The sequence below is a fragment of the Babylonia areolata genome, chromosome 13 (genome assembly GCF_041734735.1).
Source record: "Babylonia areolata isolate BAREFJ2019XMU chromosome 13, ASM4173473v1, whole genome shotgun sequence".
Taxonomy (NCBI): domain Eukaryota; kingdom Metazoa; phylum Mollusca; class Gastropoda; order Neogastropoda; family Buccinidae; genus Babylonia; species Babylonia areolata.
The window spans coordinates 17,793,578-17,909,348 of NC_134888.1; the positions used below are offsets into that span (position 1 = coordinate 17,793,578).

A 115,771-nucleotide genomic window follows, 5' to 3' on the forward strand; every position below is an offset into this window, starting at 1 on the left:
CTGAGTTTCGTTAAAGCTTGTCTGTGTTTTGTATCTGATATATTTAAAAGGTAGGTTTCAGTTTTGTACTCTGCTACAATCGTATTGTAAAATTTTAGCTTTAATGTTTTTTCTCTTTTCTCTTTCCAGTATTTGATATATTCATTTTCTAATTTTTTATACACGACGTATTTCAGTCTATGTACGTTGAATGTGAATTGATTTTTCCAAATGTGATCAAGGCCTATAATTTCGAGTATCTTTTTAACAAAAATCAACCATGGGGAAGTTGTATTTTCTTGTTGGTACATGGACTTATATATTTTGTTGATGAGGGAAGTTTCTGGTAATTGAATAATGTGAATCCAATATGTAATAATTTGGCACATTATCTTTAAACTTATTGGGAATCTGCCCAGTTCACCTAACACAGGAAGCACCATAGCTTTTTTGTGTACTCCAAGTAATTGCTTACAGAATTTAATGTGTAATTTTTCATGTGGAAACTTATTCGATAAGCAGTCGTCAAAAAGATGTGCTAAATCGAAAGAATCATCCGGTTTGACTTGGTAAGGTAACCATACCTCCGCCCCATAAATCGATATTGGCGTTATCAAAGTATCATATAGTTTAGATATGGTACCTGGATTGATGTTGATAGCTTTGAATGTTCTTCGTAAAGTATGCAATGCTTTGTTTGCTTGTTTAGTTAGGTGTTCCTGTGCTCTTATCAGACTTCCACTTTTGTGGAATATAACTCCTAAATATTTATATTCTTCTGCTGTTTGTATTATATCTTCCCCACAGTAGAAATATATTGGTACTTTTGGGTCAGATCTTGTAAAGATTACCACTTTCGTTTTTTCTCTATTAATTTTTAATCCCCAACTATGGCAATATGTGTTCAAATTATGTAATTTTTGTTGTAATCCTTTTCTTGTTAAAGACAGAATAACCAGATCATCAGCATAAAGTAAACATGGTACATTGCTGGGTGAAACAGCATTGAATTTTGGAGAATCGTTACTTTCCATAGATTTTACAATATCATCTATGAAAATATTAAATAAAGTTGGGCTTAGTGTATTGCCCTGTTGTACACCCTTCTGTACAGTTATTTCTGTGCTGAGACCTCCGTATGAATTTATTTGAATTTTGGAATTATCATACATGTCTTTAATTATATCAAAGCATTTTCCAGTTATGCCCATTCTCTTCAACTTTAGGAACAGGGCATCATGCCAAACATTATCAAAGGCTTTTTCAAAATCTACAAAACAACCGTATAATCTACCATTTTTTACTTTTATTACTTCATTAATGATCTTTTTTAGAATGAAGATTTGATCAGTTGTTCTGTAGTGTTTCCGAAATCCAATTTGTTCCTTTGTTAGGCGTTCACCTTGTTCTAGGTACTCAGTTATTCGATTATTTAATATTGTGCAAAATACTTTTCCCAAGGTATTGGTTAATGTTATTCCCCGATAATTATTTGGATCTCCCGGGTTCCCATTTTTATACAATGGAATGTTTAAACCATTTTTCCAACATTCTGGATATATACCTTGAGTGAAAATAATGTTAAACATTTTTTGAATGATATTGATAGTTATTGGAAGACTTGTTTTGACCATTTCGTTTGTAATGCCGTCCAATCCTGGTGATTTATTATTTTTTTGATGCTTGCACGCTTTCTTGATTTCTCTGTTTGATATTGTTAAGTTGATATTTGAAAGCAGACTCTCATCTGTTAGACTGTTTTTAAGTTCGTTTCTGATTTTTTGCCTTTGTTTTTCTTCTACATTCACCTCTTTGCCAATGAGCTTTTCCAGATGTGAAATCCATATGGATGTATTCAACTGATATTTGCGTGTGGCATTCTCGCCTGCAGTTTGTAAACTTTTTAATGTTTTCCAAGCAGTGTTTGGATCTTTATAAAGGACGTCGCTGATTTTATTCGCAAGATCGTTTGTGTACATTCTTTTCTTTCGTCTTAACAGTCTGTTATAGATCTTACGTTTGGAAAAATATTTTTTGCATAGGGATTTATTATATGGATGCCTGTTTATGGCATTCAGTATCGATCTAAGATCTTTCCTGTGTTCATAACATTCACAATCAAACCATTTTTTAATGTTTTTTCTTTTGCGCTTACGAACGTTTGTTTTCTTCCTAAGACTTACATTAGCCGCAAATTTCATCATTTGTGTAAAATCATTAATAGTATTGTTTAGTGCTAGTTTAGAAATCCCGGTATCATTTTCAATATACGTATCTAATCTTTGTTCTATTTGAACAAGTTGGGTTTTTATCCATGGCATGTTGAAAGCTCTTACATATTTCTCGTCTGAGAAGGCATCCCATAAGTATCGGTGTGTGACGTCTTCAGCTTTAAATGTTTCTTTTCGTGACGTTTTAAATGATACTGAATTCCTTTCTGATTTTATCGAAAATCCAGTTACGAAAAAACTTAATTCCATCGGACAGTGATCTGAAAAAGATTTAAGGGGATGGACTTTCATATGTAAGATGTCTTTTTTCATGGTGGTAGAACAAATAAAATAATCAACAACACTACAGCCATTTGGACTATAGCATGTAAAGTGTCCATCTAAATCACCCAGTGTTCTTCCATTGAGGATACACAAATTATTGTCAGTGCATATGGACGCCAGTCTTCTACCAGCTTTTTGTACATAGCCATCCATTGAATTTCTGTTATATATCAAATCACAATGATCATTATAAGGTAAGTTACATCTGTTGTTTTCATGCTCCATTTGAATGAAATCTGGTATCACAGCTGTTCGTGCATTGAAATCTCCACAAAGTATGATGTTTCCCCTTTCGTTGATTTCTTCGACGTTTTCTTCTAACTTATCCCAGATGTCCGTGGTATTATCTTTTCCAAAAGAGGATGTTTCTGGAGGGATGTAGACACATCCCACAAAAGTGTCGTCGTTGCCATTGGTGCTTGGTATCTTTATCCACACAATGTCGCTGTTACTGCTTGGCAGTATTTTGATGTTCTTTCTTAAATCTTCTTTAATGTAAATTGATATCCCCCCTGACGAACTTACTGCTTTTTTACGTTTTTGACGTACATAATGAATTCCAGGTGCAAAATTTGGAATGAAGATGTTACTTGCAGTGTCTTTATCTAGATGGGTTTCTTGTAAAAAGATAATATCATATTTACTGAAGTGGTTTATTACCCAATCATGTGCTAATTTATTTGTGGTAAGTCCATCTATTGTCTCTTTGTACCCTTTGAGGTTCCATGAAAGTATGTTCAATGACTTTTTTAACATAACAATTAGATTAAAAAATATATATATACAAAAGAAAAGAAAAATTAACACTAACGAGTGGTTATAACACCAACAACAAAGAAAGAGAAGAAATATATGTGAATGTTTTTGTTTTTTGTTGTCTTTAAGGAACTTTTTGATGAGCAATCGTCATTGCCTAAATCTCCTTGCCAGTCAAACATTGTTATGATCAATAATCAAAATGGTAGTTGTTCTGTTCTGTACTGTTGAACCAGCTGTCTCTGAACCGTTGTCCCTGTTTGTAGCCACTGTATGTCGTTGTGTCTCTGTTGTAGGGGATGAAGTCGTATCGCCGTTGATAACTGAAGTGGTGTTGTGCTGCGTGGTCGTACGGCTGGACGGGGCGGTGTGTCCTCGTACCTCTGTAGGGCCTTCTGCTGTGATTGTAGTTGCCTTGCGTGTTGAAATGTGGTATGTTGTCCCGTCTGTTGGTACCTCTGTAGCCCACCGTGTAGTCGTTGTTGTTGCGTCTTGGTGCATCTCTCACGTAGCGTCTTGGATCTTGTCTTACAATAAATCTGCGTCGGCTTGGTTGGTATTCCTTGCGGCTCTCTGGATTGTTTTCTGTTCGTCTTTTCCAATAGTTTTGACGAAGTTTTCTTTTTGGCCTTTCCCAGAACATGTGGTCAAAGTACCGGCCAATGTTCGCCGCCAGCAAGCTTGCTCCTTTTCTGTTGGGATGGATATCATCTTGTAGATGCAGATCTGTCCTTACGTTTTCATGACCGAGGAACGAGATGTTTGCGTTGTCATGCAGCCTGGTGTAAATTAAGGCGTTCAGCAAATTGGCTTTGTGTGTGAGTTCTTCTGATTTTGTTTCTGTCACTTTGCTGATTATGATCTTAGAATCCGGGTAGTTGTCCTGCAGTTTGGAGACGGTTGTTACGAGTTCGGCTGTCACTGTTTCTGCGCTTTTCTTCTTCAGATCATTGATACCAGTGTGCAGTAGTACAGCATCAGGTGACGTTGTTTCACTGATGATGTCTAGTGTGTGGTAACTAGCGTTATACGCTTTCTTCTTCTGTATTTTCAAGCCGTATGATCGCCCGAGTCTGATGGCATCAACGTCCCTAAGGACGGAATCATGGTATATGATGATTCGTGGGAGCTGGTGGTGGTCTTGTTCTTTCTCTTCGTGCAAAAAATCATCTTCCTTCTCACTGTTTATTGCCTCACTTTCAGAGTCACTACTTGAAACAGTTTCACTCTTGTCACAACTCGCATCTTCTCTTCCAGCGTTGTTCTTTATCTCATTTGATTTTCTGTTGTGTTCAGGATATTTGGCGTGGTGTAGACTTTTATTTTGAATTTTGTGTTTGGCTGTCTTCTGTGTTTGATAATTTGTTTTGTAACAATTGGAATCACTGGTTTCGACAACTGGGGTTGTAGCTGTGAGCTTGTCGTTAGAGGCAAGTGGTGTGTTTCTGTCCTTGCTGGTAGCCGCAAAAGGAGTTGATGGGTCACTGGCAGTCATGAGAACTGACTTCTCGTTGAAATCCGTGTGTCGCCAGTAAGGGGCGGAGCTGTCACTCGGTGTTGATGAAATTTGCTCAGCTTTGTCTTTGCAGGAAGGTGGTGTACCAGAGTCCTGTTTGCTTTTAGATGTTTCAGCTGGTCTTGGTGTGGGCTTTCTGCCAAATAACGACTTAAATGAAGACTTCAGTGATGGTACCTTTTCATTTTCTTCTGTCTGAGTGGAAACACCTTTTGTTGGTTTTGGACTTTCTTTGGCACCACGATGTGCATTTTCGTTTTTCCCATTAAAACCTATTCTTCGGATACCTTCCACAATCTGAGCAACTAGTGCTTGATTTTGTTGGGGGTGTTGCAGGTCTGCCATTGATGTTACTAAGTTTTGAATGGATGATTCTAGGTTTCGAAGAACTGAAGTCGTGGTTTGGTGTTGTGATTTCAGTATCTGTTCCAGAATAGTTTGGTCAACAATTCTCACGTCATCTTTCGCGACGTAATTGTTCTGTGTTTGACGTGTTTCTTTCCATTCATGTTGCATGCTGTCGGCTACTGATTCGTCATGAAATATTTCGCTGCATGTTTTGCAGGTGAATTTTCTCTGTGATCGTTTGAAGATACATATTTGGTAGATTGGAAGTTCGGTACATGTGTAATGGATATGTTTTGAACAGTCTGAGCATTTTAAACTTTTGTCTTCCATTTTGGCATTGCCACAGATACAAATGTTATTTTCGTCTGGTTCAGAATTTTGTCTTTCCTCTTGATCACTGTTCATTGTATTGTCTTTCGTGTTTGAGTCACTGTCATATTCATTGTCGTACTCACCGATGTCATAAATCGGTGGGTTCTCATGTCCTGCCTGTTTCATTGCCGTCAACGCTTCTTCTATCGTGTCGTAGGCCTTGTGTGTTGCCTTGGAGAAACCGGTCACGGATCTTGATGCATCGTTCCAGTTCTTAAAAATTCCGATCTTCCGTCCATTGCTAACTGCATACAGTTTTTGATCTTTCGGGTTCGCTTTTCTTGATGCCATCTTCTCTTTTTCTTATTTTCTAGTTATTTCTAGTTTTCTGGCAAGTGTGATTCAGGTTGACTTTGTCTCAGAACTGAGGAATTTCAGTGTATGTCGCCATTTCAACCGGAATGTATATGAATGTTATTTACAGTGTGCCAGCAGTGTCACCCCCACCACCACCACCACCCACACTGTCCCTCTTTCCCTCCCCATCCCTTCACACCCCACCCCTTCCCCCCACCACTTCTTATCTCCCTTCCCTTTCCAATCCAAAGTACAGTCTTTGAGGTTGCGCCCGACACCGCACCACCCTCCCTCCTTCCACACCCCCCCCCCCCACTCCCCGCCCACCCTTACCCCCACTCCCTAGTCGGCAGCGGGGGGTTAGTGGGTGCAAGGGAGGGGTAGTACCTCAAGAGGGGCGGCTTGTCACGCTCTTCCGGGAGTGGTTCGTCCTCTGTTGGTCCCCACCGACACCCAGCTCTCACCTATGGGTCCTAGAAGCTGCTAGCATGCGGCCGCAGTGACTGGAGCAGCGGTGGAGATCGGCAGCCCCCTGAGCGACTGAGCAGCCCTCTTCAGGACAGCACTGCTCACCTCCATGGCATGAGGAAGGGGCTAGAAAAGGTGCCCTAAACATTGCCTGATCCACACCACCCTAGTCAGCATACCGCGGCTGACGGGACCCTACTCAAGTGGTCGATACACAAAGGAAAGAAACAAGAAAACAAGGAGTACCCCATTGACCATTGCCACATGGAACGTGCATACGCTTCTGGACAGAGGCGACTGAGACAGACCACAGAGATGCACAGCACTCATTGCGAGTGAACTAGCCAGGTACAACATTGACATCGCTGCCTTAAGTGAGACCAGACTGGCAGAAGAAGGCGAACTCTGTGAGCAAGGCGCAGGCTACACCTTCTTTTGGAGTGGTCACGGACCTGAGGAGAGACGTGAGGCTGTAGTTGGCTTTGCAGTGAAGACAGCTCTCGTTGGCAAGCTGGCTGGCCCCCCAAAAGGAGTGAACGATCACCTGATGACGATGAAACTCCCTTATGCAACGGGAAGAAGTTTACCACCATTGTCAGCGCCTATGCGCCCACCATGACCAACCTGGATGAGATCAAGGACAAGTTCTACGAGGACCTGAACGCTATCATCACCACTGTTCCCAACGCAGACAAGCTCATCATTCTTGGTGACTTTAACGCGAGAGGTGGCTGTGACAGCACCTCCTGGGAAGGCGTGATTGGGAAGTATGGGGTTATTACTGTAACAGCAATGGTCAACTACTTCTCCAGACATGTGCTGAGCACGACTTTCTTATCACAAGCAGCGTCTTCTGCCTCCCTACCCGTAACAGGACGTCATGGATACATCCACGCTCTGGGCATTAGCATCTCATCGACTTTGTCATCGTCAGGAAGAGGGACAGGTAGGACGTACAAGTCACAAGGGCCATGTGCAGCGCCGAGTGCTGGACAGACCACTGCCTTATCGTCTCCAAGCTCAACCTCCGCATCCAGCCCAAGAGACGGCCTCAGGGCATGAAAGCACCCAATCGCCTGAATGTCAACAAGCTGGAGCTAGGCAACATCAAGCAGAGCTTTGCTGACACCGTGGAGGAATGCCTTGAGTCCACCGTGCTGGACAACCAGATTGTGGAGGCAGCATGGGGCGCACTGCATGAGACGGTGTACAACACTGCCATGGAGTGCCTGGGGCCTTCTGCCAGGAAGCACAAAGACTGGTTTGATGAGAACTGCACTAAGATCAAGCAGCTGCTGGAAGACAAACGCCAAGCCTACAGAGCCCACATTGAAGATCCCAAATCCCAGCACCATCCAGCTGAAGCTGTGGCAGATGCAGGATTCCTGGTTGAGCAACAAAGCTGATGAGATCCAGGGCTTTGCAGACAGGAACGACATGAAGAACTTCTTATAACGGCCTGAAAGAAGTCTGCGGTCCCACCACCTCCGGATCTGCTCCACTCCTCAGTGCTGATGGGTCTACCCTAATCACTGACAAGGACGGGATCCTTGAGAGATGAGCTGAACACTTTGACAGCGTACTGAACCGCCCTTCCACCATCAATGATGAAGCCATCGACCGACTCCCCCAGGTGCCAGTCAGTGAGTCGTTGGATGCCATTCCAACTTTGGAGGAGACCCAGAAAGCTATCCGTCTGCTATCCAATGGTAAAGCCCCTGGCTCAGACTCCATTCCAGCTGAGGTCTACAAAGAAGGTGGTATGGCACTGACTGAGAAGTTTCATCAGCTGTTCCAGCTCATCTGGCAGCATGAGGCAGTTCCACAGGACTTCAAAGACGCTTCCATCATATACCTGTACAAGCGCAAAGGAAATCGTCAGGCCTGCGAGAACCATTGTGGAATATCCCTGCTGTCCGTCGCAGGCAAGACTCTGGCCAGAGTGCTACTCAACTGTCTCACAGCGCACCTTGAGCAAGGTCTCCTACCAGAGAGCCAGTGTGGCTTCCAGAAAGAACGCAGGACTATCGACATGGTGTTTGCTGCCAGGCAGCTCCAGAAGAAGTGTCAGGAACAGAACGCCGACCTTTACTCCACCTATGTCGATCTGACCAAGGCCTTCGATACTGTTAGCAGAGATGGCCTTTGGAGAATCATGGCGAAGTATGGATGTCCCAGAAATTTCATCACCATCATATGGCAACTACACGATGGGATGCTGGCCTGTGTCCAAGACAACGGAGAGACGTCAGAACCATTCCCTGTCTCCAATGGAGTCAAGCAAGGGTGTGTTCTTGCCCCCACCCTGTTCAGTCTCATATTTTCAGCCATGCTGACAGATGCCTTCAGAGATGCTGACGTAGGCATTGGCATCAGGTACCGCACAGATGGCTCACTCTTCAACCTCAGGAGGCTTCAAGCAAAAACCAAGGTGAGGACAGACACCGCCAATGACTTCCTGTTTCCTGATGACTGCGCTCTCAACGCTGCCTCCGAAGCTGACATGCAACACAGCATCGACAAGTTTTCTGCTGCCTGTGACAACTTTGGCCTCACAATCAGCACAAAGAAGACTGAGGTGATGCACCAGCCAGCTCTAGGAAAGCCTTACGTTGAACGAAACATCTCCCTCAACAGGCAACGACTGAACGCGGTGGACAAGTTCACATACTTGGGCAGTACACTCTCTCGCACAGTTGTCATCGACAACGAGGTGAATGCCAGACTCGCCAAAGGCAGTGCTGCCTTCGGCAGACTCCATAAGAACGTTTGGAACAGAAGAGGCATCACCCTGGAGACGAAGCTCAAAGTATACAAGGCCATAGTTCTCACCACACTGCTATATGGATGTGAATTATGGACGGTCTACAAACGCCACGCCAAAAAGCTGAACCACTTCCACACCATCAGCCTCAGAAAACTTCTCGGCATAAAGTGGCAAGAGAAGATCCCTGACACAGAAGTGCTTACTCATGCAAACGTGCCCAGCATCTACACCATCTTGATGCAGGCCCAGCTGCACTGGGCAGGCCATGTAGTTCACATGCCAGACCACCGGCTCCCATGGAGGCCAAAAGAAGTGCTTCAAAGACACTCTGAAAGCTTCTCTGAAGGCCTTCAACATCAGCCATGACACATGGGAGCTAAATGCAATGGACAGACCAAAGTGGCATTCAGCTGTCCACAAAGGCACCAAATCCTGTGAGGCCAACAGAATTGCTGCAGCAGAGCAATGCAGACAGGATGACTAGATGGTCCTCGTCGATCCCGACGGACGAACCACACACACCAGTTGGCAGCCTTTGGTCAGTAACGCCACGTCACCTGGCCCAGTTGTTAAAACACGTGCGGTTATGTGATATCTGCCGCAATCCCCGTGCTGAACTAAGATGTCATCCTGAGCTATCACCTGCAGTAAGTAGAGACAGAAGAGGCAACAGTTTAATGTTAAATAAATCACATTGCAGACTGAAAGTGCGCAGTTCCTTCTTTACAGAGCGAGTCGTTAATAAATGGAACGGTTTGCCAGACAGTGTTGTGACTGCCCCAACCATGTTATCTTTCAAGACTAGGTTAGACGCTCATTGGGCCAACTCTCCAAGGATATATGATCCAGTATGCTATCATTAGGCCACACATGCTGGTATACTGTATCCAGTTGAACGACGAACAGGCATTCCAGGCCTAAAACGTCTGATTCCAGTTGAAGTTCAAGTGTTTGAAAGTGTCGGCATGTCAGAACATCCCGTGTGGCGGCCTGTCTTTCAAGTCGTTCCCCATCTCCCCTTTCACAAACACAGCTGAGGAGGTAAATGGCGGGACTTCGGAACGTAAGCTAGCAAGAATTTATGCTAATGTGAACTTTGATCATGCCGGCTAACATGCTGAGAGTTGTATTGTCTTGTCTCCCCAATCTCTTTATGATGTAAACGGGTGAACTTGTCATCACAAAATGTGTGTAGAAACAAGTGGGCTGAATTGTAGCAAATCAGATCAATCTGTTGAATTGGACGAATTGAGATTAAGCAGTGAATCTGTCAGTCATTCATGTAGCGTCATTAGGACAAGCAAAGACTGGTTATTTCAGTTCAACTAGTTGGGGGAGTGAGTGTTGTAGCTTGCATTATTATGCACAGTCTGTTGTGGGAAGGGATAAAACCACTCAGCACAGCCAATTCTCAGCTGTCTCCCAGAAAAACTGACTGACACAGGCTGACTGACTGATCAGTGATGTGAGGAGCAAGGAAATCCCTGTTGGGCTGTGAGTACATGACTTGTAATGGTTTTATGTTATGTTGATAACTTAGTTGTGTTGGGGAACAATATTTTGTGTCGGTGGACAGCCAGTTTAAGTTGATCTTGTGGCTTGCGGAAAGAAAAGGGGTTAATGTGTGGAGGGAAGTACTGGCCTATATCTTTTGAGTCCCCCCCTCCCCCCTCCCTCTTCTGTTTTGTTACAGATATCTTGTTCTGCATTTTTGATGTATTACTTACTTGTCTTGTAAAAAGTAGGTGTTGTTGGTTCAGTGTGAACTGAACAGATCTATAGGCTAACACATTGTCAGTGTGTGTTGAGGGTTTTTCATGTGTGTGTGTGTGTGCGCATGGGGGTAACAGCAAGTGTTGTGGAACACATGTTTGATTTGTTGGTAGTTGTGGTAACATGTGTAGGAGTTGTGCTATGTGTCAGTGGTTTACTTTGTTCAGACAAAGTGGGAAAGCACATTGTAATGTGATTAATGAGTTGGTAAACTATGAGAGCATTGAGGGTCAGTGCTATGTTGTTGCACATTGCTGTTTACCAGAGATATGTTGGAAGTAACGATTTCCACACATGTACTTGTGTCAGTGGGACACTATGAAGGCAAAGAGGAGATTTGTTTGGTCATGGTAACACACAGTTTTATTGTATGATGGGTAACATGAGTTGAACACTCTGGGTTTTATTGGTCAGTCAAAGGTATGGTGCGCACTATGGTATGTCACTGTTGGTGGCAGGTAAGCTTGATGAAGTTTGTATTACCTCACATAGATTTATGTGTGAGAGGGGTGCATACTGGTGGACAAGTGAGCTTTCATGTCAGTGATGTCAAGGTATTTTGAGATTTTACCTGACCTGGGTTTTGGTTGTGTGTTTGTGTTCCAGGTGTGCTGCTTGTAGATGCTGCTTGTAGGTGCTGCTTGTAGGTGTTGCTTTAAGTGTAGGGTGAACTTTTTACTGTGTGCTGCTTCTAGAGAGTACTTGAAGTAGGCAGTGTGTGCTGCCTTAGTGTGTATTGCTTTTGCTAAGTAGGGTTATCTGCTTAGTGTGTGTGCTGTACTGTAAAATAAACACTATAAAAACCACTCCATGTGGCCCTGCTGTTGGTGAGAGAGAGTGAGTGAGTGTGAGTGTGCATCATCAGTCAGTCCTATATCCCCTGCCTGCTCCCCTCTCTCCCTTGGAATCAAACAAACCACAACACTTTCGAACAGTTTTTACATGTATACAGATATCATTGCTGTAGGCGTAAAATTTCAAATGTATTGTCATTTCCATGCACAATCAGTATGGCGGATGTGGGGGAGGGGGAAGGGGAAAGACTTGGGGAAAAAAGAGAGAAAAAAGACAACTGACATGATATGCAGGTTCCACTGATTTGTCAACAACAGTTGTCATTAGATCTTTAAGAAAAGAAAAGAAAAAAAGAATGAATTGCCGTGATCATAACAGAGGCATACACAATGATAGCTCCAAAGGGGGTTATAATTCAGGAACTGATCGTGGGAGCACATAGTAAAGACGTTACAAGTTAGCATACTTATAGTGTCTGAATACGAAAGCGTGTGTATGTGTGTGGTTGTGTGCGTGCCCGGCAGTGTTTGTGTGCGTGCGTGCGTGTGTGTGTGTTGATAGTTGTTTGTGTGAGTTGGTGTTTTAGTCCGTCTAAGCACTGATGTACTATAAAATATGTGTGTGAACGTATGATTGTGTGTATACAGGGCCATTTTTCGGTGACTTTTTCCCAAAAAAACATTCACAAAGAAGTACACCATGACATTAAATGTTTTATCAGTTTGAGTTGACAAAAATGGTCAGTAAAAAAACAAACAAACAAAAAAACAAATAGTCAATCAATCAATCAATCGATCAACTTGAGTCACCAGTTAATCAGCCAGCAACTTGAAATATGAACTAGTCGATAAATGGACAAGCTAACACACGTAAACCTCTTAATTGTTCCAGTTTTCTCCCTCTCCCCCATCCCCCTCCACCCCCATGCCCTTTCCCTCCCCTCTTTTTCCTCATTTCCCTCCATTTTTTTTAAAGGCCAGTGATATGTTGCACGTCAGTGGGAAGGGGGTGTGGGGAGGGGGCATAGGGTAATGGATAGACTTAAAAAATAAATAAATAAAAACAGCCGTTCACAACTCCCGTTGGAACAGAAACGACACTTGTGTGTGTGTGTGTGTGTGTGTGAGTGCCGAGAGTGTCTGTCTGTCTGTGTCTAACAGAGACTGAGAAACGAAACGAAACGAAATGAAATGAAATTTTATTTTACCAGGGTAATGAGATAAACAAAGTCTATGCTTTTTTCCACCAAGCCCTGAGGTATAAAAAGGAAAGGAAAAAAGAGGGATGTGGGGGGTAGGACTACATCAAAAGAACACATGAACACACAACTATTAACAAAAAAGATATCAATGACAAAAATCAGGTGAAAATCACAGAGAGAGAGAGAGAGAGAGTTATTATAAGATGAAGAATCAGAGCAGGAAACTATGACTTGCGAGTTTTTTTTCTTCTTCTTCATAAGTCATGGCTCTGGCAAATTCATCATCAATGTTCATGTCAATATCAAGCTTCAGAGTCCTAACATTTTCTTTTTTTTAGCTTTGCCAGATTTCTTCCAGTTGATGGCCATACTGCTAGTGTTGCTGAATGCTGACTGGGTTTCTGAGGCAGGTTGTAATTAGCCTGTGTCAGGTCTTCTCTACTGATCTAAAAATACTGAGGTGGACAGCGCATGCCTTCTTTGAGCCCCTTTGCAAACTGAGGCCAGCGGAAGTGTTCCATCAGCCATTTTACTACTCACAGCGCAAAGCGGTAACTGCTGGCTACGATGACCGCTTCACGGCAAGCTTCACTTGCTCGCGGCGTTAGTTAAGCTGACCGTCCTGTGTGTGCCTCCACAGCAAATTTGCGCTGCGTGTCACTGCACTGTTTTCCTGTTATAACTTTGGTAAATAAACCACTGACAGATATATATCAATCAAGACACAACATTTGGCATGTCGTAGAGGCAAGCAAAAGAATGTACCGTCCCCCTTTCATAATACACCACTCGGGTACACTGCTACATTTATTTTTCAGTGTCTGTACTTCGGTCGACAGAATGTCCTTCTTATTTCTTGAGTAAAAAAACAACAACACAAAAAACTGTATTTTCTGTGTTCGCGGATATCATCTTTTATTGTTGCTAAGTTACTCAGTTATTGTTGTTTTTTTCAAATGTATTCTTAAGTCTCTTGTATGCCCATTTTGTCACTTTCACTGTCCATACTGTCTCTGGTTGTTTTTCTTTTCTTCTTCTTCTTCTTCTCTTGTTTTGCCTGCTCTGGTTTTGGCAGGGACTAATGCACGAGTCACTTACATTCATTCATTTCATTTTGCCCATCGCTGCTGGTGGAGCATAGGCCATCGACGACCCGTCGCCATCGCACTCTGTTCTGGGCTGTTCTGGCCATTCCAGTCCAGTTGGTCCCTTGCTGCTTCAGCTCTGCCTCGGTATCTCGCCTCCAGCTGTTGCGAGGCCGGCCTCTCTTTCTCTTTCCCTGCGGGTTCCAGGTCAGGGCTTGGCGTGTGATGCTGGACACTGGCCTCCTGAGGGTGTGTCCAATCCAGCCCCACTTCCTCCGCAGTATCTGCTTGGCCACTGGTTCCTGTCCCGCTCGCTCCCACAGATCTTCGTTTCGGATCTTCTCCTGCCATCAGATCTTGTAGATGCGCCTCAGACAGGTGTTGAAGAATGTCTGAATCTTCTGCTGCATCGTCTGTGTTGTCCGCCACGTCTCGCATCCGTAGAGCAGAACTGACTTCACATTGGAGTTGAAGATGCGGAGTTTGGTTTTCATACTGATTGCTCCAGATACCCAGATGTTCTTGAGCATGATGAAAGCTGTTCTTGCCTTGCCGATTCTGGCTGTGACGTCTCGGTCTGTGCCTCCCTGTCGGTCAACCATGCTTCCCAAGTAGATGAAAGACTCCACCTCCCTGATGGGCTCTCCACCGACTGTGACTGGTGTGTTGGCAGTGGTGTTGATCTTCATCAGCTCAGTTTCAGTTTCAGTAGCTCAAGGAGGCGTCACTACGTTCGGACAAATCCATATACGCTACACCACATCTGCCAAGCAGATGCCTGACCAGCAGCGTAACCCAACGCTCTTCATCAGCTCAGTCTTCTTCTTGTTGATCTTGAGCCCTGTCCTGGCTGACGTGGTCTCCAGGCGAGTTGTCTTGTCCTGCATCTGGCTGTGGTTGTGTGACAGGAGCGCCAGGTCGTCAGCGAAGTCGAGATCATCTAGCTGTGTCCAGAGTGTTCACTGTATACCGTTGCTCCTGCCTGTTGTAGTCACTTACAGATGGTGTTAATGATTGTTTTCCTTTTGTGGGTTTTCCTGCGATACAGATATACCTGGAGGTAGTGCTCGTCATGTCACAATTTCATCACTTGACTGTTGTTAACAATATTTTTTTTAACACACTCAGGACACACGTTTGAATGTCGCTTCACAACGCAGTACAATGGATGAAGTCATGCCAAGAGTATGCCAAATAAATCATGTTGTTCTATGGTATGCATTTACAGAATTCTCTGAACGGCTTATAGTAGTACACTTACTGTGCCCCAGTCGCCACCTGGGGAGTCTCCATTCACATATTTCACAAAAACGAAAACGCTCGAGTCCAAAATGCCCTTCTTGTTTGCTTCATCTTTTCCCCGTTTCCTTCATATTTTAAGGCGGTTTTAATGGCAGCTTTTTTTTCAGAATATTTTCAAAAGTCATTTCTAGTAAGTACAGAATTTATACCAATTGATGATTTTGCTGTATCCTCACTTTTAGGGGGGAAACAAAAGAAAGAAAAGAAATATTATGAAAACTGAATTCTGATGGAAAATAATACTGAAGCCTCAGGTGCTCAAGACTTCCCGAGAGATACGAGTTTGATATATTTGTGAATATTGTGGCTTAAAGTCTTTTATTATATATTATTTTTTAGGCATACTTTGAAGCTGAAATCTTGAGAAATTAATTGACATAGCCTATTTTGCACCTGGAATTGTGAAAAATAAATATTCAGGCTTTAAAAGCTTTACCTTCACACCCTGTCACCTTCTTTAGCTTTTGAGGAACATTTACTGTTCATGCATCTCTCTCTTTAGCAAAAGTTGATATTTGTTCTTTTTTTCTGTTTCTTTTGTTTTGCATTTAATTTGTTGCGTTGAATCTTGTTCAGACTGTTGTGTAACGTGCTTAAAAAGACAGTTCAATAACATGGATTGTTTGGTTATGTACAGACTGGTGTGTAACATGCTTAATTTAAAAAGACAGTTTAGTCAAATGGATTGTTTGGAGATGCTTGGTATTTATCTTTTTACCTAATTGTTTGGTACATCTGGCCGATGTAATGATGTTTGTATTTCGTCTGTCAACTTGATGTGAACCACAAAGTCAATAGAAAAAGGAAACCGAAAATGACATTGTTTTGTTACACTGCTTTTGTTCCATTCAGGTTTGAGGGAAATCCAGGCCTTCACCAACAGTATGATGCAGAGGAGTACAGGAGAGTGTCCAGGGTCGGAGTGCTGGCGCTGCGGGAGCAGAAGTTGGCTGTGCAGTGCAAGATGTCTCTTCTCACGCAGCAGGCATCTCGTTCTGGCCATCACTGTCGTGGGTGTTTTGATGGTGCTGATCAGCATCAACTTCAGCACCACAGTCCATGACAAACCAGCCATGGAGGTCTCCCTGAACGAAAGGCTGCCCCCATATGCTGTTGATAACAGGATATCAGAAGAAAGCAATAACAGGACACCAGGAGGACAACGCAACCCACCGATGATGGTCCACAGGAAGAGACGAAGGCATAAAACCGTCTTGAACGAAAATTTGGAGAAACAGTTGAGGATGCAGACAGAGACAGACGGCCAGACGTCAGGAGATGAAAGCAACCCATCCACGACCGTCCACATGGAGACACGAAAGCATGTCACCATCTTTACCAAAATTTTGCAGAAACACTTGAGGATGCAGACAGAAACAGGCCAGATGGGATGCATTCATCCCAGACTGGACCTGAAACATGACGCCAATCAGTTTGCCTATCATGACATGCCTCCACTGAACTGCACGGGGCAGGGTTTGTTTTATTCCCAAAACGGGGTTCTGGTGCTGAACACTTCTGTGGTAGAGTCTCCATCTCTTCTTGGGGAGTGTGCATTCTATCACATCAAAAGAGTGAATGACTGGGTGTCTTCTTATGCCTCATATGAGACTAAGAAATCACCATCTTTTGAGACCAGCTTTCCACACGACTTTGCACGCATCCGATGTGTTCTCAACTCCACTCTTAAAGAAAACAAAAACTTGAACGTTCCTAGGTTTGTAGACCCACATGCAGCCAATGGTGACTTTGATCAGTTTATCGTACAGGTTCATCCCAAGCCGCACGTCTTTCAACGCATCGCCCAGGCAGAGGCAGTGTCCCAGGGTAAAGAATCAATGAGGTTGAACGTGCTCATGTTTGCGCTGGATTCCATGTCTCACCTGAGCTCCCAACGGAAACTGCCCCAGACCTACAGGTTTCTGAAGGAAGAGCTGGGAGCAGCCATTTTGGAAAACTACAACATTGTTGGCGATGCTACCACGGCTGCCATCATTCCCATGTTCACAGGTTGGAGTATGTGGAAAGTGATTGTGTGTGTGTGTGTGTGTGTGTGTGTGTGTGTGTGTGTACAAATACAAACATATTTATTCCGTTTTTACAGGCCATTACACCCATATGAACGAAAGGGTAGACAATAGCAACCATGGGACATTCCAAGTGATTTGCTGGGCTATTTATTCCGTTTTTACAGGCCATTACACCCATATGAACGAAGGGGTAGACAATAGCAACTATGGGACATTCCAAGTGATTTGCTTACCTCGAACCAGTTCAAGGATGCTGTCCTCCTCTGGTCCCAGACGTGGCCGTTTTCGCTAGCTGTTTCTGAAGTGGCTATGCAGAATGGTCTTTGCCTCCCCAAGGCTAAGGGGATGGGCAGATTGGGTGAACCTGCTTCCTGCTTTGGAGAGCTTGTCTGCCTCTTCATTTCATGCAGTGCCGCAGTGAGAGGGGATCCACTGTTGGACCATTGCGGTTCTGGCACTTAGGGCTTGGATCTCAGACGGGATGTCTTGCAAGGTTGTGTCTCTTACTCAGCTCTGGAGCCTTTGTAGGACATATCGGAAGTCGGCCAGGAAGACAGTGTGGTCTGGCAAACTGTCTCTCTGGTTGAGGAGTTGTGCCGCAGCGAATAGTGCAGATGCTTCGGCTCTAAAAATTCGTAGAGGTGAGGCCAGTAGCAATGGAATGCCTACACTGGATGTTGACACCACCTCCCCCGTTCCTAACAGCATTCTCGGCAGAGCCGTCTGTGTATGCACAGGTCCAGGTGGTGCTCGGGTAGTCTCTATCCAGTGCTTCCAGGGTCAGCAGCTTCAGTTCAGCATCCAGGAAGCGGCCTTTGCTCTGAATTGCAGGGATGTCAAGGACAACAAGGGGGACATCCAGTGACCAGTCTTCAAACTCTTGCAGGGGTTCAACAGGTTGGTTCCTGTCAGGGAAACACTGGCCATGAGTCTGGTGGAGGGCCTTGACGAGGTGGTTTGTGCTTCTGTGCTTCAGCCTGGAGTTTTGAAGACAAAGGGTGTGATGAAAGTTGTTTCATCGTCTCACTTTGGCGAGGCAGTCTCTCATTTCTTCTCTCTTATAGAGACACGAGTCCAGCAGTCCCTGCCATAGTGTTGATGGGTATGGTCTTCATGTCACCTGTGATGAGGTGTAGATTGGCATTCTGGATTTTGGCCAAGGGTTCTGTGCTAGACTTGCTGTTGCCTAGGCGTTGGAGGCATACCCAATGTGAGGTCTGACTGATCATGTGTAAACTTGAGTTAGGGACTTCATGTTAGCTCCCCACTTGGTGCCAGCCAGTTTCTTCATCACGGCCATCTTGTGCATGGCTTCGCTCTGGGCGGTGCAGATGTGAGAAGACCAGGATAACTTGCGGTCTAATTTCACACTGAGGTAGGTGGGTGTGTCCTGTTGAGGGATCGACTCTCTTTGAATGTGGAGGTTGAAGGTCTGTTTCTTTGGAGACCGGGAGAAGCAGGTGGCTTCTGTCTTGGTCCTGTTATTGTGACCAACCACTCCTTTGACCACGTGACAATGCTGTTCGGGGTTACTTGCATCCTGCAGGTTGCTGTGGAGATCTGTTCTGCTTGTGTCCAAACAGCTAGATCATCTGCATGAAGGGCTCTGGAGATATGCATTGATAGCTGGTCAATGACATCGTCAATGAACATGGCGAAAAAGACTCCTCGAATCTTGACTAGTCTGCATAGGTGGCTTTCGAGCTTCACGCGAGCAGACCTTTGGAAGAAATAGTTTTGGATCCATCAATGCATTCTCCCACAAACCTGTTTCTGGAGCAGTTTGAGAAGAAGGCCTGTCCAGACCTTATCAAAGGCCTTAGTCAGGTCCACAAAGATGGCCAAGGTCTTCATCTTTTGTTGGAATCCGTTTTCAATGTCCTGGGCTAACAGAGTGACCTAATCTTCTGTGCTTCTGTTCTTTCTAAAGCCTGACTGCGCTGGGTTGATGAGGCCATTTTTCTCCAGGTGGTACTGCAGTCTTCTGTTTACCATGCATTCCATTGTTTTTCTAAGACAACCGAGGAGACTGATGGGTCAAAAACCTGTCTTTTCCCTTCTTGAGGATAGGAATGATGACAGCGTCCTTCCAGCTGTGTGGGAATTCCCCTTCGTTCCAGGAAAGGTGGAAGATTTCCAGTGCTATTTGCTTTGCATGGTTGCTTAAGTGCTTAATCATTTCTTTCGTTATTCCGACTTTTTCTGGTGCCTTTTTGTTTTTCAGTTGTCTGATGGCCACATTAAGCTCTTGGGTGGTAAAGGCATCAGTCAGTGTAGGGGGGTGGCCTCTGTTTTGAGAGTTCTTTCCTGGTGCTCTGCCTGACTTCTTTTCGTTTCGTGTTGGCAAGCAAGGAGGCTGCTGGTTTCCCAGTGTAAATTAGGTTGTTGTTAAAAAGTGTTGTCCTGCAGGTTTCTTGGTGTTCGTTGTTGAGAGTTTTTGTCAGTCTCCACAACTTTCTTGTGTCTTTTTCCAAGTCCAGTGAGCTTGTCTTCTCTTGCCATGACCTGCGGACTGCTTCAGTCTTAGTTTCATTAAAGGCAATTCTTGCTCTGTTGTAGGCGGCACTGTTTTCAGTGATGGGGGACTTCTCTACTTGGTCTCTAGCTTTGGTGTGTTCATTGTCGAGGCTCTGTAGATTTTCACTCCAGTAGGGCTTGTAGATTTGTCTCTTCCCTCTTGGAATGCTTTGCTTTGCTGCCACAAGAATGCACTTTGTGAAGCACTGGAGTTTGCTGTTTAGGTCATTCAATAAGTCTATTCTACTGTCTTGGCACAAATAGTCAGTTAAGACTGAAAACTTGGACCAGTCTGCTTTTTTGTAATTCATGCTCTCTGAAGGTGTTTGTAGACTTTTCTGCTAGACACAGAGTAAGCAGAATGGGAAGGTGGTTGGTCCCACCCAGTTGGTCTTCTACTTGTCTTTCACAGATTTTCTGGATATCCTTTGTGGCAACTGTGATGTCTGGTGTGCTGTTTTCTAGGCTCTGGGCAAGCAGGTTAGTTTGTCATCAGGTTTGTTGATTAAAATGAAGTTGTTTTCAGTCACCCAGTCCTCGACACTTTCCCCTCTGTTGCTGAAATCCTGGTAGCCCCAGCTAGGTGAGTGGGAGTTGAAATAAGACTATCAGCAGGTTGTTGTTCACTGCAGGGACAGTCTGTAGTTGCAGGTCTCGATCAGATGGACTACAGACGTTGATGACTGTGATTTCTCTTTCCTCAATTACTAATTTGACTGCCAGGAACTCAGTATCGCCAGCTGACCTTCCTAACTCAGTTGCAGAGATGGAGTTCCAGACAAGGGTGATGACCCCTCCTTTGGAACGGTTGACTATTTCATGCCAAAAGAGCTCGTACCCTCGAACAGAGAAGCTATGAGCATATGTCGGATGTGTTTCTTGTATACAGATGATGTCCACCTTCCTGGTTCTCAGAAACTCTTGTAGCTCAGGCTTCTTGCAAAAGCCCGCAGCTATCCACTGTGCAAAGACGAGCGGAGCTGCTGGAAGACTCGGCTGATGGTGTGGGCTGTTCGAATATTGCTGATGCTGCCTTCCCAACACACTCGTGGTCACTTCACCAGTAGCAGTGGGTGGGCCCCTTTGAGGCAGGGGACCTGGCACTGTCGCCGCGTGACGTACCACGGGACCAACGCACAATACATACAAGTATTCTTTTTGCAAAATTATTGGAAGGAACATTACAGACCTGATCTTTACACATTCGTTAATGTAATTTCCTAATTTGATGATCATATCATCCAACAGGTTTGAGCAGAGCAACTGGACTTAAAATTTGAAGGGAATCTGTAATAAAGAGGGGAGTATATTTTTTACACAAGGATTGATATCTTGGACAGACAAGCAAAAAATGGCAAAAGTCTTCAGTTTCGTATCTGTCACACTGGACACAGAATGGGTTCAATAATGGTTTCCCAAATCAAGAAATGCCATTCAAGTGTAATTTGTTGCATTGTGAAAGGCAAAGTTGTGTGTGTGTGTGTGTGTGTGTGTGTGTGCGTGTGTGTGTGTGTGTGTGTGTGTGTGAGTGTTGATCTTTTTTTTCTTTTTTTGTTTTTTTACATATGCATAGACTAGTTTCTTTTCAGGTGGTGAAACTGACAATTATTTTTTTTAACGTACTTCTCTAATGATTTTTTTCAATTTACAAACATACTTGACAATTACAAGCATGTTTACATTTTCCAGGATACACAGAGATGGACCTTCCCGATGTGCGGAAGTCAACACTGACACGTGCAAGGGTCGACGAATACCCCATGATATGGAAAAGATTTAGGGAGGAGGGGTACGCCACTCTTTTCGCTGAAGATAAACCGATCATTTCCGTCTTCAATGGACGTCTCAAGGGGTTCAGGGACCCCCCTACAGACCATTACATGCGCACGTTCTGGCTGTCGGTCTTGCGCAGTAGCCTACGGCGGGGTAGCAAGCGTTTCTGCACCGGCAACACGCCAAACCATCAGTTCATGTTGACCTACCTGGAAGACTTCTTCATCAAGTACAACAATGTGTCCCGGTTTGCCTTTGGCTTTCACGTTGAGTTGTCACACGATGACAACAACCCGGCTCAGTATATCGACAGTGACCTTGTCGGCTTCCTTAGACGACTGAGACAACAGAAGATATTAGAAGACACGGTACTTATCATCTTTGGCGACCACGGAGCTCGCTACAGCAAAGTGCGAAGCACTGTTCAGGGCAAGCTGGAAGAGAGACTGCCGCTGATGTCCTTAGCATTCCCCAGAAAATTCCGCCAAAGGTACCCCGACCTTCACCACAATCTGATGACCAACACGCAGCGCCTGTCCACGCCGTTCGACATTCACGAAACCCTACTAGATATCTCGGACCTCTCTGGCATCGGCCGGCGAGAGTCCATACCTCCGGGGATCAGCCTGCTGCGCGAAATCCCGGTGGAACGGACCTGCGAAGATGCCGGTATCGGCATGCACTGGTGTACCTGTCTTCACCAGGTGAGGTTGGACCCTGAGGACGAGTTTGTAAAGCCGGTGACATTTGCACTGATATGGTACCTTAACGCTCAGGTGCACTCCAAGAGGCAGCAGTGTGCCAGGCTGGAGCTGGCCAAGGTGCTCAGCGTCTTCATGGTCCTCCCGAATGAGATGGTAGGTTCATCACAGGGTGTGCTCCCCATTGTTTTCAGTATCGCTACACACTTGATGTACACAGTATATCCTCCCCAATGAGATGGTGTGCTCCCCCTATATTTTCAGCATTGCCACACTTTTGATATGCACAGTATCTCAGTGGTTTCAGTGGTGGGCTTTATGTCCGAGGGTCCTGGGTGTGATCCTGGTATTAACATCTGGTGGGTTAACGTTGATCTTTTCTTTTCTTTCTCAGTTAACGGTGAAGATTTTTTTTTTTTAATCTCCCAGGTCAACATTTGTGCAGACCCTGGCTAATGTATTGATCCCCTTCAAATTTGAACACATGAGAAAGATAGAGTATGCCTGGTAAACATCCTGTAATCTTTTTCTCATGTTCCATTTAGTTATGGAAATACGTACATACCCATCACGCGCATCGCAGAAAACAGACATGGGTGCCCAAGTACTGAGGGTAAAATTGGTCATGCACACATGTGGTGCCGTTATCCTCGAACTGCTGTTCTCTTAGTTTGCAGACAGAAACAATAACAGATCCCCGACCATCCCTCCGAGTGACGTAAAGTGCCGATGCAATATTCCTTGTCGACAGCATTCGTTCTGAAACATTCCGCAGAGGAGACACTTCAGATTCTCATCCGTTACACTGAGTGACAAGATCTGTTCAAAAGAAGATCAGTGTACAGCAAATTTAGGCGCTGTGCACTCAGGCAGGAAAGTTCAGATCAGTTGAGGCCCTGAGGGAAATACATCGAGATAAAAAAAAAAAAAAGAAGATACATAATCAATCAGTCGATTAATTAATCATAAATAGAAAATGATAATTAAAACAGAACTACAAATAAAAATAGATTTTTTTTTAACTGTAGAAAAAGCAATGATATGAAAGATATATTACCAACAACAATATAAACGATGAAAATGAATGAGTAAATAAATAAATGAAACAGATTAAAAAAATTATAAAAAATATAAAAAAATTACACGGGAGTGCTAATGATGTTCTTTTGGAAGTCTCGACCGAGGTTATATCTTTTAGATTTATAATAATAATAACAACAATAATAATAATAATAGTATTTATATAGCGCTGAATATTGTGCAGCGACAAATCTAAGCACTTTCGCACCAATCATTCACACGCATGCATAACTCTAAAACTGAAGAAGCTAAAGACAAGGAAGAGACAGGGGAGGGAGGGTTTCTTGTGAAGAGGTGGGTTTTAAGGCCAGACTTGAAAAAGCTGAATGCGGCCGGAGACCTGAAGAAGCGAGAGGAAGTTCATTCCAAATGCAAGGTCCAGAGACAGAGAATGAACGGCGTCCAACAGTGGAGTGTTTGAATCTGGGTATGCGTAAACATAGTGGATCCGAAGCCGATCGTAGAGAGCGAGATGGAGTGTAGAGGTGAAGGCAGCCACAAAGATAGAAAGGGGCAGATTTGTGAATACATTTATAACATAGAGTGCTGATCTAATACTTTATTCTGTGTGAGATAGGGAGCCAATGGAGATGTTGCAAAGAAGGAGTGATGTGCTCAGATCTTTTCTTACTGAGGACGAGTCGGGCAGCATAGTTTTGTATGCACTGAAGGGACTGAATGGATGAAGCAGGCAAACCAGACAATAGAGAGTTACAGTAGTCAATGCGAGAGAGAATGAGAGAAACGACAATTCTAGATGTTGCATCAGTGGACAGATATTTCCGAATGGAACTGATGCGTCGCAGTTGACAGTAGCAGGATTGACATGTCCGACTGATAAATTTTTGCAAGACGGCATGATTATTTCGCTGCGTTTCATCGTGTTCATCTTAATTTTCATAACAAAAAAGACGTGCCAGTCAGTTCTACATTGATTCTACATACGATTTGTGCAGTTCAGCGCGTTTTGTTCTTTTTTCCCCCGAAGATTATTATCATTATTATTATTGTTATTATGAGCATTTACGCCTAATCTTGAAAATAAGCCCTAGGCGTTTACAAATAGAACACATATGTAAATATCAAAAACTGAACACAAGATACCAAACATCATTGAAAACTATTCACCCCCCCCCCCCCCCCACACACACACACACCCCTCTCAATACACACAAACACACGCGCACACACACACACACAAGTCATAGCACACAATCGTAAACAGTACACAATGAAAAATACCACCAACAAACCTGAAACTATCGAAACTCACTCACAAATAGTCATTTTAGTTCATACTGGAAACGGATGAGCTGTTGAGAATTAATCTGGAGGGGGAAAGGTGGGTCTTCAGACTGTGTGGCGTGGGAGAGTTGTCGGAGTCTGATGTTTGAGGAGGAAGATGAGGAATACTTTTGTACAGGAAATCTGCCTTCCTACTCTTAGAATTTTATTTGTTCTTTTACGAAAAATCACATTTAGTAACGTGAACGACCCCCTTTGAAATACAATTACCCTGCCCGTGTGATGTGATTACATGTTGAGTCACAAACGTTTTGAAGGGAACCTTGTCTGCAAATTCGTCAAGCATGTACATACACTTGGCCAGATCAGATCGAACCAACAACAACAAAAAAAAGTATTGGTTTCAAATTCTGTTGCGTTTTATGCCCTGCCGTTATGGTGACTTCAGTTTCGATCCCCCTCCACTTCCGTGCTTGGGAAGAGTCCTGTCAAGGTCTTCAGTGTCTTAACATTCATGGGGACCTAACATCGATAGTTCCCTGTAGGCTGCCATCGCCGGGACTGCGGCAGACAAACCCCGGTGTGGCTGTGTATGGATACTCGGACTGAGCGGCGTGGGAGAAACTATGCCACCGGAACGGTGCAGACGATTGGACAGCAAAAAAGAAAAAAAAAAGAAAAAAAGGTATATATATATATATATATACATATGTCGGTTTCCGTACTACATGGTAGGTCTTTGACGCTTCCTTAAAACAGTCACTAAAACTAAAACAGTAACTGGAACCAGCCGCCGTGGCGAAGTGGTTAGCGCCGCGGACTGACGGCTGGGAGGACGCGGGTTCGAATCCCAGCGGAGGTAGGTTTTTCGGCCCCCGGCCGGCTCCTACCCAGAGTTGAGTGTGCTGTAGGCTTAAACGGGGAGACTGGGACCACACAGTCGAGTGACATCCACTTCAAGGATGCGTCTTTGGGTGTGTTGCTCTAATTACCTGACCAACACTGCAAATGTCTGTATCTCTCGGGCCTGGCCGGGATATCATTATGACAGGAAGCGTAGCGTACAGCCTTGTCACGCAGACCCAAACCAGAATGGACCTCCATTGCATCATCGTCATCATCATCGTCATCCTCCTTCTCCTTCATCGTCATCAAAGTCAGTGGCCTTTCATGCCCTGCTCTCGTGGTGACCTCAGTTTCGATACCCCTCCTCTTCCGTGCTTGGGGTGAGTCCTGTCAATGTCTTCAGTGTCGGTAGATTCATGGGGGGGCTGTTGTTTGAGGGACGTGGTGGCGGTCTCCACTCTGGGAGGGACGCTCACTCAGTCTGGCTCCACGACTAAGCCATTATTGTCGTTAGTAGGGGGCTTAGTAGGTGGTGTCCTAAGTACGTTAAATCAGAACAGGAACCACTGAACACCACCGAAGTGACTCAGCAGCAGTGCAGGGTCTCCTCTGTAGCGTGGCTTCCTGGCGACCTAACATCGATGATTCCCTGCAGACTGCCGACGCTGGAACTGTGACGGACGAACCCGGGTGTGGTCGTGTATGGGGGAATCAAAATGAGTGGCGTGGGAGTAATGCCACTGAAACGGTGCAGATGATGGGGCAAAAAAAAACACAAACAAACAAAAAACAAACAAACAAAAAAAATATGGCAGGACACTTGAACAACACCTTTTACGTTGTGTTACACTTGGTTTTCCTTTCAACTCTACACCAAAGGTCTAGAATTCGTGAAACCTGATTATCAGACAAAAATTTGTCAGAAATGTTTGAATGTGGAAAAGTTCGGATATATCCTGAAAGCGCTACAAATAGAATAGCACAGAACAGAATATTTTGTTGACATTATACTTTAAGGTTTATAAGTCAAGTTCAAATAGCACTATATGTCCATATCACTACTGTTTTCATTTTTAATCTCAGTAGCGCTTCCTGTCAACAGCGCTACGTGTCAATGACGGTACGTGTCGATAGCTTTTGTGTGTGTGTGTGTGTGTGTATGTGGCGAAATTATATATTGTTCTTTATCGCTACTTGTCAATATAGCTACGTGTCAATACCAATATATATATGTATGCATACACGTACACACACACACAATACACACAAGCGCACGCGCCCGCGCACACACACAAAGCATAGCACACAATCGTAAATAGTACACAATCAAATTTCTAAAAGTATATAAAAAATCACTCACTCACTTGTAGTTATTTTTGTTCATACTGGAAAGGGATGAGCTGTTGAGAATTATTCAGGAGGGACAAGGTAGGTCTTCAGAATGGATTTAAAAGAAAGCAGCGAAGATGAGTGACGGAGAGGCTGAGGAAGTTGATTCAAAAGAAAGGGGGCATGGTATGAAAAACTGCGTTGGCCATACGTTTTGGGTCGAGCAGTGGTGGGGGGGGGGGGGGATCTCAAGCATACGGGTGTCAGAACGAAGAGCGGAGTTAGCGTGAGGGTATGTAAGGATGAAAAGATAACGGTAATGTTCGATGTTAACGACATCAAAGTCCACTCGTTGCTGTATCAGCGAACGAGGGAGTTGCAGCCTGCAAGCAAGTGAACGGTTAAGGAAATAAAACAGACAGAAGGAGGTTGGGTGGTAGAATGAGGGAACTGATATTGTTTGAGTTAATTTTTTTTAATTATTTTTTTTTATAGACGTTTTCTTTGCTTTCCCATGATTCCGAGAGAAATCTTACCAGTAATTGGCAGCTTTGGGTGCTTTGTCACAGACTGCATTGGTGAGAGTATTTCTGTGTTGTATGGATTTCCGCATTTTTACAATTTAGGAAAAAATAACTTCATTTTACATTGTTTTGGTATAAAGACCACGGACTTAAAATGGCTCTGTATACGTTCGTGATTAAGACCCACACTTTGGTGAAGCGGCCCCAGTCCGCAAACCTTGCAGCGTTACTAAACTCAGTCCATGAGACTGTCAGGTTTCAAACTGTGTGCAGTAGAGATAACAACATTCAGATCAAGTTAGCAGTTCTAAATTTCATTTTTAGGCAGTGACATTTCAATGATTCCCCAGGCGATGCTTTTGAACAAGACTTAAAAAACCATAATATTATCATTATTACTGAACTCTGTAATGTAGGGAATTCAACAGGAGCAAAAAATACACATGCTCACAGAACCTTTCCACGTAAGGATTCAGTATAGTATGGTATAGTATAGTATGGTATAGTATAGTATAGTATTTCAGCTTAAAAAAAACGTAGGCCGCAAGGCCTTTTCCTGGTCTTTTGATCAGAGCTAAGTTACCTGACTGTGAAGCTAATTCTAAACGATCTTTTGACTGTATCTAAGCTACAGCCGAGTCTGTGACAGTGGTGGGTGGCAGCGGGCACGACTTAGGTTGTTCGGAGCGGATGGCGAAGGTCACTGCAGAACATGTGGTCTTTGAAGACATGGTCTATTATACTTTTGACGCTGTTGATATGTTTTTGCGTTTATCAAATTGTCGTCCAAGATGTTCCAGATGTCCACTGCTCTGATCGTGAAAAAGTTTTCTCGGAGACTCTTGCTGCAGAACTGTTTATTGAGTTTGAAACTGTGACCCCTGGTGGGTCCATTCGGATTTAGTACGAAAGGAGAGGCACTCTTGTACAGTCCATGGGTATACTTGTATATCTCAATTAAATCGCCTCTTATTCTTTTATAGCTCATGCTGGGGATACCAGTGATTTTCAGCCTCTTCTCATAGCCCACGTTGTGTAGTCCAGGAATACACTTTGTAGCCCTACGTAGTATATTTTCAGTTTGGTTCTTGTTTTTTTCATAATATGGCCACCAAACACAGTTCGCGAACTCAAGGTGCGGTCTAACTAATGCGATGAATAAGGATCTCATTGAGTCCTTGTCCAAATGAACACATGATCTGCGTATGAGACCAAGTATTCTGTTGGCTTTGTTGACTTGCGTTTCCGTGTGTTTCGTGAATTTTAGTTGGCTGTCGATTTCGACTCCAAGGTCCCTTTCTACTTCAGATGATCTTAATTTTACACGTTCTTTCTTTCCATGTAGTCTCATGCTGTATTCATGCCTTTTGTTTTTGCTTCCCAAGTGTAGCACACTACATTTTCCTGTGTTGAAATTCATCTGCCATTTATCGACCCAGTCCACTAGGCGATCAAAGTCTATCTGTAAATCCTCATGTTCATCTGCTGGTCCATAGAGCTTTGTGTCGTCCGCATACATGCTACAACATTTGTTGACTTCATTTGGTAGGTCATTGATAAATAATACAAAGAGAACGGGCCCTAATACACTGCCTTGGGGTACGCCACTGGTCATGTCTTTCCAGTCTGATAAAGAGCCGTTGACTTTTACCCTCTGTTTTCTGTCTAGTAGGAAACTCGTTGATCCAGTTTAACACATTACCACAGATACCATAGCCTTCTAGCTTCTTTCTTAAACGCTGATGTGGTACTGAGTCAAAAGCTTTTGAGAAATCCAGGTAGATGGCATCCACAGGTGTTCCCTTGTCCAAGCTCTGTCCATTGTTCTAGTACTTCCACAGATTCGTTACACACGAGTGGTTAGACACAAAGCCAAAAGTATAGGGGTCTTAAGATCTTAATCTTTAACCAGACTTTTTATTTGAAAATGGAGAATGAAGGGCCACTTTACCAATGATATATGAAACAGGTTTCTTCAAATTTGGTCATATGTTTCTGTCAGTCAAACTGTTTTTGAGTGAAGGCAGACAAGTGACAGACATCTTATTTTGAAGTCCTCTTTCAGCGCAAGGCAACACCCATGTAGAATATCAGTCTTATGAGGATCACCTCAACTTCAACTCAATTTGTCTGTGTAAAAGTATAATGCTGTATATTGTTCTCTCTGTGTGTATGTGTCAACGTGTGTGCGCATATATATATTTGAAGGTTGTTGTTTTGTTGTGTGTGTATGCACATTTACATACTTGTAGGAATGTAAGCATGTACATGCTTTTCTTTCACTTGACGCAATAGATTTCTCTTGGTGAAATTCGGTCTGCTCTTCTGAAGGAGAGCAAACCCATTTCTACTGTGCAGCACCACCCTTTTTTCCTGTCTGTAGGTGCACTTGTTTTCCTGTCAAAGTGGATTTTTCTACAGAATTTGCCAGTGACAACCCCTTTGTTGCCATGGATTCTTTTATGGGCGCTAAGTGCATATGCTACATTCGGGACTTCAGTTGATCGTCTCATCTGAATGACCAGCTTCCAGACCACCATCCAAGGTCCAATGGAACGGGAGAAAATACTCGGTGGGAAGTGTGGGATACTTGTGTGTGTGTGTGTGTGTGTGTGTGTGTGTACGTGCGCGTGTGTGTGTGTCTGTATGCATGTGAATGTGTGTGTGTGTGTGTGTACGCGCGCGTGTGTGTGTGTCTGTATGCATGTGAATGTATTAACTTGTGTTGTTGTTTTTTGTGTGTATATGCATATGGTATATACATTTGTGTATGTAAGAGCACATGCAAGTAAATGAAAGCAAGCATGTTGACCTTTAACACAGCGTTTGATGTGACAGGTCCTGAAGTACCAAAGATCCAGCGACAGAGACCGGAGGATGCCCCACTTCAGCCCTAATATTGACCTGGATGTGGCGTACTACCAGCTCCAGGTGGAAACGCAGCCCTGTGGGGCCCTTTATGAAGCAACAGTCATGGCCAAATTCCACAAATCCACTTATGAATACTCTGTCACATCTGACGTCAGTCGCATCAATGAATACGGGTCACAGCCCAGCTGTGTTCAGGACCGCTTTCCCATGTTACGGAAGTTCTGCTGCTGTTTAGATTACTTGGAGAAGAATGGAAGAACATGATCGTGGAGATTTCGCCTCGAAATACAAAAAACGTATTTTGGAAGAACAAACATCACGAAAAGCTTTTATTTCATATGTAGCCAAGCGCTCAGCTCAGGCTTCAGATACTGCTTCACACACAAGCTGTATAGCAGACGCCCTTTTCGCAGCTAACTTGCCAGTCTTCAAGGGCTCGCACAGAATGTGTGACACCATTTTTTTTTTTTTTTTAATGCAAAGCCCATTCTAAACGTATTTTCTAAAGATCTATTAAATCAAGTCTATGTGTCATTCACTGTAATATTATATTCGTTGTGTTTACACACACACTTTAATCAGTTAGAAGCATGCATGATTTCAGTTTAATCATTCATCAGTTTAGATTTCAACTGACGCTAAGTTTACATCATTTTGTCCTTCTTGTCACACAACCACGCCACAACTAGCGTCGCTGTATGCCATTGAGTGAGCTGAAACTTGTGTTTCTGCTGCACCGTATTTAATTAAATATCTCTTTTGTCAGATCAGTAAACTACAAGTATTATATACTGGCAGAATCATCGCAATTCCATCTTTAAATCTATTCCATTTGTGTTTGCCTACATTAAACTGATTTAACGCAGTTTGTAATTTTCAATGCCAAGTTCGCTAAAACGGACCCTTTTCAGGTGACTTAAATTAAGATTATAAATTCATCTTAAATAATCAACACTTCATTTTATGTTCATTATAAAGTAGGTAGCCGCTCTCTCTCTTGCTGTGTGGAGGAGGGGGTAGAGGAGGTGCAAGGTAATGTGTGTGTGTGTGTGTGTGTGTGTATGTGTGTGTTGGAGCTCATGTACGTTTATATGTATTTGACTGTGCTTTCATATGTGCTTGTACAAGTAAGTGTTCATTTCTGTGAGTGTGTGTTTGTGTGTGTGTGTGTGTGTGTGCCGTGGAAGCTGCGATACTTAGACTAGAAATGAGTGTGTGGAGGAGGGGGGTAGAGGAGGTGCACGGTAATGCGTGTGTGTGTGTGTGTGTTGGAGCTCATGTACGTTTATATGTATTTGACTGTGCTTTCATATATGTGAAACTGCATGTCTGGTGCATTTCTGTTATGCATGTGTGGGTGTATGTGTGAATGTGTGTCTTCATATTTTACATTTATTTGCTTATTTATCACCATTGTTGTCTTATCTATTTATTTATTTATGTTTTATTATTATCATTTTATTAGTATTACTAATATTATTACTACTACCTTTTTCTATATTATAATTATTATTTATTTATTTCGCACACAGTGTCTGTGTTGTGTGCCTTGTCCCAGAGGCCAACGTCTCGCTACAGATCACTTGCACTGTTTTCTATATCTGCTCATAACGACTGTAAATAAAACAATAGAAAAACCCTTTTGTGACTTGCCATCTATATGTCCTTGGGGCTGCGCGTGGAACTTTTCTATCCTTTAATACAGTCGATCAGTAATTCTTTTGTACTGTCCCCTCTATAATAATACCGCTTGGTTGCAATGACAAAAAAATGATTTTACGTTTGTGTTCAGTTTGTGTCAAATTTTCCTTCCCCACTGTCCACATTCCACATTCACAAAATACACTTTTGCCCAAGGCCCCAAATATGACAGGCCACACACAGACACACACACACACTCTCACACACATACAGAGAAAAAGCACACCCACACACACATTTGTAAAAGTTGTTGAATGTGTGTATTTTCAACAATACAGACAATACACTTCATGGAGGATTTACTGTACAAGGCAAGCACATTATTATTTTTTTTTTTCTTCTTTCTTTTGTTTTTTGGTCATTCCTAACACCAACTGCACAAATTAACATAGAAAATACTGCTGAAATGAAGCTAAGAGATGTTTATACACTGCACTTCAAAGAAAAACCCTGGGCAGACATGCGATAATAATACAGCTGATGTATCAACAACTGATAACAAACTACAAGAGTCTTGAGCAGAGATCATTTACATAATCATAGCATGCAATACATGTACAAGCATCACAACAATCAGGAAGAGACAATCATACAAAACTTGTTTAAAAAACCAACCAAACAAAAAATTATAAACAAAACCCACTAATAACGCTGGAAGGAAGTCAAGAAACGTATTGGCAATGGTGACACCAGAACTAGAGCATGCACAGAAAAAAAAAAAAAAAAAAAAAGTACAAAAGTCTCACTCTGAACAGCTCAGCAAAATCAGTATGTACACAATCTTTCTTGTTCCCATTCACACAAAGAAACCTCCCAACACAGACACACCTCAGGGGAAAAGTAAAAACCCAGGATGATTTTGCTCATTGATACAGGCAGGCAAGCCACAGAAAATACTCTTAAAACTATGGACTGAAGCTTGCCACAGTCATTGCTAATCCATGCAGCTGCATTTGCAGTTATAGTCATGGATTCTCTTAACAATATGGTATGCATATATCATAAATATGAGACATTAGTTCAGTCACAAAGCTATTGTCAGTAAAATAAAATCTCATGATAGTTTTTCTAAGTGGTTGACATCCTGCTTGCTTTTAAGTTCGAAGTATGAATGATAGAAAAAAACAAAAAAACAACAAAAAACAAAACCCCAAACAGGTAAGTTAGTGATTTGTTTTTATTGCTTTATTTTTCAACAATTTGCAGCATCCTATTGTAAGAAGTGTGGAAAAAAGTCCTGACAGTAATATCAATGTACACATTCTTGTCAGTGTCTGTGTCGAAAAGCAAAAAAGGGAGAGAGTGTGCCTGTGTGTATGCCTGCATGTGTGTGTGCGCGCGTGCGCGCGAGTATGCGCATGTATGTGTGTGACCATGCCCATATGCATGCTCAGGTTTCCCTGCCTTTCTTGTCTGAGCTGAAAAAAATGAGGACCTGTCCTGTCCTCTTTGATATTTGCGGGCTCCCCGAAACTCTTTTTCACTTTCACTATCCATTGTCAACCATGGTGTCATGACCCACGCATAGCATACGGTGACATAGAAGAAACAACCTACACACAAGCACAAAACCAATGCATGTTTTCAATACCCTGACCGGAAATGTGCACAGTCACTTTGATCAGAGGTGATTTCACCAACACAGCACAAGCACTGCCAAGTTGCAGCAAACACAGAATGCTCCATGTTTTTCTTGCATTACATCAGCACAACCATGGTGATTGATAAAAAAAAAAAAGAAGTGAATCTGACACCGACACCCTGTTTGTAAGCTCACGAACAGTGTTTGTTTTGTCTCCTGGTATATTTCTACTTGTTCCCTCAATCCAGGTTGATGTAAAAAATGATTGGTTATAAGAAAGAAAGAAAGAAGAAGAAGAAGAAGAAAAAAAAAAAAAGAAACGAAAAAAACTTGACAAAGAAACTGAACCAGAATGATGTGCAATGCAAAATTTCACCACACATGTGGTTACACATATTTTTCATAACCTCTACAAACATCAAATTTTGAATTTTCAATTTCTAATAAGAGTGTTTTAGTTTTTCATGCATTTTAAATGTTAATTTTGGGGGGTTAAAACTTTCTCCTACACATATTTACAGAACTTGATAAACATACAGGGCAGATACTTTCCTCTGAATTTGCTTGCAACAACTCTAACGTTCATTTAAAAAACAAAAGGACATTTTCACCCCACCCCCCGACCCCCTGCACTCCTCTCCCCCTCCCAGTTTGAGCAGCTAGTATCTGTACTGGCGTATTTTCAGGTTCGCACGGGCTATAAAACACTGACAAGGACCATGGGACTTCACTTGTATCACTTATTTCACTTGTGTCCACACGTGCCAATTCGGACAGGAAAGAAGGTCCATTTCAGTAAATCTTCTGTGTTTATCCACATCATTATGACAGGGAAGCCTGGGGAGGCTGTGAACTTCATAGGGCTAAATGGGTTAACATTAAGAGCAAATCCTGACAGGTCATAAACTTCCACTCATCATCCTTTCCAAGATTTCTAAGATTTGTAATTGACCGAGGAAAGGATTACACTTAGAGACTTTAAAAAATGTCAAGAGCTGCTTTTGCGGGACGACATGCTAAAGAGATTGAGAGGGCACCATTATCTATAGAGCTGAAAGCACTATGTCATGTACTACAAAATATCAAGCCTTATGTTGCTGCCCAAATATTTTCAGTAAAGCCTGTGCAACAAGCACGGCCCAGCAGTGTAAAACTGTGGCAGTTGAGGCCCACAAAGGATTAATTCCAAGTGAGCAAGGTCCAGAAAGGAATAATTACATCTGCTTCAGGCCCGGAAAAGGTTACTTCCTCCTGTATAAGACCAAGAAAGGGTTAATTCCTCCAACACATCCTCAGTATCAGCTTTCAGATTAAACAGCATGATTCCCGTATCCTCCCCCCCATTCCCCTTGCTATTTGCTTATTTATAAAGGAACATTATGAGGACAAAGAAAGGTATTGTGTTGATAAAGTTATCACGTCCTCTGCTTCTGTCTGTCTACCCTACACTGAAGGTATGAAACTCATGACTGATGCGTGGTAACTGGCACAGCCCAGGTGGATAAGAAAGGGTGGTGATGTAAGTGCAGGAAGAGACGAAGGAAAACCAATCTCATGAAAGGAACATCAACTATACAGTATCATCAAGCTAAAAAACAATCATCATTAAAGCTTTAATTAAATGCTTTCTTCGCCCAGACCTTAACGGTAATGCAAGTGTTGGTGGGTACATGATAGATGAAATTTGCCTGTGATAATAATGCACACACTGAACCAAATCAGTTCATGAACACATTTTGGAAAGACTGTTACTGATGATTCTGTGCTGAGACAATAGAAATACTGAAACCACATCACAATCCAAAGGGAATGAGAAGGAGTATGGGAGGGAGGAGGAGAATGGAGATGGGTTAATTTATTTGTCCTAGAAACACATACCTGCATTCACTCACAATTTTTCTTGTGGGTTTGATGAACAAAGGCGAAAGCCGTAATGAATACAAAAATGTACAAAAAAAGTTTAAAATTGCAAATTTCATAAGGTAAAAATATGCAGGGGATTATAAGAAAAGGAATCTACAAATGCTACTAAAATGAACATCAAAACCACCATTTGCATATCTGAGTCAAATGGTCCATACTGACAAGTTTCATCTAATCTAGACATTGCAATTAATGAATACATGTTGATCATTTCCACGCAATTCATGACACAAATACAACCAAGAAAGGAAGACTTTCAAAAAAAGATTGCATCCAAAAACTGATGAAGTCAACGCCAATTCTTTCCAGATCTTTCCAGAAAGAAAGAAGTAAACAACTCCCGAGTCTTGTCAAAAAAATGACGACACAACATCATGTCAAAATACAATATGAATTAGGGCCCACGAATCTGTATCACCCGAAACGATTCACAGTTAGCTTCCTGCATTGCGATACTCCCAAGCTGTGACGTGTTTCATCCACTTCAATCTCTCTTCACATGCGGTGATCTTCCAACTCCTGGTTCACACCAAAAAGAAATGGAAAATGTCATCTTTTACACAAGTGTGTTGCACTTTCTTCTCACCAAATGCAGGCCAATTCTCTGAATTTTTTTTGTTGGTTTAATTCATGAAAAATCAAACAGTTCATTCATGTTTTGGTCATTTTACACCACACAATTTTTTTCTCCACAAAACTGCAGACTTTGGGAAATAAAGAAATGCAGTTTTGCTTTTTGATTAACAAAAGAGGGAAGTAGCTGATCAATGCTTAGTTTTTTGATTGATCTGGCAAAACAGGGTAGTAACTGATCAATGCTTAGCTTTTTGATTGGTCTTGCAGAGAGGGCAGTAAATGATTGATGCTGTATAACAGCTATGTCACAGTGTGAACGTATCACAGATCAGGATATTTGTCTTTCTTCGTGTAAAGTAAAGGCCGTTCAATGATGTTTTGCACATCTTCACAATCTTGAAGTACACTTTACAGTTCTCTGATCATGAATCTTCTGTTCTGAGATTTCCTTACAGATAACCTCCTGTTTCTTAAATAAAAATCAACAAAATCTGACTTCTAAAGCTCACGCAAAACAAATCACAAAAAAAAGAGAAAGAGACAGAAAAAAACAAAGGCAGAGGGAGTGAAATGTTTCTCAATATCAAAATTAAAATCTGGCCTCCAGTAAAGCTAAATCAGTAAACCATGCTTTTCTATTCTCAAACAGACTGGCATATTTACATTTATAAGCAACTGATTCCAGTCCCTATTCTAATAATAAACATTCACAAAAGGCAATAACCAAGAGTCAAGCAGAATTCTATGCTGGATCCACAGAGAGAGAATGTATTTCAAGTCTGGACATTCAAACTCACTCTGTAAATGATGTTAAAATGTACACTGAAATATATAAGACAAAGCTGAAGCACACAATCTGTTAAAACAAATCCTTGAGCATAATAAACACACAACCGATATACACACACACAAACACACACACACACGGTTGCACAAGGCTCATAAGCTTCATCAAAACACAGCTTAAAAATTTAGTACAAGAGACAACCATGTACATGGACTAATTGTCATATCCACTGATTCTTTGATCTGAATACTGAGCAAAAATACTGCTAGCGCCAGATCAAAGTATTAGAGATCAATCATCAGTAAATTTCATGTCAGTCCATTCATGTCTCCACTAAAATTATTTCCTCTGCTGACCACACCAGATTATTCAAATATTCAGAAGCATTTTCGAACAAACTTCTGAACAAAGTGTCTGAGGGATAAGTAAAGTCTGTAATCGAGTCAACTGCTCAAAAAGAACATATCATGACAAAGCAGTGAAATGAAATTCCACAACATTTAACAAGCTCCCCTATTCTGCAAGAAGATATCTTGGTCTACTGTTTCCCAGGGCCAAGTCCTGGTTCACAAGTGTACAAGCGAGTCCTGGATTCAATGTCTTTCAACTGCTCCATTTGGTCTCTTAAGGATTACCACTGTATTCTGACCAATACTCTAGGCTTTTCTTTCTTTTTTTTTTTTTCGTGCGCGCGCATTTTTGTGTGTATGCTAATTTTAAGCAGTGTTGTAGCATTCCTGATGAATGCAACTCAGAAAAACTAAGATTAGTTTGGAATGCAAGTTTTTAATATGCAAAACAGATTTTCAACAAATCTGTCTTTCAAACTCAAAGCCAATGGCTATACTAAGACGAATTAACACTGTATATAAAATACTTTTCTTTTTTTTTCTTCTTTTTTTAACTGTATAAAATACATATACTTTTATCATCATTTTTTGTAAACTGGCTTACAAAACCATCAAGGTTATCATTTATCGCACACACTGTAAATTCCATTTTGTGTGTGTCGTCTTTTGTTTGCTTGAAAAAGGCAATACTGAAGAAAAGTAACACCTGTCTCATGCTGTTGTTGAAAATTTTGCATCGTATGCCATACTTTGTAGCTTATATTTATATTTTTCTTTCTGTCTCCATATCTTCAGTGCCATGTTAGCGGGTGTTACCCCTGCAGCAGTCATCTTGACTCAGAATCACTTTAATAACTTCCCTGTAGACAGTCACATAGGGGCTACTTCCACCCTCATCTCCGCTTACCACACATTTTTCAAACGTTATTCAGACACATTTCCCAGCTGTTTATGTATGGGATTAAAAAAGTGTTACAGGCCTGAGTCAACTGCTGCCTACCCTGCTAGCTTCAAAACCAACTACACGACTCATCTGTTCAAAACTGTCTTTCATTTTTTAGGGTTTTTTGTTGTTGTTGTTTTGATGTATTGTCTTGTCACTTTGCAAGTAAATAAATCATGGAAAAAAAGAGCTGCACAACTCCCATTTTCTATTGATTTAGCACTTAAAAAGAATGAATATGAAACAAAACTGCATGATCCATTTCTTTGGATTCAGATAACTAACTATTCTCTGAATGGACGTGTTTTGCTCACACTTTATTCCGCTTACTGTCAGGAAGTTTCAGTCAAGAGAAATGGCATGAGCAAACAAACAGTGGTGGACAGTGGGTGCTTGTATCTGCGCTTGTCAGAACAACACAAATGGTTTAACACAAATTCAATGGAAGCTCCTACCCCCTATCAAAATCACTATCTCCTATCAATGGGAGCTCCTACCCCCTATCAAAATCACTATCTCCTATCATTCATATGTCATCTCCATTTAAGACCATATACTCTGCCTGGCACGCAAACAGATAGTGATGGTTGGGTCCAGCTGATCAGGAGGTCTGCTACAAATTTTTATCCGCATTATACAGTATGTTACCCTTGTTGCAGGGACCCAGGTTTAACACACAACCAACAGACCCTGAAAAATCTGGTGAACAGTTTTTCTGTGTGGCACTATAATGACTCTACAAAGAGTTGTTGGAGAAGACGAAGAAGAAGAAGAAAGCCTTGTTTCCGACTTTGGAAATGAAATGAAATTAACACCATTTTTTGCACTGACTGAAAGAACAACGTTGGTTACCATGCATTTTTTCTGCCAAGTGCAAGCCTTCGCATGTACTGCTCTACAGCCAGACATGAAAACTTGCCATGCTTCACTTTTGCAAAGCTGATGCAGACCATGTGCTTGGCTGCTTACATGGTGGCATGCTATTGGCTGAACTGCAGCACACTACTGGCTGAACTGTGGTCACACTGCATGACGGACATTAGTGGAGAGGTCTGATGCTGTACCTGTAGAGAGAGAATGTGTATGCCTGTGTATTTGCATGCACTGGTTTGCATACTATGTTAACAGAATATATCACTCACAGGTGCAATAACTGAATGGCTGGAGCACTGGACTTCCAATCTGAGGGTCCTGGGGTTGAATACCAGTCACAGCGACTGGTGTGGTAAGGTTTCGTTCACATCTCCAAGGTCAACAAAAGTTCTGACCCTCTTGGTAGTGTGTGTTTTCCCACCGAGATGATCAACACACACTTTAAAGAAACCATAACCAATGTCACTGTCCAGTGTGTTATGGAAACATGAACATCCCCAACATCCACACCCCAGAAAATGGAATATGGATGCTTAAACAGTGGGGTAAAATTGTCAAACACATTACATCACACTCCAAGATATGCGAATTATGTGAATTTTAGTTTAGAATACAGAAGACAAAAATGTCACTAAGTTTTAACATCTGCCTTAAAAAAGAAAAAAAAGCTGAACAGTCCACGTTCACATCATGAAATCTAAACAGACGTTAGTAAGTCAGATTCAAAATTTTTCCTTTTTTTCTGTTGATCAAATTATCCAGTACATTGTAGTGCAGGATATGTTTTAAAGCATGCATCTGGCCTGAAAGACTTGTGTCAATGTGACTTAGTTGCACACAAGTACATGGAATACAAGTAATTTCAGCATTCAGTTTATGGTTAGTACTTTTAAGAGCTTATCTCTCAAACACACAAATAAGTTAACAGCAATAGTCTACACTGTATATTGTGTCACACTTGGCGAATCAGTATGATAAATGACAAGGAAAGAAGTGCAAGCTCACTAGTAATTACAAAATAATGTACACAGATCTTTACAGGTAACAAACTTCCAACCAACAGATACACGCACCTTAGTCTTTCTCTTCAAATACATAAAAACAAAACAAAACAACTAGTGGTACTGTTTTGTAACTTAATTTCACCACAATCTCTAAACCCTAACAAGAACTGCTGTACCAACAGCCCTAATTCCAAAATGTTTACTTGTCGACAAAATAAAAACATTATAGAAGTTACAACTGTTACCTCAGCCGTTGTTAAAAGAGTGTTTTCAGAGACTTCTGTACAACTGTCAATTTTTTAAATCAAAAAAGCAGTTGAAATCCTTACATCTATGTCAACAAATCTAATAATTTTCTATAAACCAAGAGTAAGAAATTATGCACAAGAACGTCACAGCAATGGTGGTGTAGACAGTGTTGCAAGAATTCAAAATAAACCAGCCATGCTGCTGCTTAATCAATACGAAGTCATAACCCCCTCCCTCCCTGAAACACCCACACACCCACATTCTCTCTCTCTCTCTGTCTCACACAAACACCAGACGCATGCAGTGTGCAGCTTTCTTTACCAAGACACAAGTCACAGTAAAACTACAGAAAGCCAGACAAGATGGACATAGGTAGGCTGGGAATCTAAATCATCCTGTGACCTCTTGCTGACAGAGGAAGAGATAGATACAGATAGATAATGATATATATATATATACATACATACATACATACATAACTATTTAAATGTGCACACATGTTCACAAAAAATAAAATGATGCACACAGCATGATGCACAAGCACTGTTGAGAAAGCACACACACACAAACACTCACACATGCACACATACAGACACACTCAAAATGAAGACATCACTCCAACAAGGGAAGACACTGACAACAACAACAACAACAATAACAAAAAAAGGTGAAGGCATGAACGCATCCTGTCAATCAAAGACACTAACGACAAGAGATCAAGACAAGACATGAAAGATAGAGGAAAGGCAAAAGACAGAGGAACAGATCCAGGCAGAGGAAGCAAGAAACCAAAAAGCACCAATCAATGACTGTGGCGACTAAAAAAAAAAAACAACAACAAAAAAAAAAATCAACCATCCCAAAACATTCTTATAGGTCCCAGATCAGAAGTTCATCGTAATGCACAGAACAGGTTCTGTCACAACAAAGCAAATGTCAGAAAGTTGACCAGTCAGCAGAAAACTCCAGCACAGAAAAGAGACACAATTCTCTCCATCCCATTCACATACACCACATGAACACAGTCTCCAGTAAAGAAAAAACAACAACAACTGAACAAACAACAAAAAAGAAAACAACACCTCAGGCTTTAAACCACACTCTATACACACAGCCCAAAACAGTACATTCATCTTTTTAAACCACTAAAGGTCACAACCAAAAAAGTATTGTACCATTAAAACAATTCAAAACAAACTAGCAAAAAAAAAACCCCCCAAAAAAAGTAAAGAAAAAAAAGGCTCAATCAGCTCACATTCTGGCTTAAAATTAGCTAACATTCTGAGCACTAGCTCTGAGTCTGTGGTAAAAAAAAAAAAAAGAAAAGAAAAAAGAAAAAAAAAAAAACGGAAAAAAAAAAGGGAAGAAAATGTACAGCTATACTCTATACCACAAAACAACCGATGACCTGGTAAACTGTCTACAAACTTCAGAGGTCCGTCATAACCCCCCACCCCCACCCCCCCTTTATAAGCACTTAACATGTGAGAACTTAACCTTTCTCAACTTCCAACAAAGCTGCCAACCTTCACAATTCTGAAGCCATTTCAGAAGCCATTATCAGGGAGTGGGAGGAACAGAGCATGGAGACTGTGGATGAAGCTTTTTTTTTTTTTTTTTTATCTTAAAGCGATGTTTGGCCTTTTTTTTCTTTTTTTCTTTTTTAACTAGATGCATTTTCATACACAACCACATATCTCCTGGGAAATCCAAAAAGAAAAAAACGTATCTGTCTGGTAAAGGTACTACCTGTCTTCTTGTGGTTATGAACGAAATGTTCTTTCAGCTCTATATCAACCTGGTTATTTTTTCACTTCTTCCCCCCCCCCTCCCACCTCTCCCCTCCCCTGCCCCCTTCCTTTCATCATGTGCAAGACAATATTTTGACAGAGAACAAGTAGGCTGACACCATATCAACAAACACTTCATTCCAAAATTACCTGTGATATAACATTCAAAACAGACTATCCCCATAAAAAAGCCCCCCCAAACAACAAAACTGTTGAATAAACATTTACAAAAGTCATACATGCTATTTCATTCACCTCAATACAAAGCACTATTGCTTTCTATTACCAAAAAAAAAAAAAAAAAAATTAGGGGTTGGGGGGGAAGAAACACGAATGGGGAGGAGAAAAAACCTTGGTCCATCCAGCAACTATGAATACTCATAGATATCATGTTTCGGGTTAGAGGTGGGGTGGGGGTGGGCGGTCAGTCTACCTGTACCAACCCCTAAACTAAGACTTATAACTCAGATCTTGCTTTTTGCACTCTCACACTCCCGCTGCTGAAAAAGCAACGCCCACTTTCATCACCAGACTTTTGCACTCAAGGCGAATTACATGCAAGCTACTCCGATCTCATCATTACCAACACTCACACAATTCTCCTTTCACGAAAACATACGTCGTCCAACCCCTGACCAAGACACACACACAGAGAAACGCCTCAACACCACTGTCCACGGAGGTGGAGATTGGGCATCTTGGAGGTCAAGGTCACTGACAGGACAAGGCTGTAGGTTAAGAGGTCAAGGCTACAGTCTGGGGCTCTCTCCTTTTCTCTCTCCAGGCAACTAGTTAGTTTGCAGGTGTGACCTTAAGTGTGTCATAAGGAAGGGTCAGAGGTTAAGGTGAAGGTCACCCTCAATGACCTTTCTGGGCCTCCTTCGCCGCCAGAATCAGAGGCACCAGACTGGCCAGAGGTTTCGCCAGACGCAGAAATGGATGCTGGGGAAAAAACAAAGAACGAAGATACAATGGAATTAAACTACACAATCTTGTTTTATCATTTATTTATTCAACAATCGAATGAAATGAAAAAATAAACAAAGAGTAGCCTAGCTGAAGAGCTTCCAGTTCTTCAGTGTACAAACCTGGAATTCACTGCCTTGTTCAGTCTGTCACAGTCCCTCACTCACATCATATAAATCAAATCTCAAAAACATTCCTTTTCAAGCAGTCTCTCTATAACTAAGACACTCCATTCCACACCTGTATTCTATAGATCCCCATATTTCTTCGACGCATGTTATGAGTATGAGTGTGTGAATGGATGAGTGAGTGTGTGCTGTGTGGTATGGTATTGTATGGTATGTGTGTGTGCGTGTGTGTATGTATGTGTGAGCGTGCGCGTGAATGCATGGGTATGTGAGTGTGTGCACACGTGTATGTGTGTGTATGTGTGTGCATACGTGCTTTGTGTCTGACTAATGTTTCATCATAAAGTGCTTTGAGAGGTTTGAAAGCACTTTCCAAATGTACCATTAACATGATTACTATTAATCATTAAAAATGGTGTCACCTTCAACAACTCAGAGGCACATGCTCTCTTCTCCACGTCCACCTCCAGACATTTGTCCAAGAAGTCCTGGAAGACTGGGGACAGCTTGTGTTTCTCCTTGATCTCTGGCTTCCCGTTGGTGGCGATCAGGTACAGAGCCTGTCTCAGCCACACACACATACACACAGGGTCAGCGTGGAGGCACACATACACACACAGTCACACACACAGTTACAGTCACACACACATACACACACACATGAAAATATGCATGAACAGAAGATTTGTCAGTGAGTTATGTGTAGTCCTGAACTTTCGAAATTCAGTCTGATGCGGGAACTGAGCAAACATGAATGTACTGATGGATAAATAGGTAAATAAATAACTGAACACACACACACACACACACACATACACATACACACCTCTCACACACATTTAATGTAATATACTGTGACATACATATGCACCTGCCCAACCCAGAGCACAAGAACATGCACAGATACTCATACACAAAGCATCCACTTGATCATCTACTCGCACACACATCTGAGGGCATGCACACACATATGTATGTGCACACATACTCAGAGACACGTGAACGCAAAAGGCAAGCATCCACACACCACAAACACATACCAACACACTAACACAAAATTTATCAGCCATCTAACACTTATTTTGCAATGACCACTCACCCTAAGTGGATTTTCATTCAGATATGGTGGCTCCCCTTCAATCATCTCAATGCACATGACCCCCAAACTCCATATATCAACAGTCGGCCCATACTGTTTTCTGCAATATGCAACAACACAATTGTGTCACCTTTTCAGTCAATCAAAACAGTTCTGAAACAAGAAATCAGATGTGGAAAAGAAAAAAAGGGTATGCTTGCATTCGTGAGTGCTTACAGTGGATAACTCCAGTTGTGTTTTTTGTTGTTTTTCAGTGATCAATAGCAACACTGGGCAAACAATCAACTAGCAGTATTCACCACCCCTGAATCTTTCCAGACAAAACCACAGACTGAAAGAGAAATGCAATGTTAAAAATAGGTTGAAAAAAGCTTGAAAAGTCCCATAGCATTCTTATGGCCTTCGGGGCAGTAAATTCATATCCACCGTGTCTAGGGTTCCACACAGGAAGGCAGGGCCGTGTTAAAAATACGTTGAACGCTTGAAAGTCCCACAGCATTTTTATGGCCTTCAGGGCAGTGAATTCATATCCACTGTGCCTAGGGCTCTGCACAGGAAGGCAGGGCCCGATCATCACCTTACACCGTTTTAACTTTCCTCAGCTGAAGTTGGTTCCCATTCATATCTAGGTGGAATGAAGAAACTCAGAATAAAGTGCCCTTTCCAAGGACACAACACCATACTGAAACGAGGCCTCTAAATCTGATCACCAGTGAACTCTGAAAACTGAACTGATTCTGCCATGGTGCTTCCAGGGAATAATCTGAGGATGATAATGTTTTTCTGTTTTTCCCCCCTATAAATTGTGAGTGAGTGGAGTGAGTGAGTGAGTGAGTGTGTGTGTGTGTGTGTGTGTGTGTGTGTGTGTGTGTGTGTGTGTGTGAATACTAAAAATATTTGTTATACAAGTGTTTCATGTCTTTCCTGAATTTCTTATATAATAAAGTACTCTTGAATCTTCAGTTAAAGTCAAAAAAGTTTCAGCACCGAAATGCACAGATATATGTGAAATCAGATATACACACATACACACACACAAAGTGTGTGGCACTGCATTGTAGCGACTCACTCTCCCTGGGAATAGCAGCCTGAATTTCAAACAGAGAAATCTGTTGTGACAAAACCAAATACTTTACACAAACACACTTAAGCATTCAAATAAACTGCATACAGACCTTGTGACCACCTCAGGAGCCATCCAGTAGGGTGTGCCCACCATGGTGGAGCGTTTGGACTGCTCGGGGGACAACTGGGCACAGAACCCAAAGTCAGCTGCACACACACACACACACAGGTGTTCATGTTGCTATAATATCATCTTTTTTTTCAGAGTGAACAAGTGAATGTGTGTGAGTGTGTGGGTGTTTTGACTGCTCAGGGGGGCAAATGGGCGAAGAACCCAAAGCCAGATGCACACACACACACAGTGTTCACGTTGTTTTAACAATGTCCTTTTTTTTCAGAGTGAGTGAATGAGTGTGTGCGAATGTGTAGGCGTTTGGACTACTCAGTGGACAACTGGGCAAAGAACCCAAAGCCAGGTGCACGCACACAGGTGTTGTTCATGGCTGATCTTTAACAACATCCCTTTCCTTAAGAGTGAGTGAGTGAGTGAATGAGACACACAGAGGACACACACGCAGAAACACTCAGAAACACACACACACACACACACACAAACACATACACACACACGCACCAGTAAGCACACGCATTCAAAACCAGAAAGGGAAAGGTTAAGGTGACAGGCCTTGTTTGGCACTGAACACATTCGACAGGCAACATCATCCTGATTCAGATCTCCTTTTGTTGGTCATCATGTGTGCAGACCAGCTAGTGCCTGAACCCCCTTCATGCATACGCACATGTAAGACAGCAAATATACTCATTAAAGATCTCATAATTTTTGTCTGCCTTCCATGGATTATGGAAACAATAACATACCCAGCACGCACACCCATGAAAAAGGAGTGTGGCTGTATAGATGGCAGAAGAGTAAACATGGCCATACACATCAAGTCCACTTAGTAGTGAACAAGGGATCTGTAGCCTATGAACAAAGGGGAAAAAAATCACCCACAAGAGAACACCCCAAAACGTGAGCAATTTAAAGTACTCACTCAGTTTGACACTGCCGTCCATTCCCAGCAGAATGTTGTCACTCTTGATGTCTCTGTGGATAACCTGGTTCTCATGCAGGAACTCCAGGGCTTGTAGACACTGGAAAACAAGACAGCAGACATCCCATACAACATGCCGGGAATGGTTTGTCTTTTTTGTTTTATTTTTTGTTGCCACAGAATTTGGGACATTTTTTTTCTGTATTTCGATGACGATGGATATCATGGGGGTGATGGAGATGCTGCCATGGGAGTGTTTTTTTGGGTTTTTTAGGTTTGGGACTACCTGACAAGGCTGTACTCTCATAATATATCCTGGTGTCAACCAGGTTGAGATACAGACAACTGCAGTGTTGGTCAGGAAATTCTAGCAGCTCTCCCAAAGACACACCTGTGAAGTGGATGACCCTAAAATGTGTGGTCCCGGTCTTCCCATTTAAGTCCACTGCATGCTCAGCTGTGGGTAGGAGCCAGCCATGGGACAAAAGACCCACCTCTGATGGGGATCAAACCCACATTCTTCCAGTTTAAGCCCACAACGCTGACCACTTTGCCACAGTGGCTGGCTGGCTTGTCTAGTTTTGAACGTCATGTACTATTGGTTTAGATTTCTGTGGCTGGTCAAGTTGGTCTGATTCTCAAAAGTAATGTCATGAGGAAAGCTATGGTATGTGCACGTGTGTGCTTGTTTCATGATGTGCGTGCATGTGTTTGTATACCTGTGATTCCATGTTCGTCTGTCAATGTCTATATATCGCAGGACAAAACTGGACAAAAATGATGTTATGGACAATCTTCAATCATTCCGATGTTTAACAAAACAGAATTATGAAGTGACTGAATGAAATATAACCATTCAGAGATAATGATGAAAACTCTGTTCATTATGGTCATATTTCATTCAATCATTTTATATTTTGATTTTCTTTAACGTAAAAATGCAGAAGTGGTCCTTAACTTCTTTTGTTCAGCATATAAGATCTTCACAATTTGGTCAACAAGGACGGACTGTCAAATCACATGTCTATGTGCATGGTACATGTCCTCACTTTACATATACCCAGTCACAAAAAATGCCAGCAACACACAAACGCAACACCTGTAACATCTACTTTGTCTTCTTCACTCCCACCAAGGAATGGACAAAAATTTATGTGCATGACCAGTTTTTCCTTCATCCTTTCAACAATATATATGCAGCTGTAATACTCTTTCTGGGACGTTACCAGAAACACAGAAACCTCCAAGTAGTAATGCACATGCTTTAATCGGAAAAGACGAGGTTTTAAAAAAAAAAAGTAAATGGATTCCTGGATGTGAACAGCATCAATGAGGCATGCCTTCGTTCAAACAATCAAATGAGTGGAGGACTGTAGTGGTCAGTCATTCAGATGAGACAATAAACCTTGGTCCTGTATGCAGCATGCACACACTCTGTGCACATTCTTACCCATGGCAGCAAACAGATTATCCTTGCAGAAAAATCCACTCTGAAAGTAAAACAAATACACTTGCAGACAGAAAAAAAGGTGCTGCACTGTGGTAATGTCCAGCCTGAATTTCACACAGAGAAATATAATACAAAATCCAATAAAAAGATATGACTTTACCTCTCGACACACCGCCGCTATCTGCCCCTCATCCATGCAGGTTTCCGTGACAACATCAGTGAGGGAACCACCTGCCAAGAACTCCATCACCACCTGTCAAACACAATCAGCAAAAAGAACAATAAAAAAAAAAGCAGCAAAAAAACAACAATGAAAATGTAATACATGGAAATTATGGCATTTCAAGTACAATGTCTGAATGTGTTTTGAATATAAAATGAATTGCACCTTCTCACAAATGTAAAATAAAACTTGAACCTAATGACAAGCTCTAATATTAGAACGAACAAATATGTGCTGGTGTTACATGTACAACTGTCAAATCTTACACAGCAGGGCATTTCATTTCATAAATAAGGCCAGCCAAACGCCAGTCAAAACAGTGATTAGTATCAAGTCAGAATGTTTGCCTCTTCGTTTGTTTCGATTTTGTTTATTCTCCCCTTCTTAAACAGTCTGTTAATTGTCAGAATGTTTATCATGTTTATTTCCGTGGAGACCAACACCATGTAGTAGCTAACACACACACACACACACACACCCTCACACATAACCATACTCCCAAATATATACACAGCTAGTGACTGAAAGAGGGAGTGAGTGAAAAACACACATGAGCAAGGAAAAACTCAAGACATGTTTCAGCTCTCACTGAATATAAAAAACTACAGAATTTGTCAGTCATCATGAAATCCCACAGACACTGCTCTACTCCCACCCCCTCATTCTCCTACACACACCCAAAACCTGCCCCTACCCACACCCACCACCTCCCCCCCTTTCACCTCCCACACCTCCTCTGTAACCAGACAGCTGTCTTGGTAGCTGACAATGATAGAGTTCTGGTTTCCCCCCATTACAATCACACAGACATCTGCTCCCCCATGCCTGCCCACCCAACACGAGCCCTTCTCCTTCCATTCCCCACTCTCCATACCAGTCCACTCATCCGTAACTCCTCCGCAACTAGGTAACTGTCCAGATACTTGACGATGTTGGGGTTCTGCTTCCCCCCCCCCCCCATATCATATTCACAAATACACTTGCTCCACCAATCTCTGTTCCTCCCCTTCCACCACTCCCCCCCCCCCACCCCACCCCCAGCCTCAACCCCCTTCCTATCCACTCACCCACACCACCTCCCCGACCAGGTAGCTGTCCAGGTAGCTGACGATGTTGAGGTTCTGGTTTTCCCCCATCACATTCACACAGACACTCGCTCCACCAATCTCTGTTCCTCTCCTTCCACTGCTCCCCCTCCCCCCATAGCCCCCTCAACACCCCCACCCCCTATCCACTCACCCACAGCTCCTCCCCAACCAGGTAGCTGTCCAGGTAGTTGACAATGTTGGGGTTCTGGTTTTCCCGCATCACCAGGATCTCGTTGATGATCAGCTCCTTTTTGGGCTGCTGGGACAAGTTCATTGTCTTGATGGCCACCTCCCTCCCAGTCGCCACCTCCAGCGCAATGAACACCGTCCCTGAGGCCCTGTCAGGGGGTGGTGTGGGAGATGAATGAAATGTCTAGCTGTGTATCTATGCATGTGTCTTCCGCCCCACTGCGATCTCTAGCATGATGAACACTATCCCTAACAACATACAGCAGACATTGGTAAACACCCATACCCATCAAACACTGAAATTATTGAAAATTGTCCAACTGAAAAAAACAACAACAAAAAAAACAAAGATAATTTTGACCGATGTTGCACACCTGATAAGTAACTTTGTTTTTGCTTTTTTTTTTATTTTTTGCTGTATTTTTCATGCAATTAAAGATGTAAAAAAAATTTTTTAAAAGGAAAAAATATATAAAAAAAGAAAGAAGAAAAAAAAAAAGAAAGAAAAGGGACAAAAACAGGAGGGTGAAGGACCCTAGAAAATAAACTTGGAAAATATTGGAGGTTGTAGTCTCACCAAAAAAAACACAACGCTATCCCTAAGGCCCAGTAAGGGAGTGGAGATGACTGAAGTGTCCACCTATGCATTCATGTATAGCTACATATGTGTCTCTTGCCCCACCTCCACCTCTGGTGTAATGAACATATCTCTGAGGCCCTGTCAAGGGTGTTGAGATGATTGAAGTGTCTGGCTGTGAATTCATGTTTTTATGTACAGGGATGTGAAAGGGACTGACGAAAAATAAAGCGTACTGCAGCAAGTATGCTGGGGCAATGCCTTGTTAGTGTGTTTGGAGGGCAACACCCCCCTGAAGCCAACACCCCCCCCCCCTCCCCCCCCAAAAAAAAATTGTTGCTTGCAACCTCAAGAACTTTGCAGGAATCATTGCTGTTATTGTTCTGCAGGTTTTCATTTTAATTTACTTCAGTTGTTGTTTTTATTAACTGGAAAGCATACACAAACTCAGATCCTAGATCGAAATAACATTTGACTGACAACAGCGATGAAGTGCATACACACAATATCCACTGACAAAATATCAGCACACAAAAGCACTGTCATCAATCACCATCAAAGTTGTGTAAAGTGATGAACTGCCCTTGGGACAAGACAGGGTTGGAGATTACATGCATGTGTCTGTGTACTTGCATCTGTGTCCGAACAGATCTGTATGCGTCCACACCAGGTGGGGTTGGGGGTGTCTACATGTATGCAAGTGAAGGTAAAAGAGAGAGTGTGTATGTGTGTTTGTGTGTGTTTTCCCTGTCAAGATTTAAGTGTGAAAAACATACGGCACATTCCCTTGTTTTTGTTTTTCTTCCCCTCACTGTTCCATCCAAATGAAAAAACAAAACAAAGCAAAAAAAATGCATGCAACAATGCTGAACACCACTTACCCTTGACCTATTTTCTCCATCTTGGTGTATTTCCGATTGGGGTCACCTATAGAAACAATAGTGCGTAGTTTTTCCATTATCTCCTCGTCAGTCATCTTCTTCTTCTTTGGTTTTTCTGTCTTGTTGTCCGTCGTCCCATCCCCTGTCTTTTCCTCTTGTTCAATGGGCTTTGTGTACTGGAACAAAGAATGGAATATCAGTCATTTTTCAGTCTAAATGAATCATACATTCATAAAATTAAAAAAAACAACAACAAAGAAGTAAAATCAAAACATCAACTGTTAGGTTTCACTATTGCTGATTCATGCGTCACAGCATCTGTGTTCATTCATTCATTCTCTTCCTTAATGCTTCTCCACAAGTCAAATCATCCATGTCTGCTTCAGTCAGTATACTATGACACAAACAAACAAAACAAAGTGTAACTGTTGTGAAAACAATTAAAAAAAACAAAAACAGAAGTCTTTTTTTTTTCCCCTTCCATTTTTGTAGGCGTACTCAAGTCTGTTGTAGCATGTAGTGTTTGTCAGTGACATTCAAGTGGGGAAGAGGTGCAAGGTGTATGTGATTGTGTATGTGTGACAATAGGAGACACAAGCATGTATAGTTATGTACCTGCCATCATGTGAACATGTGTAAACATTCACACACAGATGTGTGCAAAGAGGGGGTTGCATTTTTGCAATCATGGAGCATGCATGAACAATCATACATATATATTCCAAAGGCAAAACATCACATTACCAGGGTTCCCACATATGCAAAAATAACAAATTTCCATTCTTTTCCAAGACCCTTTCCAACCCAGGCTTCAAATTTTCAAAGCCAAACTGAATAAAGAATTCATCTGCTACACAGCTGACAAAAGAGATCAGCAGATACCCAAGAACTGATTTTTAATGTTTACCACTTTCTGCTTTTAGCTATTATGCATTAAAAAAAAAAAAAAGCATCAGGCTCTTTGTTACATGGTACTGGACAAGGGTTTCATAAAAATTTCCAAGCCCTGAAGGGCAAAATACATTTTTTCCTAAGATTTTTCCACCCCTGGAAATAGCCCTCTCCTTTTTCAAAAACTGTTCCAGACTTCTATGACTGCATTAACCTCTATGAGAAACAAAACAATAAAACCCCTGAATGCGGAAGATGTTGAAGAATGCCACCATGTATCAAGACATTGCAAGTCTCCATTCTTTGCTTCTGATTCTCACGTAACTCAGAACAGTCATTCTTTACCGACCCTTTCACTTCCATGAAGACTATCAGGGTATTTTCTATGGACGATCCAACAACTACACATGGTCTGAACAATATCCATGATTCATAGGGATGAAGCACCCCAATAAAATAAGTGATCATGACAACCCGAGCATGAGTGCATTCCGCACTACTTGATCTACTTGATCCCCTGACTCACAATGGATTTGGTTTTGTCGGGCCTGGCGGCAATGGGAGGGGGTGGGGGTTCATCATCCTCCTCCCCATCCCCTGAGGCAGCCACTGCATTCTGTTCTGGCTTGCTCTGCAACACCAGGCATCCATGTGTGACACGTACCACCCAAAGCACACACACGCAAACACTCTCATTCACACACACACACACTCACAAACATGTCCACATCCACACACTCACCCCCCCTCCCCCCTTTACCTCCTCCCCCCTCTACCCCCAACACACACAGAGCTAAGGCAGGGAACAGGACACATACATAGGCAGAATAACTGAGAGGATGACATAAAAAAGAGAACTAATTCAGATGAAGAAACTAACCACATGCTGTTTCGTTTTCTCACTTTTATATTGCTTCTATCCTGTCATCACAGTATATTAAACTTTTGAATGGTAACAGGAGTAAACAGATCAAGGAGAAAACAAAACTGTGTTCAGTAATATCTGAAGGATCTTTCCGTATATCACATGTAGGAATGTAACGAATCTTACAGTATATTTGTATTTGTATTTGTCTTTCATTTTATCACAACAAATTTCTCTGTGTGAAATTCGGGCTGCTCTCCCCAGGAAGAGCGCGTCGCTACACTACAGTGCCACCCATTCTTTTGTATTTTTTCCTGCGTGCACTTTTATTTGTTTTTCCTATCAATGTGGATTTTTCTACAGAATTTTGCCTGGAACAACCCTTTTGTTGCCGTGAGTTCTTTTACATGCGCTAAGTACATGCTGCACACAGGACCTTGGTTTATCGTCTCATCCGAATGACTAGCGTCCAGACCACCACTCAAGGTCTAGTGGAGGGGGAGAAAATATCGGCGGCTGAGCCATGATTCGAACCAGCGTGCTCAGATTCTCTCGCTTCCTAGGCGGACGCGTTACCTCTAGGCCATCACTCCACATGTATATTACTTTCTTTCTCCTTATCACCACCTTTTGATAATCAGAAATCTGCTTCATGAAAGTCTTGTCCACAAAATTTATTTATTGGGAAAAAACATTTCTGGAAAATATGAAACAATACTGACATTTAAGAAATAGATAGAAACTTACCTGATTGATAATTACCAATGCCGACATTTTGTCTGATAAGTTTGATTTTGAGGAATTTGCACCTGGAGACAAAAGACAGAAAAAAAAAAGTTTACTGACATGGCATGTTGACAAACCGCAGGACCTGTTCCATACTTTCCCTGTTCCCATCAATTTCTATATCATTAAAAACAAAACAATTAAGAATCTTACATGTACATCTACTTAAGAGAGAGAGAGAGAGAGAGAGAGAGGGGGGGAGGGTGTGTGCATGCATGCATGTGTAAGAATGCGTGCGCATGTGTTTGCATGTTCACTAGTATGACTGTGAATCCAGGTACCTATTCAGGTCTCGATGCTGAAAAACAAACATGCATCTCTCAAAACCTGTCATTTCCATTGCTTTCCACCAACAACCATCATCTCCACTAACCCCCCCCCGCCCCCCCCCCCCCCCCACACGCACACAAAAAAAAACCCTACTAGGCCTTACTAGAGGGTTTGATGTTGATCATGTACTTGGATTCTCGCCGCTCTTTGGACGAGGTGTCGTAGTAGTTCAGGACATCCAACACTGCCTGGGGGTTCTGTTTCTGCTCCATTTTGGAGATGTTGGCAGACTGCAGCAGTCGTGCCCATGATTCTGGCATACCCTGTTAAAAAAACATTGTCATCAGAATCATACTATAGATCTCAACACATACATCTTTTGATGTATAAACAAATGGCATACTGTATCACAACACAGTATCATCAGATATCACGTATCTCAACACACAGTGTTTTGAAAAAAAAAGACAAACCTTTTTCAGGAAATAGGACAGCTGCCATAAGTTTGTTGTCCACTGATCACTGCTTAGTATTTTGAAGAAAACAGCATAAAATAATAAATTCAGTTTCACTTTCAATTTCAATTTCTAAAGGAGGCGTCACTGCATTTGCACCAATCCATATATGCTACACCAGCCTGACCAGCAGCATAACCCAACGCACTTAGGCCTTGAGTGCATGCGTATATTTTTGTACTTATCAGAGTAGAATTCTGCTTCAAAGTTTTGCCAGAGGACAACACTCATTGCCATGCGTTCTTTTTCAGGGCCCCAAGTGCAGGCTGCACACAGGACTTCAGTTTACTGTCTCATCCAAATGACTAGACTTCAGTTTGAGTTTCCAGGCAACCTTGGGAGAAAGGATAAGGGTAGGATTTGAACCCAGACCCTCATGGACACTCTGCATTGGCAGAAAAGCGTCTTAACCATTCTGCCACCTTCCTCCAGTAATGAAGTAAATAAATAAAAGAAACCCATGCAAAATAAAATAATCCTAGGATGGAAAATGGGAGAAAAAAAAATCAACAGATGGAATCTAACTACTAAGTACTCACCCTGACCTAAAGCCCCAACATGTAGCCCTAAAATCCTAATAAGTATCAGTGCTGATCAGGGCCAAATGGTTAAAAATTACCAAGAATAGGTCCTGCTGAACTGAAGTACACTGAATTTCCAGAAACTGTTGTCCAAAGCAAAGGAAAAGATAAACTAAAAGCCATGTGACACATGCATTATTTGTTTTACTGCTGTCTTGCTTTCACAGTGTCCTTAAGAGAACTGCTGAGCCTAAAACTCACATACTTTCTACTTCTTACTTGAGACAATCCTTTTTTCTCTCCTTAATCTAATAATAAAAACTACAAACAACAACTGAAGAACTTCCTACCACACTGACTAGAGAACTTTAGAAAGAAAAACCGTGGCTTCAGCTACTCTGTCATCCTCTTCCTATGAACAAGAAATGAATGCGTCCTTCATCTAATGACTTTTTCGCCATAGTGATGTCAGACAAAATGAATGAACAAGCTGACAGTAACAACACAATAACAGTAACAATACCGTGAACTCTCCAGTGAGAGGGTCAAATCCCACGTGCACAGTGTGCTCAAAGTTGGAGGGTGGGGATATAACAGGTTTGTCACTGGTCAGCTTCACCGTTTTGCTTCCTGAAACAGTCACAGGCGGACAGTGTCAAAACCATCTCAGTCACCAGTCTGTTACAAAAATACCATTAAAGTAGCTAACAATATATTCACAAAACATTATGATTAACACCAAAATCATGTATGTATGCCACAGGTGGGCGTACATGTATGCCCATTTACACACACAGATGCACACACATAAATATGTACTCGGAGTATAAATGTGTGGATGCTGTTCAAAAACACACATGAAAGCATGTACTTGCATCTGTTAAACACACATAATTTTCATTTAGCCCTCGTACATGCACACAGATGTTTGTAGACAATTACATATTTGTACACATTCACATTATACATGCATGTTTTCATGCATACAGATATACACAAACACACAAAAACAACAACAAAATCTATTAAACCCACCAACATATCAACACTTACATCCATCAGAAAGGAATAAATTCCCGCCTAAACCCAATCACTCATGAACAAATCAGCAAAATAGATTGGATTCAGAAGTCTTAAATAAATCTTCTAAAAAGGGGACCTGTGGAGAGAGAGAGAGAGAGAGAGAGAGAAGACAGACAGAGAGAGAGACAGAGACAGAGAGAGAGACAGAGAGATTGAGAGAGAAGGGAAATCTCACCATGTTTTCTGTCATCTTTTTTCTTCTCAGCACTTGATCGCCTGAAGGCAGTGGCCAAACTAAGCCAACTGCCTGGCATTCTACTTTTGCTAAACCTCCCATACACATCCGCTTTTCTGATGAAGCACTCACACTTTCAACACCTCACGTCAATTTAAGATCCACAGCCAAAGGCTTGAAGCTGATTTAGAAAAAAGAAAAGAAAAGACAAAAAAAGAGGACGTTTTCCTGCCATCTCTGCACAAAGGAAGTTTACTGTCTATTCTTTACTTGCTTTAGATTACTTTAATGCCAATGAACAGGAAATCCTACACACATAAAAATATGGTTATATGCCCACTGTAAACATTTTCAAAAATGCCAGTGATCAGAAATCGAAATGACAAAGTAAGGCAATTACTAATCATGTGCCAGACATCTAGGTAAGCCTATGCCACTTTGTCACACACTTTGATTCCACTGCTCCTATAGTGACCAAACTGCCAGCACATGCAATTCTCAGGAGTCAGATGCAGTAACGTCAATCCTATCAACTTTGTATTTACCCCAACACCCCTTCTTCTTCTTCTTTTTTTTTTTTTTTTTAAATAAAGACTTCAGCTACTGATCTATCAAAACAGTATTGTTTATACTATTATAGCAATATTTTCTTGACACATTTCAATGCAAAACCAGGGGAAAAAAGGAGAGGGGGTGGGAGGGGGGAAGTAGTTGCAGAAAACAGAAATAAGGAAATATCAAAAAAAAAGAAAAAAAAGAAAAAAGAGTGCAGCTACTGAGTTAGATTGAAACACTGTCAAGGTCAGAGTAATATTTTCTTGATATCTAGTGATCTACTCATAACAAAAAAAACAACAAAAAAAACGAAAAACAACAACAAAACAACAAAAGGAAGCAAACTGAAATGGGGGGGGGAAGAGAGAAATAGAATGTGCAGGCTGGGGAACAGTTGAAGAAATAAAAACCGCTGGAAACAATGCTGGGGTCCAGGAGCCGCCTCAGCCCTGGTGGGGTGCAGGGACAATGAAGACCTCTGGCAGCAATTGGTTTTTGTCAATTCTTTAAGCATTAGGAGGCCTTTTCCTGGCTGATAATATTGATTTTTTTAAAAAGAAAAATTTGAAAACAATTTGGGCCATTTATATACAGTCTAAATGTATGCTACAATATATGTATAATACTCATGTTGTTTCTTTAAAAAACACTATTTAAAAATTGCCTTTTTTTCCTGCTTACACACAAATACCCTCCAATGTGGAGAGCCCAGTAAGAGGATGGGCAGGCAAAGCACCAGAGTAAAAATGTTTCAGTTCAATCCCAAGGAACAAAAATGTCCAGTGTTGTTACTTAACTCTGTTCATAATTTTTCTCTCCCCTCTTTCCCTCCTAGGAACGCCCCGTTTCGGCATGGTGTTGTGTCCTTTACTCCGATTTTCCTCACTCCACACAGGTGTGAATGGGTACCCGACCTCGATTGGGAAAATCAAACAGAGGAAAGAGAGAACTGGGCCCCTCCTTCCTGTTCCGAACCCTAGAAGTAGTTAATATGAATTCACTGCCGAAAAAGGCAAAGATATACATCTCTAACCTTGAACATTTCCGAGATGAAACAACGGTTACATGAATAACTGGATGGCACAGCGGTATTCTTTGACGAGGGAAAATGCGAAGCTGTTTGTCGCTCTGGCAGTTATCATTATCTGGGCCTTCTGAATGAATGGCTGACAAGTGAACAGCAAATTAGTAAAGAAAGTTTGGTTCAAGCATATTTCATTGGTTCAAGGGCAACACAATGCAGCAATGAACACCATAAGTACACAGTATAACAACAATGAACACCATTACAGCACTAAACAATATAACAGCGATGAACACCATACAATGAACACAGAGAACACTGTAACAGCAATGAACAATATAACAGCAATGAACACCATAACAGCAATGAACACTATTAGTATTACAGCAATGAACATCAAGAACACAATAACAGCAATGAACACTTTTACAGCACTACGAGCATGATACCATAGCACGATAACAGCAATGAGCAATGAACGCTATAACAGCAATGAACATAAGCAGATAACAGTAATGAATACATCAACAGAATGAACACAATAACAGCAATGAATACTATAACAAAAATGAGCACTATAACAACACTAAACACTGTAACAGTGATGAACACTATGACAGTGATAAACATCAAGTACACGGTAACAGCAATGAACACTATGACAACAATGAACACCGAAACAACAATGAACACAACAGAAATGAACACAATAACAGCAATGAACATTATAACAGCAATGAACACTATAGTAGCAATGAAAACCGCAATGAACACTAAAACAGCAATGAACACCATAACAGTAATGAACATGATCACGGTAATTAACACCATAACAGCAATGAACACTGTAACAGTAATTAACATGATCACAGTAATAAACATCATAACAGTAATGACCACCATAACAGCGCAACAAGTCAAGGAAGGGGAGGGGTGGGAGAGGGAGGAAGCTGAGAGAATCAAGAGGATAAATACTAAAATAGAATGAAGGGAAAGTGGGGTGGGGGTGAGGTGAGATTTGCCCATCTCCTGCTTTACAATAAATAGTTTATTAAATATGTTTATCAAATAAAGATTAGAAAAATCAAATAAGATGAATGAGAGGGAGGTTGTTCTAAGATCAGCATTAAACCTTGTTTCACTTGTGTTTCACAGCTTTCTGAGGAAGCCCATTGGAGTGAAAATTTGACGATAAGACTTCTAAAAGAATAAATTTCATGAGCGGACAGTGTGTGTACAGTTTTTATTGTAACACACACACACACACAGATATATATCATTATATTCTTATTATATCTGTGTGTATGTATGCACCTGTGTACCTGCATGTGTGTGTGTCTGAGCGTTGGGGGTGAGTGGGGGTCATCTGTCACTGTCAGTGCGTGTATGCAAGTGATGTTAATATCAGTGTGTATGGGTGTGTGCGCGCATCAGGTGTGTTGGCGTGCGTGTGTGTGTGTGCATGTGTGCGTGTGTGTGTGCGTGTGTGTGTGAGCATGTCAATGGGAGGTCTACTCTCCCAAGCAGAGCATGTGATTTTCCAACACCCCCACACCCCCTGTTAAAATGAGAATTTAATCTCTCGGCTTGATCAAAATGACACATTTCACACTCCGATTTTAATTACATATAGATTATAATGTTTCACAAAAAGTTTCTTTTGAACACAGATCAGAGATGGGCCAGAGATTATTGCAGTCAAGGCTGTTATAGCAGGGATTGCAAAACGGCCTTCATTTTCTTTCTCTCTCTCTTTTATAGTTTTTAATTTTTTTTAATCGACAAGTGAAAAAGCAGACTCAAGTGCAGTCAAGCAAAATAAATACCACTGAGAATAGAAGGTATGGCAGGTCTGTTGTCAGCATGCGAACCTCTTTGATCTACAATTTACAAGTGAGGACATAAAGAAGCAAGTATCTCACGCCATGCGCTAATTCCGTAAAAAAAACATTGCTGACCACTGAAAATGAGTGATACCTGCCGTTTGATGAGCCCTGCTAAGAGGAATAACCACTGGTGCTAAATGAAAACAACCGTTTCTATGTTTTGTTTTGTTTGTTTTTTTCAGCGGAAAATTTTTTTTTAATAGGAAAATGAAATTTCAACCATGGAAAATCGCGGATCCGCGGAAAATTCCCTAGCCTGAATGTGATTGGAAAAGTGAGAAACCCTTGATGAGAACTGCTGCTCAAACTTGTCAAAACTCTAAACCTCAACAGACAGGAAAATGGGCCACAACAGCAGAATGGTGGCAGCGAGGGCCAGCCATGAATAAGGAAGGAAGGAATCACTCCACAGGATGACAAACTGCCAGTCAGTCAACCAGCATCACCACTGACTCATCATCCCTCCACGCCCCACCACCAATAATTTCTTCCCACACACACGACCAGACACTGCTCGCCTCCATGGCTTCAATGGTGCACTGGGAATCCTGTTCATCTCTTTTTGTTCATGTTAAATACTGTTTACTATATTGCGGAGAACTGCCTGCTTCAGTGCTTGAGATAATTTTCAAACTAATGTGCGTTATAAACTTATTACTGTCACAAACCCATTGCAAGGGATCTGTTTCTCAATATATCTGAGATATATAGCAGATATATTACCAGGCTGACATGATCTACTGACACTCTGAAAAAAAAAGTCTTTATTCTGATTCATTGGAAGGTTTCATTCATTGTCACTGCCGCAAATGTCATTCTTCTGCCAGTAATGGTTTATGAGGCCAACCTTGATACAATTCGTGATAGTGTTTGACAGATTTTAACCATGCATTATTAGGTGCACCAAACTGAAAGACAAGCAGGTCAAAGCTGAGGAAAAAAAAGGATTGCCCAATACTAGTTATAGCCCATAAAATGTTTTACTTCAATAATCAGAAATATTCAAGATCTCTTTTCTTTCGGTTTCACCGTCCCCTCCCTCCTTTGCAACCAGTCAAAACAATGATTTACATTTTGATACAAAAACAACATGTGTCCCCTACTTGCTATTCAATACACACCTAGCACAATTCTTTTCAGTTGGGTTTGGGTTTTTTCTTTTTAGTCTTCCACATTTACCATACTTAACCATGAGAAAAGAACATTATATTTCTTTCATGGATCAATAAGACATAAACCGTCCTTAATTTGTAAACAAATAGTTAAAATTAATCAATAAGATGCATAAATCAAATTCAGTCTAAAGTAAATCCACTCTTAAGTTTATAACTGTTTTCTCTTGACTGAGGCTTGACTAGTATCATGTTAAAATAGTGAAAACAGAAACCTCACAATAAAAAAAAACATAAAAAAAGAACAATAATAATGTGTCAGGACATACAAACTAACCAGTTTCAAAGACAGTACAATATCATTATGACAACTTACACTGTGCTGTAAGTGTAATCGCATGAAATGCTTTCAGCGAGTTTTACTTTTCTTAAATGCACCTAGACTGCCCTATTTCAATTCAGCGGCAATCCAATATTAAAAGAAAAAGAAAAAAAAAAGAAAAAAAGATGTGTATGCACGCACAGATATATATAAACACATAAACACACCACAAGCCTAAATATCAGTACACTATCCGGTGACATTTTGGTACACATGTTACACACATGAACAATCTGAAATATACCACGAAACTGGGAAAGGAACTCAGATGATGCAGTTTACATCAACACTGTAAAGTTCAAACACAAACCTCTTTATAAAAAAAATAAACAAATCAAATAAATGACTATAAAAAATGAAAAATGACAACAGACTGGACATGGCCTACACAGCAGGCGCTTTTGCCCAACAATGTGTGAGCCTGCACCAATTTGCCAGCCTGGCATTTGTGGCTCCAAACATTATTACACACCAACACCACTGCACGGTCTGACAGTGGCACCTCTCTCACTTTTTTTTTTTTTTTTTTTTAAACAAGTAAAACTAAAAGTGAGTCATGCTGCATCACTGGAAATATCAAAATATCACCATTGAGCTATTACTATTCAAAATCTTAGATCATACTTTGATGAAGTTATAGAAAGATTTTTTTTCTTCATTAAATAAAAACCAAGGTAATCTGAGAGAAAACGAACAACACCACCACCACCACCAACAAAAACACACACACGCAAGGAAAAAAAAAAAAAAAAAAAAAAAAAAAAAAAAGAAAGAAAGAAGGAAAGACCGAGACAACAAAAGAATGAGAGAAATAAAGCAAGGAAAAGATGCACTGTGATTCTGAATATATCTTTCCTTTCCTCCTTTTATTCTTCCCCCATCTTTTCCTGTCCGTATGCCTGTGTCTTCCTTTTTACGACTCTGATGTGTGTGTAAAACTTTATATTCACAATAAACCGTCTACCCACACACTTGATATGTATACTGTACATGTATGCCCCAAAACACTGACAGCACATCTTAACCCTTTCACTGCCAAATTCGCACCCATGTCACTGAAGGGTGACCAGATCACGGGTCTGTTATCCATGAACCTACTGCTTTTAATGTTCAGTGGTAGGACAGGACATAATATTTTCTACACATCGCATGGGGAGTCCCAAGCTGTTGTTTGACACTATATTTTCTAGGTTTAGAGCACAAGGGAATTTCGCACTCTAAATTGACTGGCGGTGAAAGGGTTAAAATCAAAGGCTTGTGCATTCATCCAAATACAGGCACACAATATTTCAAATATGAATAAAAAAGGAAATGAGACCAGCAGGAAACGAAAAAGAAAAACAGGCATGTTACACATTGTGAATGTGAGTTCAATTCTGCCAAGAGATTTCAACACACAGTCATGCACAGTAACATCCTGTATCTGCTCACACTGCACTTCTTCTGTCAGATTTGTTTCTAACAAATCAGTACACTAGTAGTATCTAGTTAACTGTTCTGTTTTCATTGTTTTCTTTTTGTTACGTTTTTCAGTTCATCGAACTATTCAAAGGCAAAAAAAAGAAAGAAAGATAAAAGATACATTGCATATGATTATATATATAATGTATACGCTTATTCCTTTTCAATGCAAAACATTATCTACCCCCCCCCCACACACACAAATATATGGACACTGACATAAATTTTATACAAGCACACACACACAAACACACTACATGCACCACATATGTGAAGGAAAGCGCATGCACAATTCTGTCTCCAAAGAAATTAACACACAAACACACATACACAAAATTCTTAAGACAAGCTCATAATGTTCTAAACTCATTGACCTGAACAATTTGTCTAAATAACTTAAACAATACAAGTATATCACACACACACAAACGCACACACACACACACACACACACACACACACACACAGAGTGTATATGAATATCCAAGACTTTCATAGCTTGTTTGTGGTCCCTTCTGGAAAAAAACAACAACTAACAGTGTGATCATACCACCAGGTTTTACTGTGTGAAAGATGTGGTTTACACTGAACACACTGTGCACATGAAGCAGCACAAGAGGGTAGTTAAAAACATCCAGCAGTAATCATACATGAACACTTGCAGTTGCACTGCTGACACATTTGTATTCATATGTAACACTATGTATGCATACAGAGCATGCACAAAGACACAGAATGCATGCACACAGAAAGATGCACGCAAACAGTAACAGAATAACACACACAAACAGTAACACACACACACACACACACACACACACACACACACACACACACACACACAAACTGGAACTGTCTCCCATGGAATACACATCATACACATGCACAGGAAACCAAAAAAACTGTATGCATATAATATATCATATATCAAAAACATAAACAAACCAAAAAAGATAAATCATTAGGAAAACAAAGAACATGAAACAAAGAGAGATGGGAGTGTACATGCTGTGACAAAGAGAGGGAGGGAGAAAGGGAGCATGGGGAAAGAGAGAGAAAGAGAGTGAGTGAGAGACAGAGAGAGGGAGGGACTGGAGAAAGAGAGAGAGAGAGAGAGAGAGAGAGAGAGAGAGAGAGAGAGAGAGAGAGAGAGAGAGAGAACAATTCACCTTTCGGAGCTTTTCCTTTCTTCCTCTCATCTGGTTCACGAGGCAACGGTTTGTGTTCTTGTGATAGTGAAGATTCTCTACAATCAAAGCAAATTATGACAATCAAAATTAATAATTTTGTAAATAATATAAGTTCATAGTTTTTTTTGTACACATAATAAATACATTTTTGTACACATATTCTTGCAATGTATAAAACTACTTTTTTAAGTTCAATATTCAACTGACACACAAGCAGCAGAATTAAGCATACACTGTATTAGAACATTCACTAAGATTTATTTTATCATACATATTTTACAACAATGTCTAAAAGACAAAAGCCTGTCACTGCCTTTTTGGTGTGGAGCAAGTGTTCATGTTCTCATTGTCATATCATTAAAATCCTGAATAACTTCAGAGTTGAAGTGAAAAGACTTCAAGTTAAAAGACTAGAGTGTCACATTCTGGACCATAATAAAAGGCAATGATACCCACACCCCTATTCCCCAATATTTCCCATGAATTATGTAATTCATGAACTTTGCATGAAGCTGTACAGTGAAAAAACATCCAACTAAGTAAACTTCAAGATGAAACTCTTTGAAAGACATGCATTAAACACTGACATGGCCATTCCTATTACTCAGAATCATACTTTATTAATTTTAAAATTAACATGTTAAACATTTTCTCACATCTCACTCTGAGTCTGACTTTGAGTAAACATGCTTGATACAAAAAAATGACACATCACTCACACATATAGATATACCTAACAAATGCTTACACTGAGAAACAATCATAATCCACAAACTAAATAGCATTTGGAAATTTGAAATACTTCTTTCATTTCAACGCAATTTTCACAAAATAAACAACCATTCAACAATACTGTTCTCAACAAACAGCAATATGTTTAGCTTCATATCAATGATTTGTGGAGCATCATAAATTAAAAGTAAATCACTGAATGGGTAGAACTATCAATCTGTATTATACTTTATAGCCATTGTTTTCAACTACCTCTAATTTCACCTTCAAAATTATGCAATTTTACATCTAATTCATAACCTTTTCACTTCATTTCCCTATGTTCTGGGTCTTCCCAACACCCACACTCCCCAGCCCCTCCTCCACTTCCCCTCTTTTTTGTTGGATAAAAAGGAGGTTGCAATGAAACTCATGTGACAATCAGCTTATAGACCATGTATCTCCTCTATTTTACACATGCACAAAATCAAATATGCACACTGAAAGTTTGAACTTGAAAGATCCCGTTAGTCATGTTAGATAGAGTCTGAGGGGTTAAACACAAACAAACCTTGCTCACATCAGCTCTTAAAACAGAGATAGGCTGCTACAGGGTGAAACAAAACAATCATATTGATCTATAATACATGCATGTGTCTAAACAATCATATAAACTATATAGTATATAAGCCCTCTCTTAAAAAAAAGATATATGTGAACATGTGAATTCAGAATTGCAACCCCTAATTCGGAGAAAGAATAACTAAACAGGTAGAAGTAGAAAACTTTGTTCATTCATAACTAGATATGCAATGATGCATGTGTGTATTTGCTCATGTGTGTGTGTGTGTGTGTGTGTGTGTGTGTGTGTGTGTGTGTGTGTGTGTTTCTTAAATTATACAGACACTAACTTACACAGTTACAGAATAATGATATTCCACTAAAATCATTTTCTTTAATTCGTAAATTTTATGTAAATTTAACTGAGCCAGAAAAGTCACCAATCCATCAATGATCAATAGAACCACTTTTATTTCAATGAATGTTATCGGCATGTTCTCTAGTTTCAAAATTAAGATAAAAAATTTATCAATCTATTTCAAAATTAATCCAAAGCATTTCCTATCCCTACCTAAAATATATTGTAAAGTTCTACAAGAAGTTAAGGAACAAATATCATAAGCCAATAAATAAACTTTAATCACTAAATTCATAAATTAAGACACACAAGTCAAACAGGGATTAAATTTTATCAATGAACTTTTTTTAAGTGGACTGTCTGACCTGTCTGCCAAAATCGGCACTCTGTCAGAGGCAATCGGCCCGGCTCTTTTCATCGGACCATACTTTGGTCCCTGGTTCTGCATCCTAATCAATGCAAGAGAAACAGCTTGCAAAGTGTGGGTGGCACATCTTGGCACAACAACAACATGAGGACACAACACTGAACGCATGCGTGGAACATGTTTGCCGACAGACCTTTGACAACCATTCTCAACTGGTAAATTAAACATGCTTGAAGTTGAAAGTTGAATTAACTAAATCTACAAATACACTGGATTTACCACAACACCTATTTCCAAACACATACATCTGATGAAACATTAAAACTGATGCATGCAACATCAAAACAAAAACAAAAAAACAACAACAAAAAAGAAGAAAAAACAAAAGAAAGGACAGGGTTTGGGTACGAAATTTACTGAAAACCAAGAACTATCCACAACAGACATGCAAATACAAATATCATTACTTAAAAATAGTTAGACACTGCATTAGTGCATAGCTACATTCTTTGAATTATAGAATTTCTGCCAATAAAGTAAGTGGACAAATAAAACAAATAAAAAAAACCCAATAAAATAAAATAAAATATCAAAAACATCTCTGCATTTAATTTTCAAATAACCGGGCAGCCATCATTTGGTTTCCATTTAATTCTTCTCCCATTCTTTTGGTCTGTTTGTTTCACAGCTAAAAGTAAAACTACTCTATGCCACTGTTCTGCATGAATTCATGGTTTTTCTTAAAACCTTTTCAATGTCAATCTTTACTTATTACAAAGGATATCCAGATCTATACAGACTATCTTCTTTTCCGAACTCCACCTCCCTCCCCTCTTCCCCACCCACCCCCTAATTCCTCCTCATCCATCCTTCCCATTCTTCCCCTCCTTCAGTTCAGCTCTTTTACTTGCTGTGTTAGTGTGTAACACAAAATAAATGCACATGTTCCATTTCAGTGCACAACAACCTCCTGTGATGACAAAACCACATGTGTTCCCCCTTTTCTTAGCGCTCTCACTTGCTCCAGGAATTCTACTAGTCTACGGTTCATCTGCGATGTTGCTGAGTTAAAACTGGTCCTATGCTCTTCTTATCTCTCTCTTTTTTTCCCCCCTGCAGCATTCGGTAGGGCCTTAAGGCCTGACCAACGTGTTGAGTTTTTGTCTTTAGTAACAGCAACTGGTAGGTAAAGGGTTGAGATTTTTCTGATATCCCATGTCAACATATGTGCAAAGACCTGCTAGTGCTGAACCCCCTTCAAATATGTATAAGCAGGCATAACAAATATACACACGTTAAAGAGCCTATAAATCCATGTCAGCGTTCAGTGGGTTATGGAAACAAGAACATACTCAGCATGCACACCCCTGAAAACTGAGTATGGCTGCCTAACCAGCAGGTCAAATAAACAAAACGGTCATAGTATGCAAAATGTTAATTGTTATGCTCATGTCTGTATGGTTGTGTATGTCACTATGTGTATGTGACTGAAACCTGACTGAATGACAGGAAAAGAATAATGAGCGTCCAATGGCAGCTGTCATACAGCTCTACCCAGGCAGGCAGCCTGTTGTACAAAATGACTGTTGGTAAAGTGCACCTTAAGCTTGGTTTCCAACCAAGGATAGACGCTATGTACTAATGTAGGCATCCGTATCAATTATCATCATCATAAACAGATGATATATTATATAACAACATACCCTAATAACAAAACAATATATGTTCTAGCATTTTAAAATATACCTGTTCAGCATTTAATATTTCAAATTTAACATTAAATAGCTTCAGAACTCAACTCAACATATGGTAAACACAAATTCTCCTGGTGACAACTGCCTGTTTAAAAAAAAAGAAATAAAACATGGCAAAGAAACTAGACAACTCCATAAATGAAAGGCCCTAGACTAGACACAAAAATTAATAGAATAATAGAAAACAAAATGAATACAGAAGGGTAATAAATAGACTGAAAAAAAAAAAAAAAAAACACCAATGAAAACATTAATATTATGTTAGCTCAGATCAGTCCAAGGTTCAACATAAAAAATAACAAACAAACAAAAATAAACAGAATAAACAATAAGAGGACAACTGACTATAGATACAAACAAGCCAAACATTAAAAAACAATCCAGTTTGAGGTTAATACACACAATGATAAGTTGGGAGTACACTAAAACACAAGCAAACTAACCTCTGACAACAACAACCAACTGTACACAATTTCAACGTATAAAGTAGTAATTCTGAACAAAGACTGTGAAAAAAAACCCTAAAATTTTAGTATAAAGGGACTGAGAGAAAGAACACTATGAAGAAAACAAACAGGGACTGAGAGAAAGAAGAAAAAAAAGCTCTGTGGTATTTCTAAAAGGGACAACAAAGCAGGACTGAGGGGAGGGGGTGGGAGGGGGGGGAGGAGGGAAACAAACACACAAAAAAACCCACCAAAAAACAGATGAACATTTAACTTTCAAGACACACTTACCTGGTACTCTCAAGACGTACTGGTGGGGCTGGAGGCTTTTCCCCATCTTCTGACAAACTGCTCGACATCTTGCCAGTCAAACAATGTAGCCGTCAGTCCAGCATACACTGCGTCAGATTTTATGTAAATTTGTCCTGCAGCCTTGTCAGTTCTCGCGCACTACAACTCTCCCCTTCCCTGTATGTCCTTTACCTTGGAAGACACTGATGCTTGGTGAAAATTGATCCTGTGTGAAAATAAAAACACTTGTGAATTTTCTAGTGAAAAATGGTTTAATAATTTAAGTCAGTGCCTGTGGTGTAGCTGCCAACACCGAACAAATAAATGACTATCTGAAAGGAAACAAAAAGTGAAACTGAAATCATAGCAAAAACATGTCATGTAAAATGATGTATTGATGTAATATATCTAAATAATTATTTCAAAGGCGCTTCCTTTTCTGAGGAAGTGTCTGGGTTTGTTCCAATGTACCTTTTATTTACCTGTGTGCTAGCTGAATCGGTAGTGTAAGCAGCACTGACTTGAAGTTATGTACCTTGTGAATGGAGAGAGTTACCATTCTTTACTATTTGTTAATCATTTCATCTCCTGGCCCCTCTGTTTGTTAATTTTCAATTATTTCAAAGGCTAGAAATTGAAACAGTTGGTTATTTGTTTAGCAGTACAGCACCCAACAAGTTGGCACAAGCCAGGTTATGGCCCGGACCAGAGTAAAAATATTAATTACTATATGTTTAATGCATGAAGATGATGGTGGTGATGGTGACACTGCTGCAAGTGCAACGGACAAACTCATGCTGTATAATATATTTAATGACAGACATATAAGTATGTTTCCTTTCAATCTGTGTTGTCCTGGTACAAAAGATAACATACACCTGCAGTATCCTGTGACTGTGCAGGCAACATTCCCTGAAACATTCCTTGCAGCTAAAGTCCAAAGCACTTGACTATGTCACTGTCTGGTCCCATTCTTCTCATATGATCCCAGTTCTTCTCACAGCAAGTTCAATTCTGGGAGCGACATGAGGCTGAAAAATCCCACAGACTGACTTGATAAAATGTTCCCAAACCACTCTCAACTGACCATGGGCTTTACTAGTGACCAATTAATGACAATGATCAAACAGAATCAAACTTAGTTGACGATTCCTATTAACCTAACAATAACAAATAATGAAAAAAATGTGTTGAAGAACTCTTTTTTTCTCTATCTCATACATATATAATCATAATGATGAAAGATATCTTTTACCAATATCTTCTGTTCTTATGTTTTGAAAATGAGTATTTTTAACAATTGCAAATAAAACCTACGCCACTGCTTTGTGAACATCCCTAGACTTCGAACAACTCAGCAAGGTCTGTGAGAAAACAGCAATTACCAAGGTTTTATCCTGTCAAACAATGAGACATTCCTGTTAAAGATGAGTCACTCAGACTCACACTGTCACAGGCTGTCACACTCACAGACTTTCCGCTTCTTCAGTTCTAGACCATCTCTTCACATGAACGATGAAGCTTCCAGTCTGAGTCAGAGACAACCTTGTGCAAGCTGTACTGTCACCCAAACCTCCCAATGAAAACAGACATCCAAGGACACACACTTGCAGGCTTGTGCTGGTGTACACTGTACACATGATGACAACATGAGTCACAATCATTTCACTGAGCTGAGGCTGTTCACTGAGATAAAGGGAGTGCCACTGACCAACCCATTAATGCACTCAACTTACACTGTTACAGGCATATGGGGTGAGACAGAGCTTGTGGATATTGTGACTGTGAGAACCAGGCAAAAGAGAAAAAGGTGTGAATGTGACTATGAATTTTTTTTTAAAGAATGGGGTGTTGGACTTGGTAATGGGGGAGTGGCAACACTGGTACTCTCTTGGCACTGGGTACTGGTACGCCAAAGACCGCAAAAAAAGCAGACTACCCCCACGTCTAAAAATAGCGACACAGACAGAAGACTTTTAGACTTAGAATTCGCGGCTATCACAGCGTTATCAACTTCAAAGCCCTCAGGGTCAGACATGCAGATAACATAAACAAGCACCTGTCTTCATGTCTACCTGTGCTGCCAATTTTTACGCGTGTTTGAGTTCTGAGATTTCAATAAACTGCTGTTTAAATTTTAACCAAAATATGTGAGGTCAAACCACCCACTAGTAAGTAACATCAGACCTTGACCACAAAACGTTTTCCGTTCGGACTTATTTTCTTCTTCTTCTTTTTTTCCTTTTTGTGTGTGTGTGTGTGTGAGTGAGTCTTTTGAGCAGAGCCCGATGAGTCATTATTGATTGGCCGATACCAATGTCTCGGACTCCTGAAGAGCAGACAACAGGGGCAGCACTTGAAACTACCGGTGTCAAACACTCCTTGAAGTTCACTTCTGACAATGAAGATACAAAACAGACGGATACAAAATGAACTTCCCCAGGCAGATCAATTGTGAAAAGGATGCATACCTTAGCCGACGAGCCAGAGTATCCAGTTTCCTCTCGTGGCCCCGAGCTTCAGGAAGTCAGTATCCAAAATGGCGTTTCCAAGTCTCGCGTTCTATCTCGCGAGATCCGTGTTGAAGTGAGGCCTTCGTTGGGTTTGTTGTCAAATTGATTGACCACGCCCCCTTTTGTTTCTCCTATTCAACCGATTAACCTTTCTAAGATTATTTTGGTTTAACTCATTTTCGTTTTGTTTTCTTTTTATAACAGATTTTGTTCAGAAGATGTTTCGAGTTTGCTTTTTTGTTTATGAACTCATCTTTTGATGTCTTCAGAATCTACAAGGCATGCAATTGATCCTTTTCGGGGTTCTACACACATTCTGAGATAGGCAAGCAGTTCAGTTCAGTTCAGTTTCTCAAGGAAGCGTCACTGCGTTCGGACAAATCCATATGCGCTACTCCACATCTGCCAAACAGATGCCTGGCCAGCAGCGTAACGCAACGCGCTTATAGTCAGGTCTTGAGAAAAAGAAAACTGAGAAAAAAGTAAACAGATAGATAATGAAATAAAATACAAAACGGGAAAAATAGATAGATAAATAAATAAATAAACACACAAATAGATGAATACAAAGACAATAATTGTAATAAACAAGCAGATAAGCAACTAAATGTAAATAAACATACAGAGACGCGCACACGCACATACACAAACATGCACAACAGATATGCACCAAACATGAAGTTTCAGAGATATGGAAGCACGAATAAAAGTGCTGGGCTCAACGCTACACATAAAAAGCACACGACCCCCCCCCCCGCCCCCCCCACTCACCATCTCCCACATTACCCTGCCGTCCTTGACAACACACGTGTCTATGCAAAAAAATTTCAGTCAGACATGCCAATCTTGCTGCTGTCCATTGCGACGCATCAGTTCCACTCGGATATATCTGTCCACCGACGCATCATGTAGACTTGTCGTTTCTCTCATTCTCTCTCGCCTTGACTGCTGTAACTCTCTATTGTCTGGTTTGCCTGCTTCATTCATTCAGTCCCTTCAGCGCATACAAAATTCTGCTGCCCGACTCGTCCTCAGAAAGAAAAGATCTGAGCACATCACCCCTCTTTTGCAACATCTCCATTGGCTCCCTGTCTCACACAGAATAAAGGACAAAAGCAGCACACTAAATCTGCCCCTTCCTACCTTTGTGGCTGCCTACAAATCTACACTCCATCTCGCTCTCTACGACCGGCTTCGGATCCACTATGTTTACGCATACCCAGGTTCAAACACTCCACTGTTGGACGCCGTTCTTTCTCTGTTTCTGGACCTTGCATTTGGAATGAACTTCCTCTTTCGCTTCGTCAGGTCTCCGCACTCAGCTCTTTCAAGTCTGGCCTCAAAACCCACCTCTTCCCAATATAGCCTCCCTCCCCTGCCTCTTCCTTGTCTTCAGTTTCTTCAGTTTTCGAGTTAGCGTGTGAAATGACTGGTGTGAAAGCGCTTACATTTGTTTCTGCACAAGATTCGGCGCTATATAGATACTATCATTAATATTATTATTAAGATAGATGTGTGTGTGTTTATAATACACACAGGCACACTGATTCCGATACTGCGTAGCTCCCACAATACCGGTAGACCTGCATACACCCACCCACCATCCTCTGCACACACGCGCGCGCACAAGCACAAAGCGTAGTCCGCACGACACACCGCACACACACACACACACACACACACACACACACACACACACACACACACCGCACACACACACACACACACACACACACACACACACACACACACACACACACACACACACACTCACACACATACGCAAATACAAACATGTATGCGCTCGCACACGCATAGAGCTGTCTTGACACATGCGTACATATACTGACACTTACACACACGCACACACACACACACATACACACACACAAACATGCTGCCATTGATTTGCTGCAAGAGGGGTGTGGAAAAATCTCTGAACGTGGCGTCTTGTATGTTGCTCAGTCAACTGTATTTGGTAATGTCAAAAGAGACTAAAACACCAAAGTGAAAGCAGTATGATCAAAGGTTTCTCCACACCAACTGGGAAGGCCACAATTATTTTCCCTCCTCATGCAGATGGAATGGATAGTGTTCACAACAAAGCGTGGATGTTCACTCCGAGTGGAGGGGAAGAAATGTAGAAACAGCCACACTCAGTGCTGCTGTCGTTAAATGGTAGCAAGTTGGCCTTTTATTTCGGAACCATCGCTACACCGACTGGCCAAAAACCTTCTTGGCCGAGGGAATGTGGTTGTAACTTGGGCAAGACTCTCTCCACTTTTAAATTCTTGTCAGGACAGCAGTTGCCTCTACTCGGCTGTCCTGATGGTCATTGTCGGACATGCCACCTCCCCCCCTCTCCCCACCCCCGGCCACACCATCTCCCAAATTACCCTGCACCCCCCCCCCCATCCCCACCCCCGGCCACACCATCTCCCAAATTACCCTGCACCCACCCCCGGCCACACCATCTCCCATATTACCCTGCACCCCCTCGACCTCCCCCTTTCTCTACACCCTCATTCCTAGGCTATGTAACTTTCACGGCACACACACACACACACACACACACACACACACACACACACACACTCACTTATACAAGTATACACACATACACCCATACCCCCCACCCCCTCACACACAGATACAAATAATATGCACACCCACACGTTCCAATATTATGTTGCTACACAATACAGACATGCATACACACACACACCTCATGTTCTACACACACACACACACACACACACACATGCACGCATGTGCACAGAGCTCTCCTGACACTGCCACTGACTGGCCGCAAGAGGGGTGGGAAAAGATATCTGATGCCAGGAACGTGTTGCTCAGTCTATTGTATTTGGAAAAGCCCACAGAGACTCTGTTCCTTTTTGAAGAAATTTGCGCAGTGCTGGTTTAGAAATGATGCCAATATTCGTTTGATTTGCAAAGCATCGTGCTCTACCTTTCATGCTAGACTTTCGGTCGCTTCCCCTCTCTACCTTTATTTCTTTGAGGCGATCGATAGTGTGATGGCCTTGTACCTGTTCTTTTTGGTAATCTTTGACTTTTCTGAGGATTTCCGATTTTCATAGATGTAAGTCGCTCGTTGTTGTTGCGTTACCAGCAATTCTGTCAGCTCGCTCATTTCCCTTAACACCTGCATGTCCAGGGCAGTATGACCATGTAATTTTTTGAATATGAAAGTTGCACATTGCCTCATGCCACTCTGGGCTTCCCATTTCACTTTCAATTTTCTGTATGAAGTTCACTGAGTCCGTTAGACTCACGACATGTTGGTTTCCAGGCATATGGATAGATGAGCATGTGTCATAGCTTCGGCTTCCATCGTTAGGCTGGAGGTTGTGACTTAGTGTGCAGCATTCTCTTCCATAATTGTTTTTCCATTTTGTTTCGCAGTGAATCCCCAACCGGATTGGTCTTTGGTGATTGAGCCATCTGTGAAAATGATGGTGTCCTCTTCTTTACTGTTTTCTTCTATGAGTACCTTAATTCACCGCTGCTTCAGTTTTGCCCTCTGGCCATTCCCGACAATGTCTTCCTAGAGTGGGTGAAATGGCTGTGTTGAATTGATGATTGACGTTTTCGGGGTTTTCCTCCCATTCTTTTGTTTCTTTCAGGTCTTGTAGTCGGCATACTAGCTGGATTGTGTCTTCTGCTTGCCCCATTCATGATCTTCCTCGTCCTATACGGCTGCCTTGTGGTTATTGACTGCATCATGCAGTGGGTTTTGGGGTTTTCTAATGCTCTGAAGTAGGTCTTAACCTGTTCTAACTTGTTTCTGGCCTGCACTGAAGGAAGGTCAAGCAGGTATCGCATGGTTTCAGTTGGCGTGTCTTTTGTTGTTCCAAGGATCAGCCTCATAACTTCATTTTGAACTCTTTCTGATTTTAGGAGGCTGCTTTGTGACGGTGTTGTTAGCCCAAGTCCGTAGTCGATCACACTAAGAACGAGTGATTGATATTCTTTTTGTTGTTTGTATACAAACGCAGACAGTCTACTTAATAAAAGGACTGAATTGGAAGCTATGGTGGAACTACATAAGCCAGCCGTGATTGGAATTGTCGAAATTAAACCTAAAAGGCTTCGTTATGCAGTCCAAGAAAGCGAAATTTCCATTCCAGGATTTGAAATGTATCACAATCTTGACAAGAGAGGAAGGGGCATCTGTCTATATGTAAAGGAAGAGCTCAAACCTACACGCAAAGATGTGTGCACAGACTTTGAGGAAACAGTGTTTGTCGACTGTAAACTGGAGGACAGAGAAGAGTTAGTTATAGGCCTGGTATACCGGAGTCCAAACAGTTCTGAAGAGAACAATGACAGTCTGAATAAGTTACTGATATCAGTGGCAGAAGGAAAGCCATCGCACCTGCTAGTGTTGGGTGATTTCAACTTTCCAGAAATTGACTGGGACAGAGAAAGATGTTATGCTAGTGAAGTTCACCCAGCTAGTCACTTTTTCAAAGCTGTGAAAGATGCCTATCTTATTCAGCACCAAATGCAAGCTACCCGCATCAGAGATGGCCAGACACCAACACTGGATGATTTGGTCCTAACCAACAGAGAGGACATGGTAGACGACATCGTACTAACTTCGGCACTAGGAAAGAGTGACCATGCAACGCTAGTACTTACAGAGCAAAAAACAATCAGAAACGACACAACTGGAATAAGGCTGACTATGAGGCAATGAAAGCAGAGCTCCAGGCAGTCAACTGGAAGGAACAACTAGAACAACTCGCCGTAGAGGATCAATGGGCATTTCTAAAGAACAAGCTCGACCAATGTACGAGGAAAAATGTTCCCATAACAACAGCACTCGGAAGCCAGAGGAAGAAATGGCTGGATGGACGGACCCTGACGTCAGTGCGCACAAAACACAAGCTATACAGACGGTGGTTACAAAGCAGGGCAGGGGAGGACTACCAGGCATACGCCAAGGCGAGAAATAGGGCAGCCAAAGCTTGCCGTCAGGCGAAGAGGAAACTGGAAGCAGCCATCGCAGAGCAGGCAAAAATAAACCCAAAGTCATTCTGGTCATATGTCAAATCTAAAACCAAGGCCAGAACTGGCATTGCTGACCTGAAGAGGGAAGACGGATCAAAAACAACAACGGACAAGGAGAAAGCAGATCTCCTGAATGACTTTTTTCAGAGTGTCTACACCACAGAGAGGGAAGGTGACCTACCAGAGATACCAGACTACCAGTTTAACTCTGAGCTGTTCGATGTTGTTATCTCAGAAGAAGCCGTCAGGAAGCACCTCGCCAACCTGAAGACTGGTAAAGCACCTGGACCCGATGGAATCACTCCGCGCATGTTGGTAGAACTAGCTGACGTCCTTGCTACCCCTATTACAATGATCTTCAGGAGGTCCTTGGACACTGGAGTAATCCCCAACACATGGAGAACTGCAAACGTTACACCAATTTTCAAAAAAGGCAGTCGTCTCAGCCCAAATAACTATAGGCCAGTAAGCCTAACCTGCATACTCTGCAAGATTTTGGAGACACTTGTCCGTGAACAGGTCACAGCACATCTACAGGAAAATAAACTGATCAGCAGGCAACAACATGGCTTTACGCAGGGACGATCATGCACAACTCAGCTGCTGGAGACTTTGGACATCTGGACTGAGATGATTGATGCAGGCAGAGGGGTGGACGCAGTGTACATGGACTTCATGAAAGCCTTCGACAGCGTGCCTCATCGCAGACTAGTGGCCAAGGTGAAAGCACATGGCATCAGCGGAAAGGTCCTTGAATGGATAAGAGACTTTCTCTCTGACAGGTCACAGCGTGTTATAGTAAACGGCGTAAGATCAGAGCAGGCAAAGGTGACGAGCGGCATCCCTCAAGGCAGCGTCTTAGGGCCTCTGCTTTTCGTCATTTACATCAATGACCTGCCACGTCATGTCCACAGTCATGTCGAGCTCTTTGCAGATGACACGAAGATTTTCTCATGCAGTGACGATAGTGAGTCGAGGGGTATGCTTCAAGAGGACCTAAATCGATTACAGCAATGGTCCATGGACTGGCAACTCCGTTTCCATCCAGATAAATGCAGCGTCCTAAGATTGGGCAACCCTAAGGAAGCAGCCCACTACTGCATGAGAGGACGGGATCATCTGGGAGTGGAGTGCACACATTGGCTGGAGGAGAGTGACGTACAGAGAGACCTGGGTGTACTGGTGGACAAAGACCTAAGCTTCAAAAATCATGTGGCACATGCAACAGCAAAAGCCAACAAAGTCCTAGGGGTCATAAGAAGGTCTTTTGACCATCTCACGCCAGAAACCTTTGTCTCGCTCTATAAGTCCCTGGTGAGACATATAACACCCCCTCCTCGATCCCCTTTGTGCATATGCAATGAAGATCAAATGCAAATAATTATAGTATGATACTTCATGTCTACTCTCAAACTGTAATTATTGCATTTAATGAAGTAAATGTCAACTTAGCATTTTATGCCATTTAAATATTCATATTGAATGACTGATTCTTATGCATTGTTTATATGTTATACAGAGTTGTACACAACAAATGAGTTTCTCTTTCCAGATATGATGAAGCATTTTATACTCAGGGTATGCAACTAATTCAAACCAGGACCTAAAAAATAATTAAACGGAAGGGTTAGATCAACGTCCAACATTTATTCTGACGACTTGATCGGCTGTCACACCAATCTTGGTGAAAACAAATGAATTTGAAGCCAAATGAATGCTCTTTTGTGCCATACTGAACACTGGAAAATTTGCATATTGATTGAATCAACGCACAACACTGGAGTGTTGCATGGTGTCATCACATTTTGGTTGTATCAATACACAACAAATTTTTGGATCCATGTTCAGTTTGAGCAGTCATGTATAGTGTTTTCTATAAAGGGAGTTTAAGCCCGTGCAAGTGTCTGTCTGAATCTATTTGCATGTCTTACTCTTGTTTCTGTATGTGAGGAGTTTCATTTTCTATGTCACACACACAAACACCCCCCCCCCCCTAGCCCCCCTTCCTCCACACACACACAGGGTGGACAAATCAGCACAACAAAAGAAATTCTCAGACAATAGATCCATTCAGTAATGCCACATTTTATTTGCTCTCTCAAGTCAAAAACCTTTTCACTGAAGTACCCTCCATGTTAGTTGTTAAAATTGTGTCAAAATAAAAAAGTCAAACAGAAAAAAACCCAGGCATTAATATGCACCCTCCAATAGCAAACAAGCAAACAAAGTCACTGCTAATAACAACACAAAAAGTAAAAAAAAAAAAAAAAAAAAAATGGTGGATTCCAAAAAGTACAAAGAACACATTTTGTAAGCTCTTCAATGTTTCAGTGCATAAAAAACAAGTTAAAATATATGTGCGTACATGATCTGAAAACAAACTGGCTTTTCTCTGTTTACATGGCAAGAAGACAAGAGATGGTGGTGTCCAAGATGTAAAACTGTAATGTAACAAATGTCATGCTGTGGAAACATAGATAACAAGAGAGGCAAGGCCTTCAAGACTCACTTGTGGCAAATTAAGTCCTCTAGCATTAATTAGAGTAATTTCCCTTTTTTACTATCTGCACCAAAACGTTTGCAAAATAAACAAAACTTCCATGCTTAGCAAAAGAAGTTCCTGTTTGAACAAAAAATGATAATAATGGCTGCTCTTGTTGTTGGGTCAGAATATCAGATCAAAGTGCCAAGTTTAGAGAATACAAAAAATATAAATATAACAGTAAATGCAGTTTGCATATAATTAGGCTTCATTTTTATTATTTATTTTATTTTATTTTTTTGCCCATCCCAGAGGTGCGATATTGTTTTAAACAAGATGACTGGAAAGAACTGAATTTTTCCTATTTTTATGCCTAATTTGGTGTCAACTGACAAGGTATTTGCAGAGAAAATGTCAATGTTAAAGTTTACCACGGACACACAGACAACCGAACACCAGGTTAAAACATTGACTCACTTTGTTTACACAAGTGAGTCAAAAAGGGCTTCTACACATCAGCAGTTGCCAAAAAACTACATAGCTTTCAAATCATTGTGCTTGGTCACAATATTCTGATCAGTTGTGATACAACATAATGAAACAAAACTAATCATATTAGGGTAGGTAGGCCTAAGTGCGAACAGCGTGTAATTGTGAACAGTTTGTGTACTGCCCCACTTCAAAGCGTTCTCACCACACACATTTCACAATTTGACATCTGTTTTGACCTCGTTCTGATACCTTAATGAATATCGATTTCCAAGAACCAGCCAAACATCAGCTATTTCTGGTTATTTCTGCACACTTTCTTCTCTTCACAAAAACTGCTGACCAAGTTCACAAATGTGCTCTCAAAGTCCTGAAATCAAGGGAAGTAAGTAGTAGGACTTGAACTTTGAAATAGTTTGAAATAGCTGATTTGATTGGATATGTTGAATGAATTGTGCATTACCTGTGCTGGGATAATTTAAGAAAGCATTTTGGTGACAGATCAGAATGTCAGTTTCGACATGTCAGGAGTCTCCAAAATAGTGTCGCTTGCAATTAAACTATAGGACATTTTGACTTAGTCTATTTGCGAACGATGCTGTACAGTTACTGAACGCTCTCAAAAGGGTGCGTTTGTGTGTGGTGTGGGGTGTGTGTGTTTAAATGTATGTGTGTGTGTGTGTGTGTGTGTGCGCGCGCGCACACACGTGTGATCAAAACCAACAATACAACAGTCTGGTGCAATGTTCCAATAAAATGTTATATGTCAAATGAGTTCAAGACCTGCTTCTGTTTTATTGTCCATACGTACCCAATCCCATCGTTCGCAATTAGATCTGCCTATTTGCATTTACCCTCAGGCACCCCTGCTATTTCCACCATTGAAAAAATGTTAAAAGAAGAGAAGACAAACTTTTCCTGGTGCAGCCAATTGGATAAAGCCTTCAAAAACAGAAGAGCTACATTTGATGATTGTACAGCCTGTTATCTGTACAATACACACGTTGAGCATGTCACTTCCACTGATCGTTTGCAATTTGGCCTACCTACCCTAAAGTATATCTTAACAATGGCCATGCAGTAGAAGCATGCTTTAAATCATGACAAACATGACAAGTGTTGTTAAAAACGCCAAGAAGCATTTCAATGTCCAAACCTTCGGTGGACAGCTCAACCTACACAATGGCATAAACACATGTCACATGACCAAACGATGAACAACTCAGCCAATGATTGCACTGTATCCTTTAAGGAAACTCCATTCAAAATGATAAATCCTTTTTCAAAACTCTACTCTCAACAAAGAACAACCGATTATTTTCTTCTCTCCGTTCAGAATGGTAATGAAAATATACAGTAATGAATTCTAACCACAGATAAAATGTACTAACCGATGCACTGTTATCACAAAATGGGCAGTCAGCTGAAGCACTAGCCATTAACTACTGAAATGAACTTCTGTGTAATTGGGGCCTTTCACTGTTGCCAAAACATTGCATTTTCACAACCCATTTCACCTGCCTGTCAACAAATCATACATAATCAAAAAAAAAAAGAAGTTAGGAGCAGATATAATCACTTCCAAAAACAATGGTCATTGCAAAAACAAAGAAACAAAAAACAAAATCAGTGAGAGATGGCACCTGACCATGGCTTGAGAAATTAGTCAAAGATACCTGAACCGACGCTGTGAAACAGTTAACACTTTTATTTTACTAAAGACACTGCCATCACCATGTAAAAAAAAAAAAAAAAAAAGAAAAAAAAAAAAAAAAAAAGAAGAAAAAAAAAGAAAGCAACCCCAAATCTTTATTTCTCAGACAGATTCATAATCCAACAGACAATCAGTACATTCTTCTGCGAGTCAAATATTCACCCCACAAGATAAGTAGCTGCAGATATACAGCTATTAATATGCATCACTACAAAAAAAAACAACAACAAGCCATAATTGTATTCTCACAGATTCATAATCCAAAGGCAAATCAGTACACTCTTCTGGAATGCAAAATTCGTCACCCAGCTTTCCCAAGATGAGCAGCCACAGATGTATACATATACTGTTATCATTATATTATATCATTAGATCCAAAACATGGAATGCAGAGAGATCAAGGTGATCCAGCTTTCAAAACCTTGCAGGTCACCCCACACCTTCGGTGGCAAGTTTCTACACACTTGAATAACGTATGTTTGTTCCAATCCATGAATTTGTACATCACCCACATTACAAGCATGTCATTGCCCTTGTGCTTTCAACCCATGTACAGTCTTTGAAAATGAAAAATTCAGAAAAAAGATGGATAATTAAAACAACAACAACAACTACAACACTATATATTTTACATTCTGAAAGTTGTAACGAATTTGTACAAAAATACCCTGTACTTAAAAAAAAATCGCTCTCCAACGAAGAAGTGCTGATTTTTTGTTTCTTTGATTTTATTCTTTTTTTCTTTTATATATATATATATATATATATATATATATATATATATATATTCCTCTCTTTTTGTTTTTCTTGATGTCAGTTACAGTATTGTTCCATGTAATTTCTATAAAAGTTAACATATGTACACACACTCACACACACACACACAGCCACCTGACCCACAGCACATTTGTTTGTAAAGTCCTTAGAACTTGGTCTCTGACTGAGAATAGGCACTGTATAAGTATCCATATCATCATCATTATCAAAAAAACAACTTCCCACTGACCTGTCTGTCAAGATCAAAACCAAAGAAAACTGCAGACTTGGACTTCATTAACACCTTGACTGCTGCCAATGAGTAAACTCATCAATGACGGCTGTCATTTCACAGAGATGTAGCAGACCTTACTGGTCAGACTGTCAGTCATCATTTATTTGGATTTCTCTTTCGGGACTGCATTACCTTTTTCCAGCAAAATCAAATACATCACTTATAAGTATATAAAAAAAAGAAGAAGAAGAAGAAAAAAAAGAAACAAAAAAGCCTCATTTTACCAAAGTTCAAAAGTTAAAGGGTTAACTTTCAATCTTCAACATAGCTGATTACAAAACAAGACCCACTGAAATACAATGTTAATTATGCATCATGGCTGATATCAGCCTATTGGATTTCCAACTGGAGCTCAGGTTCAAATCCCACCAATGCTTGATTGGTTAAGGAAGAAAACCCTCCCTTTTTTTCCCCCTCAAATTTCCTCATCAATTTTTGATAAACTTTGTAACTGCTTCAATTCCTTTCCTATGCATTAATACAACAAAGATAATAAATAATACATGTGTTAATAACCCTGAATTCATGTATGTCAGAGGTTGGTGTATTACAGAACATAAAATTACACCATTAGCAGTCATCCAATACTGAACAGGTTACAGCAGCAAAAATGGTTTGAAAAAAAAAAATACAGGGGTTTTTCAAATAAAAGTTGACCAACAGAAACCATATGCACAGGAGATCAATATAGTGAGATGACAAAAAAGAGCAAAAATCAGTGACAGCTCAAATTTTAGTTCAAAGTCATATATATTAAGATAAAAAGCGAAACCTGTACCAGGAATGAAAATAAAATGAAAAAAAAAGGCTACCAGAATAATCTACAAAACCATTGAAGCAGCAAATACAGCAAAATAAAAAAGGGCCATTTCCAAATAAAAGCCAACCCACTCAGGAGATCAATGTAGGGAATAATAATAATAATAATAAAATAAGCAATTAAGCAAAAATCACGGACAGCTTTGATTTTAGAAAGTCAAACACATGAAAGAAAATGGTACCACGAATGAAAAAAAAAAGCCTACAAGAATGATCTGCTGGAATTAAAAGCAGGTGAGCCGCAATAAACACAGCCAGAATAAAAACAGAAACAATACAACCCTTCTCACAAAAGGTCCAAACCAGCATTCTGCATTTCATCCCACACAAAGATCATCTCTCGATAGACAACCAGCCCACCACTTTCCTGACTGCGGATTATCAGAGCTTAAAAAAGCACATGCGCTAAGTAATACACACAAGAGTTGCCGGCCAGAACTTGCAGTCCACAGAAGCACAGCAGACAAAACACCAGGTAAGAATTGCTCTGCAATTATACAGTAGATTATATTTGAGTTTAGTGACTTATTTGCTTGCATCGTTGCTAAGGTAAAGTTGTTCAGTGCTGAGGTCTTGGATTTTTACTCACATCTCCAGCATTTATGTGGTCAGCTTCTTTCAGCTCTAACAGTCCCAAGTAATAGAGAGAAAGTGAGAGCAATAGAGAGAGAAAGAGCAGGAGCTAGGAAAACAATAACAAAAAAAAACCAACAAAAAAGAAGCGCAAAGCACACTGATCTCTGGGTAGAACCAGTCAAAATGACATACATGCAAACAGATAATGCAGGGCTACACACACACACTCCCTCTCAAACACCAGCATACACACACACACACAAATCAGTAAGAATTAATCTGTCCCAAGCGATGATAACAATTCCTTTATGAGCCACCTGTAATCATGATGGCACCTGTTTCAAATACAACTGTTTTTGAATGATATACAGCGAATATATTTAAATACCCAGTATGTAAACACTGGGAAAAAAGTGACACTTAACTGTGTCAAGGCATTTCAAACAGGACAGGCACATGTGTTTCATGCAATCATTTATCTCAAGTTTGATATAATTTTTTATTACCATCAAGCTCATACTTGCATAGTTTCACTTTAGCTTAAAATCTGCACAAAAAAATCCATGCATGCAATTAATCACAGAAATGTTTGGCTATAGGCTAAAAGCCTTTTGCCCTCATAATCAGTGTCCATTTATATGCTTTTGGATCACTTGTTGTGAACAGACCCTTGTTTAAATCTGGCATCATGTATACTACATTTATCTACAGCTCAATAAAGATTTAACTCTGTGGAAAATACATGGTCCTTAAACTTTTTGTCAATGTGATTTTTGAAGGAGTTTACCGATGGTGCATTGATGGTGTCATAGGAAAGGTTATTCCACAGATTTATGATACGGTTAGTAAAAAAACTTGCGGAACTGGTTAGTTACGAAATTAGTTTTAAATGACAGCAAGTTATCCTGTACGAAAGGTGAAAGACAGATGATCAGTGATAATATTGTCACAGATATGTGCCAAAATTCTGAGATACATGGAATGTAAGCATTTTTTCTCAGCTACCTATATATGTACATGAAACATGGCTTTATCTCTCCTGCCTGTAGCGCTCAACAGGACACCAGATCTGCTTCAATGTGTCTATATAAATAGGTATTTGACACGTGTGTGTGACATTTAAGAGCAATTTTCTGGCCATTTGGGTCAGTGTTGTTGCTTGTCTGTGCTAAAAGGAAAAAAAAAAAAAAGAAAAAAAAGCGAATTGTGTATATTTTCATTATTCTGACATTTTAAACTGATAACAACAGCAAAATTCTTGCTACTGAATTACAAAATTATGTTTCTGTTTGTTCATGGGAGAGGGGAGAGGGAGAGGGAAATGCAGTCTCATGTAACTTCCACTGGTTGCAGATTAAAATAAAACAAGAACAGTTCAGTTGAGCTACATAGCAGGTAATCAGTAAAATAAATGAGACTGCTAGAAAGTATGAAATAAGTGGAAATAAATCCACTACCAACAAGAAACATACATCAGCTAAATAACAAGCAGCATGGTTTAAACTATCACTTTCAAAAACTGCACCTACTCATGACAATTAAGTGGTGCAAAATACAAACATTTTGGGAAGAAACTGTAAATCAACGTTATGAAAAGGTTTTGACAAACTGACCCTTGAAGTCATCTATTCTCAGTAGAAACTGTCCATTAATTTATTTTTGCTGCTCAACTTTCAACCCAGCTGACCACACAGGGCCACAGAAACAGTTCAGCCCAGCGCAGTAAAGGAAGCAGTGAGACATGGTACTGAGTTCAGAAAAATAACTTTTATATATATATATATATATATATATATTTTTTTTTTTTTTTTTTTTAACTGAACACACACCTGGTGCACAAAGCTGAAAGAAACATGACTAACAACTTACCATTTCAACAACAACAACAAAGGGAGGAGACTTTGAATGTATCAACTGGAGACCAAACAGAAATGAAACATGTTAGCAAACACACATGCGTGCACATACCCTTGCACACACACACACACACACACATACACACAAACAATCTAATAGACCATCATGATTTCAAGATTACTATGAAAACAAATTTGTGCGTATTTTGTGAAGAAAGCATAACAAAAATCAGCAGAAAGTGTAAACCATAACAAATTTGAAATAAGCTGAATATATAAAGCAGAAACCAACAACAACAACACAACTAAAAACAAAATCAAGCAGTCCTGTTTACTACCCCATCACACATACTGGTCAAAATTAAAAGCAAACCAAAATAAAATAAAATAAAAACAAAATAGAAGACCAAGCAGCGGCTTATGAAGTCTGATAAACATTTCTAAAAATAGATTTAACAACAAAAATTATGTGCTTCCCGTTCAGCACCACCTAAATCTGAGCACTTGCACACATTTATCTGCACTTAACAAATAATGAATAATTCATACCAGAGTCACCATTGTTCAGTCATCTTCTGTATGTAACAATACTGACCTCTGCCCACAAGCATAATTTATACATGTATAGCTATATGTTTAATGAATAATTCATATTAGTCACAATGGACAATCACCCTGTAAACGTAACAGTAATGACCTGCCACCATGCATAATTTATACAGGTTCTGTTTCATGTTTAATGAATTATTATGTCAAAGTCACAATCTTCTGTCCACATGCATAATTTATACATTTCTCCAATATTCATACAATCAACAATGATATTTTCCATGGTTTCATCACAAAGTGGGGTCTGGGGAGCATGTTCAGAAGTCCAAGCAAGCTGGGAACAGAAAGAGCAATACAATCTTCTAAAGAATTAGTTACAATAGTTCTCACTCTATAGATGATAACTGTCTTTATTTTTTTTAACACTTTCACTGCCATAGGCAACTTTAGTCGACATCGAGAGGTCATGTTAAACAAACCTTTTTCACACTGTAACAAAGCATGATAGCTGCCTCCAACTGTCCTGGGCAACAGCAGATTGACATACTGTAACACAGCACGACAGCTGTCTCCAACTGTCCTGGGCAACAGCAGATTGACACACTGTAACACAGCATGACAGCTGTCTCCAACTGTCTCAGGCAACAGCAGATTGACACACTGTAACACAGCATGACAGCTGTCTCCAACTGTCCTAGGCAACAGCAGACTGACGCACTGTAACACAGCATGACAGCTGTCTCCAACTGTCCCAGGCAACAGCAGATTGACACACTGCAACACAGTATGACAGCTGTCTCCAACTGTCCCAGGCAACAGAAGATGGAATGACTTTCCACCTTTGGCCCCCTTGACAGAGTCTGAGGTGAACAAGTCCACTGTGCTGTTTTGACACGAACGGAAATATGTGACTTTGAGCTTTGAGACTAAAAATATTTGGAGCTGGGGAGAGCTTTTCACACGGAAACTTGGTGGCAAAAGAATTAATGATGAGAAAAAACAAACTATAACAATAATAATACTGATAATAATAACAATATCAGTTTCACTTCTGGTACCACTGCCACGGCTACTACTACTACTACTACCACTACTACTTTAAATATTTTCTTTTATTTGGTCAAGTCATCATGCATCATCCTTTTTTCAGAATATAAAATATCAGTTTTTCATTCGGAGGGATATGAGTCAACAAAACCAACTAGTCCAGCGTAAACAAATATCATTGTGGTCCAGTTCATTGGCCCATTCATGTTTGTAATCCACTTTATCACTGAGGCCTTATCAGGGTTGAAATCATGTTCAAATAACTATTTCCAAAGCAAAACGAAATAAAACAACCAACCTAACCCCCCCCCCCCACCCCCCCTCTAGAAACAGAATGTGGAGTGATGGCCTAGAGGTAACATGTCCGCATAGGAAGCGAGAGAATCTGAGCGCGCCGGTTCGAATCACGACACAGCCGCCGATATTTTCTCCCTCTCCACTAGACCTTGAGTGGTGGTCTGGACGCTAGTCATTCGGATGAGACGATAAACCGAGGTCCTGTGTGCAGCATGCACTTAGCGCACGTTAAAGAACCCATGGCAACAAAAGGGTTGTTCCTGGCAAAATTCTGTAGAAAAATCCACTTCGATAGGAAAAAACAAATAAAACTGCACGCAGGGGAAAAAAAATGGGTGGCGCTGTAGCATAGCGACGCGCTCTCCATGGGGAGAGCAGCCCGAATTTCACACAGAGAAATCTGTTGTGATAAAAAGAAATACAAATACAAATACAATAGAACCCCCATCTCCTGATACCCCCCCACCCCCCCAAAAAAAGAATCATGTGACTGAGCCTGTTGAGTCTAAAATATTTGGTGCTGGGGAGAGCTTTTCACACAGAAACTTGGCGACGAAAGACTCAATAATGAGAGAAAACAACAACTACAGTAATGAAAAAAAAAGAAAAAAAAGCTGATAACAATAATAATAGCAATAATAGCAGTATTATTATTAGCACCACTGCCACTACTACTATTTCTTATGTTTTTTAGTTGTTGTTTTTTTTGCATTTGATTGAGACAGCAAGCACCATGCTTTTTCAGAATATAAAATATTTGTTTTTTATTCGGAGGGATATGAATGAACAAGAAGACCAACTTGTCTGGCGTAAACAAAAATTATCATTCTGGTCTAGCTAACTGGTCCATACAAGCACAATAAAAATTCATTTTGGTTTGTGATCTACCAAATCACTGAGGCCTTATCAGGGTTGAAAGCATGTTAGAAAATCTCCAAAGCAAGACAAAATAAAACAAACAACCAAAACAAACACACACACCCTCCAGACCCCCCCCCCCCCAACCCCACCCAAAAAACAAAAACACCCAACACAAAAAAAAAAACCAACCACCCAAAGTGAAAATGACTATGCTAATCAAACAACTGAAGCTAAAATAAAATCCAATGAGTTAAATTGTAAAATCAGTAAATTCTTAAGGAAAACTGGGAGAAAAAAAGAAGGCCTTTCCGAATATTTCAAAGTCACTCACTGTTGCCGGTCAGGTATTGGTTTATCTTTCATGATTTTCCCCCTTTTAAATAAGGAGCTCAACACTGTCGTCCATTTCTCAAAATCACACATACTGGCCTCATTCAGCTTTCGAAATGTCTCAGAAGACTTTTCCACATCAACTGCAAAATACACATAAACTTCACAATGTCAGAATGTGTTTCCAAACCTGATACCAAATATTACAAACTCTTCCCAAAGTACTTACAGAATCAATATAGACATATTTCAATTCAAATAAACTCATCACCGTTAAAAGAAAAAGCAAAAAAAAAAGCAAACTCTTCACAATGTGTTTCCCAAACTATTATCAAATATATCCAACTCTTGACAAAGATCTTATTGAATCATCATGGGGGGAAAATATATATATATATATATACATACATACTTTACAGAATATCATTCATATATATATTTCAAATAAAATACAATTTGAAAAAATAAACCAAAAAAAAGAAATATTGAAAATTGTTCACAATGCTTTTCCAAAACTATTATGAAATATTACCTATTATTCACAAAGAACTTAAAGACTCATTAGGATATATCTACATAACATCAACTCCTTTCAAACAATTAACTCTAAAATATAGTAATCTGTTCACAATGTATTCCTAAATATCAGATATTAGCCTCTCTTCGCAAAGAACTTTATCAATCTTTATGGATATATTTCAAATAAAATAAACTCACTTCAAAGAATAAATTGTGCAATATAATATCAAAACTGTTCATAATGTGTTTCCAAAACAACAATAGAATTATATGAACTCTTCACAATGAGTATACTATACCACTGAAGATACATTTCAAATAAAGTACACAGATTGCTGTAAAAGTATCATCAAATATTACCAACTCTTCACAATGAAGCTAATAAATAATTACATGAAATAAACCTGTTTCAAATAATAAATCGTAAAACACAGTAAACTCTTCACAATGCATTTCCACACCTTAAAAAAACACACCAAAAACAAAAAAAACACCTTTCTTCACAAAAAAATCCCCGCAGACAATACATTTCAAATAAGCAAATTCACTTCAAAGAACAAACTGTAAAATACAGTTAACTCTTCACAATGAATTTCAAAAACTATCAGCAAACTCACTTTCAAGAAATAACTGCAAAATATAGTAAACTCTTTTTTTGATATGGATACTTCTACGGATACTTATATAGCGCCTATCCTCGGTTGGAAACCAAACTCTAAGCGCTTTACAAACTTGGTGTCATTTGCATAACAGGCTACCTACCTGGGTAGAGTCGATTGATGGCTGCCATTGGACGCTCATCATGTCATTCAGTCAACCATTGGTGGGACATTAAAATGCCTGTATACCAAATACTTAAAGATCCATTCAAAAGTGCAGGTGTACCAACCACTGGTGAAACTTTACAAAGTCCAGGCGTTAAAAAGAACATGAATGGACACTTTGATTGCTCCTCATTCATGAGGGAGTTAATAAATATTATTCGTTGATTATTGACTGTCTACTATATTTCTTCTTCCAAAATATTGATTACATGTCATTCACTATAATCATATAGTTAATCAATATCATTCATTAATCATTGGCTCCTTTCATTAATGATTGGCTATCCATTATATCTGTCCTCCCAACATTTTTTAAAATTTTTTAAATCTTTTATTTTGAGACTAAATTTCTATTCAGTTTTGAGGCTTAATTTCCATGATCATGTTTTTTTCATCTAGTTCCATTCTTCTCCAAGTAATCTAGACAGCAGCAGAACTTCCGTAACATGGGAAAGCGGTCCTGAACACAGCTGGGCTGTGACCCGTATTTATTGATGCGACTGATGCCAGGTGTGACAGAGTATTTATAATCGGAGGAATTGCGGAAGTCGGCCCTGACGGTTGCTTCATAGAGGGCGCCACAGGGCTTCGTCTCCACCTGGAGCTGGTAGTGAGCCACATCCAGGTCAATTCTATGGCTGAAGAAGGGCTTCTGCTGGTCTCTGTCACTGGATTTCTGGTACTTCAGGACCTGTCACATCAAATACCATGTTAAAGCATGACTTGCTTGTTTTCATACACGAGCATGTGCACAAACATGCACGTCTCTCTCTCTCTACATACATATATATATATAACCAAGCACACAATTTAGTACATGCTTCATGCATATGAAAAATACATTCAAATACATACATACACACTGATACACACACACACAATTACACACACACACACACACACAGAGTATCTCACACTTAACAGTATCTTCTTCCCCTCCACTAAACCTTGGGTGGTGGCCTCGACACTAGTCATTCGGATGAGACAATAGACCAAGGTCCCATGTGTAGCATGCACCTTGCACACGTAAAAGAACCAATGGGTACATAAAGGTTGTCCTTGTCAAACTTCTGCAGAAAATTACACCTTGATAGGAAAACAAATACACTTAGACAGAAAAAAAGGGCGGTGCTTCTCTGTAGCAGCACACTCTCTTTGGGGAGAGCAGCCTGAATTTCACACAGAGAAATCTGTTGTGAAAAAAGGTAATACAATGCAAGTATGTACACGCATGCATGCACACACACACACACACAGAGAACAATATACAGCATCATACTTTTACACAGACACACTGAGCTGAGGCTAATAGAAGAACTTCACGCGACTGACATAACACATGCACGTTGCCTTGCACTAAAGCACGACTTAAAAATAAAATGTTTATTTGTGTGTTGATTTTCTGCCTTCATTCAAAAACAGCTTGATTGACAGAAACATACTGACTGATTTGAAGAAACCTGTTTCTTACATCACTGGTAAAGTGGCCAATTGTTCTCCCCTATACTGAATTTCTTACATTAAAGGTTCCAGGAACTTGTGCATTGCTAATGGGGTTGTATGCCCTACAAAAAGAAAAATGTTTATCAATACATTCGTATTTGAAAAAAATAATTAAGTCATGTGAATCACAATAATGGTGAAAGCATCACACGGGAATTATTCAAATGCCATGGACCAAAATGAAATCTGGAGCTGCTGAATTGATTTAAATGCTGTTATCTCTGCTGCACATAGTTTGAAAAATGAAATCTGGAACTGCGAATTGATTTAAATGTTATCTCTGCTGCACACAGTTTGAAATCTGGCAATCTCATGGGTGGGAGTAACTGACTTTTGCAACTCTGGAAGGTTTGCAGACAGAGTGCAGGGACTGCTTCCCTAAAGTGTGTCTAAATACTGAAACAAAACGAAAAAATGAAGGGGGATTTTTTTTCTTTTTGTCAAAATGCCAATACTCAAATCCATATAACACAGAAATACTCCCACCCATTCATTCTGTGACAAAGCATGCAAAGCTGCCATGTGATAGGATTTGTTTTGAAGAAATACATATGCCCATACAAAAAAAAAAAAAAAAAAAAAAAAAAAAAAAAAGGGGGCAAATATCATTTGCCACTTTCCACCATCCACCCCATTCTGTCAGTTATATTTCCCTTTCCATCCCTCATCCCTACTACTCCCACCCAGATGAAGATGTCCTTTCACTTGCTTGTGGGCAGCATCTCTCATGTCGCTTATATCCATGAGAGTACTTTGATGTCCATGATCGATTTTACCCTCATCATTTAGGTACCCGTATCTGTTTTCTGGGGTGCGCATGATGGGTATGGTCTTATTTACATTGCTAACTGGAACATGAGAAATAGATTACAGTTTACATGATTTTTACCACACATATTTAATCTTTCTCATGTGTATACATTTGAAAGGGATCAAAACACCAGCAAGTCTGTACATATGCTGACCTGGGAGATCGGAAAAAAAAAAAAAAAACCCAACCCCAAAGACCCTCCTGTTAACCCACCAGATGTCAACACCAGGACCCTCAGACATAAAGCCTACCACTGTAATCACTCAGATACTGTGCACATCAAGTGTGTGGTGATACTGAAAACAAAGGGGAGCACACCCTGTGATGAACCTACCATCTCATTCGGGAGGACCATGAAGATGCTGAGCACCTTCGCCAGCTCCAGCCTGGCACACTGCTGCCTGTGGGAGTCTACCTGAGCGTTTAGGTACCACATCAGCGCCACGGCCGCCGGCTGCACCAACTCCTCCTCAGGGTCCAACCTCACCTGGTGAAGACAGGTACACCAGTGCATGCTGATACCGGCGTCTTCACAGGTCCGTTCCGCCGGGATTTCGCGCAGCAGGCTGATCCCCGGAGGTATGGACTCTCGCCGGCCGATGCCAGACAGGTCCGCAATATCCAGAAGGGTCTCGTGAATGTCAAACGGTGTGGACAGGCGCTGCATGTTGGTCATCAGATTGTGGTGAAGGTCGGGGTACCTTTGGCGGAATTTTCTAGGGAAAGCTAAGGACATCAGAGGCAGTCTTTCTTCTAGTTTTCCCTGGACAGTGCTTCGCACTTTGCTGTAGCGAGCTCCGTGGTCACCAAAGATGATAAGTACCGTGTCTTCTAATATCTTCTGTTGTCTCAGTCGTCTGAGGAAGCCGACAAGGTCACTGTCGATATACTGAGCCGGGTTGTTGTCATTGTGTGACAACTCAACGTGAAAGCCAAAGGCAAACCGGGACACATTGTTGTACTTGATGAAGAAGTCTTCCAGGTAGGTCAACATGAACTGATGGTTTGGCGTGTTGCCGGTGCAGAAACGGTTGCTGCCCTGCCGTAGGGTGCTGTCCCACAATGCCTGCCAGAACGTGCGCATGTAATGGTCTGTAGGGGGATCCCTGAACCCATTGAGACGCAGGTTGAAGGTGGAAAGGCTTGGTTCATCTTCAGCGAAAAGAGTGGCATACCCCTCCTGGCTAAATCTTTTCCATACCATGGGGTATTCATCCACCACTGCACCTTCGAATAGTGACTTCCTTGCATCCGGAAGGTCCATCTCTGTGTGTCCTGAAAATATGTAAACATGTTTGTAATTTTGTCAGATATGTCTGTTGTGTGTCCTGAAAATATGTAAACATGTTTGTAATTTTGTCAAATATGTCTGTTAACTAAAAAAAACCCCAAAAAACAATTAGAGAGGCATTTTTTTTGTCAAATTTCACCCAAAGACAAACATGGTCAGCACACACACACACGCATACACACACACACACTCAAGCACACACACAATACACACATACGCACACACACACGAGCACACACACACACACACACAATACACACACACTCCAACCTGTCAACATGGGAATAATGGCAGCCGTGGTAGCATCGCCAACAATGTTGTAGTTTTCCAAAATGGCTGCTCCCAGCTCTTCCTTCAGAAACCTGTAGGTCTGAGGTAGTTTTCGCTGGTAGCTCAGGTGAGACATGGAATCCATCGCAAACATGAGCACGTTTAATTTCATTGACCTTTGACCTTGGGATGCTGCCTCCACCTGGGCGATGCGTTGAAAGACGTGTGGCTTGGGTTGAACCTGGACGATAAACTGATCAAAGTCAATGTAGGTGGCCTCTGGATCTACAAACTCCTCATTGCCCATGAAATAGGTAGCCCAGTCCTTGTCATACTCATCCACCATCTCATCTCCTTTTGCCAAGTTATTCTGGTTAATGACTGATGTGTCACTGCTGGATGCATTCCTGCCAGCCATTCCATCATTTGACAGTAACACATTACCTTTGAGAAAAGAATTCTGACTTTCCTCATTCAGGAACTTTCTGTGAAAATGATTATCTACTTCATGGGCAAGCTTATCATATGAATCAAAGTGTGTAGGGTGTAGTTTATGGTAGATCTCACCCAGTAACTTTCTTTTAAAAAAATCACCTGGCTCAAGGTCTAGGTTTGCATATGAATCATCGTAATCAGGGTCTAGGTTGTGGTTGACTGCCACCAGATCTTTGTTTTCTTCAAGAGTGGACTTGAGAACACAGGTGATGCGCACAAAGTCATGTGGAACGCTGGTCTCAAACGGTGGTGATTCTTTAATCACAGATGAGGCATAAGAATACATATCATCATTTACTCTTGTGATGTGATAAAATGCACACTCCCCAAGAAGAGATGGAGACTCTACCACAGAAGTGTTCAGCACCAGAACCCCGTTTTGGGAATAAAACAAACCCTGCTCCGTGCAGTTCAGCGGAGGCATGTCATGATAGGCAAACTGATTGGCGTCATGTCTGAGGCCCAGTCTGGGATGAATGCATCCCGTCTGGCCTTCTGTCCCTGTCTGTTTCCTCAACTGTTTCTGCAAAATTCTGGTAAAGACGGTGACATGCCTCCGTGTCTCCATGTGGACGGTCGTGGATGTGTTGCCTTCCTCTCCTGACGTCCTATTATCGTTTTCTTCTCCTGATGTCCTGCTATCGCTTTCTTCTTCTGATATCCTGTTATCAACAGCATATGGGGGCAGTCTTTTTTCCACGGAGACCTCCATGGCTGGTTTGTCATGGACAGTGGTGCTGAAGTTGATGTTGATTAGCACCACCAAAACGCCCACGACAGTGGTGGCCAGAATGAGATGCCTGTTGCGGGAGAAGGTACATCTCCTTGCACTGCACAGCCATCTCCTGCTCCTGTAGCGCCAACACTCCGACCCTGGACACTCTCCTGTACTCCTCTGCACCATACTGATGGTGGAGGCCTGGATATCTCTCCAACCTGAATGAAACAAATGCAGTGTAAAGAAAAAACAAACGTCAGTCCTTTTGTTTTTGCTTTTTCTTTTGACTGTGTCATGCACACATGTGAACAGACAACATTAAAAGATCATGACAAAGGAACTATGTACAGCCTGAATAAAATAAAAAAATGGCTTTAAAAAAATCTCTTCTAAGTTTGAGATACACACAAGTGAACAGACAACATTCAATGATCATGACAAAGAAAGACGAACAATTATCCGACAATTAGGCACAAATGCACAATGCACAAATGTCATTTCCTTCTTTCTTTTGACATTGAAGTGCACACAACTGAATAGACAACATTCAAAGATCATGACAAACGGACAATGTACAACCTGAATAAAATAAAAAATGCCTTAAAAAAAAAATCTCTTCTGACTTTGAGATACACACAAGTGAACAGACAACATTCAATGATCATGACAAAGAAAGACGTACAATTATCCAACAATTAGGCAATAAGGTAAACAACTAACAACTACACACAATCCACGTTACAAAACTGCCTTTAAGCAAGCTATAAATGAGTCTTTCCAAGATCCAGCAGAACAAATTAAAAACAAAGCAAAGCAAATAGAAAGTTGAAAAGGACAAATGACAGTATATGTAATATATGTGACTCGTGTCCCTGAAATGTCCTGAATGTCCCAGAAAAGGAAAGGATTGAAAAGACAAGAGTTCCGGGTGTGAAGGTGAAGGTCCGTGAACCTGAAGAAATAATTTTTCATAATTCCAGATGCAAGATCAGTCAATTCATTTGTCACAATTTCAGCTGCAAAATTTGTCTTAAACAAAAAAACAACACACAACAACCCCCCCCACCCCCCCCTCCAACATTTTTTTCTCACAATATTTAAAAATACATCAAACTTGTATCTCTCAGGAGACTTTGAGTTCCTGAAATCTTAAAAAAAAAGAAAAAAAGTTCAGTTTATAATCTTTATGATACTCTTTGTTTTGTCCCCCCCCCCTCCCCCCCAAAAAAGGATATATATATAAAAAAAAAAAAAGATCATCAGTTGACATAAACTGTGTTCTTACTAAAATAATGCAGGAATGTTCTGCTCCGCCCCCCTCCCCATGTTCTGCTCCCCCCCTCCCCACACACCCCCACCGGTCCCCCCCTCCCCCCCTTACCACCCACTTCATCAACATTATGTTTGTTTGTAGCTGTTGTTCTTAATTTTATCTTGCTGTCTCAACACACAATCAAATCCACTGTTGTCTCTTTCTCTGCACTGCTCTGACCTTTTTGCTGGAGAGCACCTGACAGCACACAGTCAGTTTCTTTGTAGTCCAGTAGAAGGGGTTGCCTTTTGGGTCTGTCAAATCACAGCAGCTGCTGTGAACAACACAAGAAAAAGATTACAGGGTACCGGGGCGCAAAACGTTCAGGAAGAGAGGAGTGAAAGCGTGGGTTGATAGTCGCTGGAAGTTTGCCCATGCAGATTATAGACTGCCTTTGCCTGCCTCTGTCCTCTCCCTCACTGACGCAATTATTCAAGGGTAGCTAAAATATGCTTGGAACAATATCCACACCACTTGCCTGGGGATCTGTATTGCTATATCATGGCGGTGCACAATGCAGATAGCAAACATTAAAGTGTCACATCTCTTTCTCTCTCTCTCTCTCTCTCACACACACACATACACATTCACTCACATACACACGCACACGCACACACACACACACATTCACTCACTCTCACACACACATACGCACACAAACACCAGTTAGTTTACCAACGTGTGCACGCACGCACACACACACACACACCACAGATTATAGAATGGTTTTACGAACACTGACAGAAGACCTGGGCTATCATCACAACACTGTCACCAGCTGTAAGCTCCCTGTCAATCATTTCAGCCAACTTTAACAAAGGAGTGATAGTGAACAGATGAACTGTGAAAGAGGGAGAGTTTTATCACCCGGGGGGGCATTGGGGGGTGGGTATGGGTATGTGGGCAATACTAAAATGAGGGGACAAAATAAAGGAGTGGTAAGCTCTTTTCTCAAGGGCCTCCTTCACTGCAGAGATAAAGTGTTTGATCCCACTTTCCCAGATGTAATATTACACACACACACACACACACACATCCTTAGGGGCACTAACATATGCTATTAAAATATTTTATTGCCCTCTGAAGCTGAATATTTATCTCAGTAACTGATCAACTGCATATGTGTAACAATATGAATGGGAATCGGTGATCATGCTGTGAAAGAATCAGAAATTATTTATAAAAACTTTCTCGAGTTTTGGACTAAACTGACTGACTGATAAAATATTTTCTCAGAAAATGAATTCTAAAGACATTCCATAACAACAGGAACATGATCTGCCTTTTTTTTTTTTTTTTTTTGCACCTTCTCTAAACATTTTCAGTTTTCAAAAATTATTGAAACACCAATCAACCAACACTCACAAACACACTCATACCAACACATGTATTCACACACACACACATGCACAGACATAACCACACACACACAAACACATGGGGTGCATGCACAAGCACATAAAACCACATGCACACACATTCAAATATGCACAGACATGCAAACACACATGCGGGCACATGTACTCACACATACACACACTCACACCTACACCCCCTTTCCCACAAAGACACACAAAAACATGCATGCACGCAAATGCGCACTCACAGAGTCACACACATACATACACCATGATAAGCCTAGTCAATATCACTGATGGTGAACAGATTTCAAATCAAATGATAAAAAAACAACAACACCAAAAACAAAACTTCACTCCAACAGCCCAGCATGGCGAACCTCCAGCTCTGACTGACACTGTGACAGACAAAAGTTCCTCTCTGTGTTGTAATGACACTGCTGTGGAGAACAGTAATCACCTAATCATGTAAAAGTATGTCGCAGACTGCAAAGCAGTAAGTTATACCAGTGCATAAACACCGCCAATTCTGAAACAGAGGACATACTGCAAGTGGGTCATTAGCGTAACTGATCTTTTCACTCAGGGTTTGCAAAGCTATTCCACAGACAGCAAATTCCCAACCCCTCTTCCTTCATCCTCCCCAGCATTCTTGACCATTTAACCCTTGTCCATTCTGCTGGACATAATGTCACATCCTAAAAGAAAGCGTCAAATATTGTTGAATGAACCTCAGAACTTACCCGTTATCAACATCTGGAAAGACTTAAGCTGTCAATAAACTGTGGTTGTATTTGTCTGAGTGCTGCAATATTAGCTGTTCTTTGTCTTGTTTCCCTCTGTCAGCTACAGGGTTAATTTGATCTGATGTTTCAAAGCAACTGTATGATCAATCTTTGTCAGGACTAGACAAAGCTTCAAATATTGTTGAATAAACCTCAGAACTTAGCAAGAATGGGAAAAACTAGAGCTATCAATAAACCGTGGTTGATTGTGTCTTTGAGTGCCGCAATATAAGATGTTCTTTGTCTTTTCCTCCACCGTCAGCTACAGGGTTAATTTGATCTGATGTTTTAAAGCAACTGTATAATCAATCTTTGTCCTAGACACAAAATCAGTGGCATAAACCTGAAAAAAAGCATCTACTTCAGTCCCTGTGTCTATTGTTTGCACTGCTAACATGTGTCTCATGCCAGAACATTGTATTTGTAACAAACAAATTATATCTTTGTTTTGACAACGGTCAGTGATGCCAGTATATTAAATCATAAAATAAATTCTAAGATACACACTCTGTTGAAACACTGTTGATGAGTGCTGTGAAAAACAGCTTCATCCTTGGCTGCAAATATAGCTTACAACTATAGTATATAAAGCAGGACGTGCATAGAATATAAAGGAAATGTAACTGAACAGCAAAAAACATGAAGCAGCAGCAGCAACAATAAGGAAAACAAGTGGTAGAAAATGAAAAAATCAGATACACGGCAAGACAAAACAAAACGGAACAATAATAATCCTTGCTTGAAAAAACAACAACAAACAAACAAAAAAATCGATAAGCACTGGCATGGTTTTCTTCACACACTGTACTATATCCAGTCTTAAACCCATGTATTATGTAGGGTCTGTGCTGTACAATACTGAATGACTATAGGCATAAACATGAAGCATGCTGGTATTCTGTTGTTGTTTGTCAAAATGTACAGCAATCAGTCTGAGAGGGAGAGAGAGACAGGCAGGCAGGTGGACAGACAGACGACAGGTGACAGGCAGAGAGAAAAAGTCATGAGAGAGAGAGAGAGAGAGAGAGAGAGAGAGAGAGAGAGAGAGAGAGAGAGAGAGAGAGAATGTGTACACTGAAATCATTTATTGTTACCACCAAGAAAGAGAGAGAGAGAAAAATAGAGAGAGAGAGAGAGAGAGAGAGAGAGAGAGAGAGAGAGAGTGTGTGTGTGTGTACACTGAAATCATTCATTCAATCATTGTTACCACCAAGAAAGTTCTTTTGACAAGGGGGCAACAGTATAAATCTATATTTTGTTTTAACATCAACAGCACCACAAAATGAAACTATAACAGTTCTCTCAACCACTCAGTCAATTTCAAATCATAAAAGAATGCAATGATTGGAACCACTTTAGCCAAATCCTGACAAAAACTCAAAGATAAGGAACAAAAGAGATTAAAAAAAACAACAAAAAAACAACAACAACAACAAAAAAACAACAACAAAAAAACAAAACCCCAAAAAACCCCAACAAAAAAAAAACAAACAAACAAACCCATTTAACATAATGAATACTGATTAACTCAACCATCCACTCAAGTGTGTATCAAAGCAAAAGACTGATTGGAGTTGGACCATCACTTAAGTATACATGTATCAAAATAACAGAGACTGACTTGACCATCCACTCTTGAAAGTATGTTCTTCTTCTTTGTTGTTGAGGGCCCATAATCATTCAGGTTGATTATTCTGGCACCTAAAACTGGGTGGCAGGGGGGAGGGGTGGGAAGCAGGGGTTCGCTACTAATATTTTGTTAAATGTTTTCTTATTTGTCCAAGTAATTTTAACAACATCGGGACTAGCTATAGATAAGTAGTAAAGTGACATCTGTGCTGTCAACATACTTCTGACTTATGTATCTGGAGAGAGACAAGACAGGTCAAGACAAAATTCTTTATCTTTGAGTATTATTGATAAGCACTGGCGTGCTTTTTTCATCCAGTCCCCGCCCTGATATGGTCTACACTACACAATATTACATTATATATGTCACTGCATGAACTAAACAATGATACTTAAAGTCATAACATACGCACACAATACTACATAAAGGCATAAGTATGGTATTAATAACACACACACACACACACCTACAGAGAGAGAGAGAGAGAGAGAGTGGAGGTGGGGTGGGGTGGGGTGGGGCAGTGTCAGACAGACTTAATAATTTCTTATCAAGACAAGTCACGTGTACTTCTGACTGCAAGCTACGAATATCACATGCATACCTCTGTGTGCGCACGTGTGCCCGCCAGTATTTTTCAAATCTTTTCTCACAGACAACACGGTCTGAACTTGTGGAAAACATGTAAATCATGCCATATTGGAGGTCAAGATACTCAAATCAGGAGTCTGATAATATGTTCTTAGACAGCCATCGGTTGGGGGGGACCGGTTTCTGTTTTAGAAGTTTTAACATATCACAAAGATAAAACTCACGAAGTTTTCGAGAGATTAACTTCTTTGCTGTTTCCTTCGTACGACTAACTTCTCGGATACTTCAGGCTGTCCTCGCTGTTGGTGGACACCGTTTTTCACCAGTGATGCCTTTGATCTTGAAGGATGCATAGCGCTTTCACACCGCTCGCTATTCTTTCTTTGCCGTCTTTGATAGTTCATGACGGCGCCCTTCCGTATTGTGTGCATTGGGTCCAGAACTATACAGCAATCAACGAAGGGAAACAATGCTCATATTCTTGTTACTCCGAGATCGTCTGTTGTTCCCCTTTATTCTTCCCACCTTTTTTTCTCACTCGATCAGCACTCCCCCGACCCCCTTTGTCTGGGTTATTGTTATTTCCTTCCTTATATAGAGGAGTAATCATAGATTTGAACAACATCTCTACTGTACTGAGAGAGATTCCTTTATCAAACAGCAAATTAAACAAAATTAAGTTACCAAATTACCAATCAAACCCTGCAAAGAAAGATTCCTTTATCAAACAGCAAATTCAACAAGTTACCGAATAACCAATCAAACCCTACAACCGAATTATCACAATCGAAAATTTCGCATACTATCCTATCTGGAACAGCACTTTTCCCATTTTTCAAATGATTAATGGTGCTTATCACCTCATCTCTTGTTATGTCATCATTGAATAATGGTTCTGTTTGGTCTTGTTCATGATTGTCTATCTCTGGATGTTCTACAATGGCTCAGTCACCAAAAAGACCCGTCCGGTTGGGGAAAAAAAAAAAAAAAAATCAGGGAAGAGAATGCTGCGGACAAAATCACAACCTCCAGCCTGACGATGGAAGCTGAAGCTGTGACACATGCCAGTGCTCTCCAGTGGCTATCATCTATCCATACTCCTGCATGGAAACCAACATGGCATGATTCTAACGGACTCAATGAACCTCATACAACAAAATCAGTTTTGAAAGTGGAACGGGAAGCGCAGAGTTGCATGAGGCAATGCGCTACTTCCAGATCAATCTGAAAAAACTTACATGGTCTTGCTGCCCGGGATCGACATGCAGGTGTTAAGGGAAATGAGCGAGCTGACAGGCTCGCTGGTAACGCAACAATAACGAGCGGTCTACATCTACGAAAATCGGAAATTCTCAGAAAAAAAGGTACACGGCCTCACACCATGGATCGCCTCACAGAAAGAAAAGAAGAAAAGTAGAGAGAGGGAGTGGCCGCAAGTCTAGCATGAAAGGTAGAGCACGATCCATCAGTTGCAAATCAAACGAATGTTGGCATCATTTCCAAACCAACGTTGCGTAAATTTCTTCAAAACAGAACAAAGTCTCTCTGGGGTTTTCCAAATACAGTAGACTGAGCAACACGCTGGACATTCCTGGCATCAGAGACCTTTTCCTACCACTCGTGCGGCAAATCAGTGACAGCATGTGTGTGTGTGTGTGTGTGTGTGTGTGTGTGTGTGTGTGTGTGTCTGTGCCGTATGTGCTCAAGTTGCATGTGTGTGTGTGTGTGTGTGTGTGTGTGTGTGTGTGTGTGTTTCCATTTGTTAGCCTATTTCTTTGTTTATTGATTACCTTTTTTTTTTATCATTTGTTCATGTATTTTATTTTTTCTTTTCCCGCATTTTAGTTTTATTTCGTTATCCATCTGCTAAGTTTTTATGTTATCCGTTTATTTGTTTGTTTGTTTATTTGTTTGATTATTTATGCATTGATGTGATGATGTATCCATTTTATTGTTTAAGCACTTTTTTTCTCCTCAAGGCCTGACTATGCGCGTGGGGTTACGCTGCTGGTCAGGTATCTGCTCAGCAAATGTGGTGTAGCGTATATGGAATTTTTCCGAACGCAGTGACGCCTCCTTGAGTAACTGAACTGAGTTATCTCTGTTTGTTCACTGATCATTATCAACTGCATTGTAAACACCGAGGAAATGCTCACACTCTTGTTAAGAAGTTATTTCATTGTATAATTATTATTGATTTTCTGCTGGCAGACCTGGAAGTAGACCAAAACAGTTTGGGATCGTCCACTGACGCTCTTAAGATATCTAAATTCTTTTGTTCGAAATCTCTTTTCTTCACACTCAGTTTTCATTTTCGTATGCTCGTTTCTTTCTTTAGTGTATATATATATATTTTTTTCTTTCTTTCTTTTTCTTTAACTTACTTGATTCAGCACGTTGGAATCGTTTCAAGCATCGCTTAACAACTTTATTCTTTTTCTCACACTCCCTGTCGAACCATTCATTGTGGAGTGATGGCCTAGCCAATATAGAATGCCTATAAGACGTCAGCAGACGTCCTACAAAAAGTATTGCCATAGTGCCTATAAGACGTCCACTGACGTCCTGCATTTTTCCTTCATTGGAGTTTGGTTCAATTCATATTAACAGACTCTGAACAGTTAGTTTGATGTGTCTGGATTATAAAAATTACTATTTAAATGAACTTATATCAGGTAGAAGACCTCTTTCTACTCGATAATAATTTGCTCACTGACCACGTGATTATTATATGATAGTCAGTCGTGTCCGACTATGACCATCAGAACAGCAGAGGAGGCAAATGCTGTTCCGACTATTTGGGCTAGAATTTGATTATAGTGGAGAGTGTCTTGCCCAAGTACATCCCCACTCTCTCGACCAAGAGGGTTTTAGGACAGTCGGCGTTGGGATGGTTCCCGAAGGCCAACTAGCCCACAAGGCTGCAGCACTAAGAGCCAGTGCAGTTTTGCCTCCAAGTTTGAGAGTCATAGTCCTTCACAAAAGACTAAGCTGTAAATGGTTTCCCATTGACTGGAAAAAACATTGATAATACAGCTCTCACTTTGTTGTTGGCCCAAATGTAAACTTATGTGATACGCATGTAGAAAAAGGGGTTGCATCATGTGCAAACAAATGCATTGAAAACTGTGTCCAGTAAAGCAAATAGTCACAGTCAGCAGAATTACACCATTCTGAAAGCTCTGCTTGTGATCATGGACAGCTTTCGCGATGGAGAAGGATCTCTCTTGTCTGATGATTGGTTTGAAAACGAAGGTGATTGACAACGGCAGTTATGAAACTGACTGCCCATTTTATGGTAATTCAGTACGTCCATCCAATCAGACAGCGTTTTTGAACAACTGGCTATCACTGACAGAATACGTGCAGCCAGTGTTGGAAGAAGGGGAAGGAGAGGGAGAGGAGTGATGAAAGAAGCTAGGTCGAATGCCAGCACTGAGAGGTCATCAAGGGGGCGGTGGCTTTTGGGAAGAGTGAACTCACATTTCAAAGCAGACAGAAGGTCAATGCCCCATGATTTTCACGAAACGCAGTGCTGAACCTGCACTGGCCGTGAAACACGCGCTTTTTGTTTATCACGCTTTTTTTCGCTGAATCAGAGAGATGACTCGTTTGAAGAGGTGGATAGCCGGAAGCACAGCAGACACTTTAATCGGTCCACGTGCAACTTGAAAGGAGTGAACGTCATCAAAGCGCTTCACCCTCTCACTCCCGAACGCTCTTTGCTGTCAAAAAGCTTGCCAGTTCAGTTTCTGTGACTGTGATTGACCTTTTACGTTGACTTTACTCACTTTTGTCATTATTGAGACAGTGATTTACTTATATGTCTGCAAGAGCTGTGATTTGTTTTCATAAACTTTTTGCCTGTTTTAATTTCTTCTACAGGTATAATCTGACAATAGGCTTGCTATTTCTAGCTGTATTTTGTTTCTTTTCTTTATGGATGTCATTATGTAGAGGTGGAAATAGAATTTTTTATTGCACAAAAATTATTATCTTGACTTTACATGCCTGAACAGTTACCTACAATCAACCTAACTGGGAAAAATAGCCCAGAAGCAGAATCTACACTCATTTTCCTTCACAAAAACGTTTACTTTCTTTTTGTATCACCTATAGCTTTTGTGCTAGAATTTTTTGTGTGTGATTTATTACCCCCGAATCCTCAAAATTCCCTGGCAAGGAGAGAGCACTTTTATTATTATTATTATTATTATTTTGTACAAAATTCTCTGGCACTGAACTGGCTAGAGGTAACGCGTCCGCCTCGGAAGCGAGAGAATCTGAGCGCGCTGGTTCGAATCACGGCTCAGCTGCCGATATTTTCTCCCCCTTCTACTAGACTCGGACCTTGAGTGGTGCTCTGGAAGCTAGTCAGTCATCTGGATGAGACGATAAACCGAGGTCCCGTGTGCAGCATGCACTTAGCGCACGTGAAAGAACCCACGGGGGGGGGGGGGGGGAAGAAGAAGAAGAAGAAGAAAAAAAAGGTTGTTCCTGGCAAAATTCTGTAGAAAAACCCACTTCGATAGGAAAAACAAATAAAACTGCACGCAGGAAAGGGTAAATAAATAAATAATAATAATAGAAAAAAAAAGGGTGGCGGTCTCAGTGTAGCGACGCGTTCTCCCTGGGGAGAGCAGCCCAATTTTCACACAGAGAAATCTGTTGTGACAAAAAAAGAGAAATACAAATACATGCATTCACTTCTTTCTTCTTCTTCCCTGCAGTTCTCTCAACATATTGGCAGCAGCGCTACATAATGCACTGGTAAACATTTCCACACAGGTACTGACATTAACATCTAGACATTGCATAGCCCTCTCGATCTATACACTGTTTTAAGTTCATCAGACTAAAGCTCATTTTTGTAGTTATCTGCATTTTCTCCAGACCGAACAATGCGTTCTTCTCCATGAATTTGAAAAAAAGTTTACTGTTTGTCCATTCAATCTCCACGGGTAAGTGCAACGAGAACAGATTATCACCAATCTTCATTCTGCAATTTTGTAATAAATCTTGTGTAATAATGCAGTAGTCTACTACGCTGCTACTATTTGGTAACGAAAACTTGACCGACTGAACTCCCCCTTAGAACTGTCCGTATATGATCAACAAATAGTAGAGTGGTGACTCTCTCCATACACAAGGCACACAACTTCAAGTCAATGCTGCTAACGCTACCAGCACACAGGTAAATAAAAGGTACATTGGAACAAACCCAGACACTTCTCCTTTTTATTTGTTCGTACATGATCCATTCAAAATACTAAGGTCAGTTAAACAAACAAACAAAAAAACAAACAAAACAAAACAAAACCCCTCCAAAAAAACAAAAACAAACAAAAAAACAAAACAAAAAAACAACAACAAACAAACAAAAAAAAAACAACAACAAAAAACAAACAAACCCAACAAAGACTTGCCGAAACTGTTGACAATTGAGTCTTTTGAACGGCACACAAAATATTCTTTTCATGTGATTCCGTCATTAAAAGCAAAATCTATTACATCATCATCATCATCACTGTCATCGTCACCGTCATCATCATCTTCATCACCATCATCACATTCATCACTACCACCCTTCATGATCCACAAGACAAAAACTTAGTCATTGTTTCAAGTTTGGGTTGCTGATGACCTGTTCTTGCATTCAAGTCACCACAAACCACAAAGCATCAACATTATTTTCATGAATTATTTCTAATAAACTGTCTTCCGGAAGCAAATTACCGTCTTTCAGTGGAGAGACATTATAAACAGGTACTTCCTGTGGTACAACGTAACACACAACCAGAGTATATCTTTGTCTGAGGTCACTCAAAGCAGTCACTTCACTTTGTCTGAGGTCACTTCACACTGAATAATTTTCTATCAACCATCAAACCGACCACGTCATCTGTCACATTGTACACTAAACTGTTTTTACAAAGTTGCTCAATATCTTTTTTTTTTACCGTCACCAAAACCCCACCTGAATTCCGACCATGACTTGCCAGGATTTGTGTGTGTGTGTGTGTGTGTGTGTGTTTTGGTTTTTTTGGCTAGGGCATGAAATTTTATGTGATCATGAAACACACCATTAAAATCAGATTTAATGTTGCTCTGTCCCCGATGCTGACTGTCCCTTCATTAATTTTTTTTTTCATTGCATCGATCATGACTCTCTCTCTGTGTCTGTCTGTCTCTCTCTCTGTCTCTCTAGATCTCTCTCTCATTTGATTTAATTTTTTCTCCGAATTTAATTTTTTTTTATGGAGTGGAGAGAGCGAGAGCGAGAGAGAGAGAGAGAAAGAGAGTGTTCGTCAGTTTTGAGCTTCTGCTCTATAAATAATACTCTCTGTGTGTGTGTGTGTGTGTGTGTGTGTCATTATTGAGGTGTTTTTTTTTTTTTAAGGCAAGGCTGTATGAAAAGTTTTGTGTCCTAAGTTCTCAGCGCCGGACCTAAAACAAAGTCGAGCTGTCCTTTCCACCGCTGTACATAATCATGGTGTTTTTTCCCTCCAGTATTTAAAGTCTGAGGTCAATCAATACAGCCGCACTATCGTTGTTCGTTGTGAATTTGTGTAAGGATCTAAGGGGTAGGCCTACGTTGTTGTTGTTAATGTTGTTGTTATTGATCTTGTTCGCGTTGAGCACATCTGTGGTGGAACGGAATTTATTGCATGCTTCTGTACCTCTAAACCGTGGTGGTAACAGTCTTTCTCTCGTGCGTTTTCGTTACTCTGTCAGTCTGTCTGTCTGTCTCGCTCTCTCTGTCTGTCTGCCAGCCAGTCTGTCTCCGTTTCTCTGTCTCTCTGTCTGTCTCTGTCTTACTTTCTTTTTGCTTCCCCCCTTACCCGCCCTCCACCCCTCGCCCCCCTCATTCTCTCTCTCTGTGTCTCTCAAGCCCATACGCTTCCCTCGATATTGTAATGTCGTATTATTGCTATGTGTGTTCTGTCAGCATACGTGCGCATCAGTTCTCGCAGTGCAACAAAATCTTGATATGTCTGAAGTGCGTCCTTTTCCCTATTTATGTTATAACCATCATACTTATGGCATGTTTCAGTTAGTATTTTGTAATGTATACCATAATCAGGGCGAGGACTGGAAGGGGGAAAAAAGCGCATCAGTGCTTATTTGTTATCCTTGGAAATAAAGATTTTATATCTTGTCTTTTCTTGTCCTGTCTTCTCTCTCTCTCTCTGTCTCTGTCTCTGTCTCTCTCTCTCTTGACAGCGCCTTTTCCCTTTGACAGACAGCCTGTCAAATAATTTTACATTCAAATACACTGGCCAATTGCCCACTACTAAGATAATTTCGTTAATCAAATTTGAATGTAATAATCATTGTTTACCGTCTGAAACACGGCGGGTAAATGGAATTCAGAAAGAATGCCGGGTCCGTATTCGTAACAACAACAACAACATGACAGGAATGCTGTTGGTGATTAATTTCATTTTATCATGGAGTGTCCATTTTTTCTGATATTCGTAAAAAAAAAGAAGAAGAAGAAAAAAAAGAAAACGTTAACTGATAAATATGTTTGTACAAAGCCTGTTTTCATTTTTGTAAATTATTTTCTGCGAATGTAAACGGGTTCTTTTTAGACTTAGCAAATTCATTAAGACTAATTATGTTGTTTTCTTCAATCCTCCATGCCTCAATAGGGGTCAAAGGTCAACCAAACCTGTATGTGTGTGTGTGTGTGTGTGTGTGTGTGTGTGTGTGTGTGTGTGTGTGTGTGTGTGTGTGTGTGTGTGCGCGTGCGCAATACGTACGGTTGTTTGTATGCATGGCCTGTAAGAGTTTTCTATGAGGCTGTAATACATAAACATGTCTTCTACACGAACAAAGAAAAAGGCACATGTTTTAATTTATTGAAATTTATTCAAAGTTCTTCAGCATCTCCAGAACTGCGTTGATTTTGAAACTGTCATAACACAAGAAAGACATCAACTAAGATCATGCAACTAAATTTATACACGCTGTGACAACATTATCATCAACGTTACAGACACAAAAGGAATCACCATTGACAGGAAGTCTCTGGGCATTTGTTGACACAAACATGCGGCACCATAACCATAAGCCATTAGCAACGGTATTATGTTGCCTCCGTAATCTTAAACTGCTGCATTTCCCAAAGAAATCAAACCATGCAGCTACTGAGCTGCTTAACCGACCACGAGGGAGCCATTTCAATTTCAGGGCTGGCCACCCGTTAGTTCTTAAAGCAAATCAAAGAGAACACATGCCACCTACCTCAAACAAGAAAAGAAGAAGAAGAAACAACACACCATCACCAAAGTATGTCTCAGACCATGTAGAATTCAAATCAAGTGAGAAATGACGATTTCCCGCAGGAAATACTGGAAAAGGGTATCCGGGGGTGGGATGGTGGGGTGGGGGACACATCCCGGAGTCTGTCCTAACAGAATTAGCCGAAGGTCACGTGCTCTGTCCCACACATCCAAAGATCGGTGCACATCAGAGGAGGAGGTGTGGCCCAGCGGTAATGCACCCGACTAGGAAGCAAGCATTCACGGGTTCGAGTTCCACGATTTTACGAACTGGAATTTTCACTCCCACCCCCCCCCCTCTCCCACTACCCCCTCTTCACTACACCTTGAGAGGTGGTCTGGGTGCTAATCTTTCAGATGACGAGACGATGTATCGAGCTCGATCCCGTGTGCAGTATGCGCGTGAAATACCCCATGGCAACAAAAGGGTTGCCCCCTGCATGGCAAACTTCTGTGAAACAAGAACAAAACAAAACAAAAATCACTAGACTTTTGATATTAAAAAAAAAAAAAAAAAAAAAAAAAGCAGACAGAAAAAAAAGAGGTGGACTGCACTGTGATGTCGCGGTCTTCTTCCAGGAGATCGACCCAACTTCCGCACAGATATATGTATTGTGACTACAAAAAAAAAAAAAAGAAAGAAAAAAAAGTAATACAATAAAATACAATACAATACCATGCGATGCGATGCGATGCGATACAATACAAGTCATCAGAACGAAAATAATACGTTGCCTCCAGCAGTATCAGTTACAGTGTCTGTCGCCCCCCACCTCCCAACACACACAGTATTCTTGTACTTCGTCCCACAGATCGATGACTGGTATGACGGGCGCAGTAGCCGAGTGGTTAAAGCGTTGGACTTTCAATCTGAGGGTCCCGGGTTCGAATCTCGATAACGGCGCCTGGTGGGTAAAGGGTGGAGATTTTTCCGATCTCCCAGGTCAATATATGTGCAGACCTGCTAGTGCCTGACCCCCCTTCGTGTGTATACGCAAGCAGAAGATCAGGTACGCACGTTAAAGATCCTGTAATCCATGTCAGCGTTCGGTGGGTTATGGAAACAAGAACATACCCAGCATGCACACTCCCGAACACTGAGTATGGCTGCCTACATGGCGGAGTAAAAAAGTCATACACGTAAAAGCCCACTCATGTACATACGAGTGAGCGTGGGAGTTGCAGCCCACGAACGCAGAAGAAGAAGAAGAAGTAGCGTATATGGATTCGTCCGAACGCTGTGGCACCTCCATCAGTAACTGAAACTGAAACTGAAAATTTAGAAGAAAAAGCCCGTCGCATTCCCCCTTACCCCCCCCCCCCCACTTCCCTTCACCACCTCCATCCCCCCTACTTCACATCATTTTTGCCTTTACAGACGAAGAAGAAGGAGGGCATCCCACTCAACTAAAAATAGAGCCCCTATTTTTAGATCAGTGAGGACATCGCCCCCAGCCCCCCCCCCCCTGCTCCATTCACCACCTCCACAAGTTTCATTTTTGCCTGCCACAGAACACAAAGAGAATTTCATCCTAGTTTTAGATCGAAAAGGACATCCCCCTTCCCTCGTCAGTACTTCTCCACCTCCACAAGCTTCATTTTTTGCCTGGCACAGAAGAAAGAAGATTTCACCCCAGTTTTAGATCAGTAAGGACACCCCCCCCCCTGCCATCCCCTCCCTCCCATCCCCGCCCCTGCCCCTGCCCCTAAGAGGGCTTCACCAGGGGTCGTCCACCACCACCACCACCGTGGCCTCCTTCCGCTTCCACGGCCCCTCCAGGCCTGCCTTGACGGTCCACCCACCCCCGCCCCCGCCCCTGCCCCTACCCCTACCGCCTCCCCCCCTCCTCCCAACCCCACTTTTCCACCTCCACAGGTTTAATTTTTGCCTGGCACAGAACACAAAGATGATTTCACCCTATTTTTAGATTAGTGTACTTGTATTTGTATTTCATTTTATCACAACACATATCTTTGTGTGAAATTCGGACTGCTGTCCCCAGGGAGAGCGCGTCGCTACACTACAGCGCCACCCTCTTAAAAAAAAAAAAAAATTCCTGCGTGCAGTTTTATTTGTTTTTCCTATGGAAGTGGATTTTTCTACAGAATTTTGCAAGGAACAACCCTTTTGTTGCCGTGGGTTCTTTTACGTGCGCTAAGTGCATGCTGCATACGGGACTTTGGTTTATCGTCTCATCCGAATGACTAGCGTCCAGACCACCACTCAAGGTCGAGTGGAGGGGGAGAAAATATTGGCGGCTGAGCCGAGATTCGAACCAGCGCGCTCAGATTCTCTCGCTTCCTACGCGGACGCGTTACCTCTAGGCCCTCACTCCACATGAAGTGTGAGGACATTTCCCCACCCTTGTTCACCACCCCAACAAGCTTCATTTCTGCCTGGCGCAGAACAAAGAGGGGTTTCACCACGTCCCTTCCACCACCACCTCCTCCTTACGTCCCCCTGCCCACAACCCCCTCCTTCACCATCTCTACAAGGTTCATTTCTGCCTGGCGCAGAACAAAGAAGGTTTCACCACGTCCCTTCCACCACCACCACCACCAGCACCACCACCGCGGCCTCCTTCCGCTTCCACGGCCCCTCCGGGCCTGCCCTCACGGTCCTGGCGCCGCGGGAAGAACTGAGACAGCTGCGGAGGCACCTCCTTCATCAGCAGGCACCGGAAGAGGGAGTCGACGTTCAGCCCGTGCTTAGCGCTCGTCTCGATGTAGAGGCAGCTGTAGCGGGCGCTCAGGTCTCGCACGGCCTGCCTGGGCACGCGTCGGTCCTTGTCCTGCGGGATGAGGTCCGCCTTGTTGCCCACCAGCACGATGTGGAACTCCTTGCCAGGTTCTGTTGTTGTTGTTGTTGTTTTTGGGGGGTGGGGAGGGGAGGGTGTGGGTGTGGTTGTGGGGGTGGGGTGGGGGTTGGGATGGGTAGAATCGGAATCAGAATCAGTTTTTAATGTCAGATTAAACCGTCACAAAGGTTTAAAAGACACGCATGCAAAGTTATAATATGCATACAACACGCACAAAAAGTAAAACAATAGTGGAGTGGAGTGTAATACATTGCTTGTTGCGGAGCGTAATGTTGTGTGGTGTCGCAGTGTAGTAAATTGCATGAAGTGTAGCGTAGTACATTGAATATAGTATAGTGTAGTACGTTGCAGGTAGTGTACTTGCAGCAGAAAGCCTGCTGATCCAGTGCCAGCTACGCTGGACAGGACACGTTGTCCACATGACAGACAGCAGGATCCCGAAGATGCTATTTTATGACCAGCTGAAGGAAGGCCACCGCGAACTTGGAAGACCCTGCAAGCGCTTCAAGGGCACCTTGAAGACAAACCTCAAAGCATGTGACATAGACATCGCTTCCTAGGAAACTGATGCCCTTGACCGCTCTCACTGGTGGATGCTGTGCTCTAGTGGCAAAAAGACGTTTAAAAACAAGGAGAAGCGTGAGCGAAGGAAGCAGGGTTCAACTTCTGGAGACGTTTTCCCTTGCAACACCTGTGGGAAGTGCTGCGCATCCAGAATCGGCCTCTTCTCCCATAGGACACACACCGATAGATAAGCCTGCCTGCCTACTCATCCGTCGTTCCGACGGGAGACTCCATCAGTACGTTGCAGGTAGTGTAGTGTAGTGTAGTGTAGTATAGTGTAGTGTAGTGAAGTGTGTGTGTGTTTGACGGGTAGTTGTGAGGGGAAGTGGGACGGGTGGGGGGTAGGGGGTTGGGGGATGGGGTGCGGACAGATAATACAGTGCAATATGACACACTCTAGTCCACGCCACTCCACCACAATGCAATGCTATGTGGTGTAGTGCAATGGGGTACGATGCCGTGCAATACAATACAATCCAATGCAATGCAATGCAATACAGCACCTAACTCGATTCTGTTTGTTTGGGGTGTGTGTGGGAGGTGTGGGAGTGTGGGATGGGGGTCAGACACGACACTACACTACACTACACTGCACTACACTACTACACTACACTACACACACTACACTACACTACACTGTCCTACACAATAACGCAATGGCTTGCAAGAGTGAGTGAGAGAATGAATGAGTGAGAGAGAGAGAGAGAGAGTGAGTGTGTGAGAGTGAGAGAAAGTGACAGTAATAGGGAGAAAATGAGTGTGAGGGTAATATAAAGGGAGCGAATTAGAAATAGTGAGTGAATTAGAAATAGTGAGTGAAAGTGAATGAGAAGAGAGAGAGAGAGAGAGAGAGTGAGAGTACTAGAGAGAACAGGAGTGAGATAAAGTCAGTGAGTTGGAGAGAGTGAGTGTGAGTGAGTGACTGAAAGAATGAGAGTAAGAGAGAGAGAGAGAGTGACACAGAGAGAATGTGTGAAAGAGTGAGAGTGAGAGAACGAATGTGACTGAGTGAAGAGTGAGCAAGAGTGAGTGAGTGAGTGAGTGCGTGCGTGCGTGTGTGTGTGTGTGTGTGTGAGAGAGAGAGAGAGTGTGTGTATGTGTATCTTCTCTCAAGCCCCCTGTCTAACGATTTTACACAATTATGGCTGCACTCTTAAAAAGCATTTTCACCTGAAACGAGAGAGGCTGTCAACGCACAGCTGTCACACAAATCGCAAGGCGTGTGGTCCACCATCTTCGTGTCCTTTTTTTCAACCCCTCTCCCATTTTCGTTCTCCCTTCTTTGCTGTGAGACGATTTTTCACCGCAGTCTTTTTGTTGATGGGGCACGTGCTTATTGCTCAAGCTTACCAGCATTTCGAGAAGCGTGAGCGAAGGAAGCAGGGCTCAACTTCTGGAGACGTTTTCCCTTGCAACACCTGTGGGAAGTGCTGCGCATCCAGAATCGGCCTCTTCTCCCATATGAGGACACACACACCGACAGATAAGCCTGCCTGCCTACTCGTCGGTCGGTCCGACGGGAGACGCCATTTGATTATGTCGAGTCATTTTGCAACCTGGCCGCAGCTGCGAATGGGTCGGTCCAGTTTACTGTTGATGTGGTGGTAACTTCGACTTTGGCGTCATAAAAAAAACCCCAAAATGGCATACTGTTTTTGTTGTTTTTTTTTTTTGTTCTTTTAATGGTTTTCAATATCGTTATCCCTTTGTCGGTAGACTGTAGCAGAACGCTACCTGTGGTTAGTAAAGGAAATGGCTGATGCGTTCGTTTCATTGTTCATTTGCGCAGTTGTCACCAATGTCTTGATTTAATTACAAAATACATATATGTCGCAGGAACATTTTATAACTTAGCATGCGTTTTAGATTTGGGTTTTATAACGTGTTCTTTGTTGTCGTTTTTTTCCAGTCTTGATATTGGCTTCGCAGTCAGCTGCGCAGTAAGAAAAACTCCCCATTATTCTTTCGGGGGCTGGATGAAAAAGAGCACTGTGTGTTTACAGTTCTTTGTACCAACCGTAAATAGAATTGCTTTTCTCGTCAATATCTCTGCGTGTACTCGCCTAACGCATGCACACACACACACATACGTACACACACTGACACACACACACTGACACACACACACATACATACACACACACATATGCACATACACACGCACACACAGACACACACACACAAGCACAAGCACAAGCGCATGCATTCTTGTGCCCAGCATGCGCACACACGCACGCACGTATACACACACATGCGTGCACACGCACATGAACACGTGATGGCCTAGAGGTAACGCGTCCGCCTAAGAAGCGAGAGAATATGAGCGCGATGGTTCGAATCACGGCTCAGCCGCCGATATTTTCTCCCCTTCCGCTGGACCTTGAGTGGTGGTCTGAACGCTAGTCATTCGGATGAGACGATAAACCGAGGCCCCGTGTGCAGCATGCACGTAGCGCACGTAAAAGAACCGACGGCAGCAAAAGGTTGTCTGTAGAAAAATCCACTTCCATAGGAAAAACAAATAAAACTGCACGCAGGAAAAAATACAAAAAAAAATGGGTGGCGTTCTCAGTGTAGCGACGCGCTCTCCCTGGGGAGAACAGCCCGAATTTCACACAGAGAAATCTGTTGTGACAAAAAGAGAATTACAATACAATACAATACAATACCCCACTCCCTCACCACCCACACACAGGCACGCACAACATAACAGCGACAGCTCCCCACCAAAAACACATTCTGAGATGCACACTTTAGTGGACAGAATATTATATGGCCGTAGTCTTTCACAATGACTGTGGTTCGTCAGTATCCAGCATTTCCATCCTGTTAAGCTTAACTCACTCAGTACGGCCAGTCCTCTCTTCTCCTCTACACGGACCCCTCGGATGTCCAGTGGGTGTCTCAATGACCCAACCTTTAGCTTCCGTCGTCAGAATTGTGGTATTCTTTGTCAACATTCACCTCTTCAGTACAAGAGCCTTCCGCTTGCAATATTTTGATGGTGGTAATTGGGGTGAAACGCTGTTAACTTCGTCTCTTTCGCCGTTCGTATGGAGAGAGTTAAAAGGAACAGACATCATGATCTAATGTCACAGAACCGCAGCACTGACTTGACCAAACCGATTTCTGGAAGACTAAGGAAGGTTGTTTAACGAAGCCGTCCGAAATCAAGACCAGAAGGCCTGGTATCAACCGAGATACTCAAGTAATGACAGTCTGCTGCAACACTAAATTCGGGCACTTGTGGCCACGCTGAGATTCTCTGGATGGACGCGTTGCCAGTTGCATTAGCCACCACAGTACAACGCAACAACTTTTAGTTCTTTCAGCGGATACCTTCAAACAGTGGAGTGTAACCTCCATACACACACACCCATACCATTGCACTACCAACCAAAAGCAAAAAGAGCTCACTTTTCTTCTCGTGCTCCTTTTCCTGATGGATCTGCTGAAGGATGGAGGCTGCCATGGAGAAGGAGAGAGGCTCGCATACACTGTAGACTACCACGAAAGATGAGGACTGCTGGATCCACAGGCGCTGCATGGCAGGGAAGTCGTGGGGGCCTGCCGTGTCGATCAGGTGCAAGTTACGATACGTTCCGTCTGCACAGAGAGAGAGAGAGACTGGGTGGAGAGAGAGAGAGAGAACACTGAACACTTTAATGAGAGAGAGAGAGAGAGAGAGAGAGAGAGAGAGAGAGAGAGAGAGAGAGAGAGTCCGTCAGTGTCAGTGGACAGACAATGGTTGTATTGTATCATTGTGCAAAATTCAGGCTGCTCTCCCCAGGGACAGTGTGTCGCATCACCGATAGCGCCACCCATTTTTTGTATTTTTTTCTACCCGCAATTTTATTTGTTTTCCTAGCGAAGTGGATTTTTTCTTGATAATTTTGCCATGGTTTCAGTTTCAGTAGCTCAAGCAGGCGTCACTGCGTACGGATAAATCCATATACGCTACACCACACTTGGTAAGCAGATGCCTGACCAGCAGAGTAACCCAACGCGCTTAGTCAGGCCATGCCATGGACAATCCTTTTGTTGCTGTGGGTTCTTTTACGTGCGATAAGTGCATGCTGAACACGGGATCTCGGTTTATCGTCTCATCCGTATGACTAGCGTCCCGACCACCACTCAAGGTCTAGTGGAGGGGGAGGAAAATGCTACCGAGTATGGGATTCGAACCAGTGCGCTCAGATTCTCTCGCTTCCTAGGCGGACGCGTTAACACTGGGCCAACATTCCACACTGATTGCGGTGTTGTTGTGCTGTGCTGTGTTTGCGGTTGTGTTCTGGTTGTGTTGGTGTTATGTTGCATTGCATTGCACTGCATTGCATTGTAGTGCAGTGCAGTGCAACGTAAAGTAACGCAATACAATGCAATGCGATGTAATGCAGTGCAATACGGCGCGGTACGACACGATACTATACAACACAAGATAACGCAACGCAACACAACAACAACAACAACAACAATTTAACCGACACGAACACCAAAAACCACAAAAAAACTCACCCTCCATCTGAACCATTTGCACGTAAT

General features: G+C 41.4%; 5 protein-coding genes across 5 annotated transcripts in view; 2 read left to right on the forward strand and 3 right to left on the reverse strand.

The window, feature by feature from the left end:
- The first annotated feature begins 12,015 nt into the window (after positions 1–12,015).
- Positions 12,016–30,394, forward strand: LOC143288704 (uncharacterized). Its single transcript, XM_076597331.1, has 4 exons — positions 12,016–12,082; positions 16,067–17,224; positions 21,451–22,391; positions 30,098–30,394. Exons 1-4 carry the CDS (start codon positions 12,016–12,018, stop codon positions 30,392–30,394), a joined length of 2,463 nt encoding a protein of 820 aa, XP_076453446.1.
- Positions 30,395–32,068: 1,674 nt separating this feature from the next.
- On the reverse strand, positions 32,069–70,377 carry LOC143289114 (serine/threonine-protein kinase PAK 2-like). Its single transcript, XM_076597976.1, has 16 exons — positions 70,305–70,377; positions 67,834–68,059; positions 65,341–65,424; positions 63,325–63,401; positions 55,001–55,107; positions 53,605–53,764; positions 53,133–53,194; positions 52,047–52,151; positions 50,630–50,805; positions 49,134–49,320; positions 47,832–47,924; positions 46,222–46,321; positions 45,277–45,373; positions 44,102–44,201; positions 43,425–43,562; positions 32,069–42,850 (listed from the first exon to the last, which is right to left on the reverse strand). Exons 2-16 carry the CDS (start codon positions 67,899–67,901, stop codon positions 42,767–42,769), a joined length of 1,638 nt encoding a protein of 545 aa, XP_076454091.1. The 5' UTR covers positions 67,902–68,059; positions 70,305–70,377; the 3' UTR covers positions 32,069–42,766.
- A 4,688-nt stretch (positions 70,378–75,065) lies between these two features.
- On the forward strand, positions 75,066–85,750 carry LOC143288705 (uncharacterized). Its single transcript, XM_076597332.1, has 4 exons — positions 75,066–75,764; positions 75,903–76,130; positions 84,197–84,258; positions 85,675–85,750. Exons 1-4 carry the CDS (start codon positions 75,066–75,068, stop codon positions 85,748–85,750), a joined length of 1,065 nt encoding a protein of 354 aa, XP_076453447.1.
- Positions 85,751–88,755: 3,005 nt separating this feature from the next.
- Positions 88,756–94,071, reverse strand: LOC143288706 (uncharacterized). Its single transcript, XM_076597333.1, has 3 exons — positions 92,673–94,071; positions 91,446–92,386; positions 88,756–89,488 (listed from the first exon to the last, which is right to left on the reverse strand). Exons 1-3 carry the CDS (start codon positions 94,069–94,071, stop codon positions 89,189–89,191), a joined length of 2,640 nt encoding a protein of 879 aa, XP_076453448.1. The 3' UTR covers positions 88,756–89,188.
- Positions 94,072–110,344: 16,273 nt separating this feature from the next.
- LOC143288707 (ras-related protein Rap1-like) overlaps positions 110,345–115,771 on the reverse strand; it is a 5,671-nt gene continuing 244 nt past the window's right edge. The window contains exons 1-3 of the mRNA XM_076597334.1: positions 115,745–115,771; positions 114,647–114,835; positions 110,345–110,697 (exon numbers count right to left, since the gene is read on the reverse strand). The exon at positions 115,745–115,771 is cut by the window's right edge and continues 244 nt beyond it. Coding sequence (XP_076453449.1) covers positions 110,345–110,697; positions 114,647–114,835; positions 115,745–115,771 — 569 coding nt within the window. The remainder of the gene's footprint in view (positions 110,698–114,646; positions 114,836–115,744) is intronic.

Coding starts and splice junctions, on each gene's coding strand:
- LOC143288704 (XM_076597331.1), top strand. CDS start 12,016: ATGATAGCTCCAAAGGGGGTTATAATTCAGGAACTGATCGTGGGAGCA. Junction 17,225..21,450: donor CATCATTCCCATGTTCACAG/GTTGGAGTATGT, acceptor TACATTTTCCAG/GATACACAGAGATGGACCTT. Junction 22,392..30,097: donor TGGTCCTCCCGAATGAGATG/GTAGGTTCATCA, acceptor TTGATGTGACAG/GTCCTGAAGTACCAAAGATC.
- LOC143289114 (XM_076597976.1), bottom strand. CDS start 67,901: ATGTCGAGCAGTTTGTCAGAAGATGGGGAAAAGCCTCCAGCCCCACCA. Junction 53,195..53,604: donor GATCAACATCAAACCCTCTA/GTAAGGCCTAGT, acceptor TTTTGTCTCCAG/GTGCAAATTCCTCAAAATCA. Junction 52,152..53,132: donor CATTGGTAATTATCAATCAG/GTAAGTTTCTAT, acceptor CTGGTGTTGCAG/AGCAAGCCAGAACAGAATGC.
- LOC143288705 (XM_076597332.1), top strand. CDS start 75,066: ATGAAAGCAGAGCTCCAGGCAGTCAACTGGAAGGAACAACTAGAACAA. Junction 75,765..75,902: donor GGAGGTCCTTGGACACTGGA/GTAATCCCCAAC, acceptor GTCCGTGAACAG/GTCACAGCACATCTACAGGA. Junction 76,131..84,196: donor CACATGGCATCAGCGGAAAG/GTCCTTGAATGG, acceptor CTTTCAACCCAG/CTGACCACACAGGGCCACAG.
- LOC143288706 (XM_076597333.1), bottom strand. CDS start 94,071: ATGGTGCAGAGGAGTACAGGAGAGTGTCCAGGGTCGGAGTGTTGGCGC. Junction 92,387..92,672: donor CATTATTCCCATGTTGACAG/GTTGGAGTGTGT, acceptor ACATATTTTCAG/GACACACAGAGATGGACCTT. Junction 89,489..91,445: donor TGGTCCTCCCGAATGAGATG/GTAGGTTCATCA, acceptor TTGATGTGACAG/GTCCTGAAGTACCAGAAATC.